Below are 133668 nucleotides of genomic sequence, written 5' to 3'. Positions count from 1 at the left end.
GTGTGTGTGTGTGTGTGTGTATATATATATATATATACATATATATACAAATATATATATATATATGTCTACTACTCAAAGCAATGGAAAAGAATAATAACAACAATAAGCCCATGTTAATTACTCACAAAATTATCAGGAAACAAATAGAATGATTTTTGTCACAATCCTATTAAAGTCACCCTATGTAACTTTTACTTTGCTAAATTTACAAGCACTTGCACAATTATTTTTTGGTATTTTTTTTGTTTTAATTCATTTGTTTTTCTTAATTGGTTTTGTTCTGATATAATTGAAAGCTTGTGCTTGTAAATGGAAGTTAAATTAATTTTTTCTCTTAGATATCTTAATCATTTCTCCTAACATCATTTACGCTGTTTATCTATGTTATAATATGCAAATTAATTTCTTTGAAAAAGTGTTTTGCCAAGACAAGGACAATCTCAACCTGGTCCCTGTCAAAATTGTAATGAAATTCTACATCAACAATGTCAGCTAAATCGCTAGGTGAATTCATTTTATTAATAGTAAAATTGTTGTCCAGCTTTCTATGTCATCATAGGGTTAAAAGATTTCCAATTTTATTACAAAAACATTAACTGTAAAGGAGCCATATGGTCCATGTTTTTCCTTCTGTCAGTCACAGGATATTTTTTTTCCCTAAGCTATGAATTGGTGAATAAGAACTGAACTTGGAGCTTTGCTACTTCTGAGCCAATCATTTTATTTCTCAGAACCTCGAGTTCCTATATATTAACATTAAGTTGTTGTTCGGAAAGGATTTTATAAACCATCAAGAGCTTTATAAATATGAGCTGTCTTTGTTATTTCTTTATAGTATTTTCAGAAAAGTCTTACTTCATCTCTATTACTGTCTTTTGAAAGCTGGTAATTTTCCTACCACAATACCAATTCCATGGAAACATTTTTGCACCTGACAAAGAAGGAAAATTCTCTGAATGTATAGAGAATGAGTAATATCATAAGGCATTATACCCAGAATCACATCATTGAAATCTTTCTTGCTATTAAAAAACAAGTACCTAAGTATGAGGAGAATAATTCCAGTCACATGAGCATTGATTTCCCTAAAGTTCCCTTTCTCCTTTCCCCATATTTAATCTTCATCCTCCTAATAGCTGTCCCAAGCTCAGAAATCTTATCCCCAAATCAAGCCTAGATATTAAATGTACACTTTACTACACTGCATAGCAGAATCAGAATCCAAAAATATCTTGACAAGATGGAATCATGGGTTGGATCCAATAAGATAAAATGTAATAGAGATAAATAGACAGTTCTGCATTTAGGCTCAAAAAGTCAATTGCACATGTAAAGATGAGGAAGACCCAAAAGGAGTTCATGTGAAAAAGATGTAGACATTTTAATAGACTGTAAACTCAACATATGAACTGCATGGTATGCCAAAATGGCTAATAAAATCTTAGCATGAATTGATAGAAGTATGGAGTCCATATACGATATGGATATATGATAGTTTCACTGTAGTTTGCATTGACTAGATGACTTCTAGAGTGTTGTGTTCAATTTTGGATGTTATATTTGAAAAAGGATGTTGACAAACTAAAACATATCCAGAGAAGACTGGTAATAGGGAATAGTTAAAGCAGCAGAGATAGTCAACCTATGGGTGAGTACTGGACTGAGAATATTTTCATTGTACACAAATATTTGAAAAGTTATCATAGGGAAGAGACATTGGACTTGTTCTGTACAGGTTAGTAGGCCTCAACAAGGACTAGTGGGTAAATATTAGTAAAAGGCAGATTTAAGCTTAATATAATGAAGAAATTTTTTCTTTTAACAATTAGAACTCCCTAAAAATAGAGGGGATTACATGGTGAGAGATTTATTTTGGAGATATTAAAAGAGAGTCTAGATAATCATATGTTAGGGATATAGTAGGGTTTGCTTCTTTAATTGGTGGACTAGATGACTTTTGATATCCCTTACAAATCTGGAATTTTATGATTCCATCTGTACATACAAATGCTTTGGTATATCATAAATATTGGTAATGATATATATATGTGTGTGTATATATACATATATTTACATACATATCTACGTATATGTATGTAACTCCTTAAGGGTAAGAACTACGTCTTTATTTTATTGTGTGTTCCTCTAATCTGTCCTGTCCTTTATTCACAGTAAAATCACTTAATAAATATTTTTGGTGATATTCACCCTCTGAGACCAAGGTGTAAATGGAAAACATATATATATCATATTGAAAGCTAGAATTCAATTTCCTCTATAACTTAGGATTATACTCAGGGAGGCAATGTGATAGAAGTTAATCAAATAAGTTGTGAAGTAAGCAAACTATTGTGTGGGACTTTTCAGAAAAGGGTTGGTTTTGACTTATACCTCTTAGAAGATGGGGTTCCATTAATGGCAGTTACCCTCAAGATGAAGATGTTGGCTAGGACTCTTGGGAGATAGATTGCATTGGGAAGAGATGCCCCTTTGTGTTGACCTAGAGAAGGGAATGGACAGACTTAATTGGTACTTTTCCCTTTTTTACTTTTCATCTGGTGAAATCCTGAGAACACAGCAGGCTAAGCCTTCCTTCCAAAAGTGACTGATTGTTGCATTATGATAGAGGCAGGTGCAAATGTGCTTGCCAACATTGACCACAAGAGAAGTTCCTGGATAATGTGATTTCTGATATTTAGAGGTGGGGAGGTTTTCTAGAAGTACTAATCTCAAGGGTTGCCTTGTGGGCAAGTCCAAGTTTGAGAATTTATGAATCTAAATCTTCTATCAATAGAAAGGGAATTTTTTAAGAAGTGTGACTCATCAAAAAATGAGTTCTGTGCAATAATCTTAGTATTGGAAGAGCAAGTCCTTTGAATTGACCTGTACCTTGTGTTCTGACAATGCAATAAATTACATTAATCCTTTCCACATCTCAACTTTCCCCTTGGGGGTTTTGATATATTGTGGATCAATATAAGAAATAAAATGGGAATTTTTGGGGAGTTTTGCTGAAACCATAGATGAGCCATGAAGGTCAGCAGATGATACAGAAAAAGTTTAGCAACTCAGAAATGTATAAAATATATGCATATATTTTATATAATGTCAACATATTTTATCTTTTAATACTGAGAAAAGTCTCAAGAGCTACAAATATTATCTTTCCATATAGGAATGTAAATAGTTCAGCTTTAGAAAGTCCTTTATTATTTTTCTTTCCTGTTTACCTTTTCATGCTTCTCTTCATTCTTGTGTTTAAAGTCAAATTCTCTCTTCAGTTCTGGTCTTGTCATTAAGAATGCTTGAAAGTCCTCTATAGCACTGAATGACCATTTTCTCCCTTGAAGTATTATACTCGGTTTTGCTGGGTAGGTGATTCTTGGTTTTAATCCCAGTTCCTTTGACTTCTGGAATATCCTATTCCAAGCCCTTTGATCCTTTAATGTACAAACTGCCAGATCCTGCATTATCCTGATTGTATTTCCACAATATTCGAATTGTTTCTTTCTAGCTGCTTGCAGTATTTTCTCCTTGACCTGGGAACTCTAAAATTTGGCCACAACATTCCTAGGAGTTTCTCTTTTTGGGTCTCTTTCAGGAGGTGATCTGTGGATTCTTTCAATATTTATTTTACCCTCTGGTTCTAGAATATCAGGGCAGTTTTCCTTGATAATTTCATGAAAGATAATGTCTAGGCTCTTTTTTTGATCATGGCTTTCAGGTAGTCCCATAATTTTTAAATTGTCTCTCCTGGATCTATTTTCCAGGTCAGTTGTTCTTCCAATGAGATATTTCACATTATCCTCTATTTTTTCATTCTTTTGGTTTTGTTTTGTAATTTCTTGGTTTATCATATAGTCATTAGCTAAACTCAGCTCCACTCTCATTTTTAAAGAACTATTTTCTTCAATGAGCTTTTGAACCTCCTTTTCCATTTGGTTGATTCTGCTTTCTAAAGCCTTCTTCTCCTCATTGACTTTTTGAACCTCTTTTTCCAATTATTAGCCTATTTTAAAGGTATTATTTTATTCAGCATTTTTTTTGGGTCGTCTTTAGCAAACTGTTGAGTCACTTTTCAAGCTTTTCCATGGTCTGAGCCCATTACATATTCATTTTGGAGGTACTGGATGGAGAAGCCTTGACTTCCTCTGACAGTATGCATTGTTCTTCTCATCCAAAAGGATGGAAGGAAATACCTGTTCACCAAGAAAGTAACCTTCCATGGTCTTATTTTTTTTCCCCTTTTTTGGTCTTTTTCCCAGCCAGTTACTTGACTTCTGAATCCTTTGTCAAGAGGGGGGTCCTAGTGCTCCTCCTCACCCTAGGACCATGCTCAGGGCTGAGGTTCAGATCAGCTGCTCAATTCCCCCAGGAGCTTTAAGCTGAGCTGCTTCCACTTTGGGAGCTGCTCCCACATTGAAAGCTGCTGCCTGACTCCGCCATTGCCACACAGCACTACTGCTCTTCTGCTGCCGCTGCTGCTGCTAGGGCCTGTGCTGGTGGGGACCTGCTCCCCTCTCACCCAGCTGGGAAAGCCCTCTCACTGACCTTTGAAGCTTTCTTTGGCACTTGTGCATAGAGGGATCTGAGGCCCTCCCTGCTGGGGATTCTGCCCCAGAGGCCTGTTCCTGTCCTGTTCCTCCTGGTGCCTTGCAGCCAGGGCTGAGCTCTGCTCCACTCAGCATCCTGTGGGATAGACCTTTCCTGTCAGCCTTTCAGGTTACCTTTGGCTGGAAATCTCTTTCATTCTGTCATTCTGAGGCTTCTGCTGCTCTAGAATTTGTTAAGGTACCTGCATTTGTTTACAGGTATTTTATGGGCTGTGGGGGAAGAGCTATAGTATGTGCATCTTTCTACTCCACCATCTTGCCTCCACCCCTAGGGTCAAAATTTTTTAAGTGGATTTTTCTAGATAGCAGGGGCATTGCCCTCCTAACATCCATAATGTGGAAGTGATAACTGTATATGGATGGTATGGGAGCAGTGAAAAAAGGAGAATGCCTATTTAAAACCCAAAGTATGTTTCTCTTCCAGGAAATGCCAAACCAGAGACCCTGCAAGAGTCTCTATGAGATGAAAGTGGGACTCACTAGAATGTCAGTGGGAGACTACATCTCAGGGTCACTCTGCATGGAATGAGAGAATACATCCCTAAGAAAAATAGGACACAGTGGAATATTGGGTAGATTGTCTTACTGGTAACCCCCAAGTTGAGGTCACTTTCAAGAGGAGGCCAACTTACAAGGTGGTGCTGAACCTGGAAGACTTTAAAACCTGGTGAAAAGTGGGAATCACCAGAGAAGGAAAACTACTGTGATTATTTATTGGTTATTGTAAGATATTTGTGTCTTTTTTGCATTTGTTTATTGCTTGTAAGGGTTTTTTTCATTTTTCTAAATTTTATATGAGGTGAAATAAAGGTTGTTTTACTTGCAATATTTGCCTTTTAACCTTGAATAACTTTGAATGCTCCTTCTCCCCACCATCCCCAATCTGGGGGAACATTTTACCCACAACTATTGAAACCTAGACACAGTGATATTATGACATCTTCCCAGAGTAAACTCTGGGTGGAGGTATAATGAGCCATAGAGCTATTAGTATATTTGAGGTAGCTCCCAAAATTGGATAAGATTCATATGAGCTCAGAGCTTAGGACCCTGATTATAGTGGAAAGAGCACTAGTCTAAGAGTCAGAATGCCTGAGTTTGAGATCTGGCTCTAATAGTTATGAGAATGATCCTGGGCAAGTCATATAATCTTTCTATATTTCGGTTTACTTATCTATTAAATGAATATTTGCACTACCTACCTCACAGTTACTATAAAAAAAATCTATAAAACCTTAAAGTGACATGTAGTTGGTCATTAGGTAAACTATAATGATAATTATGTACAAGATTCTGTATTTGGTACTTGCATAATGATCTGCCCTCAGATTTAAGGGAGATGCAGCCCACACTCACAGAGAATCAGTCTAGTTATAATTTAATGACATCAGAATGAAAGATAGGTAAAGAGGGAATATGGACCTATCTGTGACAAAGTCGTTCAGTTCCCTTTTGTCCTGATTCAGTACACATCAGTGTCTGTGACTTTCAGCTAGGACCTAGTTAAGTTTGCTAGAACTCACAAACAATGGTGCTTATATTGTCTTATAAACGGGAATAATCAAAGAGAATTGGCATCTTTTATTTTTTATTTATTTTTATCAATTAATTTTTAGTTTTCAACATTTGCTTTTATAAGATTTTGAGTTCCAAGTTTTTTTCTCCCTCCTTCCCCTTTCCCCTCCTCAAGACATCAAAACAAAAGGGAAAAAACTATGAGAAAGAAAAAAACAGAGAGAAAATAGTATGCTTCAATCTGCCTTCAGACTCCATAGTTCTTTCTCTGGATGTAGATAGTATTTTCTATCACAAGTCTTTTGGAATTGTCTTAGATTATTGTATTGCTGAGAAGAGCCAGGTCTATCAAACTTGATCATAGCATCACATTGCTGTTACTGTATACAATGTTCTCCTGGTTCTGTTCGCTTCACTCAGAGTCAGTTCATATAAGTCTTTCCAGGTTTTTTTGAAATCTGCCTGCTCATCTTTTCTTTATAGAACAATACATTCCATTACATTTATATAACACAACTTGTTCAGTCATTCCCCAATTGATGGATGTCCCTTCAATTTCCAATTCTTTGCCACCACAAAAAGAGCTGCTATAAATATTTATGTACATTTAGGTCCTTTCCCCTTTTTTATGATCTTTTTGGGATACAGACCTAGCAGTGGTATTGCTGGATCACAGTTTTATAGCCTTGTGGGTATAATTCCAAATTGTTCTCCAGAATGGTTGATCAGTTCACAACTTCACCAATAATGCATTGGCATCTTTTATATGTAGCAATATAGAGCTGCATGCATAAAGAGAGGAGTCCCATGTGTGGCTTTGTGTAACTTGAAGAAAGTCCTTGTGTAACTTGAAGGAAGGCAGAATAGACATTTCTAGCTTCTTCTCCCCCTCACTCTTTTCCAAGAGAAACTTTCATTCCTGTCAGGTAGGGAAGCAGGAGGTTGGGGCCAGAGGCCACTCTGTTCTCCTTGGAGAAGAGTGGGTACTAGGCTAGAAGTATATGTATCTGCTCTCTTAAATACTATTAGTGTAGGGGGTATGATCACATTCTATCTAACTTTTGATTGATTTGCCATTTTTTGGAGGGAAAGAGGACCCCAGCTCTATATCTAAGGCTTGACACCTTTCCCACTTATTGCCACTTCCACAATGAGCACACATAGAGAATAGGAAAGAAAACCATTTATTGAAATTGTAGCAAAATGAAAATCAGAGAAAGTATACATTGGAGAACACACACCAGACAATGCAGAATGAAGGAGCCAGACTATTGGAAATGAGGTAACTCAGCTCAACCAAGAGAAGGTCTTGGATCTCACCCATGGGGAAACTCCCTAAAGTCTCTGGAGTAGCAAGCTGGGTTTTAGGATGTGATGGAGACTATCCACTCCTTTTATATCATCCTAGAGCCTTTTCTTCATTAACAGAAAGTGGGCTTGGCCTCTTCCATCTTCTCTTTTGAAGCTGGAAACTTACTGGAGGCTACACTCCTCCAAGATCATTCACTTGGAAAGTTTCCAAAGAGGGGAATTGGATGAGAACTGAAGCCCTTCATGCAGGACAGGGTCTTCATCTGCACCAATAAGGAGAGAGTCCCATTTCTCTAAGTTTTGGGACAGAGGTTACATTCAAATGCACCAAGCTAAGATAAGGAGACAGCTAGGTAGAGGAGGCAGCTAGATTTCTCAGTGGTTAGAGCACTGGGCCTAGAGTCAGGAAGACTTGAGTTCAAATTCAGCCTCAGACACTTACTAGAGTGACCCTGAGCAAGTCATTTAACTTGTTTGTCTTAATCCACCAGAGAATGAAATGGCTGACCACTCTAGTATCTTTGTAGCATGATAGTCTATGGGGTCACAAAGAGTCAGACACAACTGAACGAGATAAGCAGATGTCACACACCCTTGAAGGCACCAATCATGAGTAAGTTTGATAAAGTTGCACACTGGAGACAGTAAAACAAACAAACAAATAAATAATATTTTCCTTCAGTCCTCAGAGACTGCATCTATGGATTCATCAGTCACTCTCGCTATTTTTACCTCTGAGTTCCCTACCCTGATCCCTACTTTCCAGTCTGCAAGAATCTTAGTCTCACCAGAGTATATCAATTAGTAAAAAAAAGATTCAAAAATCCTAATTTTTTATCTTTTAATTCGGATTTGAATAGTTTTCTGTAAAGTATTATTTCAACATAACACTTTTACCTAACAAATGATTTTTTTTTCTAGTTACCAAGAATTCTAATTTAATAAACAATCTATCTTTTAAAGGAATAGAATCTTTTACAAAAATGACCAACTAATCACTAATTTATCAATAATGACTAATTTAGCTATCAAATATTCTTTTTTTTTTCCTTCTTTAACTTTAGGCATAGGACCAGAGGTGGAATAACTGTTCCTGGAAAAGGTAACTTATTCAGCAAAGGAGAGCATGTGAAATTGAAAGATCTGTCAGTATGAAGAAAGAAACTTGGCATGAAACTGCTGCATTCATGCAGTTCCCCCATTCAAAGGGTCAGTTCTCTAATTACCAAAGAGTTGGCAAAGAAAATGTGTTTACATATTTTTTGAATTGTTTATAAATGAAGATGCAGAGCACTAGGATAAATTACTCAGTTTTATCATTATTTTATCACTTCATGGTGGTAAGTTTTAATAAACTGATAAAAGACAGCTTTTCTCTGACTCCTTTTCTTAAATACTTTTAAGTAATTATTGGTAGCATTTTCCTAAGTGTTGCTCTGCTTTCTCCAAGAGCACTGTAAAACCTATTTTCATTTAATTTCCATTTATGGAAGGACACCAACCAGTCCACAAGGTTAGAGGAAGTGAATTCCCATGACACTTATTCAGGTTGGATGAAGGTTTTGCAAACAGAGAACTGACTTAACAAAAAAGGAGGAAAACAGTGACCTGTTAATGATTTTGTATAAAAGTATGTGTTACTCATTTCAAATAAATTCAGTGTATAGAATGTCAGAGTCACATAAAGGATGGGATTTTATGCTTTTGTTCAATACGTAGTTTGCTCTCAAGAGTTATTCATATGTTGTCTTCCCCAGTAGAATGTGAGCTCCTTGAGAACAGAAAATGTCTTTTATCTTTCATTGGGACTCCAAACCTTAGCACAGTACATGACACATAGTAGGTGTCTATTGACAAACTGACATAAGGAAAGGAAAGGGATTATTAGTTGTCTTGAAGAAGAGAAAATTGATGGGGAACTGTAGTGTGTGTGTGTGGTGGGGTGGGGTAGGTGTGGAGGATGCAAAGGGATGGATTCCTATTTTATGCTAGGTCATAAGCCCCATTAGTTTACAGAATACTAAAAAAAAACCTGGAAAATAATCACTCATCTGTATATAACACTCCTTGGAGTTGGGAAGACCTGGGTTCAAGTCCTGCCTCCAAGTAATCATGGACAAATAAAAACTGTTGTACATTTCCACAGGAGACCTCTAGTACAGCAAGAGGGATTTGGATCATTTATTAATGGAAAAAAATGTCAATTTGGGGTGATGAGATATCCGGATACATTATGAAAGGAGATAACAAAATCTCTAGATATTCAGCTGTTTCATGGGCTAAAAGGAGAGCCATCTTCATGGGGAGGCAGAATGATTGCCTATGGAGTACAATTTGAGGGGCCTTGGAAAGATGTTGCTTTATATTTTTTTTTTTAAAGGCTACCACCCCAAGGCCTAAAATGTTGCCATCAGAGATCTAGTCCTTTGGGTGTCAAAGAGTCACCAGCTAAAATGTAAACCCCTATCTTTTCTATAAAAGGTGATGAGGCCCTTTGGGGTTAGGAATGCTGATTTAGAGCTAGAAAGATATTTAGAGACGATGCAGTCTAACCTTGTCTTCTTACAAAGGGGGAAACTGAGATTCAGAGAAGTTCAGATTTACCTGTAATCTAATAGTCACTAAGTGTCAAATATGGAATTTGAACCCAAATCTTCCTGACTCCAAATACAACACTTCATTACACAACACTCAAGGACCAGGGGGAGAAAGAGCTGAAAGATGACTTGGGAAGGATCTGGGTACAAACATTACCCATTTTATGATCTCACTGTGTGTCACTCACAGTGGGATTTCCACTAAGAGCCACAGCTGCCCAGTACATGGATCCCTTGTTTGTGGGGTGCCAGAGGAGGGAGAGAGAGAGACAAGTAAATACAATATGAGGGAATAAGGAGAGTGTAAACGTCTAAGGCCAGATAATTATTCCATTGGTGCTGACTGATGAGACAACCCAGAACCCACAGAATGACTCTGCTGAACATCATCTTAATGTGTGCTACTGACAATTGTCTTCTATCCAACACAGAAAATTTCTGAGCAACTCTCATTTACAATTTCAACATGAAGTACTGTATTTACTATGTAAAAATGGTTAATGCTATTACTAGATCAACTCTGTTAGAAGAAATGTAGCTGGACTTTCAGGGCTCACTGGGGTTCTTATAAGCAATAATAATGGCTTGTATTTATATAGTCCTTTATACTTATAGTCATAAAAACAAGTGTATTATCATTATTAAGTATATTTACAGATGTGGAAAGTAGGGCTCAGAGTGGATAAATGAGTGAGCATATTATCTCCCCCATTAGAATATAAGCTCCTCAACGAAGGAACTGTGTTTTTGCTCTTCTTTATGTTCCAGAGTCTAGAACAGTGCCTGGAACATAATAAACACTTAATAAATGCTTGTTGACTAACTAGACCGAAGAACTACTCAGTGTCAGAGCTGGGATTTAAATCTAGGCAGGCCTTCTAGCTTCACTTACAGTGTTCTTTCCAGGCTTCTTTTGGAAAGCAATACTGTTGTTTTCTCAGACTATGAAAACCAACACCATGGTATAATTTTATGTGGCTCAGCATCTTTCATAAAACCTGTATGCAGGGCAGCTTATGAAATGAAAGTATTAGAGGCCATTCGGTCAGGCTCTCCAGGGGGGAAGGGCCTTGTATTTATGCTTAGAGATACCAGCGTTTACTAGTGTTGAAGAATTCAAAGTTGACAAGGCCATTCACTAAAAGTGACAGAGTCCCAGCACATATTATTATGGTTTAAATTTGGGTTTTGATTGAAAAGTTAATACAGACTAATATAACCTCTCATCTTTTTCTTTTAAGGTCACAGGGGGAAAACCCACCTTTTTGTTGTTTATACTCTAAACAACAACAAAAAAAGGTGTTTTTGTCCTCACCCCCCAGCCCCCCTACTTCTGCTCCTCAGCAGGAACATTGGAGCATTGTGCTGGTCACTGTGGATTCCTGAGAAGCAGAAGGAAAACTGATTGGATTGTTTGTATTATCCGAAAGGAGAGTTTCCAGTAAACAAACCGGATACACTGAAGAAAACAGATGAGATACTGAATTTAATTGAAAAGAAAAAGGAAAGAGCGCATCATCAGGATTCCCTTGGAGATGAAATTCTCATTATTTTAGCTGCTAGCACCCTTACTACTTTGGTCACACAAGTCAGCAGTAGCCAGCAGCTAGACTCCAACAAGTGGGGAGATGAAAGAGTATGTGTCCCGGCAGAAACATGGGCCAGCCTCCCACCCTGGTCAGTTCCTTCCCCCACCCCCCCACCCCCATCCTCTCCTCTCCAGGCCGGGACTGCAGCAGCATGGAGGCTGCCAAAGAACCGTGCCTCTGGCCAAAACGCAAGAGAGGGACCTTCAGCCAAGCAGGTATCGGATGAGGCGGAGAGGAGCAACGATAAGTGTAGTAAGTCACTTCCCGCCGCCACGTCCGGTATCTACTACCTGAGTCCTCACTGCTTCTTAAGTACCCAACAATTCTGGCTGTCTGACTGGCTGTGTGTGTCTGTGTGTGTGTGTGTGTGTGTGCGTGCGTGTGTGTGTGTGTCCTTCCCAGAGTCGAAGCTTACGTGAGCTCCTCAGTCCTTCGTCCTAGAACAAGATGAGGATCACAGCAACCCCCGCCCCTCACGCACCCGAGGACTTTATCAAGCCCCTTCCCATCCCGCCCCACATTACTCCACCCCTTCTAGTTCTCTGAGCTAGGAGGCTGACCGAGCTCCGGGTGGCTGAAGGAGGAAGGGGCTCCCCTTAGGGTAAGAGAGCGGCGAGAGGCGGGGCTCCAGGAGACGGGGGAGTCCCTCCCTGGGCTGTGCACCAGGGGGAGGGAAAGAAGGAGGAGAGGTAGAGGAGTGGGAACTGGCCGAGGCAGCAGCCGCCGCTGCAGCTGCAGACACTGCTCCGCCAGCTGCGACTTGGGCAGCCCCGAGCCCCCTTCTCTTGGCTGACTTCTCCCCAGCACCGGCTGCACGAGCAAGCGAGGCCTGATCTCCCGCCCGAGGGAAAAAGAGAAGTTTGTGACTCTTCAAGGGCACTTAGAGACTCGTGCAAACCAGGGTCCCTCGGCCCCCTCCTTAGCTGCTCTGCTCCCCGCCCCCACGGCCGTGGGCTCCTTGGCTGGCGAGCCGGGGCACCCAGGAGGAGGAAGACTGGAGTGGGGGCTCGCTCGCGGCCGCAGAGGAACCAGGATCGATGAAGCCCTGCAAAGAAGAAGAGGAGGCTGCGGCGGCGCCGGCGGCCGCGGGGGATGGCAGAGGCGGCGGTGCAGACCCCTGGAAGGAGTGTGCAGAGGTGGCGGTGCAGCTGGCGCTCCGGGCGGGACAGGTCAGCAGCCTTCTTGATCCCCAGGCTCTCCTTCGCGTGCGACCGCCCCGCTCGCTCCCTTCCCCAGCCTCCCAGTCTCCCGTCTTCACCCTCAACCCCTCCCCCAGCCCCCCAGTTGGGCTCTCTGAGTTGACCAGCGCGATGCCTGCGCGGCGCCTCGCCAGGCAGCTGGAGATGGAGCCAGCGAGGGAGGAGCTGGCAGGGTGAGAGCAGGCACGCGGGACACCTGGTTCCCAAACGCGGGAATCCTCTCTACCAGGAGCTTGAGGCACATAGGTTCAAACCAGATCATCGGAGTTCCCTGTAACTTGCAAAAATTATTTTAAAAAGCCAAACAGTTTCAGTTCTTTGCATGTGTCTCCTAACGTGGTGGATTGAAAGGCGAAGATGTGGGTTGCGTTAGGCAGGAGAAGATGTGTGGTGTGAGTCTAACACTTAGCTGGTGGGAAGGTGCTTGGGGTAGGCTGGAGCCATATGGCCTTACCTCCTACCTCCTACTTTCGCTCCTCCCCCACCTCGCCCTCCGCCTCCCCCCTCCCCCCTCCTCTCCTGAGTCCGAGTCTAGAGGTGACAGAATGCTTGTGTTCTGGCCTGGTAAACTTTTGGCTTGGTGGCGCTGTCAGATAAACTCTCTCTGTGCCTAGTTCCTGCCTAGTTTCTCAACACAGGGTGCTAGGGTGAGATGTTGTCAAAGAAGCCCTTTGTTTTTTGTTTCCTGTAAGTACCTTTGCTTTCTCTTCATTTAGCAAGAAGGGGTGCACTTCTCTTTTGGCCTCAGCGTCTATGTCATCACAGTCATTCTGGTGTCCCCATGGTGCTCCACTGAAGCAGCAGATGGAGGTTAAAGTGACACAGGCCTTGACCTTTGACAACACTCTAGCTAACCGTAGGCTAATGTGTCCTCTTTAAAAAGCCAAGTTGGAATTTAATAATCATGCTTTATGGAGCAGCTAGGTGGTGAGATGGATAGAGCACCAGCCCTTGGAGTCAGGAGGACCTGAGTTCAAATTCAGCCTCAGTCACTAGCTGTATGACCCTGGGCAAGTCACTTAACCCCTGATGGCTTCCAAAAGAAAAAAAAAGTGCTGTATGAGCTCAAGCTCCCAAGTCTAGGGACCAAGAGAAAAGACCACAAGGCAAGAATTCAGAAGGTATACAAGTGAGCACCATGCACCAAGAATGAAAACAAATTCTACCCAAGCAGCCCTTACTTTGTAGTCATCAGCTATTTGCAATTAAGAAAGAACCGTAGGATTTAGAACTGGAAAGATGACTTTAAAGACCATCGAGTTCAACCCCTTCATTTTATACATGGAGAAGCTGAGAATCAGAGCCAAAGGGACTTGTTCAAGTCCCAAGGGGAATAATTATCAGAGTTGGAACTTTTTAAAAGTATTTTGGAGTCCAGAATTTAAAATTACCATAGTCACTGGGTGCATAGTAGGTACTCTTTAAATATTTAGAGAATTAAACCTTGAGATCAAACAGCACGATAATAAAAACAGGTTAAATAAATGAAATACAATTTTCTCTTTTTTAGGGGCATTTTTGCTTTAGTTTTGGGGGGGAACTGGGAGGAAAACTCCTTCTTGAGAAATCCATCAAATTTAGCATAATTATATACTACTTGGTTAAGGCAGTTACTGGAATTTTTGTTATTTGGGAAGTGATGGAAGGTAGTAGAATTGAATAGAAGATTTCCTTTCAGAAGTAGGACTAGGTCAATTACAACTAAAAACCATTTTTTTCAAGCCCAATAACAGTTTTTGAAGGAAGTCTACAAGTTTTAGAATGCAACATTGGAGTAATTCTGAGCTTGAAAAGAGCTGGAATGAAGAGGCGGGCTTGGCACGTTATACTCTCCTCATTTCATTATTACAAATAATTAAGTTAGCCATCTGTGTGACTTTGGGCAGGTAAGTCACTTAATCTGTCTGAGTCTCAGTTTCTTCATCTGTAAATTGAGTGAGGCTGGCTTCTAATGTCCATGTCAGATGTAACATTCTATGACTGTAAATATGACTGGATATGCTGGATGGATAGATGGATAGATAGATAATATGTCCCTAACATAATGCTGCTTTCTGGGGATATGATTGTAAGTGAGACCATCCCTGTCCTCAAGAACTTTATATTTTCTTGGGGAAAGACAGCACATAAAGGGGAGCTAAAAATAGAGGGTGGGAGCAATACAACATGAAGACTAGCTGGAGGTAGCATAGAAGTTACTGTGATTTTAATGGTGAAAAGCTATGCAATTAAGGACAACATATTACATAATGAGTACTGTGGAAGTATTATCCTTTTGGCTTGATCTACATTATCTTCTCTGTGGGAAAGGAAGGATCCCAAACTTGTACATGTTGATGATTGTTATAACTGTAGGGCAAACATTCCTGTCTGTTTATCATTGTACCCTTCTTAATCCTGAAAGCTAAAAGTCCTTCAAAACCTTGGGACCATAGGAAAAGGAGGAAAAGGTTGGCAGATTTTCCTGGAAAGCATAGTTTCCTCCAAGAATTTAGTCCTTTTCCCCTTCTTATCACATCCTTTCTCTAAACCCTCATTTATAACCATCATTTCTCTAAACCCTCATTTATCACCATCGTACTTTTAAAGATCTACAAAACCTTTCATTTCTAAGATACTTTTGGAAAACCTTTCCTAAGGATGCAGAAGCTATTATTTGGACTCTGCCAGGTTAGATTGGGAGGATGACAAAGAGAGGAAATGTCTAAATAGTTGAAGAAACAGGAGGCAAATTTATTTTTATAACATACAAGAAAAGCTGAAAAAAGGGGGAGATAGGGCAAAGATTTTGCAATTAGGAGTCTAGTCATGGAATCCCTGGTTTCTGGGAGCTCTCTCTTGAGTATTATGCTGATGCATCCTGCCTGGCAGATAGGATGGAGTATAACTGACCATGGCTGTGAAAAATGAAAGCCACACAAGGTCAGTGTGACCCTCATGGTAGAAGTACAAACTGTCTTCCTGGTAACCTTGCAGAATAATCATAAGACTGATTTAAAAGCTTTTCTGTCTAGATTCTTAGTCCACTTATTGTTTTAAAATAATGGATTTTTAACAAATTGGGTCTTCTTCAGCCAAAGTAGATTTCATGGCTACCATGGTTCCCACAAAGCACATGGTAAAACATAACCTGAGCACTTTTGGTTTTTGGAATATAGCTAAGAAACTTTACAGTGTAGTAGGAAAAGGACCATAGTCAGAGAGAGGGCATAGGTTCTAGCCCCACTCTTTGCCACCAAAAGACTGAATAATTTGCTTTGGTCCCACTGGGTCCTGATTTCCTCAGCTGTAAAATGGATTGGACTGAATTATTTCCAACGTACTTCTTAGTGATAATGCTTCTATTGTTATACAAGTCCCTGGAAAAGAGCATTAAAGTTTCTCATTCATTATAGACTTTGGTGGTTCTCCCTGATCCCACCCCCAACAAGCAACTGAGTATTCTTGTACCCTCTACTTCTATTTTCACTTAAGAATTTAATTCAATTTAACGCACTTATTAAGTACTACTAGATTCAAGACACCATGTAAGGTGCTGAGATACAGAGATTAAAAAAATGATTTGGCAATTCACATAATACATCCAACTAGTGAATGAATTTGTAAGATACTGTGGTAGGTGCTGGAAATACAAACACACTCACACACACACAAAATAGTCCCTGTTCATACCATCATGGAAGTAAGTACATAGAAGTATACAAAGAATAAATACAAGGTAGTTTAGGGAAAGAGAACAATAGCAATTGGAAGCCAGGAGGGCAGTGAGGAAAAAATTCATGTAGAAGGTAAAGTGTTTAAGCTAAATCTTGAAAGAAATTAGGTTAGTTTTTTTTCCAGGCATGGGAAATTGTTGGTGCAAAGGGACAGAGAAAGGAAATAGAGTATTATGTGGGAGGGCAAAGAAGGCCAGTACATTGTGAGGAGAGTAATATACAAACTGAGGTTGGAAAGATAGGAGCCAATGTGAAGGGTTTGAAAGGTGATTTATATTTGATCCTAGAGGTAATAGGAAGTCATTAGAATATATTGAGTGGGGATGGTGGTGAAATGATGAGATCAGTGCTTAAGGTAAATTCCATGTTTTAGACATAACGAGTTTGAAATGCCAGTAGTATAGCCACATGGAAATGGCAGTCAAGCTCAGCATAGACACTAAGACTAGAGATACAGATTTGGAAGTTATCTGCATAGAGGTTGAATTTTGACTTTATGAAAGGGAATGAGTTTGCTGAGAAAGAGGGGAGGAAGACAGAAAGGGGGAGAGGGGAGAGAGAAGAAAGGGAAAATCAGAGAAAGGAAGAGACAGACAGACACAGAGAGAGGAAGAAGAAGAAGAAAAGATAAGAGAGTAAAGGGAAGGGAAGAGAAGAGGAAAGAGAAGAGAGGACAAGAGACATAAAGACAGAGATAGACAAGAGAAGAGGAGGAGCAGAGAGAGACAGGGGAGGGAGGGGGAAGGAATCAAAGATGAAATCTTGAGGAACATTAATATTAAGTGGTTAGGATAGTTACAAAGATCCAAAGAATACCAGAAAAAGGGGGCAACTAGAGAGAGGTAGGAGGAAAACCGGAAGAATGTGGTGTTTTTGAAGATGAGTGAGGAGAAAGTACCCTATACTAGGAAGTGCAACATTGTCAGAGACTACAGAGAGGTCAAGGATAAGAAGGTTATTAGAAGATTATTGGTGACCGGATAAGTTTTATTAGAATGAAGAATTCAGAAATCCAATTCAGTTATAAGGCATTTAGAGTAGGGAGTAAGGAAGTAGAAACATTCAGTATAAATAACTTCTAAGTTTAGCAGTTAAGAGGAGAGATGGAATAGTAGTTTAATGAGCTACAGGGTAAAGGGAAGCTTATTGCGGGGGTAGGGGGAGCACTGGGGAGACCTGAGCATGTTTGTAAGCATATAGGAAGGAGCTGATGAGGAAGGAGAAATTCAAGATAGGAGAGGGAAGTTACTTAGAGGAAACCTCTGAAGGAAGTGGTAAAATATCAGATCAAGGGCATAACAGAGGGATTACCATAGTAGGTAGCAGAGCTAATTCTTTCTCTATGATAGTAGGTAAAAAGAGAGGTAATGATACAGAGGTTTTAATCATGGAGGAGTCAAGTTAGGAGAGCTTATGTCAGGTGGCTTCTGTCTTCTCCATAAAGTAGGAATCTCAGTTATCTGCTATATTTGTGGTGATATGGCTGGGGTTGATGGTGAGAGGAAAGAAAAAAAGGTTTAAAATGGCTCATGGGATAAAGGACAAAGTTTGATTGCTGAGCAGCTGTGAAGGTCCAGCTGTGAGTATGTATGACAAATTGGTAGTGAGTGAAATCAACTGAATATTACAATTTTTTCCAGTGTTGTTCCAGCCTTGGAGAAAAAGAGAAGAAAAGCAAGTTGTAGTGGTCACCTAGAAACAGGTGAATTGGAGTAGTAGACTTAGTTAGGCTGTTGGGAAGGGAGAATGTGGAAAGAGTAAAGATGGATTCTAGGATGGCAGCTAATGAGACATTACTGGGGCAAACTACAAATGGACACACTTGAGTATAATAACAAGCATGGGGGCCCCTAAACTAGAAGAGAAAGAACTCAAGAGTCACAGTAAGGGAGAAGAGTAGATTCAATGGGAATCAAAGAGTAGGAGAAATAGAAAGATAGAATTGTGTGGGCATGAATAAAGTGGAATCATAAAGTTCTGGAACTTGAAGGAAAGTGCAGTTTTGAGAGATGTTGACATCAAAGATGTGACCATGTTGCTAAGAGATAGAAGTGAAATAAAGAAAAACATGACTTTTGGAACTGAGAAGATTGAGTAATTCAAGTTTTATAGGGGTCATTGATGTGCATTCTGTCTACCTTTTTCTTCTTTCCCTAGCTATCACCCCTGCATTAAAGCTACACTCACTCCCCTTCCCTCTCTCAAGTTTGAGGGAAGACATCAACTCTACACTATCCCCTATAGTGGAATCCCCTGTTCCCCTGCCCTACTGCTAGTCACTCTTTGCCATTTCCTGCCTTGGATTACTCCCTCCATGTGCCTCTTTCAATTCTATTTATGTGTTACTGAATGAACCTGTAGGATATCCTGAAAGCATGCTAATTCATCCATTACAAATTTATGTTACCTAATGCCAACTGGTACCTCATTGAGGCCAGACGAATATCCAGCCATTTATCAATCATCAGTCATGTAGACTTGTTTCATTTTTTGCTGTTAAAAATAAAGCCATAACAGAAAGATGGAGTTGATAATCCTATTGAATCCTGAAAATTTAGGTTTAGTATAAGGAAAGACTACCAGAAAATTAAAGCTATCCGTAAGTGGAATTTCCTTTCCTTTGGGAAGTAGGGGGTTCCCCCTAACTTTAAGTAATTTCGCAAAGGCTGGGTAATCAACCTACTTTTCAGGTAGATTGTAGAAGGAAATCTTTTCAGATATGGGTTGCACTAGTTGATCTCTGGAGTCCCTTTAATTATTGAGATTTTGTGATGCTGGCCAGCCTAGTATTCTGCATTGTTTTCTTTCTGGGTGCATTTTAGCAAGGACAGTGACAAATTGTGGCACATCTAGAATAAGGCCTCCAGGGTAGGTAAGAAGACTAAAGAGATATAGCTTGACCTAGTGATCCTGCTACAAGAATCAAGTGAATGAACCTGGATTGTTTAGGCTAGAGAAGAGAAGGCTTATGGAAGATGTATGTGATGGTTATCTTTGAGTATTTAAAGGGTTGCTATTTGGACTTGTTTTGTGGACCCAACAGGTAAAGAGGAGCAGATTTTGGTTTAATGTGAAGAATTGACTTTAACAATGTAGGCAGAACCCCAAAAGATCCCAGTAGCCTAAAATGGGTCAAAATTTAAAAGCTAAAATTTAATAATAAATGTAAGTTTTTACACTTAGATTAAAAAATGAATTTCATAAGACGGAGGAGACATGATTGGACAGCAACTTGTTCAGATAAGATTTGGTAGCAGTGTGGTATGACAGGCAAAAAGCATTAAGAAAGACAATGTCCAAAGAATTTGAGTGAGAGTCCCAATATATTTGGCCATGGTTTTAAAGGAGGGGTGAGAAAGTTTGGAGTATTAAGTTTGGCTTTGGGCACCACATTTCAGGAATGTCATTGATAAAATGGACAGTCCAGAAAGAAGATTCATGAGATCATTCCATATGAAGCTCATAGAACTAGAAATGGAACTGGGAATATTTAGCATGAAGAAAGGGGAGATTTAAAGGGCACCTGGGAGCTGCCTTGAAATAACTCTTAACTTGTATTGCCAGAATGTTCTCTAAAAAGACTGAGCCAATTTATAGATACACCAGTGAGAAATTAACAATGATGTTAACCCCATAGCACTACCAACATTGAACTTTATCGTTAACAATTTATGCTAAATTGATACTCATAATGGACTACCTCAAATTTGTTTTGATTTATTATTCCTTAGTATCAGAATATGAATATCTTTTCCAATGGTTCTTCAAAATTTGTTTTTCCTTTTTGGAAAATTGAAAATATTTATCTTATGAAAATTTATCCATTAGGGAATATGTATTATTCTTGTAATTTTGTGTTATTTCATTATAGGTTCTGAATGTCAGCTTTTTTCATCAGAATAAATTTACTGTAAAAAACCCATTTTCACAATCTCTTTTTGTATTTTGGATGCATTCTTATTTGTTGTCTACTTTTTTTCTAATGCATTCAGATTCTTCCTCCCACCCCAACAAAATCCCTTTTCTGATATTACAGTTTAGGGTGGTATTAGCCTTGGGTTCTGTTGTTATTTTGATTTTTTTCAATCTTATTGATACGTTTTGATTTCAAAACTTACTAAATATATCTTCCCCTCCAATTCACAGTGCTACTCTTTGTAACAAGTATGAAAGAAGAAAGATGTATGGAGAGGAGAAGGGGAAACAGTTTAGCAAAGATAATCAAGGAACTAGTCATGTATGACAGTTTATGCAATAGTCTATGTGCTTATTCTTCTATCCCTGCAAAGAGGAAAATGGGGCACATTTTCACAACTCCTCTTCAGTTCTAAGCTTGTGACAAGCTTGTTCTAAGCTTGTTCTAAGCTTGAAGACTTCACCAGACAGGGCATAAACTTACATAGGTTTTGCCAACCTCAAAAGTCTTTGGTTAAAGCCCTAGTTGATGAAAACTGTGTTGGCTATCCAGGGACCAGTCCAATTAGAAAGGCTCTTCATCAGAAAGTTGGCCATTAGATGAAGACATTTTTTGTCAGGTTGAACCATGAAATGGATTTGTTTCTGCAAGTGATAAGGGCAGAATGGTGGAAAGGGGACAGAAGGCGCTAAGAGTACTACATTTTAGGATATGATACATATGACTAAGGTAGAATATACATGACAAACAGGGTTACTGTTGGTACTCTTATCCTACTATCTTTGTTCAACAATCAAGTTATTTTTCTAGTAGACTAGAGGAACTAAATCATATTATCGTTGCCATTTTTGCTCTAAATGAAATCTAAAGTCATAAAGAAGTTTCAGTAAAACAGGATGACTGACAGCATCCTTTTGGAAAGACACATAAGGAAGTTAGTGGAATCAGTGCACCAAAAGCTTTAGTACACCCCAAGCCAACAAGAAAAAAAATATCTTTTCATGAGACACATGGCCATTTCTGTTTGTAGGGCTCATGGATGAACATCAGAGCACTGTACAGAATGTTGGGCCTGGAGTCAGGAAGATCTGAGTTCAAATCCCAAGTTAGCCACTTACCAGATGTTTACCAGCTATGTGACCTTGAGCATGTTAAGTAACATGACTCAGTTTCCACATCTGTAATATGGAAATAATAATACCACCTACCTCCCAGGATCATGGTGAGGATAAAATGAGATAATATTTGTAAAGTGGCTTGCAAACTTTGAAGTTATATAATATGCTAACTAGCTAGCTAGTTAGGTAATAGTAGTAGTAGTAGTAGTAGTAGTAGTAAGGAATCAGGCTACTTTATAGATCATAGTAGCATATATAGAAGCATTTTTTGCAGAGAATGTAGAATTCAACAAGAGCTTCCAAATATCTACATATGCAAGAACCTTATCTCTTAAAGGTAAAAGTGAATACAGGGGAGGGCCGTGAAAAAAGTATTAGAAGATATGGTTCAAGAAAACTGAAATGACCCAAAGCTGCTAGACTACTTAGACACGTATATTATAAGTACTCAATTAGAGAAAAGTTAAGCATATTTAATAATTAAAAGTATCTCATAGACAAATAACACCAAATATAAATATAGATAGATAGATAGATAGATAGATAGATAGATAGATAGATAGATAGATAGATAGATACAAACAAGAAGACAACTGCTACCTATCTGGGAGATATTTTAAAATCAGATGTTCAATGATATTATTAATTGGTGAATGCAAAGGTCAAATTAAATACAAAATGAGGAGAACTCTTAAAGACTAGAATATTTTATTGGTGATTACAAGGAAAGATTGTTTAGAGAGAGGGAAAAGAAGAAGAACTTAAGTTGAAGTCATTCAGCAAACATTTATTAAATACTTACTATGTGCTGGCCACTGTACTAAAATGTGGGAATACAAAGAAAAGCTCTTTAAAAAATAAACATCCTTTTTAAAAAATTTTGTTTTTAATTTATGAAATAAAACTAGCATTTCCATGACATAGTATAAAAAAAAAGATGATTGCACATGTAACTACGGATCTGCTGTGCACACCTTACTGTTCCTTTCATGTATACAACAAAATTTTAATGTAAATTTCTTTTTTTCTTCCTCCCCCCATCTTAGAGATGGCTATTGTTAGACACAAATATACACACACACACATACACACATATACACATACATATATATAAAATTATTCTATACATACTTCTATTCGTCATTTCTTTCTCTGAATGCAGATAGTGTCTTCATACGTCCTTTGTCCTTCATTTGGGTATTTATAATAGTAAAAATAACTTAATTGCTTGAAGTCATTCTTGTAACAAATGTACAACGTTGTCTTGGTTCTGCCCATTTTTCTCTTCATTATTTCATGCAAGTCTTTCCATGTTTTTTTTGAAATCATGGAACTCACCATTTCTTATAGCACAATACTCCATCATAATAATGCACCACAACTTATTCAGCAATTTCCCAATTGATGGGCATCCCTGCAATTTCCAGTTCTTTGCAACCACAAAGAGAGCTACTATAAACATCTTAGAACATATAGGTTCTATTTGTGTCTCATTGTAGCCAACTCTAGGGCAGGGACTGGGGGGAAGGGAAGAAAAAAAGAAAATATTTACATGATAATAGTTTTGTATATTTAAAGGAATAGCAAGTAGTGTATAGTAGATTTGCAGTTTCATGTACAATAGTTTTTTTACTGTACTGTGTTATGGAAATGCTTGTTTTATTCCATTAATTAAAAATAAAATTTTAAAAAGAATATACTGATTCTTTTCCTTTATTCCTAATTATCTTTAGAAATAGACCAAGTAGTGGTATTGCTAGGTCAAAGGGTATAGGTAGTTTAATAATTCTTTAGACGTCATTCTACATTGTTCTCCAAAATGATTGGATTAGTTCACAATCCACCAATAATGAATTAGTATACCAATTTTTCCACATTCCCTCCAAAATTTCTCACTCTCTCCTTCTATCATTTTAACCATTTAAATGATATCTTAAGGTTGTTTTAATTTGCATTTCTCTAATCAACAATAATTTAGAGCATTTTTTAATATGACTATAAATTATTTTGATTTCTTCATCAGAAAATTGTCTGTTCATATCCTTTGACCACTTTTCAATTGGGGAATGACTCATATTCTTATAGATTTCACAAAATTCTTGATACATTTTAGATATGACCTTTATCTGATAAACTGTCTAAAATTTTCCCCCAATTTTCTGTTTTCCTTCTGATCTTGGCTACATTTGTTTTATTTGCACAAAATCTTTTTAATTTAATGTAATTAAAATTATCCATTTTACTCCTAATTTTGCTCTCCATCTCTTTTTTATTCATAAATTGTCTATCCATAAGTCTGATAAGTAATATGTTCTGTGTTCTTTTATATTTCTTGTAAAATCTCTCTTTACAACTAGGTCAAGTGTCCATTTTGACCTTTTGTAATATACATTCTAATGAGAAAGACAAATATACAAACTATGAATATTGAAGATATATACACTGTAATCTCTGTATATAGAAGATATTTCAGAACAGTCTATATAAATAGAAGATACGTACAATAAATGGGAGGTAATATCAAAGAGAAAGCACTAAAAATGGAGTGTGGGAGAGGAAGGGAGGGCCTCTTGCAGAAGACAGAATTTGAGCTGAGTTTTTTAAGGAAGTCAAAAAGAGAAGATGAAGAGAGAGCAAATTCCAGGCACAGGGGGTGTTGGAGATGGGCAGTGGAGATTCATGAGTAAGGAATAAGAAGGCCACTTTCTCTAGATTGTATTGCATGTGAAAGGGAGTAAAGATTAAAAATGTAGGAAGGAGTCAGGTTGTGGAGAGTTTTAAAAGTCAAACAGAATGTTTTTATGTCCTGGAGGAAACAGGAAATACTTGGAGTTTGTTGAATAAAGAAATGACATGATCTGACATGTGCTTAATAGCTGAGTAGAGGATGGATTGGAGTTGGGGGGGGCAGGGTTAGTGAGAGATTGAGAAGACAAGTTGGATTGGGATCAAGGGTACATGTTTAGGGTTCATGTTGGCAAGAAGGGCCACCTCTTTTATGTGAAACAGATGAGGAGGAAAACGTTTTAGAATAGTGGTGAGTGGGATAATGAATCAGGGAGACATATAAGGAATACCTTCTAGAAGTGAGGGCTCAGTTGAGGTTATATAACATAAATTTATTATTATTATAAGTTACAAAGAAGGAGATTTGGAGGTTTTAGAATTATGAAGAAGGCAAGAGTTTAGATCTGGTATGAGGAGGAGGACAAAGATGGAAAGATAAAAATCCAAGAAGGATTAGAAAGTTGGTTAAAAAAAGGAAAGTTTATAAGATAACAGGATTGTAAGTATAGAAGTGGAAGGAAACTTAGACATAATCTTATTCAGACTTCTCTGTTTATAAATGTGGTAATGGAGGCCCAGAGAAGTTAAATGACTTGTCACACAAAGCCTGGATTATAATCCCAGGTACTCAGATGCCAAATCCTACCTGCTTTCCAGCTACATCACTCTTCTCTGCTGAGGAGGATGTGCCTGACATGGTGCAAACAAGGAGGGAAAAGAGATGAAGTGAGGGAGAATGTGACAGTTTAGAAATTGAAGACCCTCATGGGTGGTTGCCTGAGTTTTCAAGGAGTTGGTCAGAAGAGCTACTAGCAAGAATGAAAAAGGACTGAGGATCTCCCCCCACAACCCCCCAAAAAATGGAGAGCATGGAAAATTTCATAGTCACCTATATACAGTGTGTAGTGTTTATCTTCCTGTCATGGCCAAGTAAATATTAACTGCATTGAAAGTATAGAATGATCTCCTGTCTAGAATAGGTAAATGCACTCAAACTTAACATGTACAAAACAGAACTGATTTACTTTTCCCCATGCACTCCCCTCTTTTTAAATATACTGTTATTGTGAAAGCCACCACCATCTTCCCAGTTACCCAAGGTTGCAACTTATATGTCATCCTCAACTCTTCATTCTCCATTTACATCCAAATACTCCTGTAGCTAATCACTTGCCAAGTCCTGTCATTTCTACCTGCTATTGCAATAGCAGAACGACTGATCTCCCTGTCTATAGTTTCTCCCCACTCTCATCCATCCTCCACCCAGCTGTCCAAATAATCTTCCTTATGCACAGGTCTGACCATGACACCCCTGTCCCTCATTCAACCACTGGGGCAGGCCCTTGTTACCTCATGCCTGGACCATTGCAATAGCTTTCTGGTTGATCTCCCTTCTTCAAGTCTCTCCCCCTCTTCCTTCTGTCCTCCACTCAGTTATCAAAGTGGTCTTCTTAAAGTGTAAGTCTGACCATGTCATCCTCCAATCAAGAAACTCCAATGCCTTCTTATTACTTCTAGGATCAAATATAAAATCCCTCTGATTTTTAAAGTCCTCCATTACCTGGCCCCTTCCAACCTTTCTGGTCTACTCATTCCTTACTCCCCTGCCATGTACTCTGTGATCCAGTGACAATGGCCTGCCTCCTTGCTGTTCTTTGCATACAATACTCTATCTCCTGACTCTTAAGCATTTTCATTGTTTTCCCCCATGCCTGGAATTCTCACACTTCTCATCTCCACCCTCCAACTTCCCTGGCATCCTTCAAGTCTCAGATAAAGTTGCATCTCCTGCAAGAAGCCTTTCTAAGTCCTTCTTAATCTTAGGGCCTTCCCTCTGAAACTATCCTCAGTTTACTCTGTTGATGGTTTTTGGGTACATAGTTGGTTTGCATACTGTCTCCCCCACTAGATAAGCTCCTTGAAAGTAGGGACAGACTTTCTTTGTATCCCCAGTACTTAGCATAGTTCTTGGCTCATAGGAACTACTTGTTAAAGTTCGTTGATTTGACTTAACATCTCAACTCCTCACAGTTACCAGGGAGAATTAAAATTTCTTTTACAATGGAAAAGGAACCCCTATTTTAAAAAATCAAGGTGAGAGGGAATGCTTATTTGTCAGAATGCTGGCAAAAGATTTGTAAAGGAGCAATGGAATAGGACCACCGACTATTTGGAGTTAAGTCATGATTGAGTTTCTTCGAAGAAGAGGAAGCTAGATAATCTAAAAGAAAGCTGCTACTGTTTTTCTGTCGAATGATGAGGTAGATTCATGGGCACCATCATGTGAGAGATAATCCAGGAAAGGTCAGAAGAAAAACAAATGAGTAATGGTGGTTGGTGACTCTTCTGAGGGAACCTGAGATGACTGTTGATTTGACAATAACAATTGTGAGGTCTGTTGTGTGTTGTTAGAGAATGTGCCAGACGACTGCCCAAGATTTATCAAACTTGATGCAATTCAAATATCTGGTGACTCACCTGGAAACAAACAATGCCTTCCAGAAAGAATATAGAAAACATTGCTGAGAATTATGTGGCAAGAAACTGAAGACCTTAGGGGTGCAGGTGGTTTTATCATCACTGCTTTCAATTGAAGGCAGTGGCTTGAAGAGAGAAAGGCAAGGTTGGGGGACTGAAGAAGTGGGCAAGTCACTTAAACTCTCTGGGCCTCAGTTTCCTCATCTTTAGAAATGAACAAATTGGACTCTGTGGATCATTCTACTTCTAGATCTATTATCCTGTAAACTGAAATTTACATACCTCTCTAAATTTGGCAGATCTTTTGCACTTATAGCCTCATTGGATCCCCACCATACACCTGTGAGATAAGTCTCCAGGCCTCCTCTACCATATCCCAACTCTTAAGCCTGAAGTCTCACTCAAGTCTTAAAATTCACACATTGGAAGTGCCTTTTGCCCCTGAGGCTTCTCTCTCTGAAGGGATGACTCCTCCCAAAACCTCCATTAAGGAGGTTGCCAGATCAGCCCTGTCTCATTCCACTCCAGGTTGTACTCTGGACTTTCTCTACCATGTACACTTGCTATACCTTCCTGTCCCCTTCCATTCCAACTTTTGTTTATGTGTTGCATTCTCCCCCCTCCCCCCTGCCCCATTAGAATGTAAGCTCCTTCAGAGCAGAGACTGTCTTTTTATCTCTTTATACTTATATTCCCTATGCTTTTCACAGTGCCTGGCATGTAGTAGCTTCTTGATAAGTGCTTGTTGTTGTTTCTGTTTTTGTATTCTGATCCAGACCTGTGATTTCATTGGTAGCAGGAACTCGGTCTAACAGTGCCTTCTGGTCAACAACTATTCTTCAGCCCTCTCTCACTCAAAACAAAGTCAGGTGCAAGTCATGTCATCATTTCTCTGATGGCATGGTCTTCTTCGGCACTGAAGGACGAACACACATTCTTCTTAATGTCTTAAATAATCTGGGGAGTTAAGACTTTAAGTAACTTTCCTAGGGCCACACAGTATTTGTAAGAGAGAAGCCTTGATCCCAAGCCTTCCTGACTCTGAGGTCAGCTCTCTATCTACCATGTCCTGCTACAAAAATACTACAGGAATTATTATTTTCATTGTACAAGTGAAGAAATTGTGTCTGGAAGAGGTGAAATACCTTGGCCAGTGTCACATAGCTAGTAAGTGCCAGTAGCAGATTTCAAACCCAGGTCTTTCTGTCTCTAAGTCTAGAGTTCTATCTAATATACTGTAATGCTAATCAGAGAGTTAAAGATCTACCCCACCCATTAATGGGCCTGCCCATTACGAAAAGTTTGATTAGGGGAGGCTATACCTTTTGTTAATTTCTAATGCACTGGTTCTCGAAGTTTGTGATGCCCTCTGTCTCTGAAAAATGTATAAATACTCTGAGGTGAGGTTTTACTTTGGGACTTACTGGAAGTGTTTGTTTGGCCAGACAAGACTCTGGGCAGCCACTAAGGAGGCCCACCCCTTGTTGGTGCTTCTCTGTCTGGTAACTATGTATGTATAGTCAGACAATTATTTGTCTATTAATCTGTGATGTATGTATTGCTTAGGGTCAGACAACTGTCTGACCTATCTATTGATTATTATTTCTTTGTATTTTCTCTAAAGTTCAGGGGGCTGACTTTTTCATCTAAGTGAATGATACATGTGCTTGATTACAGTGATTGTTGACCCCTTAAAAATTGCCATTACTTTTAGAAAAGCAGATCTAAGAACCTGCACAATAGGCCCTCCTGTGCATGTCATGGTCCTTGCTGATACATATGCCAGGCTCTCACAAATGCCAACAGATGAAAGATAACCCAATAATGGAGCGGAATTAAGTATTGATAATTGGTGATGTCCTTCTTAGGTATACTAAGGGCTATTTGTTGACCTGACAGTAACTGATATGTCTGCTATAATCCTAGTGTCTGACAATAGATCCGGACCATTGTTTAAAATAATAGACATTATAAACTCTTCACCAAGCCTAGAGCACACCTAATAAGACCTATTTTTTTCCCAATAGTATTAACCTATAGCCTTGCAAATCCTATCAAAAGGACTTTAACTAAAAAAGAATGGTAGGAAGAAACGACTTATGCTTATCCACAAAGTGAATGCAACATAAGAAGGAGATTAACTATAGAGATGGTCAGAAGTTATCAGGAAACAAAATTCTAGAAGAGATTAGCAATAAAACTTCAGGTGTCTATACACAAAATGTGGGTAAAAAGCAAGGTGATCTTTGGGAGCCAGTTTGAGCTCACAGGTATAAGTAACCATGTAGTAGATTGGATCTGTGACAAAAATATGGCTGAATCAGTCAATTAGTATTTATTAAATACCTACTATTTGCTAGGCTCAGTGCTAGACAGAAAAGATAAAAAGGCAAAGGTGACAATAGTCCTTGGCCTCTAGAAACTTACAGTATATCAGGGGTGGGGGGTGGGTGTTTGTTCCAAAAAGTGTCCCAAAAGGTGGTGCTCTAGCTGAGCTCAAAAGAAAAATAGGAAATCTAAGAGGTGGGGCTTCAGAAATCATATATCCCAGGAATGGGGTACAGCCCGTACAAGGAAATGGGATCAAAAGATCGGCTATTGTGTGAGAAACAGCAAGCAAGATAGTTTAGGTACAGTGTGTGAAGATACAGTGTGTGAAGGGGGAAAATGAATAATAAATCTGGGAAGATAAGTTGATACCAAGTTGTAAAATGCCTTAACTGCCAAACAGAAGCTCCTGTATTTGACCCTGGAAATAACAGAGAGCTATTGGAGTTCATTAAGTAGAAGAGTAACATGGAGAGTTCTATGCTTTAGGAAAAATCATTTTGTCACCTGTGTAAAGGAAGGATTGGAGAGGGAGACTTGAGGCATGGAGTCCAATTAGAAGTGTGGCATAGTCATGTAAGGTTAAATAAGAATAGCTAACATTTCATATAACACTTTAAGATTTGCAAAGTACAACATAAAATGGAGAGAATTAGAACTCAAATCTTACTTTCCTATATCTTATCTACCAAGGAGAATGGTGTTTGGACTAGAAAAGTCAGTACAGAAATGAAGCTGATACCCATTGAGTAAAGAATTGGTAAGAGAACTACCCTGGATGAGTTCAGATTCCCAGACCAAGGTAAACTGGGTACTTTTGAGGGGAAGGGAGAACAAAGGGGGAACCCTGCCTGATGTGATTACTGGGCACTGTCAATGATCTTTGAAGTACTGGAGCAAGACAAATGTTGCCCCATTTTCAACAAAAGGGAAGGCAGTGCATGCAAAATGTAAGCCAAAGAGCTTGGCTTTAATTCCTGGCAAAATCATAGAGTGTATTTTTGAAGGGATAATTAGTGAACATCTAGAAAAGGAAGCTTTGCTCCCAACCACCTAGCATAGTTTCATGAAGAACAAACTATACCAAGAACAGCTCTACTCGTTTACTTTTTGGACACTAGTACTAAACTGCTCTGTTATGGTTACAGTTTACCAAGATTTTAGTAAAGAACCTGACAAAATATTCCATGTTTTTCTTATGGAAAAGATAAAAAACATCTGAGCGAAATGTGTAGTTCTTACTGGTTTTTTTTGACATGGCTCCCTCTGGCAGTCTGAAGAAATCTGTGAGTTCCTTCTTGGAATAATGTTTTCAATTGCATAAAGTAAAATAAACAAGATTACTAAGGAAATAAATTATATTAAAAGTCGCCAAAATATTGAAAAGAAAAGAAACAAATGCATAGATCCCAAGAACCCTTATTGAGATGATAGAAATTTGGTAGATTTAGAATAGATAGTAGTTTGGTGGAGTTGAATGGTAGAACCAAATAAAAATAGGTGAACATTTACATGAGATTTTAAGGTTTACAAAGTACTTTACATACATACATTAACCCTCACAACAGTTCCAAGAAGTAGGTGCTATTATTTTTCTCTATTTTACAAATGAGAAAACTAACCTAATCGTGAGAGAAGTTAAGTGACTTAGGAACATAATTGTTAAGTGTCTGAGGCAGAATTCAAAATCAGGTCTTCCTGATCACAAGTCCGGTGCTTTATCCCGTGTGCCTCCCAGCATGAGTCATAAATAGTACTATGTCAAATTAGCACGGTCTGTAGTGGAGGGATTGGTTTTTGACCATTGCTTTTCACATTTTCATAAGTGACTTAGATAGTTTTGCCGCTGACATAAGAGGATAAGAAGGATAGCTAACATTTTGGATGCCAATCAGTATCCAAAAATATCTTGACAGGTCAGATGAAATACTGAGCCAAGTTCAGTAAGATGAATTAAAAAATACGCACACCGCTCCCTGCCCCCAAACATACGTAGCAACTTCATAGCCATCAAAATCAATCAAAAAAATTAACAAAATGGGGCAAAATCTTGCCCCAAACTCTAGTTGGGAAGTACCAAATGAATTAAATAACAAAAAAGCCAAGATAATGCTTTCTATTTTGTAGTTTCTTCAGGGCTTACCCAGAGGTCTGCTTTCTTTGAGTCTCGTCTCTTTTCCTTTGTTTTTTTTTTTTTAAAGTATGTAGTCATAGTCAGTGTTTATATAGTTTCAGGTTCTGCTCCTTTCTCTCTGCATCACTTCACATTGGTTATACCAGCTTTCTTTATATGCTTCATAGTTACTTTTTTATGCTGCCCTCCTATTCTTTTCATTAAAAAAGCTTTAATGATGCCTTTTGTTTTCATATCTCATTCATTGATATACTTCATTTCTGAATATACCTCACTCATTAATGGATATACCTCTCCCCATCTCCCAGCTCCCCCAGTGAGTCTTTCTCTTGACAAAGAAAAAAAGGCAAAATGGAGTGACACAGACTCATTTGATAGTGAGTACAGTGGTCCCCTATCTCTCCAGTGAAAGTGTGGAGGAATGGGAGGGAGAAGGGAAAAGCATTTATTAAGTACCAGGCACTGTGCTAAAGCACTTTACAGATATTATCTCACTTGAACTCCATGACAACCATAGGAGATAGGTGCTATTACTCCCATTTTATAGTTGAGAAAACTAAGGCAAGCGGGTTAAGTGATTTGCCGGGGTCACATAGTATAAATCTGAAACCAGGTTTGAACTGAGGCAGCTAGATGACACAGTAAATATAGCTCTGGGTCTGAAATCAAGAAGACCTGAGTTCAAATTTGGCTTCACTTACTAGCTGTGTGACTCTGGGTTAGTCACTTAACCTCTGTTTGCTTTAGGTTTCCTAACTATTAAATGGGGATGAAAATAGCATGTACCTCCCAGGGTTGTTATCAGGATCAAATGAGGTAATATTCATAAATCACTTAAATATTGGGCACATAATAAATCTGGTCCCCTCAGTCATCAGCCTGGAAAGCAGTTCCTGGAGAGATGTATCCTAGCAACTGTTCCTGCAGGTGCTGCAGCCAGATTTCTTGAAGACTCAGCAAAGAAAGGCCTCATCATCAAAGTCTTTGGCACTTTCAAATGGTTCAGCTTCAGAAACTAAGATGATTTTAGCAGTGGAAATGATATTAAAGAAACAATTACCATCTGCTTTACCACTTCACTCTAAAGACCATGAAACCTTTTTATCTGCCTTGCAGCTAAAACTTTCTATATGTGTCATCTCCCCATTAGAAAGTGGATTACTTGAAAACAGGGGTCATTTGACCTCTCTCTACTTGTACTCCCTGTGCTTTGCACATAGGAAGTACTTAATACATTTTTATTCATTTTTATTTTGCTTCCATTTTTCAAAATTTTAATATTGTTTTTAATAAATTATTGAATTTTATTAATTTATCGAATATTTTATTTTAAATTTTTTTGTCATTTGTGCCAATCCGGAGAATGTGAGGTGAAACCTCAGAGTTGCTTTAATTTACTTTTTTTTTCAAATCACTAGTAATTTGCAGCAATTTTCTCATGTGTTATTGATAGCTTGAATTTCCTTCAAACTAACTGTTCATAATCTTTAATGATTTATCCATTGGGGAGAGAAAGGTCTTAGCAAGAAAACTGGTGGGCCAAAAGGTATGATAATTTAATGACGTTTATTGCACGTTGCGACATTGCCCTTTAAAACACTGACAGTTTTCTATAGACCTTCTAAATCTATCAGTGTCTGCTTTCCCACATCCTGGCCAACTTTGGAATTTTATTATTTTAAAATATTTTATCATGCTAGTGGGTATTATTAGATGATACTTTAAGGGTGTTCTAAGTTATATTTCTCTTGTTTATTAAAGAATTTGATCATCTCTTCATGTCACTATCAACAATTTGTATTTTCTCCTTAATAAGTCATTTATGTCCTATGGCCATTATTACTTTGGGAATGTGTGTTATTAGTTTTCTAGTCATATCTATCTAAAATGCATCTGTATTATTACCCCTTACAGATTCTGAATGTCAGACATTTATGTCTGACTACAGGTTTACTTAAAATATGTTTTCCAATCTGTTTCTTTCTGAGATTACATTTAAAAGGGATATTTGAAACACTCAGGTTATAAAAATTAATTTAATAAGTACAATATAGGGTAGATATGGCTAGATAACAGTGCTTTTGAAAAATATCTAGGGGCCAAGTGTGGTGGAACTCTGAGCCAAAGTAAAGCTAAAGCCTTTGTCCACACTGTTTGGCTTTAATGTGGTGAGTTCCCAGGAGCAGTGGACCACCAAGTCACCTAAGGAAGGGCAAACTAACCCAGATTGGAAATGGAGCAGGTCAAAGTGTCCAAGCCAATCAGGGGGGAATTGAATCTGTGAATTACCCCAGACTTGCATCTTGAGCAAGATAAGGAGGGAGGAAGGGAGGATAGACGGACAGATGAATGGATGAGTGGATGGATGGGTCTGAGGGGTATTAGTAGACTATAAACTCCATGTAATTTGTCAGTAAAAATAAGTGAATAAGTAAGAAAGTTGAAGTAATCTTAGGTTGCATTCAGAGAGTCATAGTATCTACACCTGGGAAGATCTCATTTCATGCACTGCTCATACTATCAGCTCCCATCTGGAATATTGTATCCAGATTACAGAATGTGTAGGTTTAAGGAAAGACTAATAAACTGAAAAGCAAGGATACCAAGTCAAATCACTAAGCATTTTTCAAATACTGTGTGTCAGGCACTGTGCTAAGCCCAGCAGATACAAAGAAAGAGGAAAAAAAACACAACACCAGGATGCTAAAGGATCTTAATATCATTCCATATGAGTACTGGATTTAAGAACTAGAAAAGCTCTGTCTTGGGTCCTTTTCTCTTCTCTTTTCTCTCTGTATTATTTCACTTGGTGATCTCATCATCTCTCTTGGTTTTAATTTTTATCTCTATGCAGATGTCTCTAAGAACTATTTGTTCAGCCCAAACCTCTCTCTCAGCCTTGCATATTCAACTGCCTGTTAGACATTTCAAACTGGAGGGCCCATAGAAATTGAAAACTCAATGTGTCCAAAACTGAATTCATTATCTAATAGCCTGATACTCTCACTCCCCTCATCTTTACCTGTTGGCTTCTCTAGTTCTTTTCAAGTCCCATTTTATGCAAGAAGTCTTTCTTAGTCCTTAATCTTAGTTTAGTGCCTTCCCTTTGAAATTATCCCCAATTTATTCTGTATATATCTTGTTTTTACCTAGTTGTTTTTATATTATCTCCCCCATTAAACAGTGAGTTCCTTCAGAGAAGGGTTCTCATGTGGAAGGGAGATTTGGTTTGTTGTCCTTGGTCCCAGAGACCAGAATTAGGAGCAGTAGGTAGTTGGTTGGTTGTCCTTTGTTTTTGAAGAGATTATCATAGGTGGTGTCTTGACTTGCACAAGAACTGGATTTAAGTGAGGCCGAGTTGCACAAAGTCATCAGCTTCACTCTCTCTTCCTGAGCCATTAAAATCTGGTGGCAGACCAAAAGTCAAAATGACTGGCGATGGCCTGGGAGGCAGTGGATGACTTTGGCATCTTTAATGGCTGACCATGCTCTAAGCACTCTATAGTGCCTGCTTCAGCAGCCTTAATGGTCATTGGAACAAACTGCTGTCATCCCCCAGGGAAAGTCTTCACATCTCCCTAACTCATGAGCTAACAGGTTTGAGGCCTGTTGGTTACCTTCAACCTCGTTTAGCCCACACCAAGATGTAACTGCTGCACATGCTACAGCATCTTAGAGCCACAGGTAAGAATTGGGTGAATCAGGTGGACACCAAACGTAGATAAGCAGCCCTGAAATGGGCTAAGCAGACCCTCACACCAGAGGTAGTAGTCCCCCTGAAAAGCCCATACTTACCAGGAACAGTAGGGGGAAAAGGGGGGAAGAGAAGAGAGAGATTTTGATGTTAGAACAAACTTGTTAAAAATTAAGGCTATACAAAAGTGAAATGAGCTGCCCTGGGAGATGGTAGGTTCTTGCTCATCAGAAGCCGTCAAGGAAAGTCTTAATTGACCACTTGTTGGGTATTATGTAGAAACCATGATTGTTCAGGTTCAAGCTAGATGAGATGGACTCCAAGGTTCCTTCCAGCTGTGATTCTGGGACTTTGATTTCTCACATGCAGGCCCAAACACTTTCCTTACAGTATGCTACTTCAATGGATAAGTGGTTATTCAAAGTCCAGATTCTGGAGCATCCATGCTTGGAGTTGTTGAGAATGGTGGAGATTTAATAAAATGAAAGAGAACAATAATACACAATCAGGAATTTACTAGTGTGGCTCACTAAGACAAGAATAAAATTTTCAGGTCCCATATGTACAAAAATATTTATAGCAGCTCTTTCTGTGGTAGCTAAGAACTGGAAATCAAGGGGATGCTCATCAATTGGGCAATGGCTGAACAAGTTGTGGTATATGAATGTAATGGAGTATTATTTTGCTACAATAAATGACAAGCAGTTGACTTCTGAAAAACCTGGAAAGATTTATATGAACTGATGTTGAGTGAAATGAACAGAACCAGGAGAACATTATCCACAGTAACAGTCACAGTGTGCGAGGACTGTTTCTGTCAGACTTAGCCCTTCACAGAAATGCAAAGACCTAAAACATTCCCAAAGGACTCTTGAGGCAAAATGCCATCCACATCCAGAGAAAGAGCTATGGAATCAGAATGCAGAATGAAGCAGACTCTTTTCTCTTGTGTTATGTTTTGTTTTGTTTTGTTTTTGCTCATGGTTTCTCCCATTCATTTTAATTCTTCTATGCAACATGACTAATGTGAAAATATGTTTAATAAGAATGTATGTGTAGAACCCACATAAGATTGCATGCCATCTTGGAGAGGGAGAGGAGAGGGAGGGGGTGAAATTTAAGACTTATGGAAGTGATTGTTGAAAACTGAAAACAAATAAATTAATTAAATTTTTAAAAAAGAATAAACTTTTCAGGCAATTAGAAGTGAGACTTTTGAAAGAAATGTATCTTTGGGAGTGCCTTGGCTTCTGAGGCCTACACTAAATTTGGAAACTCTTAGTGTTCTTTCTCTCAAAGTTAAAATCCAGATTTTGTTGACTAGGGTCAATGTACCCAGTATAACCCATTAAACATTTACAGGACACTAGTGAGAGAGATCCAGTACAGTTGGTGTGTGAACTTGCATACATACTTAGTAACTGAGTAGCTTAGTAATGTTGATAAAGTAGGACACACACTAGCCTACTGGAATGTTTAGAATCCTTAAACAGACTGAGGGGAAATAACTGTGGGAACAAATACCAGTAGATGGAGTTTTCTGGCCATCTTACCTGTGGGTATAAATCTGTCCAAAAAGCAAATTTTCCTGAACCTAATAGTGACTCTCTAAATAAAATACTTGGCTTATATTTTAAAATTCCATCACCATTTTATCCAATTAGTATAGAATTATCTTACCTTTAAATTCTGGCAATTACATTTTTTTAATATATGTAGTTAGGGATGTATGGGAACAACATGTACTTTTTTAGTTTTTTTCTAAATCTTCAAAATCATTCATTATGTGTAACTTATACTTACATACAAATAGTTAGTAGGATGTCCAGTGTGTATATGTAGTACCCTTTTGAACTGGACAAATATGTAGTGAAAATAGTAATTATATTCTCCAGGCAGTGGGACTTTTCAGTTACATTTACTCTGTAGGGTCCTTCTGTGGTTTGCCAGGTTTCCTGGAGTTGCTGCCCTAATGCTTTGTCATCTAGAAAGCCACTTATTTATATAACTCTTGCATATGTGAAGCAGGATTCAATAAACTGCCTTTACAATATTCTAGACTATGCATTGCCACTGATACTTTGTCACTTTTGACCATCCTTGGAGGATTGTGATGGGAAAAATAGCACTTGGGGCATCCCCCTTCCCACATATAAACAACACATTTTTATAAAAACAGCTGAAGAGAGATAAAAGTGAACTTCAAGGGCAGCTTTAAAGGAGGTAAGAAGGCAGCCTCAGGGTTGTAGGTAGAAGTAGGAATTGGCAATCTACCTGATTGCCTTAAAGGGGGGGGGGGGAAAGGAGGTTAATAATAGACTGATTCCACATATGTGATCATTAGGCCTACTACCACTTGTTTGTCACTCTTTTGTCTAGCCTTGGCTGCCCTGGGAAGTCTTTATATCCATCCCCTGCACCAAGCACGGAGGAAGCTCACTTATTACCCGTTCACTTATCACCCACTCACTTATCAGTCCTTAGACTAGAGCCACATTTCTTGCCAAGCAAGGTTGGATTTGAAGACCAGGCAAAAAGCTACCTTACAGTTTCCTTAATTAAACAGGCCCAAGAAATAAGTCTTGCTTCTTTGGATATAAGCTCATCCTTGTCCTTGTCCACCATAACATAGGCCTTGAAGGAAGGATCTTAACGTCAGAGATTTAGAGTTGGAAAACCCTTTAGAGCAGTGGTGTCAAACTCAAATGAAAATGGGTCCACTAAATCATACCTAAGTGTCCTTGCTGGCCACATATTGACTTAGAAAACTACACATCAACATTTTTTGTGTTCTATTATATTTTTATTTATTTTTGTTTAATATTTTCCAGTTATGTTTTCATGTGGCTAGGGCCACCTTTAGCAAGTGAGCAGTGAGTTTGTCAGCTCTACTTTAGAGGATACCATGCCATTTTTTTTTACAGAGAAGGAAAATGAGAGGTTAAGTGATCTGTCCAGGATCACACAGATAGTAAAAAGTTGAGACTCCATTTGTACACAGGTCTTCCTCATTCCACGCCTAGTATTCTATCCACTATATTACCACTGATTATGAAAAGTAGGTAGGATTTAAATACTCAGTAAGAAGGGAAACCATTTTAGATGGAGAGAAGTGTATGAACAAAAGTTGGAAGGACACATGGTGTTTGGTGAGGAATAAGTAAGCAAATTTTGCTATAGCAGAAGGTTAAGTTAAGAAACAGTGGATTATAAATTTAGGCAGACAACTGCTGAGCCTACACAGGCTTCTAGGTGGAGGGTTACTCATTGTGGGTGTAGTTATTTTCTGTTTTGTGGACTTAACTACCATGCCTCAGCTGCCCCCTGGTTCCACTCTCATGGGCTCTTCCTCTCTTTAGGGGAAGAACCCCAGACCAGTCATCCTTCATTCTCTAGACTCAGCTACTATTCCCCTATCCTGGCACATCCTTTACCTGACCCCTCTCCTGCCCCCTTTCACATCTTGTCTTCCCCTATTAGGATTTAAGCTCCTTGAGGGCAGGGACAATGTTTCTTTTTGCTTGTGTTGGTATCTCCAGGGCTTAGCACAGTGCTTGGAACATAGTAAGTAATTAATAAATGCTTAATAAAATGCACATTTGTTGACTGACTGACCAGAAAAAATAGCAACATGATAATGTGAAAATAGGAATGTTTAATAGGAATGTATATGTAGAACCTATATCGGATTGCCTGCTGTCTTAGGGAGGGGGGAGGAGAAGGACAGGGAGAAAATTTAAAACTTAGGGAAGTGAATGCTGAAAACTAAAAATAAATAAATTAACTTAAAAAAATATTCACTCTGAAAAATAAATAAATGGGGAAAAAAATAGGAAGGCACCAAATTGGTTGGAACCTTGAATGCAAGTCTAAGGACCTTGGATGGAGTCCATTCTTTTAATTGTACCACTGATACTTTTTGTGTAATTGACTCCTCTCAGTAACAACTCTTCAATAGAACCTTTTCTTTTTTTAAAACAGTTAAGAACAAATGGACACTTTGTATGCAGTTTATCTTTGTCATATTTTGTATTTGCTTATCTATGCTAATTCCTAACTCTCCTCCTGCCCCACAAGCTCTTTAAGAACAGACTTTAATTTTTCTTAAATGTAGCTCTAGTTTAAATAGCCTTTCTCCTAGACCTTGCTTATTGTTCCTTTCTCTTTGAGAAGGAACAGAATCTTGAAGAGATAATTTTACTGTCATCTGGAAATTGTTTGCCAAGAGAAAAAAACAAGAAAGGTTCTTTGCTGCAAGATGTAGTGAGTTAACTATAACACTGAGAAAGACCAGAGGGACATTTTGCCAGAACTGAGTTTAACTCTTAGTCTTTGAGATATGCTGAAGAGAGTTCTCAAGAGACTTTTAAGTATCAGCCTGAGAAACCTCTGTTGCCTGTGTCCGTGAAGAAATCAGCAATTTCGGCTGATTCTTAGAGGGAGTTCTGGCCATGGTTTACCTCTCACTTGATACATGGCTGAAATATGTCTTTGTATCATTTGTTGCACTGCTAACAAATTGTAATATTAATGTTTATTTTAAGCATGTTGAAAGAGCAAGTGAAGTGAAAGCTTATCAGGAAACAGATATCTTTTGTCTATTTACTACAGTAGAAACTCAGCATTATTTAATGAGTGGGCATTTTCACTAATTTGGTAGCAAAGTGGCATAGTGGATAGAGGGCCAGACATGGAATTAGGGAGTTGTTGCCGTTGTCCAGTCATGGTTTGGCATTTATTTTTGTTTAATATTATTATTGGCAAAGATATTGGAATGGTTTGCCCTTTTCTTTTCTGTCTCATTTTTACAGGTGAGGAAACTGAGGCCAGCAGGTTTAAGTGACTTGCCCAGGATCGTGCAGCTAATATGTACCTAAGGCCAGATTTGAACTAGGGAAGGTGATCCACTGCGCCACCTAGCTACTCAGAGTTAGGAAGACCTAAATGCAAATGCTTCTTTGGCACGCTAGCTGCGTGACCCTGAGCAAATGATCTACCTCCTCTCAGGTTCAGTTTTCCCATTCATAAAATGTAGATAAAAATAGCATGTACCTTGTGAAGAGCAAAATAAATAATATGTATAAAGCATTTTGCAAACTGGAGAACTGTATAAATGCTAGGTATTGTATTATTAGGTGTGAGAAAATATCAAAACACATCCCTTCATTGACTGCCTTAGACTCTGTGACGTAAATCATGCTGTTGGTGACAGCTTGAACATACATATGGAAACTGTAAATCTAAGTTCAAGAATAGAAATAAAAGAAACAGGTTTCTGTTAAAGCCAGTTCATTTGCATCTCTGTTTGGTTTACTAATGACTTTCAGAACCCTAAATTGATGAAAGCCAACATGTTCACAACAAATTTAGCCCATTATTACTTTTCTGAACTTAAACACTCTAATTTATGTAGCCTAAGATATATCCACTTCTTTTTATTCCTACGATAACACATAATGCATAAACATCTAAATACTTATATTTTACCAAAATATAAAATAAATATATATGTAATAAGTATATATTATAAAAATATAAAAAATATTAAAAGTATAAAGCAAGTTTATGGGATTATATAACTACAATGATGTCAGACCTAGAATTTAATAAAGATTTAGATGTATAATCTACACATATGTCACCAAGATTATAAAACATTTTTAAAAAATTTTTCTAAAAGCAAGTCCATTTCAGAGCCAAGTGAAAGAATATCTTTTCAAATGGATACTTCTAGGAGGAAGGGAAAGGGGGGAAGGGAATAAGCACTTATATAGCACCTACTATGTGCCAGGTACTATGCAGAGTGCTTTACAAATATTATCTCATTTGATCCTCACAATATCCGTAGGGGGTAGGTGTTGTGATTATCTTCATTTTACATTTGAGGAAACTGAGGCAAACAAAGTTGAAGTGACTTTCACGTGGCCACTCAGTTAGTATGTATCTGAGGCTGTATTTGAACTCAGGTTTTCCTGACTCCAGGTGCACTAGTCTATCCACTGCACCACCTACTTGACTTGTCTTGTATTATAACAATAGATCTTGTGTATAAAGGTTTCTCTACCTGTATCAGAACAGCATTTTATTATTTCTAAAAATGTTTTATTATGATGTACTGAGCAAACACAGACATTTCTTTATACAAAGAATAGAAAAAATATGATTGTTTGTTACACCATAAATTTCCATTATACATTAGCATATTATGTAAAGTGTGGTTTTGAAATTTTACATGTTTCAACACAGCCCTGCTTCACTATGTCCCCTTCTGAGTTTCTTTCTTTTCTCTTCTGTGTATATTTTTATGCTTCTTTGAGGTTTTTTTCTTTATTTCTCCTTCTCTCTTCCCTACCTTTGCCTTTCCCTTCCTCCTCTTCTGTCTTCTCCTTCCTCTCTTCCTTCTTCTCTTCCTCTGCCTGTCCCTCTGTCTCCCTTTCTCCCTATTCTTCCTCCCTTCCCTCCCCTTACGCCCTCCCGTTCCCTTCCTTCCCCCCCTCTCTTTTTCTCTTCCCCTCCACACCCAGAGCCACTATCGCTACTTCCCTCCTACTACTCAAATATCTCCCTTTCCTATTCCTCCCAAATAAAAATTCTTCCTTATACAAATAGATATAATCAACAAAAACAAATCCAAACATTAGTCATGTTGAAAATGTATGCCTCATTCTCTACCTCTAAACTATTATCATTACTCTGGCCAAATGAGGCTTGGGCAGGGACATAGTGTTGGCCAGTTAATGAGAGCCAGAATGATTTGGGTTTAGGAGCGGTCCTTAGAAAAGAAATCTAGTCCTTAAACCCCCAGGTTTCAGCAGTCAAAATTTTATATTCCTTTGAGCAGAGCACCCACAGGTAAAGTTATGATTCCCTGTGTGGACTGAGGGAGAGGAAAGAAGGGAGGAAGGAGGAAGGGAAGGAATGAGGGAAGGAAAGATTGAAGGAAGGAAGGAAAGAAGGAAGAAAGGAAAGATGGAAGGAAGGAGGGAGGGAAGGAAGAAAGGAAAGAAAGAAGGAAGGAAGGAAGGAGGGAGGGAAGGAAGGAAGGAAAGAAGGAAGGAAGGAAGGAGGGAAGGAAGGAAGGAAAGAAGGAAGGAAGGAAGGAAGGAAGGAAGGAAGGAAGGAAGGAAGGGAGGGAGGGAGGGAGGACCAACCTGCATTGCCCAACTGCGACATGGATTGTCAATTGTTGTTTGTCCTTCATTCTCCATGACATCTGGAAGTTGATGTCATAACATGCAAGTGAATTGGATTTAAGTGAGTCTGGGTTGGGCAAAGTTACCAGCCTCAGTCTCTCCTCCAGAGCCATCTGAGTTGATAATAGCTAAATAGTGGATATAGAGTTGAACTTAGAGTCAAGAAGATGAATTTGAATCACACCTCAGCAACTTACTGTGTTTGAATCTGGGAAATGTCACTTAACCTTTTTCAGCCTCAGTTCCCTCACCTCCAAAATGGGTATAATGATAGCACATACTTCAAAGATTTGTTGTGAAGAGAAAATAAAATAATCGATATTAAGCACTTTGTAAGCCGTGAAGCACAATGTATAGTTTAGCTATCGATATTATTGTTAGCTTGTCTTTCTTCTTTTGAGAACTGCTTCTTCATATCCTATGAGCATTTCTCTATTGGAAAATTGCCCTTGTTCTGACTTTTTATATCTAGGACATATATAGGCCTTTGGGGCTTATTGCATTATGTTGTATAAGATATTGATCTAAATCTAATTTCTTCCAAACTACTTTCCCATTTTCTCACCAGTTTTTTGCCAAACAGTGAGTCCCTAGTACTTTGAGTCCTTAGGTTTATAGAACACTATGTGACTATGTCTGATTGCTTCTGGGTCTTTTGTACTTAATCCACTGATCAGTTTTCCTATTTTTTTAACCAGCATCAAATAATTTTCATGATTATTCTTTGTAGTGTAGTTTGAGATCTGGTACTTCTAGGCTCCCTTCCTTCCTGATTGTTTATTCATTATTTCCCTTGACAATCTTAACCTTTTCTTCCTCCAGATGAATTTCTGTTATTAGATTTCTAGTTCTATAAAATATCTGTGTGGTAATTTGGCATGGCACTGACTTTGTAAGTTAGTTTGGTTAATATCATCCTTTTCATTGTTTCAGCATGGCTCAAACATGAACATTTAATGCCCTTCTAATTATTTGTGTCTTTATTTCTATAAAGTGTGTTTTTAGTTGTGTTCATATAATTCCTATATTATATTGGGAGATTGATTCCATATATGTGTATATGCATGTAATTTCTATATATTAAACATATAATGTATACATTATGTAAGAGCTTACTAGTACACCCCACCCCACCTTTATTCCAAAGATGATACTCAATAAGGGGAGGAATATATTTGACTAGATGATGAGAATGAGTTTAATTTGTCCACTATATTTTGTTTTAGATTATCAAAAAAGCCCTTACTGAGGAAAAACGTGTGTCTACAAAAACATCAGCTGCAGATCTTGTGACAGAAACAGATCATCTTGTGGAAGATTTAATTATTTCTGAGCTAAGGAAGAAGTTCCCTTCCCATAGGTAAGGGTATTACAGGGGGGTGGGAGGTGGGAATTACTAGTGAGGGGGAGTGCTTGTGGGACTAATATAGGCACAGACAGTTTCAGTCTCTGTTACTTTTTTTGCTGCTGCAGGTGTGTCTTCCCAAGAAAAGCCTGACCCCAAATGGAGCCAGCAGCTATATTCTGTCCAATGTGTACCATCATGCCTTTCTTTCCTACTAGTTATCAATCCATTCTAAATAAACCCGAGAGAAATCTTTCTTCCTACTGTGTCCAGAAGGGTATATGTGAAGGAACCACTTTCTTCCTCCCCTTCCTCCACCTACTGGAGATAATGACTATTTTTCAAAATGTGGGTTAAATTGTGACTTTATTTTTAAATTTAAAATTAATAATATGATTCTAGAAAACCATTCCCCTGAGGTTTGTGGGGTGAAGAGGTGGGAAGAGACATTACTGAACTGAAAAGTAATCTTCAAAAAGAACCTGGGGTTATGGAAACAACTGACAGCCTGAGCTGTGGGATACTTAATTAGAAATTAAAACTGTTATATAAATGAGCTGAGACCTCTTGGCCTTCCTCAGACATGGAACAGGGTGACCCAAAAGGGAGTGTAAACTTTGAGACAGTAGTAGCAAGGAGTCTGGCCTTCGGAGAGAATTAATTCAGTGCAGAAATGCTCATTGGAAAGATGGTACTGGCCACATGGCCACTATCAAGACTATGGCAGTTAGGTGACATAGTGGATAGACCTATTGGCCTGCAGTCAGAAAAGACTTAAGTTCAAAACTGGCTTTAACAACTATGCAACTCTGGGCAAGTCACGTAAAACTCTGCTTGCATCAGTTTTCTTTTCTGTAAAGTAGGGATAATATTAGCCCCTACTTTCCAGGGTCATTGTGAAAATTAGATGAACTAATATTTGTAAAGTACTTTCTAATCCTTAAAGAACTATATAAATCTTACCTATTATTATTGGTTTTTTTATTATCTTAATTTGGGGTCTATCACTTGCATTTTGATAACTATTTCAATATAATTGGTTTCCTTTGTAATCATATATATTTTTAATTTTTGTTTTATTTTGTGCTTTTAAAACATTATGAACTCCCAAAGGGGTTCATGATACAAAAAAGGTTAAGAACTGCCTGCCATAGGTGGAAGAAGCTAAAGTTCACCAAAGGATAAAACCCACCCATACAACCAACACATGAATATTCTTCAGGTGCCCAGGGCGACTCCCGGGCCTTCGCCTTCTACTTACCTATCCCCGGTCTTCGGACATCTCCGGCCCCTCTCCTGGTTGGGGGAGGGGAATTCCCTCTCCCTGTTGGGGGAGGGGAATAAACAGGCAGAGCACCCGAAAGGAGTTGCAGCCAGCAAGCTTTATTGCGTTTCTTCTCCTCTAGCTCTCGTGGTCATCCCCTTTTATTATCCCCTGTCTCCTCCCCCGTACCTCCCATGGGCGGGCGAGCTCCTCCCAAGTGCCTCCCCGTGGGTGGAGCCAGCCTGTTACCAGGGCCATCCCAGTACCCCACAAGGGGGCAGGTTCGGACCCTCAGGCGTCTCACGGTCCTCACGGGGGACCCCGGTCCAGAGCTGTCCCCCAACATTCAGGCAAAGTGAACAGGCCAGAAAGAAACAGGCCAAGACAGGAGTGTCAGGAGTCCCATGCTAGAGAAACCTTCAAGAGAAGCATCACTGTGACTAGATGAGCCAGTAGCTTCCTTATCCAAGGAGCCAGAGACCATGTAGGAACCCTGTAAGCCCAGGCAACAGCAGAACAGAAGTGTACTGTAATCAATCAGGAGCCAGACTAGAGCCACACCTTTAGATGATATCAAGGATTTTTCAGAGCCCTATAGTTATAATTTTACAACTTCCAAATTTCTTAAATATGCAAGAATTATAACAACTTTCACCAATGATAAGAGGAGGCATGTCTCCTTACAAATAGAAATAGATAGAAGTGCTTCTCACAGATCCTTACACATAACCAGTATTCTTTGAGAATTCACTCATGAAATGAATGATCAAGCTCTTTTTGGCGTTGAAACATCAGTTTTTCAGCTGTCTTTCTTCATGACCTCATGCTGCCCTCATTTCCTCTTGGACTCTGTAGGTTATTTTAGGGGTTGCCAAATTCTCTCCATGAAATTTTCTCTGCCAGTGGCTGGTATTGGTGAATGAATTTCTGTTATGACTCCCATTAGCATGAATCTGGAGTGTGACTGAGTTAGCTTAAAAAGTGAAAGAACAAGCATTTCTCAAGCTCTCTCATAATTACACCTGTACCTCTCTCTGTAGTGTCCAGAAAAAATGTTGCAATAAGAAATACCATACAGATGCAAAGTAATAACCATGTTCTGGTTGTATTTTCTTTCTTATAGGCTTTATCATTCTTAGCAAAGGCACAATGTTCTTAGCTAATGGTCCTTTATGTTCTAACTCCATCTTTGCTTTTCCTACTTTTCCTATTTTCTAATTTATTATTAAACTAGGATATCTAACATCTCTGTAAAAATTCATAAGCTTTAAAAAATTGTTGTGTTTTGGATTGTTTGGCTAGGGCGACCACATTAATCATCTTGATTGCCTTGATTCTTGATGTAGTAAGTCAACCACAATGCTATATTGGGCTGCCTTTAGGAACTACCCTAGTACTTGAGGTTTCTGTAGAGATATGGGAGAGAAATGATTCACATAGCCTGGGTGTAGTTGAAATGGGGTATTGCCAAGCTATTCAGAATACTAATCAAGATTCTGAGGTCACTGTGAGGTTGGATATGATTAAATTAGTGTTGCTTCTTGGATTTTTAAAAATCATTTTACTCTGATAAATCTGACTTTGAAATTGCATGGCCTAGTAGGTGTTTTGGCAGTAGATAATATAGGTATTATTTTGTTTGAGCATCTACAGTAAGCCTGCAGTCTACTCAGGCAAATATCTATTATTGTATAATGTAGGATCTGATATTTTAGAAAGGTAGATATTTTACTTGTAGGACCTAAGCAGAGTTAGGTTAACTTTAATAAGTTAAAATACTTGGTTCTGCTAGTGAAAGGCAGCTAAATGGTACAGTGTATATAGTGTGGGACTTGGAGACAGGAAGACGAGTTCAAATCCTACCTTAGACATTTAACCAACTGCCATATTCTGGGCAATTCACTTACTGTCTCTTAGCTTCCATTTCCTCGTCTGTAAAAAGAAGTTAATAATAGTACCTACTTCACCAGGAAATTTTTAGTAATTATTATTGAGAGGAACAAATGAAATAGCATCAATACTTTACAAACTTTAACACTACTTTGTAGATACTAGCTGTTATTATCGTTGTTCTTCCTGCTACTTATTATTATTTATCCACTAACCAACTGTGTTACTTTGGTCAAGTCTTTGCCCTTCCTCAGCCTCTATTTCCCCAATTGAGATTCTATGACTTTTATAAAATTAGGCAAGTCCCAGATGGGATTGCCAAAAAAAAGTCATTAAAAAATTGGAAAACTATGTTCTTTGGTTGATAGTGCTGAGAATCCTCTGTTATTTAAAATCCTTCACAACCTCGCCCCAAATTACCTTTCCAGCCTTATTATTACTTCTCTTCCAATGGCCTCTGATCTAGCCAAACCAACCTTGTTATCCTCACACATGGCCCCCTACTTTCCTTCTCCATGGCTTTGCATTGATTGTTCCTCATGCCTGAAATGCTTTTCCTCCTCACACCTACCTCACAGAATTCCTTCTGTCAAGATTCAACTGTTCCATCTTCTACCAAAAACCTTTCCTAGTCTCCTTAGTGGCTAGTGCTCTCTCTCCCTAAACTTATTTTAGTGCAAAATAAATTTGCATTTATTTTGTATTTATTCTTCATAGACTTAATATATGTAGGTATTCGTGATAAAATATAAGTTCACTGAGAGCAAGAACTGTTCTATTTTTGTTGTGACTAGAAAGTTACAAACTCTCACCCATTCTACCAAATTAGGAGGATGTAAAGTATAGCCCTGGTGATGGATGGGACTGTGTCAGCTGAGTAAAGAGAAGTCTACCACCTAAAGGCTTCCATTGGGTGCTGAAGTCTTTGCCTGGGATGACAAATGAAACCAATAAAATTACAAAATGACCCTCGGTCTTGCACATCACCCTAACACACTCTGCAGGGTTAGTGATAGTGATGTAATGACTGCAAAGAAATGGTACACAAGGTTCTAAGAATCAGCATTTTTTAAATGGCCACAAACAGCAATTCAACTTTTCTTCCTCTAAATGTATATCTTTATCCAGAGACCAAGAAGATTACATGGCACTGGAAGATCTGAATTGTATTCCCATTGACATTCCCAGTATATATGAAACTTGAAGGTATAAGTTCTAGCTGAGTAGTTTAAAAAGATAAGAAAAGATAAGATAAATAGGTAAGATGTTTACATTCAAATTTACTTATTTATTTTTAGTTTTCAGCATTCACTTTTATAAGATTTTGAGTTCTAAATTTTTCTCCTCTCCCCCTCCCCAAGACAGCATGCAATTTGATATATGTACAATAATGTTAAATATACATGTATAATAATATTAAACATATTTCCACATTAGTCATTTTATGAAAGAAGAATCAGAACAAAAGGGAAAAACCATGAGAAAGAGAAAAAAAGAGTATGCTTTGATCTTCATTCAGATTCCATAGTTCTTTCTCTGGATGTGGATAACATTTTCCATCGTGAGTCTTTCGGAATTGTCTCAGATGATTGCATTGCTAAGAAGAGCTAAGTCTAAGAAAGTCAGTTGTCGCACAATGTTGCTGTTACTATACAATGTCCTCCTGGTGCTCCTTACTTCATTCACCATAAGATAAGCTTCTTTTTTTTTTTAAAGGAGCTGATGATTGGTTTTGCTGAGTCCCAAAGTCAACAACAAATAGCATTTTTTAACTTCTTTCACTTTACCATGCTCATGATGAACTAAAGCAAAGAGACCAGAAAAGATTGCATTTCCAAGACTTTTCTTTCCATTATGAACTAATGGTGAAATATGCAGGTTCAGGATCCTTCTAGAACTAAGATCTACCCAGCTAAGTCAACATGCACCTTGACACTTGATAGTTTCTAGGTGGAAACAGAAACAGGGAAGATAACAAAAAAAAATAAATTGTTAAACATAACACACCATACCTATGGACGTATATGTATACTTTCTTTAAGAATAAGGTCAAAAGGCAGCAGACACTTTTACCAAAGCTTACATATAGGAAGCAACCAATGAACAGCGTCAGTGTTCTTAGAAGACTGTTTCCATTCATATCCTCAGTTAATTAGAGCAAAGGTCAAAATGAACAACACATTAGGAAATAGGACAAATGAATGAAAGAGTGAAAATACATTTAGTAAGCAATTACGACATGCCAAGTACTATGCTAAATTCTGGAATACAGATACAAAACTAATGCAATCTCCTCAAGGAGTTTACATTCCAGTAGGGGGAACAGCACATGTAGGGGAGTTAATGAACATGCCCTTTCCAAAAACAACTGGAAGTATTGATTTAGTCGGGAGACAGGAGAGAGGATACATAGGTGGTGGCAGGTCATGTGTCGAGAAGATGGCTGGGGTGCAATGTGAAGTACGACTGAGGATGGCTTCATATAGTAGATTATGTAATTCAGTGAATCAACAAGCATTTATTAAGCATTTACTCTGTATGAGGTACTCTGCTGGACACTAGAAATACAACGAAAAGCAAACTTTCTTTTTCTGCCTTCAAGGAGTATGCTTTCTAGGGAACAAGATATAAATTCTTAGGTACATATAATACGTACACAATAAATGTAAGTACGTATATGTATATATGTATAAATGCCCCCTTGCCTAAGCTTATTGGTTTCCCTGGCTTCCATATAAATATGATTTTGATGGAAACTAATGGGAAGGAAATTTGGGAGACCAAGTGTGTGTGTGTGTGTTTGTCCTTTGTTGCCAAAGAAGACCATGCCATCAAAGAAATGATGACATGACTTGCACTTGACTTTGTTTTTGAGTGAGGGAAGGCTGTGCAGGTCACCAGCCTCACTTCTCCTCCAGAGCCATCTGAATTCAGTGACCAAATATTCATCAGGATGACTGGGGATGACCCAGGATGAGGAAACCGGGATTAAGTGACTTGCCCAAAGTCACACAGTTAGTGAGTGTCAAGTGTCTGAGGTGAGATTTGAACTCAGGTCCTCCTGACTCCTGCTCTGGTGCTCTATCCACTGTACCGCCTAGTTGCCCAGGAGACCAAGAGGCATAGGTGAAGGGGCAGAGCATTCAAGGACTGGGGGAAAGCTAATGTAAAAGCATGGGAAGATGGAACATTATGTTTGATGAACTCCAAGTAGGCCAGTGTACCTGGCATGGAAGGGAGTAAAATGTGGAAAGACAAGAAAAGTAAGAAGGTTCCAAGTTATAAAGAGATTTAAATGTCAAAAAAAGGACTTTATATTTGATCTTGAAAGTAATAGGATAACTCAAGTCCAGGGCATAGTCTCAGGTGGTCTGGTGTTCCTACACCAGACTGTAAGTCAGGATAAATGGCAAGACGATGGCTGCAGTAGAACATGAGGAGAAAAAGGTGGGAGGAGAAACACTGTGGCTGTCCTCAATGCCTGGAATGCTCTGCCTCCTCACCTCTGTAAGTCCCAATTAAAATCCCATTTTCTGCAGGAAGGCTTTCCCAACCCTTCTTAATTCTAGTACCTTCCCTTCATTCATTATTTCCTATTTATCCTATATATACCTTGCTTGTTTGCATTTGTTTGTCTTTCTGTTAGATTGTGTGCTCCTTGAGGACAGGCACTGGCTTTTGCCTCTTTTTGTGTCCCTTATGCTTAGCACAGTACCTATCATATGGTAGGTGCTGAATAAATGTTTATTGATTGATAGATCATGTAAGCCTGATTTGAACAAGCTTTTGTCTATGAAAAATGAGAAATGGATAAAAATAAAGATATTGTCTGTGATTATCACTATTTCTTAGAGAAGTTTAATGAGCGCAAAACAAATTGTCAAAGTAAGGAAGCTAAAAGATCCCCCAAACTACTTCGGACAGTAAATTATTCTCAAAAAATAAGAAGATATTCTAACTCCCTTTATGAGACAAAAATAATCTTAAAAACCTCAACTATAGAAGGAAATTATAAACCAATATTACTAAATTATAAGTAAAATTAAAGCAAAGAGACAACAGTAACATATTCAAAAAATCATCCACTCTAATTTAGATTTATGCCAAAGAAGATAATCATAATAAAAATAAGAACATTTAAAACTACATGATCATGTCAAATAGGTGCAGAAAAAATACTGACAAAGTATAAGACCTATTTATGTTGAAAAAACTATAGATCACAGGCACCGAAGAAGCATTTTTAATATGACAAAAGATTGCATATGTGAGTGGTTGAGAGTAAGGAGTCAAAGATGACACCAAGGTTAAATGCCTGGATGACTTCCCTTGGTAATAAATAATAAATTTGGGAAGAAAGGAATGTTTGGGAAGAAAGAAAGATAATGAATTCTGGTTTGGACATGTTGAATTTAGATGCCTACTGCATGTCCAATTTGTGACATCTAAAAAAGCAGTTGGTTATACAAGACTGGAGCTCAGGAGGGAGATTAGAGCTGGATATGGAATCTTGGTGGCACAGTGGATAGAGCGCCAGGCCTAGAGTCAGGAAGACTCATCTTCCTGAGTGCAAATCTGGCCTCAAATACTTACTAGCTGTGTAACGCTGGGCAAGTCATTAACCCTGCTTGCCTCATTTTCCTCATCTGTATAATGAGCTGGAGAAGAAAACGGCAGTATCTTTGCCAAGAAAACCCCAAATATAGTCATAAAAAGTCAGACACTGATGAAATGCTTGAACAACAACATGGAATCTTGGAATTGTTTTTGTAAGCATGATAATTGAATCCATGGAAGCTGATGAGATCATCAAGCAAGACAATAAAGAGAGAAGAGTGACCAGGACAGAGCCTAAATGGCTTCCATGTAATTGGTTGTCATGTCCTAGTTGAAGATGTAGTAAAGGGGACTGAAAAGTGGTCTGACAAGTAGAAGGAAAACCAGGAGAGAGTAGCAGCATAAAACACTAGAGGAGAGACTTTTCAGGAAAAGATGTTGATGATTGACAGCTGCAAAAAGGTCAAGAAGGATGATTGAGAAAAGCCATTCAATTTGTCCATTTAAAGGTCATTGCTAACTTTAGAGAATCAACTGAGAGAAGAGGATGCAGAAGCACCTCATGTAGGCAACTTTCACAAAGAGTTTAGCCAAAAAGGGGAAGAGCTGTAGGATGATAGTAGGAAGGATCAGATTGGAGAGTATTATCTGTGATTTTTCCTTCTTCACCTTTCATATATAATCAGTAACCAAGTCCTCTCCAATATCTGTCCATAACACCTCTCTCAACCTTACGCTTTCTGGCCCTCACTAACACCTGCCTCGACTACTGCAATGGCTATTTCCATCTCTACTGTCCCTTTCCTCAATATAGTCTTCATATTGCTGCCAACCTAATCTTCTTTATTGATATATCTGTCTATATCTGTCACTTTTCTGTGGAAAAATCTCCACTGCCTTTCTATTATCGCCTTGACACAATTTAGAATTCTTTGGCATTCAAAGCTTTCCAAAGTTTGGTGAAAATCTACCTCTCCAGCCTTATTCCATATTACTCTTCATATACTACATATTGCAACCAAAATTATTCTCAGTTCTCGGAATAATCTTGGACTTATTTTTGCTCATGTTATTTCCTATACCAGCAATATTTTCTCACCCCTTTTCAAGTGCTAGAATCCCAGCATATTCTTTTATTCCTCCTTCTTTTTGAAGAATACTTTTATTGGTGCCTCTTATCTTTGCTTCAGTCATTTCTAGAAAAACCTCTTTTCCCTTCCCCCATTTACCTTCTCTCATAACAAAGAAAAACTACAAAGCAAAAATACCTAATAGGAGCATCATGTGATAATGTGTATATGACATTAGTCTCCATCTCTCTGAGTCCATTGTTTAAAGGACAACTCAAGTGCTACCTTTTCCATGAAGACTTCCTTGGATTTTAGTTTTTATTTTAATCATGTATTTATCATGTGATATTTCATATTACATCTTTATGTGTAGGGACTGTGACTTTTTATCACTCCCAACCTATAGCACAGAGCTCTATACATAGTCGGTACTATATAAATGTCTGGTACTATTACTGAAGAGAAATTGGGCTTATAAAGTTATAGAATTTGGAGCAAAAAGGACTTTAGAGGTCATCAAGTTTGGGACTTCTTAACCTTTTTCCACTTGCGCCTCCTTTTCAGTGTGGCAGCTCTCTTTGGTGATGCGTGGCCTTTGGTGTTGCATGTGTTCAGAACCAAGGTTGCAGTGAAGTTGCTTATTGCAACAGGAGCAAGTGGGCCAGAAACACCTGGCATTCATTATGCGTTTGACTTTGAATTAATTTTTAGTTCTTGCACATTGAGAAATCTTTTACCATTGCCAGATTTTTCATGACCCACAGTTTAAGAAGCTCTGATCTAGTTCAATCTTGCTTTCCAGGTGGGGAAACTGAAGCACAGATAATCAAAATGTTTTGCCAAAAAATATTAATAAGGGCAGAGCCAAGATTCCAACCCAGGTCTTTTGAATCCAAATCTGTTGGCTCTTTCCATTTACACAGGCTATACCCAGGACTACAGGCTTCCTTCTCTGTAGCCCCAGAGGGCAACCCTAAACTAGATAAATGTTTCCCACTTTTGGGTCGATAGAGGTAAAAACAAAATGCTTTGAGCTTTCCAAAAAATGGAATAGGCCTCTCTGTGAGTAAGGTAGTAACTTTCTGATCCTTGGGTGTGTTCAAACAGGAACTATAGGGCCAGGTTTAAGAAATGGAGTAGAAGAGATTCCTACAGGATGAGGGAGGTTGGATGAGAATCTCTTTTTGTTCTAAAGAATTTTTTAATTGCCTTTAGCACTTAACTTGTTTTTGCCCAGCAAGTAAGTGCCCAGGAAATATCAGTTGATTGATTAAATGTTACTCATCAGTTGTAAGAGTCCAAAGGGCAGGGATCCTGTGATATTCATATTGGTGTTCCTAACATAATAATAATAAGTAACATTTATAGAGAGCTTCAAAATATTAAAAGGTAGGTGCTAATATTATCCCCATTTTATGGATGAGAAAACTGGGACAGACTGTTTTTAAGCTATTTACCCAAGATCACACAGCTAAGAAGTGTTGGAGGATGGATTTGAACTCAGGTCTTCCTTCCTGATACTGGGCCCAGCATTGTATGGGCTGCACCATCCAGCTGCCTCTACATCTGCCTAACATTGTGCTTTGCAGATACAAATCTCTAAGTGAATTTTGGATGAATGAATAAATGAATGAAATGAATAACTTCGAATGAATGAATAGCTCAGCAATATTTATCATGCAAATTACTTGCTAAACTTATCACCTTAACTTTGAACTTTGCTCTTGTCAAGTCTTTGTCATATAGGCTTAGATTGTTGTTTGTCCTTCATTCTTGAAGAGGACCGTGACATCAGGAAGATGATTCCATGACTTGCAGTGAACTGGATTTAAGTGAGGGAGGGCTGTGCAAAGTCACCAGCCTCACTTTCTCCTCTGGAGCCATCTGGGTCCAGTGGCAAGATATAGATCAGGATGACTGGAGATCGCCTCCATAGGCTTAGAGCATGTTACTGGAAGTATAGAAAATTAGCTGCATATATTACCTTTTATTTGCATAGATCTCATTTAAATATTTCATTTAATTTTATGAAACTTTTAAATATGCCATTTCCCCCAAGCATATTTAAAACGTAACCTAATGAATGGCTGAAGGGTGGATGCCTGAGAATTTTACTTTTGTCTTTCCCCTACATGCCTTGTAGGCATCTGCTTCCTGTTTGAAGAGAGTAAGTTTCAGAACTAACAACTCTCCTAATTACCTGGGGTGTCACCTTTAAACGCCGTGAGTCATTGCTTTTCCCTTCACAATCTTACCAGATTTCTTTTCAAAGCATTATCAACCTTGTTGTGGGCTTAAATTTGCTAAAGCCAGGAAGCATTTATCATGTCAATTAAGAGTTAATCTGCTTCTTTTGTATATGTATGTTCTAAGGGTGTGGGCACATTTTTCTTTAAAATATAATACCAAATTATATGACAAAGAAAATTTAAGTAGTTATCAACATAAACTTTCAAACCGAGACCATGCCCTAGGACTTGAGCTGTCCTATTACCTCCAGGATCAAATAAAGTCCTCTGTTTGTCATTTGTATCTCTTTATAATCTGGATCCTTCTTCCTTGTCTTCCCACATTTTACGCCCCTCTGTGCCAGGTACACTGGTCTACTTGGAGTTCCTCAAACATGATGTTCCATCTTCCTAGGTCTTTGCATTGGCTGTCTCCCAATCCTTGAGTGCTGTGTTCCTTCACCTATGCCTCTTGGTCTCCTTGGTTTCCATCAAAACCACATCCATACGGAATCCAAGTAAACCAATAAGCAAAAGCATGGAGGCATTTGTATCTATATTGTATACATATATAGTATATACCTAATAATTTAAACCTTGTATCCTCTGCAAAGAAAGGAAAATGGTACATTTTCTCAATGGAATTACTTTTTAAAAGTTTTATTAGTTAATTTATTTTTAGTTTTCAACATTCATTTCCACAATATTTTGAGTTCTAAATTTTCTTTCCATCTCTCCCCTCCCCTCCAACCCAAGATGGCATGCATTCTGATTACCCCTTGCCCCAATCTGCCCTCCCTTCTATCACCCCCCCACCCCCACTCTTATCCCCTTCCTGCTTACTTTCTTGTAGGGCAAGATAGATTTCTATACGCCATTGCCTGTGTATCCTCTTTCCCAGTTGCATGTGAAAACATTTTTTAAGATTTGTTTTTAAAACTTTGAGTTCCAAATTCTCTCCCTTCCCTCCCCACCCACCCTCACTGAAAAGGCAAGAAATTCAACTTAAGTTATACATGTATAGTTATGCAAAACATTTCCATAATAGTCAGGTTGTGAAAGACTAACTACATTTCCCTCCATCCTGTCCCACCTCCCATTTATTCTATTTTCTTCTTTGACTCTGTCCCTTTTCAAAAGTGTTTGCTTCTGACTATTCCCCCCCTGCCTCCAATCTGTCCTCCCTTCTATCATTCCTCCCCTCCCCTTATTCACTTACCCCTTACTTTCCTGTAGGGTAAGATACCCAATTGAGTGTGTATCTTATTCCCTCCTTAAACCAAATCTGATGAGAGCAAGGTTCACTCATTCCCTCTCACTTCCCCCCTTTTCCCCTCTATTGTGAAACTTTTCTCTTGCCTCTTTTACATGAGATAGTTTACACCATTCTCTCTCTTTCTTTTTCCTTCTCCCAATATATTCCTCTTTCACCTTTTGGTTTTATTTTTTAGATATCATCCCTTCATATTCAACTCACCCATGTATTTATGTATATATGTATATGTGTATATATAGTGTATATACATATATACATACATACATATATAACATACATACATACACACACATTTATATTTCCGCCAACTACCCTAATACTGAGAAAGATCTCATGAGTTACAAATATCAATTTTTCATGTAGGAATGTAAGCAATTCAACTTTAATAAGTCCCTTATGATTTCTCTTTCCTGTTTACCTTTTCATGTTTCCCTTGATTCTTGTGTTTGAAAGTCAAATTTTCTATTCAGCTCTGGTCTTTTCATCAAGAATGTTTGAAAAACCTCTATTTCATTGAAATGTACTTTTTTCCCCTGAAGTATTATACTCAGTTTTGCTGAGTAGGTCATTCTTGGTTTTAATTCTAGCTCCTCTAACATCTGGAATATCACATTCCAAGCCCTTTGATCCCTTAATGTAGAAGCTGCTAGATCTTGGGTTATCCTGATTTTATTTCCACAATACTCAAATTGTTTCTTTCTCACTGCTTGCAATATTTTGTCCTTGACCTGGGAACTCTGAAATTTGGCTACAATATTCATAGAAGTTTTCTTTTTGGCATCTCTTTCAAGTGGCAATTGGTGGATTCTTTCAATTTCTATTTTACTCTCTGGTTCTAGAATATCAGGGCAGTTTTCCTTGATAATTTCTTGGAAGATGATGTCTAGGCTCTTTTTTTGGTTTTCAGGTAGTCCAATAATTTTTATATTATCTCTCCTGGATCTATTTTCCAGGTCACTGGTTTTTCCAATGAGATATTTTACATTGTCTTCTATTTTTTCATTCTTTTGGTTCTGTTTTATAATTTCTTGGTTTCTCATAAAGTCATTAGCTTCCATTTGCTCCATTCTAATTTTGAGAGAATTATTTTCTTCAGTGAGCTTTTGGACCTCCATTTCCACTTGACTGATTCTGCTTTTTTAAGGCATTCTCTTCATTGACTTTTTGAACCTCTTTTGCCATTTGGCAGAAGTCTATTTTTTAAGGTGATATTTTCTTCAGTATTTTTTAGGTCTCCTTTAGCAAGCTGTTGACTCATTTTTCATGATCTTCTTGCATCGCTCTCATTTCTCTTCCCAGTTTTTCCTCTACTTCTCTTACTTGATTTTCAGAATCCTTTTTTGAGCTTTTCTGTGGCCTGTGACCAATTCATATTTTTCTTGGAGGCTTTGGACGTAGGAGCTTTGACTTTGTTATCTTCTTCTGGCTGTATATTTTGATCTTCTTTGTCACCAAAATGAGATTCTATAGTCTGAGGTTTTGTTGGGGTTTTTTTTTTAGCACTATTTGATCATCTTCCCAGCCAAATACTTGACTTTTTAACTCTTTGTCAAGGTAGGACTCTGCTTCCAGTGGAAGCAGGGGGGGTGGGGGGTAGGAGTGTACTCGTCCCAGGCTTCAGGAGTTTTGTATCAGCTGTTGTATCAGCTGTTTGCCCCCACCATCTGTGGGCCCAGAGCTCATGGAAGCAATGGCCACTGCTACAGCCACCTCCCCCTACCCTGGGGCTGGGACCAGACCCCCCACCGGACTCTGCTTCTCTTTCATCCAGGTCCCACAGAGTTTTCCCACTGACCTTCTATGCTGTCTTGGGAGTTTGTGGGTTGAGAATCCAGAAACTGCCACAGCTGCCAGAGATCCAGTCCCCTGAGGTCTGCTCTGGATCTGTCTGTGCTGGTGCAGCCCATGCTAGATTGCTCTCTGCTCCCAGCCCAGTGTGATATACCTTTCCTGTCAGCCTTCCTTAAAAGGAACTTAATAAATGTTTATTGGTTAACTGTAGATTGATTCAGGCATAATCTTACAATTTTGCACAATTAGAAGTAGAGGTATAGTTTGCTGTCAGGGATTTAGTTTGTACTGAATGTAAATACCAGTATTTCTTATGGGAAATAAATGATCTGCCTTATGATATGGTTTTCATTTTGTTGAAAAGAGGGGATGCGTGGAAATATGTTTAATATGATTGTACACGTGTACCCTATATCAGATTGCGTGTCATCTTGGCAAGTGGGGAGGGGAAGGAGGCAGGAAGAAAAAAATTTGGAATCAGTGTGGGAGGACTATTTCTGATAGACTAAGCCCTTCACAGCAATGCAAGGACCTAAAACATTCCCAAAGGACTCGAGGCAAAATGCCATCCACATTCAGAGAGAGAACTATGGAATCAGAACATAGAATGAAGCAGACTATTTTCTCTTGTATTGTTTTGCTTTGTTTTGTTTCTTTCATGGTTTCTCCCATTCATTTTAATTCTTCTCTGCAACATGAGTAATGTGAAAGTATGCTAAATAAGAATGTATGTGTAGAACTCATATTTTTTTTAAGTGGGGATGATCCAAACTCTGGGGATATAAAGCAATTATTTTATGACAATCTACTGTTCCATGATATCTATGGATATAAAACTGGGAGGGTTTCCTAGAAAGTCACTCTTTTAGGGCTTTGTTTCCCTACCTTATTCCCACATTATGCTTGTATTTTGTCAGCAAAAAAGGAAAGCAGCTGAGGATTAGGGGTAGAATGTCTCATTGAGACAGAAGACAAAAGAATAAAACTGGAACAAATCAACTTCCTGCAAGTCTTCATCTAAAATGTAGGCTTTTAATAGTCTTCAGATATCACATAACTCTTGCAAACAGGAAATCCTTTCCAACAACTCATTGCGATTCATTCTGTTGTAACCTTTTCCTTCTTAATAATTCCCTGGGAACTTACCACCATACCACCATATGTTGGCTGTATCATAGAGTTATAAAATCTTATAGTTGGAAAGAACCTCAGAGGCCATTTAGGTCAGTTGTCTCCTTTCAAATGTGAGAAATTAAGTGACTTTCCTAAAAAACAACCAATGAATTAGTGGCCGATCTAAGAGTAGAATGAGCTGGCCCTCACTCAGTCTTATGTACCATATTACATGCACTGCCTTTCATGTAATTAAAAGGTCATACTATATCAAACTTCAACCTTCTTTTCTTCCAGTGAAATAGTCTCAAATTATTTAGTTTTTCCTATTTCCTAGTGCTTTATCTGACTTCTTTCTTTTATTACATTGCATTAAAAAATTAGAGAGGATTATGAGTTGTATATATCTTCAAATGCTACCTATGTATTGAGTTATCTAAAAGATGAAGGCAATAAATTTTGATAACTTTTTCTAGGAATTTCTTAAACGAAGGGGAAATATAACATAGCTTGAGGGGATGGTAATGTTGTATGAAGGTTTTTTCTGTTTTTTCTTAAAGACAAGGGGGATTCAGACCTATTTTTAAGGAGTTTCAAAGCATTATAAAACCTCAGAGATAGAAGGCATCTCAGAGGTCATCCAGTGCAACCCAAACCTGAACAAGAATTCCCCACTATAACATAACTAACAAGTGATCATCCAGTCTTTGAAGATCTTCTCTGAAGGAGAACCCACTACCTCCAAAGGAACTCATTCTAGTTTTAAATAGCTTGGTTGGGGAGTTTTTCCTTAATCAGTCCCATTTGCCTCCTTGAACTTTGCACCCTTGTTTCTAGGTCTGCTGTGTAGGGATATGGAAATCATGTCTAATCCCTCTTCCAGATCATAGCTTTTCAGATATTAGAAGACTATTCTTTTCTTCTCTTAGTCTTCCTTTCTTTAGGCTCAATACACCACCGCCCCAACCCTAAACAGTATGAACAATTACGTTCCTTTTAAAATTAGAGCTCAAAGCGATTTGAAACAATTGTTACACAGTCATTTGGACAAATTCCTAACCGCTAAAAATTAGTGCATTTCTAATGGAAACTGAACATTAATATCACAGGTTCCATTTCTCCTGTAAAATGAAGGGTTTGGACTAGGTAATTAGTGATCCCTTCTAAGATCCTATCATTCTGTCAGTTAAGAAAATGAAGTGGGAACTTTTCAGAACAGTGGTGGGCTCCTTATAAGTCATAGGCTGATTCCATTTTAATCGCAGGTTCATTGCAGAAGAATCTACTGCTGCTGGAGAAAAGTGTGTCCTCACAGACAGCCCTACCTGGATCATCGACCCTATTGATGGTACTTGCAATTTTGTACACAGGTATGCATAAGATTGTGAGGAATCTTAAATTCCTATTTGAAATTCCTTTTTATAATAGTGGTTTCATTCCTAGAAGTAGTATTTTTTTAGACTGAAATGTGTGAACAAAAAATTTATAAATTACAGTCCGAATACCATTGATGTAATTTGTTTAAGGAACATTTGCCATCATGAGTGACTCTCTTAGTGGTTAGGAAGAAAATGCTCTCTATGATTGTTTAAAACCTATTGTGTCAAGATATTTAAAAGAGATGTAGTCACTATAATAAATCACCCATTTGAGTGTGTTCGTTGTTGATCATGGTGATGGTGATGATGATGATGATGATGATGATGATGATGATGATGATGAATTTCACAATAACAAAGAAGATGTTTAAGAGAAAAATGAAAAAAATCAACATTCTAATGTTGAAAAATGAATGACATTTAGCACAGTTTATCTAATTAGAGAAATAGATATTAAATTTAGAAAATAGGTAATTTGGAAAAGCATAATCCAAATGTCATTTATGACTTTTTATAGATAAACATATTAAATTTCTGCAAACAAAAATCCAAAGATTTTTTTTTAAAAAAGGACGAAATCATTCCAAAAGTTTATTGTGTTGATCTAAGTAACACAGTATCAGACCAGGAGCAGAAGTCTTAAAGATATGAACAAGCTCTATGATAAAAGTAAAATAACTGGAGATGGGAAGTTGAATAGATGTTTATTAAGCCTGGGCTAATCCAGAATGAAAAGACATCATAGTTCTAGTGTACTCTGTGACAACTGGCTTGAAAGAGCAAAGACACCCCCAATGCCACAAAGAGGCCCCTGGTATAGTGGAAAGAGCTCTGGACTAGAAGTTAGGAAACCTATAAGTGATTCTCACTTTTACTAGCTATGTGACCTTAACCACTGAGTTTCTGTCTCTCCACCTACAAAATGTTTATCATAGGATCATAGATTAATAAAATGGAAGAGACCTTTAAAAGTCATGTAATCTAACCATATTTCATTTTGAAGGGGAGAAAAATGAAGCCTGGAGAAGCTAATTATATATTTAAGTTTATTATATTTAAAAGGAATAGCAAATTGTACATTATAGATTTGTACATAATTGCGCTTAATAGATTCGCAGGTTCATGTGCAATCTTTTTTATTAAACTATGTTATGGAACTGCTTGTTTTATTCCCTAAATTAAAAATAAAAGACATTTAAAAAAATAAAACTGACTTATCTAGCTGGAAAGTACATCTGCCAAATTTAAGTGATAATACTAACTATAGTGCTTTTAAGGTTTGCAGAGCACCTTACGTAAACATTATTTTGTTTGAGCCTCACAAAAATGCCATTAAGTAGGAACTTGTGGTCTTGTCACCATTTTATAGATGAGAAAACTGACACACAAAGAAGTTAACACAGTTTGTAACAGAATCAAATTCAAAACAGATTATTTCTGACTCCAAGTCCATTGCAATCTACCATTCCACGCTACTTCTAAATAGGTCCTATACTGAGTGCTCAAAAACAAGACGTAGCACTACCAGATGGAAGCCAATCTGAACTGTAGATGCAAAACTGGTTCCATTGAACCAGTGTTGTGCTTGCAGATTTAACCCTATATTATTTTATTCAAATATAAAACATAATGGATGGAGGGTGTGGCATTAGAAGCAAGAAGACCTGTAGTCAAGCCCTGTCTCTGACATGTAACAGCTATGCAAAATTAGGAGAATCATGTAACCTTTCAATATTCTAGGCAACTCCCTAAGATTAAGATTACATTCCACTCATTTTTAGGTGCATTTTCATAACATGAGTCATTTATCATCAAATTGTTTGACTATTAATCTATCCATAGGCATTTTTACAATTTACATCTGGAACTTTGTTATACTAAATTTTCAGAACTCAACTCAATTTAGCAAACTTTTATTAAACACTATGTATAGGGCACTGTTCTAGGTGCCATGAAAAAGATGCTGCCTCCGAAGAGTTTACATTTATGCATAATGATGGATGAATAAAAAAAGATACATTTAGAGGTCTTTGTATTCTAGAACCCAGACTTCTAGACCGTCTTGTTTAAGGAAGTAACTTGGAGGGAGAGAGAGCTTCAGAATCCAGGCATGAGCTGAATTTAGGGATTTGTAGACAACTAAAAGGTGATTAAAAACTATGGCTATATGAATTATACTGGTCCAAAGACTTCCAAAATACTTTTGGTGATTCATTTGTAAGATTTCCATCCTTTTTAGTGATCACTGAGATTGAGACATTGATAGGCAGGTTTCTCAGGATTGGCATTTAAATAATGGCTTTAGTTTTCAACAGTCTTCTGGGAAGATATTATGCTTTATTGGCAAAAATATTTTTATTACCAAACATGGGCTTGGTTTGTTTTTTTTCTTAATTTAATTCAGTTATTCCTAACCTGTTCTAGACTTGCAGCCCTAAATTAGACACTGGCAAGATTTTGAACTCCTAAGGCCTAATAGGAAGTTAAAAATAGATAATACTAATTTTAATTTGTGAAATTCATGTTTATCAATGATTAATCAAAGGCCTTAAACACAAAAATCTATGATATAAAATAAGGGGGTCAATCTTGACACAACTTGGCTGATGTGCAGGTTGTGTGTGAGACACAGCTTGGGTCTCTGGCTTCTTAGGATACCAGCAAAGTATTAAATTCATAGAGCTACTGACCAATGACCCATCTCAAGGATTATTGTGACTGAAGGAAGCAGGATGGAATTTTATCACTCCTATTGTTGTGGTTGGGTAATGGCTGATCCCAGAGCAGGTCTCTTTTCCTGCCTGGTACCTCTCAACCCAGAAAACTTCTTCATTCACTCCCTATCCACTTAAAGAGTTTGGAAATTTTGTCTCTTTTTGCTATTGAAGATCTGTCTTGGCATTTCATTGGGATATGATCCAAGACTGGGAGATTTAAATAAGTCATCCCTAAATGGCTCCTGCAGTTGTGGTCTTTTGGTTCTTGTAACAAACAGTAACTCACACAGGATCAGTCAGTCAGTCAGTTAATACTTATTACAGGCTCACTATGTGCCAAGCACTATGCTAAGAACTGAGTATACAAAGAAAGACTAAAGACAGTGCCTTGTCTCAAGGATACTACTGTTTATGATTTATAGCTAGAAGAAATATTAAAGATCATCTGGTTCAACTCCCTTCATTTTACAAATGAGGAAACCAAGGGCCAAAACAGTGACTTGACCAAGGTCACATAGATTCTCAGTAGCAAAGCTAAAATTTGAACGTAGGTCCACTGACTCCAAATCCACCACTCTTTGCTCACTGCCTCATAATCTAATAAAAACTTGGGTAATTGATAAAAAAGGGCAGCTGGGTGGAGCAGTGGATAGAGCGCTGGGCTTAGAGTCAGGAAGACTCATCTTCTTGAGTTTAAATCTGACCTCAGACGCTTCCTAGCTGGGTGACTCTGGGCAAGTCACTTAATACTGTTGGCCTCAGTTTCCTCAACTGTAAAAATGAGATAGAAAAGGAAATAGCAAACCATTCAATAGCTTTGCCAAAATAATCTCAAATGGCGTTGTAAAGAATCAGACACAACTGAAAGGACTGAACAACAACAAATTAATAATAATAGCTGATACTTAATGTTTGCAATTTGTTATATTTGATCCTTTCATTAACTCAGTAAGATAAGTAATGAAAATATTATGCATTTTAAAGATGAGGAAACTGAGGCTTTGTAAATTAAGTGGCTCATCTAGAGTTATATGAGGTCAAGAGTAGGAATGGAACTCAGGTCTTTCTTGATTCCAAGCACTTATCCCACACCATCACTGCCCAACTCAGATTACTTCTCTTCTTTAAAATTAAAGCAGATTATAAGGATGTTTGTTATGGAAGTGGTTTCCAATATTCTAGAAGGGGGAAAAATAAAAAGTAATGGTGAACTACTTGGGAACTCTTCTCACAATACCCCACAGTGGTTATTAGGGGCTTGAACATTGATAAAAATCTTCAGGATTTGTTTATATGAAAAATCTTTGTGTTTCATTTTCTTTGCAGATTTCCAACAGTGGCAGTTAGCATTGGATTTGCTGTTAATCGAGAGGTATATTGTGTGTATGTGTGTCTATTGTATGTGTACATAGAATGTGTTCTATACACAGATAACCTGGAGTTGACTTAGAATCATCCAACAGTATAAAAGACAGAAGTAGTTGTGTCTGTATCTGCTTGTTTAATCATCTTTCCTTGAAAGCTTTGTGTAGATACAACCTCAGGACCCTGGCTCCACTCTTTCTAGGGATGTTCAGCGTTGACAACTATATTCAAGCATATATGTCTTTCAAACGTGCAAATAAAATCCAGCAGAGCAAACAAATCTAAACCTGTTGAGGAAGGGACTGAGTCCAGTGGAGAAGGGGAGGGTGTATAGGTGTGGCTTTTCAGTTTGCCTTTCATTCCCACTTGCTAATAAGTAAACTAGCCTCTGTTTTTACTTGGGTTATATGGTAGTGCTGTTGGGAAAATGATATTTATGAGACCAGTAAAAAGAAACTCCTGATTGGCTTGTAGCAAACAGAAACAAATTTACATTAATTATTCAATCACTGAGCATTTCTTAAGTGTGGATTATGTGCCTGAGCACTGTACTAAGCAGTGGCGATACAAAGATATGAAACAGTTGCTGTCCTCAAGGACTTTACATTCTATTGGAAAAGACACATACATACACACACACACACACACACACACGTAGACACAAATATATACGTATATTCATATGTAAAAAGTGAATGCAATGTAATTTGGAAGAGTAAGATACTAGCAGCTGGGGTGATCAGAAGAGATTTCACGTGGTAGTTCTCATATCTCTGGTCATTTATAATTATATAATGCTTTATATGTAAGTCCCCTGATCTTCACAACAAATTTATGAAAGATAGGGAGTAAAAGCCATGGTATATAATTATTGTATATTTAATGAGCAAATTTATTCAGCGGAGATCTTGAGACTAATAGCAAATTAGGTGGCATAGTGGATTGAATGCTGAAAATGGAGTCAGGAAAACCTGAGTTCAAAGCCAGCCACAGGTATTTAATAGCTGTGTGATCCTGGGCAAGACCTCTGTCCACCTCCGTGTGTCATCTTTGTAGTAGTAATAGCATCTACATAATAGATATTATCAATATTATCAAGATAAAAGGATAGATCTGCAAAGCACTTTACAAACCTTGAAGTGCTATATCAATACTAGATATTATCATTGTCACTGCTGTAGGTTTTCCCCTTCCGGCTTTCTTGGTTTTCTCACATACAAGATGAGGAAACCAAAGCTTAGAAAAGATAAAGAACTTGGCCAACATAACAAACTGTAAAGAATGATAACAATCCTTACCCCTATAAATACAGACCAATTACGTCTTTGTGTATATTACACAATACATTACAACTAAAAAATCTACAAGTTAAGTAAAAATATATATTGACCAAAGAGCAAAAAAAGCTGTACCAGAAAGTCCGAGAACTGTAAAGAATATAACTTATCATTATTGCACAAGCTACCTGAAAGCACCATAAGATTTGTTCTTTATAGGTTATTACAAAGTCTTTGACTCAGTTCTCAGTCAGACACTCATAATTTGTTCATGCACTGCAAAAATATAATATAGGATTTACTGTACTGAGGATATTTGCTATCCTGATTAAAAAAGAGTTTTTCATTTAAAACACACTATTAACACAATAATGTTGAGAACAATTGATATAAAACATGGCATCTTTCAGAGAGATAGTTGAGTCCCTTATAGTTCTAACTAACCTTAGATCCATTATTCTAATATTATTTCTATTCCTAAATTACTATTCCCAAGTATGGCTTCCAAGTTAAAAAAGGAATAATACATTCCAAAAGATCTTTTTTTAAAAATTTATTTTATAGAGAGAGGTACCTGTGGTGTAGTGGACAGAGAGTTGGGTTCAGAGGCAAGAAGACATGTCCTGTCCGAGAAGTTCTAGTCCTACTTCTGACAGATAATGTCAGTATGACCCTGGGCAAGTCACTTAACCTCTCAAAGTTCTAGGCAACTCATTAAGACAATAAGTTGCAGAAAATATGCTGTCCTACATTGATAGAGGAAGTTTCCTCATCCTGGAATTTGCTATATCAATGAAACCACAGATCCAGTCCTAATCTTTGTCTTTTTGTTTTTCTGTCAACTGTGTTTCCTAGTGTAGGAAATTCTACCTCCTTCTCCCTCTCAGAAAGCTGTGCCTTAAAACAAAAGATAAAAAAGAAGGGAAAAAAAGAAACAAAACCAATCAACACATAAGATTGCCATTATCTTCAGTGTTCCACATCTGTAGTCCCAAAGGGAAGCCCTGACAAAGAAGGGAGGGAGGTGCTTTCTCTTATCTCTTTTTTGGTATTAAGGCTGATCAGCATAATTTCACAGCATTCAGTATCAATTGTTCTTTGTTCTTTCTACTTTGTAGTTATGTAAATCATTTTCCTGATTCTGTTTGCTTCACTTTGCACCAATTTATATGTCTTGCCATATGTTTCTGTATTCATCATGTTCAACTTTTTTTTACAACAATGTTCCATTACAACTTGTTTACCTGGTCCTCAAGCAGTGGGAATCTGTGCTTCTAGTTCTTTGTGACAACAAAAAATAGCTATAAATATTTTGGTATGTTTAGGGCCTTTCTTCCGTCATTGACCTACTTGAGATGTATGCCTAACAGTGTAATCTCTGGATCATAGGGTGTGGAGATTTTAGTCATTTTCTTTGCATAACTCCAAATTCCTTTTCAGAACAGTTGGACCAGTTCATACAGTTCCTGTCAGTACATTAGTATTTCTCCATTGACTGTTCCCATAATTTGTCATCTTTGCCAATTTCCCAAGTGAATGAATGAATCTTCAGGGTTGTTTTGATTTGCATTTCTCTTGTTATTAATGATTCAGAACATTCTTCCATAAGGTTGTTAATTGTCACATCAAAACGTCTTATTACTCACTTGATGTACGTAGATGTCCTAAAATAATATGACTCTAGTCAAAAATAATTTAGACAGCTTCTCTGTCTCTTGAAATCTTTCTCCAATGAATTAAAATGTCTATTTTGACTTGATAAATATAAAATTCTTAATGTATACTAAAAATAGACACTGAATTCTTTGAGCTTGACTTTAGAGGTTAAATTGAACCAAAGATAAAGGTAATACCTTGGTCTCTTGCAGGTAAGATAAAGCATCACATCATCAAGGGAAAGCAGTGGCAATATATTTCAAGAGACTGCCATCATAAAATCAAAACTTAATGGCAAAAAACATTTAACATAATTAATGTCTACATGACTCTAGTTTGAGTACACACTTTTTGGAACTTCAAAATAGACTATTACAGATTTGGAAAGTGTACTATCAAAAATCTCTTACAATATTAACAAAACAAAATGCCCTAAGGTGGCTAAGGTAGAGGATTGATAGATGTTCTCAAAGCATATGACAAACAGTTTAAAAACTGAAAGAAATACTATTGGAACAAGCATTGCATTAAGCAATAGTAGAAGCTTACACATCTTAGCTGTTTCACAGGTTTAGGTGCAAGAGTGTAATCAAACAGTTTACTATGGGGCAAAATCCACATGAACTCAACCATGAACTCCATAAGATATTTCAACAAAAAAAGGGTTGAACAAATAACTAAGTCATATGGACTTGTTTATAGAAATGAAGGGATTCATGATAGTAATTTAGGATCAGGTCATTGCTACCAGCAGTTATAGATATATCCTTAAGGAATCTGAATTTATTGTGAAATACCAATTATACAAGGAAATAATAAAAATTATGCCACAGGTAGTAGAAATTTAGGACCTACTTAATTCTTAGCAAAAGTCCTATGATTTCAATTATACATAGAAACTCACTATCTTTCATGGAATGAAAGGTGATAAATCTCAATACTGCAAATGCAGACCTCAAAATTGTCTTGAAAATTCAACAAATAAACTATATTGGAATTATTGCCCACAGTCCCTCAGATATAGCACTGACACATAAAAATGTAAGAGCATTGTTTCTAATTGATATAACAATTTCATATTCATAATCTCCAAACTACAAAGTATGAAAAACTTTCAAAATATAGAAATATATTTTTAAGGTGTATCAGGAATTGATTTAAATTTATAAGGATGAGTCATTCCCCTGTTGATTAATGGTCAAAGGATATGAACAGTCACTTTTCAGAGGAAGAAATCCAAACTATCAGTAGTCACATGAAAATGTTCTAAATCACCAACAATTACATGAATGCAAATTAAAACAACTCTAAGGTTCCATATCATACCCATTAGATTGGCAAAGTTGACAAAGAAGGAAAATTACAAATGCTGATGTGACTGGAAAAACAGGTACATTTACTTTTGGTAAAACTATGAACTGGTACAGACATTCTGAAAAGCAGTTTAGAACTATGCCCCAAATGTAATTAAACTGTGTATGCTCAGAAATGCTACTACATGATCTAGGCCCCCAAGAGATCAAAGAAACAGGAAAAGGAAACTGGGAAGACTTGCATGAACTAATTCGGCTAAGGGAGAAGAACCAGGAGAATAATTTATATAACAACAACATTATTGTAAAGCCAAACAATTATTAACTCTGACTTTTAAACTCTGATCAATGTAATGACCAGCCACAATTCCAGAGGATTCATGATCAAGCATGCTACCTATTTTTTGTCAAAGAGGTAATGTAGTCAGGATGCAGAGTGAGACACTGTTTGAACATGGCCAAGGAGGGAATTTTTTTTTAATTTCACTGTACATGTTTGTAATATAGGTTTTCTTTTCTTTCTGTGTGGGGAGAGGGGAGAAGTAGATTTTCATTGATTGAAAAGATAGCGTAAAGTATAGATACCTAACAGAAGAAATCAAAGTAAATAGAAAATACATTATAATAGTATGTTTTGGAAGGGAAAACACATATACCAATCCTACTCCTGAATGTAAATCACATTAATTCTCCCATAAAATGGAAGAAGGTGGCAGAATGACTTAGAAAGCAGAATACAATAATGTGTTTACAAAAATACACCTGAAACTTTAAAAATTCACATGGAGCTAAAATGAAGGACTGGAATAGAATCTATTATGACTCATGTAAAACCAAAAAAAAAATCCTAAGTGGCAACCATGTTCTCAGGAAAGGCAACAATAAAAATAGACATGGTTAAAAGAGATAAGCAGGGGAATTACAGTATATTTAAAGGCATAAAAGAGAAATGAAATCATATCAATACTGAATATAAATGCACAAAATATTTTAGTATTTAAATATCTAAAGGAAAAGCTAATAGAACTATAGAGAGAAATATGCAGTAAAACAAATAATTGTAGAGGATGCTAATATGCCCCTTTCAGATTTAGATGAATATAACAAAAATATAAACAATAAAGAAGTTAAAGATTTGAATTAAATTTAGAAAAGTACATGTGATAGACTTCCAATAACTTCTGAGTGGGAAATATAAAGTACACACACTTTCTAAACTTTGCCTAGCACTTTACAAAAAAACCATGTACAAGGTTATTTTAAAAGTCACGAATAATTGCAGAAAAGTAAAGATTATTTACTAATCACAATGCAATAAAAACTATAATCAAAAATGGTCATTTGAAGAAAGGTTTCAGACTTATGCAGACCAACTAATACAATCCTAAACAACTCTCTAGTGTACTGAAAGAACAGTGACTTCTGAGCCACAGAGAAGAGAGATTACACATGATTTTCTTTACTTTAGAGGGTGGAATAAAAAGCAGTGGTTGACAGTCACAGAGAAGTAGATTTAGGCCTAATCTAAAGGGAGATTTAACATTCTTAAAGTGGAATTAATCTGCTGTGGGAGACAGTGTTTCCCCCTTTACTTGAGGTCTTTAAGGAGAATATAAAAGATTGATAACCTCTTGAAATACATGTTCTGAAACAGTTTTTCTTAATCTGGGATCCATGAAGTTATTTTTAAAAAATATTTGGTAACTATATTTCAATAAAATTAGTTTCTTTTGTAATCCTATGAATTTTATCTTATGAATTTAAAAATACTTCTGTGAAGGGATCCATCAGCTTCATTAGATTGCCTAAAAGGTCCATGATACATAAAAGGTTAAAAACCTCTGTTGTCTTTGTAATGCAGATATATTCAGGAATGGGCTAGGCTATATGGCCTCTGTAATTCCTTTTAATTCTGAGTCTGTGAACCAGTGTATAGGATACAGGAGAAATGTCAGAAAGGTAGGAGGAAAATCAGGAGACAGCAGTGTCATGAAAACCAGGGAAGACATAATAGAGTTTCAGAAAAAGAGGTCAAGAAGGATGAGGATATAGGGAAAAGCCATGGGGATTTTGAAGAAAACAACAAAATAAAACCCAGGAAAAACATGCTAATGATGATATATGTCCTTCCTTTAAGTGTTTGTGGAGAGACAGAGAGCACATAAAACTTGAAGCTTATGTTCTAATGGGAAAGACAACACATATGGAAGGTTTCATCTGCAAGTCAGATGGAAAGATCTCATGATCCTTAGGGTGCTGTGGCAAAATGGATAGTAGTGCCTCTTCTTTAATGTTATTTCTGCTGATGGAATGATATCGGTTTCTGATGTTGAACCATTTGACAGTGACAAGGACTTTGGTAGTAAGAACTTTCTTTTCTGGATCTTCAGTAGCTGTGGCTGTAGCACATACAGGAGCAGATACCTGGCTGTTTCTCAAAAGGGATTGCTTCCCAGGATAATGGCTGATTGCACTGGAGTGGAAGCATTGCTACTCCAAGAGCTAACAATGAAGTCAAGTAAGAGTAGGGATAGGTATAAGACAGATTTCATTGGTACAGGGGACTCCCAAATGAAGAAATTCCTTCAGCCAATGTAGGTCAACATCTTCTGTTTAATTGACATTCTTTAAGAGTTGTCTGGGACCCTGAGAGGTTAAATGGCTTGCTGAATATATTACATAGTACTTATCACAGGTATGACTTGAGCATAGGTCTTTCTGGCTCTGAGGTTGGCTCTCTGTTCACTATGCCATGCTGTCAAGATAAAAAAGAATGTTAATACTGAAATTGGAAGTGAAAATGAATTGATTATTTGTGTTTAAAATATTATATTTGACACTAAACAATGTAGTGTGCAATTTAAATTAAAAAAAATTAAGTATGATATACTAAACATCCATAGTAAAAATACTGAGTCAGTCAGGTCTTGCTCTCAGAAGACGCTTTACTGTGATATAAAGAGCACCAGACTTGAAATCCGGAAAACCTAAGTTGAAATCCACCCTCAGATACTTACTAGCCATGTGACACTTCATAAGTCACAACCCTATTGGCCTATTTACCATGTTGGTAAAATGAGCTGGAGAAGTAAACGACAAATCACTCTAACATCTCTGCCAAGAAAACCCCCAAATGGGATCATAAAGAATCAGACACATCTGAAAAGTGACTGAACAAGTAGCAGTGAAAATACCTTAGGCTTGAAAGTTTTGCAAGATGGCTATCTTTTCACAGTTATTTCATTCTTTAGAAAGGTCTCAGTTTTTTTCTGTTAAAAAGAAAGTTGCTAACTAAATGCCCTTAAAATTGTTGAAGTGTGAAGAATGTAGCCCTATTGCCAAGCATAGCATAGAAAATGTTGTCTTAATTTTCTAATTATCTTCTTAGTATTCTGAGTGACTTTTTGAAAGCAGTTATTAATAGATTTCCACAAGAAGTCTCTCATCAAACCTTTTACAGTGCTGAGGTGGTTTAGTGAACTTTCCCTACTTCTCACTACCCATACAGGCATATCTGGTTTAGGCTTAGATTCCAGATCACAAGTGCCAAAGGTCTTTCAAGAGGCCAAATCAATTCTAGGCCTAATGTGTGCACTCCAGTCTGCTGTAGTACAAAACTGAGAGTTAGCTTACATTTATCACTCTTGGGGTCAGGTCAAATCTACTCTAGATTGAACACCATGGATCAACTGTAGAATGAAAGTGACTCCCTGTGGGTATCCTAGACTAAGACTTGGACAAAATAAGTATTTGTTTTAGCATGGACTCATTCCAAACTGGGCAAAAGCCAGAACGGCTTCTGAGGTTTATTGCCCTCCCACCAGGTGTTAGACTTATACATTTCCATATTTGCTTTTAGGATGTGACAAGACTTTCCTGCCTTTCTTTTCACCGGCCTTACCAATGCCTTCCACCTTGAAAACAAAGGGAGAAATGCGTCCCAAGCATGTTGACATAAAACAACTCGATCACTTTCTATTTCTTTTCAGGATATTAGGAGATTTTCCCTGTGACTGGATTTTTAGCCCTTTGACTAGATGAGACATTTATATCTCCTTCTTGTCCTGCCCCTTGCTCCTCGCACCCAACACCTTCATAGGACTATCTTTGTACTTTTGTGACTTTTTGTTGACATTCCAATACCATTTTTTGTGCTATAGCTGGCAATAGGGGTACACTCTTCACACTTTAGCAATTCTAAGAGCATTTAGTCAGCAACTTTCTTTTTAACAGAAAAAAATGAGACCTTTCCGAAGAATGAAAACCTTGCAAGAAATTTATTTACCAATTACTGTTTATTTTGGCAGTCAAAAGTAAGCGTTAAGTGCCTACTCTATATCAGGTACTGTGCTAAGCACTGGAGATACAAAAAAAGGCAAAAGAGAAGTCCTACTCTCAAGGAACTCACAGCCTAACAGTTGATTAGACGAGTATTGGTCAAATTTTGGCTTTACATAGCATCTTAAATGTGAATTTTATGCTTTTTGAGAATTCCAGAAACTTGTTGTCTCCATGACTCTCCTCTAATTTTTGAGTCCATACTGAAATCTATGAAAGTCAACTTGCATTTTATTTATCACGGTATTATTCCCAGCCATATCTTTGTAATCACCATCATTCACGTCCTACTTGTTCTGATGAGATATAATTTTACTAACCTTTTCTTTCTTTCAAAAAATTATAGCTTGAATTTGGAGTGATATACCACTGCACCGAAGAACGATTATACACTGGCCGACGGGGCCAAGGGGCCTTTTGTAACAAACAGAGGCTTCAAGCATCCAGAGAGACAGGTTGGTCTGGGCTATGTTCACTGAGTTTGCATTTTGATGGAGGAAACGAGAAAGGAACATAGTTAATTTGACACCTCTCATAGAACAGGGGCGTCATTACTGTGACTGAAATCTCTGCTATGTCTTGATGCTCCTTTCTGAATTGTTTGTCCTCAATAAACTGGTGATCAAGCCAGTTCTATATATTAAAATAGAATTTCACCAACCATCCTTACATAGGTTCAACCTACTTTGATTTCTTTCTGACCTCCCTATGCCCTCCTCCACGTAGAAGGCTACTCCTATAGCAAATAAATCTAGTCAAAACAAATAAAAAATTGACCATTTCTAAGAATACACACTTGTTTCCATGCCTCTAATCTGTCACTTTGCTATCAAGAGATACCAGATATATTTTATTATTATTCTTATGGGATCATGATTCTTGGCTGGCTGCTTTAAGTAAGGGTAGGAAGGAACAGCTACTCATTAAGCACCTTCTATGTACCAGGAACTTTTCAAAGTGGTTTACAAATGTCATCTCATTCCATCCAAATTCTAGTGTAAGTTTCTCGTACATCATGAAGTTTTCTTGTAATTTTTTTCTCCTGGTTCTGCTCACTTTCCTCTGCATTAGTTCATATAAGTCTTTCCATATTTCTCTAAATCTGTCACATTCCTCATTTCTTATGCCACATAAAATTCCATTGTTTCATATGTCACTCTTTGTTTAATCATGTCTCAGTTTTGACAGGTTTCTATTTTGTTTCCAGTTCTTTGCCACATCAAAAAACACTGATGTAAATATGCCTATACATTTATAAGCCCTTTTCTCAGTCTTTAATTTCCTACAGATATATACCTACCAAGTCAAATATTTTGTAGTGAAGTTTGGGATGTACTTCCAATTTCTTTTCCGGAAGAGTTGACCCAACTTACCATTCTAACAACATCACACGACTAGGGGGGAGAATAAGCATATTAAGCACCTACTATATGCCAGGAATAAGCACTTTACAAATATTATCTCATTTGATTCTTACAACTTTGTGAAGTGGGTACTAGTATGATCCTCATTATACAGTAAACGAAGCAGAGCCAGCCAGAGGTTACATGGCTTGTCCAGGGTCACAGAACTACTAAATATCTGATGCTGAATTGGAACTCAGGTCTTTCTGACTCCAGGTCCAGTTCTTTATCCACTGAACCACCTAACTTCACTAACAGCCTGTCCTCTCACTACCCCTCCAATAATTGCCTGGTTCAGTCTACTTTGAGCTCACAATCTCTTTTCTCTCCTTTCCTTCCCTCTCCTTGTCATCTTCCCTCTACCCCTCCATTCCTCTATGTCTGTCTCCTCTCCTCTCCCCCTGCCTCTCTCCTCTCCCTTCTCTCCCTCTCCCTCCCTCCTCCTTTCTCTCCCTCCCTCCTCCCTCTTTTCTTTCTCCCTCTCCTCTTCTCTCTCCTCCCCCTCCTTCTTCTTTTTCTTCTCTCTCTCTTTCTCTCCTCTCTCCCTCATACTCTCCTGTCCCCCTGCCTCTCCTCCCTGTCTCTCTCCTCTCCCCCTCTATGTACCTCTCTCCTCTCCCTCCCTCTTCTTTCCCTCTCCCTTCCTCTTTTCCTCTCCCTCCTTCCTCTCTCCCTCTCTCCTCTTCTCTTTCTCCTCCCTCTGTTTCTCTCCTCTCCTCCTCCTCATACTTAAAGGCCCAAGGTTACGAGTTGACAAACATTTAGTCAGTCAGCATTAATTATCTTTTAGAAAGGCATATTTACCAATGTTGCATACCAAGTACCGTCTGTAAAAAATATCCCCCCTCAAAAAAGTCTGGGACATTTTCCCCCCAAAATATACAAAATCCAGAGGGAAATGAACTCATGTTTAAAGTTCACATGTAGCAAAAGGGCCACAAGTCCTTGTTGCTAGAAGTTCTGTTCTCTCGTTCATGGATTGCTTAAGAGGTTATCCCCCTAGTCTCTTTGCAGAGTTCCTGGTAGAGCCATGAGCCCAGTCTGTCCTTGGCTCCCAACGATGTAGACAGTACTGACAGTTGATATGGAGATGCCATTCAGAACACTGATGAGGAGATGGAAAGACCAGCATTTTCAAGATTCTTTGAAGATAGTCCCTCTCTAGTCAGGGGAAGAGGGAAGGAGTCATAGTGGAGGACCAAAACCGAGATCTCTTTTTTTTCTTTCTGAGGGGGATTCTTTCTCAAGCGGTTAAGTTAGAACTCAGTTTCTGGAATTTTCTTCCTCCTCAACTCCTTTGACAACTTATAGATGATCCTGTGACATGGCCAAGTGTCCTTTGTCTGTCCGAACATGATCGAAGGTCTTTTAGCAGTTAGTCTGAGGACTATTTGTGATGGATTGAGACATGTCCAGACCTATGTAAACAATCAAAGCTAAAATGGAGTAAGATGGTTTTTGACTCCACCTTTATATTTGTAACTTCTCCACTCAGCAGAGTGCCTGGTGCCAAGTAAACAACTAATAAATGCTTGTTGAATTGAATCTACTTACTTAAAAGAAGAGGTTACTTTTAGGAAGCTCAAAGTACTAAGTACATGTGTAAGAATACACAGAATAACTGTCATGGCCCAGGAAGGTTGGGACACTCAGTCATCTTTCTCCAGAGGATCCCTCCTATTGGACCATGGGACATGGGCCATATTTAGTCCAAGAAAGTCTGGTCTCCAAAGAGAGAGATGAGGCTCTCTTTCTTCTACTTTCTGTTTTTTTCTGGACAGGATCACTTAAAGCTTAGGTCTGAATCATGTACAGGGTCTCCCAAAAAAGGGACTAGAAGGGTGCTCAGGTATAAAATTAATATGTATAGGATAGACTTTATTTCCTCCAAACAAAAGAAGTGCCAAAAATACAATACACTCTCAAGCTTGCATTAACAAAACTAAGAAATAGAAACATAACTACTGTTATTCTCTGGGAGAATGAATAAAACTTCAAAACATAAAACATTTTGCAGAAACTCTTGAATGGACAAAGTTTTGCTCCCACCCTCACAAGGCTAGAAATGGCTATCCTAGGGTTGCTGCTCACTCCCCTATGCTCAGGAAGGAAATACAAAGAAGAAGAGTCAGTTAGGGCTGGAAGATCTAGTCTCAGGCTCACCTCCACCAGTAAATATGCTAACATCCATGTGTGATCATTTTGTCCTTCCTGCTAGGGTTTGCAAAGGTTCCTGCCCCCTCCAGGGAGAGGCTTAAAGAGTCCTGACATTCCCTGCAGATAGGAAGAGAAAAAGGTCAAGAGGATGGAGTCATTCCCTTTAAGATCTAGTATATGGGTGGTTCTTCCTAGCATAGTGGTCAATTATGAAGCAGCTACCTTCCGCTAAATGCCCTTATCAGGGACAAAAGAACCATTCAGGGTTGGCTGTATCATCCTGAAGCACCAGGTCTTTTAGCCCTAATCCAACATATGGATTAGGGAAAGAGCCTAGATAGATGGGATGCCAGAAGGCCCTAGCTCCGAGCCTGCTCCATGGAGTTATTTTCCAGAGGTTCTTAACCTGGGATCCATGAAATTAAGCATTTTTTTTATTAACTGTATTTCACCATAATTGATTTCCTTTGTTCTTGTGGTGGCTGTTACTGTTTTTGAGACTGAGGCCCTTTGTCTTGGCCAGGCTGAGCATGCAGTGACCACTCGCTGATCTGATCCCAACAGTGATTGGCATGGAAGTTTTAACCTGCTCTATTTTTCTGACCTGGGCTTGTTTGCCCATTTTTAAGCAGCATATTTCCATCAGTTGCCATACTGATGCTGGACTGAGCGCAGAAACCTGATGGATCATCTTTGACTCTACTATAGGTCAGAACTCCTGAATTCAAGCGATCCCCTAGCCTCAGGCTCCTGAGCAGTAGGGGACTACAGGGTGTACCACTGGTTTACTTTGTAATCCTAAATTTTGTGTGTATGCATTTAAAAACATTATTCTACAAAGGGCTCCATAGGCTTCACCAGATGTCCAAAGGGGCCCAAGGCCCCAAAAACGTGAGGAGCCTCTGCTGTAGCTGGAGCCCATGGAGGGGCTGGGCCATCCCCCCATTCCAGGCATTACACATAGAAATGAGCACTCAGGTTCAGCCATTCCATTTCCACATCCCACTCCAACTTGCTTTTTTAATGATTCTCTTTCTGGCTTCCTCTTCACTATTCATTTTCCCACCTCCCTTCCTGACGCCAGAAGACAAAGGCCTTTTATTGTGGTTATTAGGATGGTGCAATGGCTAGAGCACTGCGCATGGAGTCAGGAAAGACCAGGGCTCAAATTCAGCTTCCGACATTTAATAGCTGTGTTGTATTGGGCAAGCCATTCCATCTCTTTTTGCCTCAGTTTCCTTACCTGTAAAAATGCCTTGTTGTAAGGATCAAATGAGATACCATTTATAAAAATAATTAACACAGTGCCTGGCACATAGTAGATGCTCTATAAATACTTATTCCCTTCCTCTTTCCCTCATCATCTGAGGAAGTAGGACAGCATTGTTTCGTCAGTCCTGTTATTTTCCTAATGCCTCAGCCCCAGACAGAAATTCCACCTGGAACTTCCAGGGCTGCCTACCCACAGAAGGTGTCTGGGTGTTCCAGCTGACCCCCAGTCACTCCAACTGATCCCCTGGTCCCATGCTTTGGGGGCGGGGATCCAGAAACTTCCATTCTGCTGCAACCACATAAGTACATTAAGGCAAATGCAACTCCTCGAGCTCTTTGGCACACAGACTTCCTGCTGTGCTCTTTAAACCACCACAGCCTACCATTGCTAAGTTTGGTGAGTAATACTTGGTGGGTTATTATCATCCCCTGCAGGGAAGAATTTCATACCTTTCATGCCAGCTAGTAGCACTACTCCCTCACTTTCCTCTACGATCCTGGGCCTTTACATGCCTATTCCTTTTCCTCATCCCTTTCCACCCTGTTTTCTATGGACCTAGCCTTTTCCTACCTTTTCAGTCTATTTACTTGCTGTTGTTTATACCCTGGACTCCATCTCCTGACTCCAAATGTTTTCTCTAGCTATCCCTCATGCCTGTAACATTCTCCTTCCTCATCTCTCCACCCCTTGGCTTCCTTCAAATCTCAGCTAAAGTCTCACTTTCCACAAGAAGTCTTTCCCAGTCCTCTTTCACCTTAGGGCCTTCCCTCTGAGATTACCCCCAGTTTATCCTGCATCTTTCTTGTTTGAACATAGTTGTTTGCATGTTGTCTCTCTGTTAGACTGTGAGCTTCTTGAGAGCAGGGAATGAGTTTACCTTTCTTGAAATTCCCAGAGCTTATCACAGTGTAAGAATTTAATAAATGCAAGTTGAATGACTGACTAACCCAGGGGTGGAGAACCTGCAACCTTGAGGTCCCATGTGGCCTTCTCAGTCCTTGGGTGTGGCCTTTTGATTGAGTTCAGGTTTTACAGAATAAATCCTTTTATTAAGGGAATTTGTTCTGTGAAGTTTGGATCCAGTCAAAGGACCACATTTGAGGATCTAGGGGCTACATGTGGCCTTGAGGCCACAGATTCCCTATCCCTGGACTCACCTCTTCTGTTTCATAACCTCCTTCTTCTGCTACCAGACACCCAGGACTCTTGTACCTGTTTTCTAGCCTTCTGGTTGTCCAAAAGCATCCACTGTAGCTGTCTCCTAGATCTAACATCTCTTATATACTCTATGTAGCAACCTTTCGTTCTTGCCTTTCACCACGTTACAACTCCTATTCTCTTCGGCACCTCAGCTAGATGTCACTGAAACAAAGTCATTGAGCTAATTCACACTAAAGGATGAATCACTGATCCTCTTCTCTTACAGATGACTCTGATAGAAAATTTATAGTATTTTCTGCAATGTTAGGAGGAATTTTTGGAAGGAAGCATTCTTTTCAGTCATACTACTTAGCTTACTTAAGTCTGCTTAAGTAGGAAAGAAGGGAAAGTTTTTGATCTGCATCTGCAAGAGTGACTCTTCAAGCATCCTTCACTACTAGAGGGAGGAAGGAGAAATTAGTCTTTTCATCTTTCCTGCCTCTCATTAGCTTCCTTCCAGACCCAAGGTCCTGTCCTGGTGGTATACTGGTAAATACACAAAAAAAACCTGACTCATCAAAAAAAAAAAAGCATTCAGGACAAATTTTTAAATTTAGCTTGAATTATTAACACTTTTTCCTTCATTTCCTTAAGTCTAGAAAATCAATAAAACAAAAAAACCAAACCCTGATTTGCAGTGTTTGCCTATTTCTGAAATGCAAATGCTCACTGATTCCAACGCATCTCAGCTCTGTCTACTTTCTATTTCTCAGTAAGGGAGAAGAGGCAATTCCCACTATAGAAAGGAAGGAGCTGCCCTGTTATAAACTGAGTTAGATCCCAGCTCTTCTCTTGTCCTAGCTCTCAGTCCCTAGGAACAGTTGTAGGCATCACCTTCTTGATCTCCTATCCTCCCTTATTCCCCTTGATATTACACTGTCATGGCTCTCCTTCCACCGGTCCACCTACTCCCCCCACTCCTCTCTGTCCCTCCCCTCCCATTCTCCTTCCTTTTCTTCTTCTTCTCCTTCTCCTCCTCCTCTTTCTTCTTCCTCCTTCCCACCCCCCATATTCCCCTCCAAGATGCTGGTGCTCTTCAAGGTTCTATCCTACATCCTCCTCTCTCTTCCTTTCCTTTAAGACCCAACTCAGCTGATACTACCACTTCTCCAAAGTCTTTCCTGACACCCTGCTATACTCCCACCCCCCAGACAGTAGAGATATTTCCCTCCTCAAATTTCTTATGCTGCTTTGCTTACACTTCTCCTTTACCCCCATCTTACTCTCCCATGAATCATATATAATAGCATTCCTCCCCATGTGATTGTAAATACCTCCCAATCTGGATGTGGGTTGTATCTATCATATTCCCAGTACTTAGTATTCACTCTTGTACATAATAGACATTTGATAAATATTTGTTTAATTGAATTGGAAGAGGTATGAAGGGATAGAAAAGGGAACACTCATTTATGAAGTGCCTATTATGTGCCAGGTGCTGTGCTAAGCTCTTTACAAACATTATTTCATTTGATCCTTCCAACAACTCTAGGAGGGTGGTGCAATTATTGTCCTCTTTTTACAGTTGAGGAATCTGAAGCAGACAGATTAAACTTGCCTCGGGTCGTACAGCTAGTAAGTATTTGATACTAGATTTGAATTCAGGATTTCCTGACTCAAGGTATAAGGTTAGGCTAGTTTTACTTGACACAAAGAGTCAGAACTAAACTAGGAGCAAGAGATGGATATCATAGGAAGAATCTAGCTGGTTCTATTAAAAAATAAGCTTTATGATAATTGGAAGTGTTTAAAAGTGGAAATGACTGCTAACTCTGGAGACTTTCAAGAAGAATTTGGATGACTTTTATCAGGGATATTGTAGAAAATTTCTGTTCAGGTACAGACTAGACAAAATGACTTCTGTGATCTCTTATACCTCTAAGAGCCTAGGATTTTATATTAAAACTTTTTAATAACTTAAAACTGCACTAAGACTTTGGGGACACCCTCTAATTTAACTTCAAAATATATGATTTGACTTTTTCCTGATAAAGTTGTATCACTAATACTACTATGCATATGCTTAACTTAGGTTAATTTGGGGGTCACAAATGGAATAAGGAAAGATAGATAAGAAAAAAAATAGGTTTTCCTGCTATAACTAAACAAGAATTGAAAGAGCTAGAGGAAGGAAAGGGGGAAAGGAGGTGTGTTCTCTCTGAGAGAGAGAACGAGACTGTGGGATATGGGATGAATTAAGAAAGCCATAAATCATTAAAGAGGAAAGGGAAGATCATGGCAAAGGCAAATTTCCCTCAGGGAGAAGGAAGCAGTGTGTAGAGGGGAGGGGACCCTAGAATATGATGAGTATACCACAGCCACCAAGTTGTGTTGTATGCCCAAGGAATTTTGGTTATTATCCAGAGTGATTTAGAATTGGTTGGGAAAGATACTAAGGGTTCTTTCTCGGTTAGGTGGAGAAGAGGGAAGTACTTCCAGATACACTAGTGTGTGGGACTTTTGGAAATTGGGTATAATGTGGAGCATGGTTATTTGTAGAAGCATGGTATTTCTAATACGCATGGCACCTGTCCTGCATATCCCTGGTGTTCTGTTCAAAGCCAATCCCTCTCTTTCCCCACCTTCCCCCTCAATCATTCTCCTAGGGCCACTACCCCAGCTCTATAACTACAGTAGTACCTGCCAAGGTATGAACTAAGATTTGTGGGTCAAAGATCATTTAGAATAGTTTAAGAAATTGGTCTAACTGATGTATTAAGCCTCTGGCTAAAAGCATTGCTGAAAGATGGGCTTGGAACTATGCCCACTAAAAAAACACAAAAAACCATAAACTGAATAGTACCACAGAAAAAAAAGAAATGTGATTCAAAAGGAGGCCTTTTTCTAAGAAAATGCCAACATAGCTTCATACCACGTGGGCACAGGGTGAGGTGTCTATAAATTAACTGAGATCTTATCTAGATGGAGCATTGGGAGATTATGATCAGCACCTGGAATTAGTCCTTTCCATTGTCTGTTGTTGCAACAGCAGATTCAGCTACAAGGCTTCCTGGTGATGGATTTTTACAGAGTATGGATCCCAGAAAAATTCTGGGTGTGTCTGGCATTGAATAACTCAGAGCCCTGAAGGCAGCTGGCATCCTGTGATAGAGCAAGCATTTCACAGAAAAGCTTGAAGTTGAGAAAATGGAAGTCCCTGAAATTGCAGAGGGAGCGAATTCCCAGGGTAGGATACATTTGGAGAAAAAACTGTCTTCACATGCTCAGTCTGCCTCCTTGTTAAATTACTTTCTAATGTAATATAATTGAGTTCATTAAAATAAGTTTAATTGCATTAATTTTTCATGGAGCAGGAAGTCTATTTTATTGTAATCTAAGTACACACCTGGTTAGGCTACATGTACCTGAGCAATTAGGCCTGATGGGACTTGCAACATTTGTTAAATTCCCTTGCTTTTGGGTGTAGGTATGAGAAAAGCCAAGGGCAAACTGCTTTTTGATCACTACAGAAACATAACATAGCAGAGTCGTAGGTGCCACCCACCTGCAATCTCTTTCATCAGTCCACCTTTCTAGCCTTGCTGGTACTGTAGCTACCATTAAAGAGAGTGGATGCATTTTAATCTGATTGTCTATAGTCCATTCCCTGTTCTGAAGGACACATCTTGAAGATGCACCTTGAAAACATCCTGTTTCAAAAACGGTCTCTTGCATTTGTTATATCTAATTATGTTGAATAAATAGCCTTGAAATATTTTATATTAAGATGCTTACTAAAAAAGGGAATGTTCGGGAAGGGAAAAAGTCTTACTCTCTGTAAGAAACAACATTCCCACCTGCATGATTGTAGCAAAGAGAAAAAAAATCTTTGAAGGGTAGTTCTTTCCTCCTTGTGAGGACAGATCTGACTTAGGATTTGTTCAAGCATTTGGGCAATGACATTTTGGAGTCATTTTCCTTCTATATAGTACAGGTTCGTGAAAATAAAGAGAAAAAAAGTATCTAGGACAAGGAGTATAGATGTAGAGCTAAAAGGAAGGTAATTTTAGAGATCACCTCATCCAGCCCCTTCATTGTACACATGAGGAAATGAAGGGCCGGAAATGAGAATTGACTTGTTCACAGTCTCAGAAAGTGGAAAGTTTAGCCATTTTTTAGTTCACTGGCAAAGTTTGTGGGGTTTTTCACATTATTTGTCAACTGAAGTCATAATAAGCTAATACTTTATAGCGCTATGTGTCAGGCACTGTGCTGAGCATTTCATAGCTATTATCGCCTTTGATCCTCACAACTCTGGGAGGTAGGTGCTGTTATTATCCCCAGAAAAGAGCAAAGTGGTTCCCCTTGCAATCTAAAAAAAGAAAGCAGCTTTTGAAATAATTAATAATAATGAATACAGTAACCAAACTGACAAGGCAGCTTTTTCTTTTATCTCATTTATCCTCACCATATCTCTATTCTTAAGCAAAGCATACATATGCTAGGTAAAAATGAGACATTCTTCTGAAGAATAAGAGGCTGAGAATTCTAATACACTGGTGAAATTGGAGAAAGAAAAAAGGCATTTCAATTAGAAGAAATTGTCAGGATTCTCAATGGCTTTTCTGATTGATTGGGATTTTTAAAAAATAAATTTTATGGATGTCATTTGTCTTTTCCTTACTGTCCTTTGTGGATATACCCCATTCCTACTCCAGAACTGAAACATCTCTTGTAATAATTAACAATTATCAACAAAACCTGATACAGTAACTACATCTGACAAAGCATGCAACCTTCTGAACTTGCAGTCCCCCACCTCTAGCTAGAAGAGGAAGGCATGGTTTCTTTTTCTACTTTGTGGGATCCTTATTGGTTATTCGATCACTCAGAGTTCCATTTCCCTTTTTTTGTTGTAATGATTGTGTGTGTTATACTTCTAAGTCTGCCCTTTTTACTCTGCATCAGCTTGTCTAAATCTGGGTATGCTTTTTTTTTTATTACAGATCTCTCAAAAGCTTTGGTTTTAACAGAAATTGGTCCAAAGCGTGATCCTGATACTCTGAAATTGTTCTTCAGTAACATGGAAAGGTTACTCCATGCTAAAGCTCATGGGTATGAGTTTTCTATTCTAGGAGTGAACTTTTAATTCCCAGAATGTCCTGTGATTGAGCAGAGAAGTGCCAATTGTCCAATCTTGCTTAATTCCCTGGGGATCCCAATTGGGGAAACCACAAAGGGGCTATATCAGAATAATGAAGCCCAGACTAATGCTTCAGGAAGCACCAGGGCATACGTGATTTATCCCTGGAGATCCATAAGGTCAGAGATTACATAGGCCGCATCCTGCCAGGTGTCAGAAGGAAGACACATTTGATGATTTCTCTTCCCTTTTTGACCTAGGTTTCCATAGTTTTGTAAAATTAGGTGACTATCAACAGTCACAGGATTTGTTGCTAGATCTAAGATTTCATCAGACCATTAATGTAATGACCAATTAGGAAAAGTAATTTGAAGGCTAAGGGAGTTCTTCACAGATGCCATTCTGTCTTTAAACCCCAAACTTTTCATAATAGTAACTGACATTTATGTAGCACCTAAAGATTTGCAGAGATCTTTACAAATGTTTTCCCATTTATAGCTGTGAAATAGATGCTGTGGATATTAGCCCTATTTTACAGATAAAGAAATAGGTTCAAAGAGGTAAAGTAGTTTGCCCACTGGGTTGCACAGTTCATAAGTGCCCAAGGAAGGATTTCAAATCATTGAATCAACAAGTAATTATTAAGTACCTACAGTGTATCAGGTACTGTGCTGGACACTATACAAAGTCAAAAATGAAACAGTCCCTACCCTCAAGGAGCCCACATTCCACTGGGAAAGCCAGCATGCACACATAGAAGCTAATCCAAAAATGCCTAAACCAAATCCAAGCTAATGTAGCAGACCAGCATTAGTAACAGTTGGGAGAATCTGAAGTTGACTCTTACTGATGTCAGACTTAGCACCACATACCACTCCACCATACTGCTGCCATGGCATAATCTAGGACTTGTTAATAGATATATTATGACTCATTCTTAATTATTGGATGCTTATTACAGGAAAACAGATGACATCTAATGAAATCAGGACACAAACTAGTTAAGAGAAAGAATCTAATTTGAAGCTTGTTACCATTTACAGATGAGTTTTTCCATATGTGGGTGGGTGTGTGGGGGTGTGTGTGTGTGTATGTATGTGTTCCCAGAACTGGAAATAATTCTTTACCTTTTCTCATGATGATTCAGGGTACGTGTGATTGGAAGCTCTACCTTGGCTTTGTGCCACCTAGCCTCTGGCGCAGCAGATGCATATTATCAATTTGGCTTGCATTGTTGGGACTTAGCGGCTGCCACTGTCATCATTAGGGAAGCCGGTGGTATTGTGATAGACACTTCAGGTAAGTAACTGTCCCCTTCTTTGGTTTTGTTACACCTTTGTTACCTAGCAATGCAAGAGAATGTAAACAAGGTAAAGTAGTTCCAGGTATGGTTTTTCCTGTTTGCCTGATTGGAGTGCCATCCCAGGCAAGTGGGTTCTAATGCTACCCTTTCCTATATATTCTTACTAGGTGAAACCTAATAGGGTTAGCCAAAGCTACGGGTAATCACTACCAATAAGGAATAGAGTTATTACAAACAAGGTTTGTATTAAAACTCAAACCAGCAGAAGATCTCCCCTTCCATTTTCTCCCTGGAGATAAAAATGTACCATCTCTGAGACCATATCAGGCAGACCCTTGAAGAGAAAGGAAATAGTCTCAGAGCTTTTAATCAGATCTTCAGTCTGACTGTCATTACAGATTCACTCCTATGACATGACCGTGATATATACCAAGTGTGGCCAAAAGGCACACAGTGTCCAAGGAAATCAGTAACACCCCCTATTTAAAACATATACACACAGATAGGTGTGCCCCCTCCCCCTCTGCATAAAATTTTTTGACCCTTCATACCAGAGAAGTCTGAATTTTTTCTCAAAAGTGTCACCCACTTTTTTTTCTGAGAGCTTGTTGTTAAACATTTTTCAGGATAGTCTTGGCTACCTTCATGTTTACCTGTGCACTTATACTTCATTTCTATTGTATATGAAGGAAATGATGAACATATATACTCCTTAATGCTTAATCCTTCTACTTTGTTTTTAGTCAGCATCTAGAGTAGTCCATTAAGTAAGAGTTGCTGGACTTCAGCATTTCTGGAGTGAGTCCGAGGGCCTTGGTTCCAGCTCCGTCTCTGACACTTCCTACCTATGGGACCTTGGTAAAGGTCTCTTAATCTTCCTAAACCTCAATTTCCTCATCTGCAAAACAAAGGGACCCTACTAGATGGCCTCTCAGGTCCTGCCTGGTTCTACAACCATAACTATACAATAATACATTTAGTGTGACACCAGGCATTTTCAATCTGTTTTTCCCTTCTTTTTTTCCCAGGGGGGCCTCTTGATCTCATGTCATGCAGAGTGGTTGCTGCAGGTACCAGAGAAATGGCTATGCTCATAGCTCAAGCAATACAGACTATTAATTATGGGCGTGATGATGAGAAGTGACCAAAGGAAGGAAGGAAGTACTGCTGCATACAACCACAAGCCTGCCTTTCTGGAAATGTAGTACTACTTCAAGATGGCTTTCTGGGAGGATAGAAGACCTTTAACAGCTTGCTTTCAGTGTCCAATGTTTATTGTTCCTAATTACCCTCAGGGTGGGACTTAGGGGGTGGTTCAACTAAAGTGTGTGCCCTCCCTGCTTTAATCCACATATCTTTCCCCAGGGTTTGGTGTTTGGTTTGTATACTGGTTGGTTTCTTTCTAAAAATACAATCACAGTTCAAAAAAAGTTCTGAATGTTGGTGGGGGGGAGGAAGTAGGGGGAGCTGACACCTAATTCTCCTGTGACATATGCAACAATAATTAAATTTCTATTTTTTTTAATAATGCAGATCTCAGGTAAATAAAGCATAGAACTGCAGATAAATCAGTTATGTTTGTGCCCACAGTTCTCTGTTACATGGTACTTGAGAATACAATAAAACGAAATAATGGGACTATTCTTCTCTAACCATGTCACGATTATAGAAGCATTCTAGGTGCCTCCCAGAAGGACTGACAAAACTCTATTAATACACACTCGTGTATACCTTGTAGAAAGAGATACATATTAAAACTACTAGCAATATGCTGTGGATTAAGATACCTTTACCCCACTTTGGGTCTCATTTTTATCATCTATAAAAGAAGTCTGACTAGAGGAAGACTTCCTAACCTTTTTTGTGTCCTTGACACCTTTGGCAGTCTGGTGAAACCTACGAACCTCTTTCAGAATGATGCTTTTAAATACATAAAATAAAATACATGGGATAACAAAGGAAACCAATTATGAAATACATTTATCAAAATATTGTAAAGAAAAACAAATCGAATTTACAGATGCCACGTTAAGAACCTCAGGACGAGAGGATCCCTAAAAGTCCCCTCCTGCTCTAAAATGTGATGATTCCAGCATATTGTTTGGCCACTGTGAAAGTTATCTTAATGGGGAATAAGGCTGGCACTTTAAAATTTAAGCACTATACATACAGTAATGTCAAGTAACTCAAAATTAATTACTGGAAAGTGATTTTGGGTGGGAGAGTTTGGGTGGGGGAAGGGTTTGTCACCATGATTCCCTTGTTCAGTTCATGGGACTTAAAAAAACCTTTTTTGGCAGAGGCAGTGGGAGGTAAAGTTATCTTTAAGAAGATAGAGCAAGCCAAATGAGGATATTAAAATAAATTTTGTCACTCTGGATGCCCAGGTATCTTAATTTTCAAATTTAAGAATAATGGGAGAAAGGGGCATGTGGATTTCCCATGATTACCAAGATTCCCATGCACATCTTAAACTTTCCCTTAAGGTTATTTTTAGAATTTCAAATCTTTACTTTCAGCTTCCAAGATATAAATAGCCTCAGTGCTTGAATTTTTTCTTGTAGTCTGCTAGTGGCCAAGGTTTTGTTTTCGTTTTTAACATTATTTCCTGCCTTTTCTTTCCCCTCCATGCCAGAAAAGCATCCCTTGACCTTCTTACCATAAGCACTTACCTCCACTATCTCTCAATTTCCCTTGTCCTTTTGGGCATCCTTGAGGGTGGACCCAGGAACTGAAACCAGATGTGCCCACATGGCTCCAGGTTGAAAGTCAATCAGCCATTTGGTGCCATATCCAACTGAGTATTTGGAATAGGGGAAGGACAGAGCCCAGTTTGATGTCCTCTTGCTACAAGCCCATTTAGATTACTTACTTGGCTAACTGATTTATACAGAGAAACTACCCCAGGAAGACTGGATTTACACAGCAAAATGGAGTGTGAAATTGGTGCGATTATCTGGATGATAGCATCAGTCAAAACATAAGTGTGCTGTTGAATCAAGAGAGGAGCTCTTTATCCAACAGATGTTCAATCTCTCAGTAGTGACTGAGCAGTCTTACTTGGAAGACACTGTGCTCTATGCTCCTGCAGGAGAGAAGAACAGAAATATTATGTGAGACTCAGTCCCCGCCCACAGGGAGTTGAAGACCTAGATCCTTTAAAGAAAACTTCACAGAAGTGATAGAACTTATAGGGTATAAATAGAGGGAAGAGTAGCTGTGAGGCGAGCAGAGGAAATTTCCAAAGCAGGACCCCCAAAGCCTTTAATAGCACAGGATGATGGGAGTGATTAGTGGGACAGGATTCTTTACAAATGGTATGTGGTTTCCATATATGTATGCATGTGTGTATGTAATATATGTTACATTAATATATAATAATATATCTTACATACATTTGTATATTATATATATACATTATGCACACACACATACACACACACACATACACACAGATGAGGAAGAGTAGAAATTACTCCTGGATTTCAAGGATATTTCTTTTTTTTTTTTTTCATTTATCTGATGGCATAGTCTTCTCATGAGATTTATTTTTTTATTTTTATTTTTTTAATTTATTTAACTTTTAACATTCATTTTCACAAAATTTTGGGTTCCAAATTTTCTCCCCTTTTGTCCCCTCCCCCCACCCCAAAACACCGAGCATTCTGATTGCCCCTGTCTGCCAATCTGCCCTCCCTCCCTCCCCACCCCTTCCCTTTGGAAGGCAAGCAATTCAATATAGGCCATAACTGTGTAGTTTTGCAAATGACTTCCATAATAGTCGTGTTGTGTAAGAACTAATTATATTTCCCTCCATCCCATCCTGTCCCCCATTACTTCTGTTCTCTCTTTTGATCCTGTCCCTCCCCATGAGTGTTGACCTCAAATTGCTCCCTCCTCCCCATGCTCTCCCTTCCATCATCCCCCCCACCCTGCTTATCCCCTTCTCCCCCACTTTCCTGTATTGTAAGATAGGTTTTCATACCAAAATGAGTGTGCATTTTATTCCTTCCTTTAGTGGAATGTGATGAGAGTAAACTTCATGTTTTTCTCTCACCTCCCATCTTTATCCCTCCACTAATAAGTCTTTTGCTTGCCTCTTTTATGAGAGATAATTTGCCCCATTCCATTTCTCCCTTTCTCCTCCCAATATATTTCTCTCTCACTGCTTGATTTCATTTTTTTAAGATATGATCCCATCCTCTTCAATTCACTCTGTGCACTCTGTCTCTAATGTGTGTGTGCGTGTGCGTGTGCATGTGTGTGTGTGTAATCCCACCCAGTACCCAGATACTGAATAGTTTCAAGAGTTACAAATATTGTCTTTCCATGTAGGAATGTAAACAGTTCAACTTTAGTAAAGTCCCTTAAGACTTCTCTTTGCTATTTACTTTTTCATGCTTCCCTTCATTCTTGTGTTTGAAAGTCAAATTTTCTTTTCAGCTCTGGTCTTTTCATCAAAATGCTTGAAAGTCCTCTATTTCATTGAAAGACCAATTTTTCCCCTGAAGTATTATACTCAGTTTTTATGGGTAGGTGATTCTTGGTTTTAGTCCTAGTTCATTTGACTTCTGGAATATCCTATTCCACGCCCTTCGATCCCTTAATGTAGAAGCTGCTAGATCTTATGTTATCCTAATTGTACTTCCACAGTACTTGAATTGTTTCTTTCTAGCTGCTTGCAATATTTTCTCCTTGACCTGGGAACTCTGGAATTTGGCCACAATGTTCCTAGGAGTTTCTCTTTTTGGATCTCTTTCAGGCGGTGATCTGTGGATTCCCTGAATACTTTTTTTGCCCTCTGGTTCTAGAATCTCAGGGCAGTTTTCCTTGATAATTTCATGAAAGATGATGTCTAGGCTCATTTTTTGATCATGGCTTTCAGGTAGGCCCATAATTTTTAAATTGTCTCTCCTGGATCTATTCTCCAGGTCAGTTGTTTTTCCAGTGAGATATTTCACATTATCTTCCATTTTTTCATTCTTTTGGTTTTGTTTTGTGATTTCTTGGTTTCTCATCAAGTCACTAGCCTCCATCTGTTCCATTCTAATTTTGAAAGAACTATTTTCTTCAGTGAGCTTTTGAATCTCCTTTTCCATTTGGCTAATTCTGCTTTTGAAAGCATTCTTCTCCTCATTGGCTTTTTGAACCTCTTTTGCCAATTGAGTTAGCCTATTTTTCAAAGTGTTATTTTCTTCAGCATTTTTTTGGGTCTCCTTTAGCAGGGTGTTTACTTGTTTTTCATGCTTTGCTTGCATGTCACTCAATTCTCTTTCCAGTTTTTCCTTCACCTCTCTAACTTGATTTTCAAAATCCTTTTTGAGCTCTTCCATGGCCTGAGCCCATTGGGTGGGCTGGGATACAGAAGCCTTGACTTCTGTGTCTTTGCCTGATGGTAAATATTGTTCTTCCTCATCAGAAAGGAAGGGAGGAAATGCCTGTTCACCAAGAAAGTAACCTTCTATAGTCTTATTTCTTTTCCCTTTTCTGGGCATTTTCCCAGCCAGTGACTAGACTTCTGAGTATCCTCTCCACCCCCACCTTGCCTCCAGATCCACCCAGCCAGCACTTGGGGTCTGAGATTCAAATGCTGCTTCCCAGCCTCAGGGCTTTGGGCGGGGGCAGGGCTGCTGTTCAGTGTGAGATTAAGTTCAGGTGCTCAAGTCAGAACAGGGCCGCCTCATGGGCTCAGTTCCCTCAGGGGGTTTATGCAGAGACCTTCAACAATGGATCCAGGCTCCTGCCTGCTTGGGGAGCCCTGGTCTGCTCCTGCCTCCGCTGTTGCCTCCCAAGGGGGCCTGAGTTATGGGAGCACCCCACTCCCCTCTCAACCCACCAAAGAGACCCTCTCACCGACCCTTGTCACCTGTGGGTGGAGGGACCTGCATGGCCGCTGGAGATTCTGTCCCTGAAGCCTTCTCGGATCTGCTCCTTTCGGCGCTGCGCCGCCGAGGCAGGGTTGGGCTCTGCTCCAGGTCCAGGGTGTGAGGGACCCCCCTCGAGAGGTTTTCAGGCTCTCTGGAGCAGAAATCTCGTCCGCTCCGCTCTGTGGCTTCTTTTCGCCAGTGGTTCTTTTTTTTTACAGGTATTTTATGGGCAGTGGGTTCGGAGGCAGTGTATGTGCGTCTTTCTACTCCGCCATCTTGGCTCCACCCCTCAAGGATATTTCTTAACAGGAGAGTATTCCAGAGTGGAATAACAGCAGCACAAGCAGTTTCCCAAAGTCCTGGAAGCTTCATTTCCTTTTCCTTGTGGCTTTACTTCCTCTACCTCTATTTTTCATATAATCACCACTACTTTCTGCTCTTCTTTGGCTTCCATGGCCCTACTCTCTCCTGGTTCTCCTTACCTAAATGCTCCCTTTCTGTTTCCTCTGCTGGATCATCATCATCCTATTCTACCCCCACTAAGAGTCTAAGATTGTTCTGGATCTGTTTCTCCCCATATACTCTGTGATCTCATTTCCTCCCACAGACAGTTATCACCACTATGTGAATGACTACCAAATCTGTACAACTTGCCCTAATCTCTTAACAACTTCAGCCTCACATTGATAAATGCCAACTGGACAGCTCCCACATGAATGTACAGCATAGCCAAAAAAGAAATTCAACTTCTTTATCCTAAACCCACCCCTTTTCCCAACTTATTTCCTTTCAACATTTTGCCATCCTTCTATTTTCCTAGATTAAGTAAGTAACCTGGGAGTCCTCTCGAATTCTTCTCCTTTACCATTCCCCCCTCCAACCAATTCCATCCATTGCCAAGTTTTGTCTAGTCTACCTCCACGGTATCTCTCACATTTATTCTTGTCTCCACTCACATGGCTAACACCTTAGTTCAGGCACTCTTCACCTCTCACCTCCTCTGATAATTGTAGTCTCCTAATCAGTCTTACCAATACCACTCTCTCCCCTTTCTAATTCAAGTTTCACATACTGCAAAAATAATCTTCCTGAAGCACCTATTGCTATACTAACTCAAAAGTTTTCTATAGCTCCCTAGTCTACAATAGTACACAAAAACTTTAAGCTTTAAGGGACAATTCTGTGTCCCTCTCTCTACTTAAAAATCTTCAATGGATTCATTCCTATTGTCACTAAGATCAAATACAAATTCCTCAACTTCACATTTCAGGTCTTCCAGCATGTACCTTTCAAGCTGTTCCTTATAATACTCCCCTTAACACTAGATTCCTAGAAACTGGCTACTGGTTGTTACCTGAACATAGCGTCTTCTCCTTCACTGTATTAGGATAGACTAATCTTTCACTGTCTTGTCCCGTCCCCTCTCCTACCCCGCCCCCCCCCCCCCCCCCACCAATGGCCTAGTTGGTATTCAGCATCTCTTTATTATCCTCTCTCAGAATCCTTATTTTCCTATGAGGTTCAGCTCAGGTACCACTTTCTCCATGAAGTTTTCCCTGAACCTCATTCCCCCTCTCTCTTCCTCCTCAAATTGCCGTGCATTTAACTCTCTGTGTATGTGTTGTCTTCAAGTGAAATATAAGGTCTCCTTTCTGTCTTCTTGTCCCAAGTTCCTAGCAGAGTGCCTTGCTAATGATATATGTTTAATAAATGTTTATTTAATTAAATTGATTTCAATCTCTGAATTAATGGGAAGTAATTCCTTCACTGAATATAACAATGTAAATATATATGATAGCATTTATATAGCATTTTAAGGTTTGTAAGGACTTTACAAATATTATTTCACTTGATCCACACAACAAATCTGAGTGGTAGATACTATTATCCCCAGTTTACAGATGAGCAAACTGAGGTAGGTGACATATCCAGAATCATACCTCTAGTAAGTATCTGATGCCGGATTTGAACTAGGGTCTTTCCTAACTCCTGGTCCAGTCCTCTTATCTAGTGGACCACCTAGATGCAACTGAATTTAGTGAATATATAACTATTCTGTAATATCACCTAAACAGCTCCAGCACCTGCCTTTTATAAAGGTAAAAGGCCTCCTTTTTATAAAGGCCTCCATTCAAGACCCAAGAAGACTAGTGAAAAGTAGGTTTGAATTTAGGATTTGGGGATTCTTCTCTTTTGGACTTTAACAGCATAATTCTTTGCTGTTTTTGCTGAATACTTTTTATTTACATGTAACAGGTAATAAAGATAAGCTTGTGTTATAGAAACCAGTGATCAGTTTAAACCTTGAAAAGTATGGTTTCTTGTCAGATCCCCGGTGGTGAATTCATTTTTGTTCCCAAGGAAGAGATCTTTAGAGCCAAGGAAGGAGGGAACGGGGAGCAGAGAGGTCAGGACAAATCACATAGTGGGCTGCTGACATAGAGATGAATGAGGTAAAAGTGAAAAATCCAAGGCAGCTTTGAGCAAAAAAAATAATTACAAAAGGCCACTTGCAACCTGAAAGTAGGAAGTAGGCCTACAGGATGGTTTCCTTGGTGAATGTGGAAAGATGTTATGGGCTGATTGTATACAGAGGAGCCACCGCAGTTTCTTCCCTCACTTGCTACATCTTTGAGTCACTGTCCAAGTTCAGGGAGAGTTGGGTCTTATATCTCTGTACCTGAGGGACTCACAGTAATGAGCCAGTTCCACTCTAGCCTGGAGCCGAACTCAGCACCCACTGAAAATGAGGTCATGTTCCTGCCATCCCAGCAGTTAAGCAGAGAACTAATGAGACAGTCCTGTGCTTCAGTTTGAGAGATACTTGCATACATTCACTCTGCTTGCTGTTAAGGCCTACTTTAGGGTGGGCCAGGTCTTGTAAAGTGCAGAAGCTGCTTCAGAGTGGGGGTTGAGGAAAGATCAGTGTTTCAGAATTTTCATGGCCTGAAAATGCCAAAGGTCATCCCATTGGGCCCCACCTTTCTCTGTAGGAATAATCAGTCACATCTAGTGCAGGATGAGGGGGTGGAGGGAAGGAAAGGTATTCAAAAGAAATAGAAAACAACCTACTTACTGTAAGGGTGCTTCAAAAGGTCAGAAAACAGCTAATAAACCCAGGACTATTTCTTTAATCTCTCTCTTCCAGTCATAGTTGGGGACTCACACCACAAATATATAAAAGAGTTTTAATATTTTTGAGCAACATGCAAGTTCATGAAGTTTCACATAGTTTGAACAGAGTACAAGTATGCAAAGTCTTTAGGATTTGGTGAATCATAAACCAAGTTTTGAAGAAAGCAAGAAACATTGGTGGAAAGAATTTTTTGTAACTGGAACTCCTGACGATACTCAACCAATACACAGCTGCTCCTGCTCTGCAGTTTAGTCAGAGACTTGCCTGGAGAACTGAGTGACTCACAAAGTCACAAAGTCAAGGTGTACTGAAGATAAGACTGGAACACACATTCACTGGGTCATGCTGCCATTCTCCAGCTAGATTAAATGGTTCCCCAGTTTTTCCTTTCTTTCCTCTCACGTGGCCACCACCCGTATTCAGGCCCTCAACACCTCTACACCAACCTCTTCACTGGTCTTGTTTCTACCACTGCTACTATATGATCTTTCTAAGGCACAGGTCTTACCATATCACTCCCTTCCCCCAAAACAGTGGTTCCCTATTATTTATATTATCAGATGTAAATATCTTCATCTAACATTTAATCTATTCCACAATTGGGCACCAATCTGTCTCTGCAGCCTCATTTCACATTACATTACAGCCAAAGTGGCCTCCTAGATTTTCCCCAATTACAAAGTCATCTCTTACTTTTGTAAACTCAAACAGGCCCTTCTCCATGCCTAGAATATATTTCCTCTACCTCCTCTCAGCTTCATCTATCCAGATGTTAGTGGTCTCTCACTCCTCAAATATTCCTTGGACACTTTGTCTGATTGCTTTCACCCTTCAGTCTCTGCACTATATTATACTCTATATACTCCATTACCCAGGTAGAAGATAAAAGATTCTTTGTAGCCAACAGATAAGGTAGAGAGGCAATGGGGAATGTCTTGTGCTGGGCCTGTAAACAGGAAGACATTTGTTCAAATCCTATCACCCATGCTTACTTGTGTGTGCATGTGTTCATCCTTCATTGCCGAAAAAGACCATGCCATCAGAGAAATGATGACATGACTTGCACTTGACTTTGTTTTGAGTGAGGGAAGGCTGTGTAGGTCACCAGCTTCACTTCTCCTCCAGAACCATCTGAATCCAGTGACCAGATATTCATCAGGATGACCGGAGATGACCCAGGATGAGGCAACTGGGGTTAAGTGACTTGCCCAAGGTTACACAGCTGGTGAGTGTCAAGCGTCTTGACACTTGAGATTTGAACTCAGGTCCTCCTGACTCCTGCACTGGTGCTCTATCCACTGCACCACCTAGCTGCCCCTACCCATACTTACTTACTATGTGACACAAGGACCACTCCTTCTCTCTGAGCCTTGGTTTCTTCATCCATAAAATGAAGGGATGGGACTTGATATTTCTCAATCCCCACAACAACTAGGGCTCATGCTGCTTTAACAAGCCAGTTCAGTGAATAGCAATACTGTCTGTTTTCACTTTTAAATAAACTTGAATGTCAAAAATACCTAAAAATTGAAAGAAGCAGTGATCAAATTTGTCTATTTAAAGCTTATGTTCCATCTCTTTATTTTCCCTACCTCTTCCAAAATGCTTAGTGGCAAGAGTAAACAATGGCTAGAACTCATGCTAAGTTACCCTTGATTATAGGGTCTGGTGGAATGGAGAGGGCACTCAGTGGGAAAGGGGAAGACGTCCATTCTTGTTGTAGCTCTGCCACTCTTTACAATGGTGTAACCTTAGACATGTGTCTTCATCTCCTGGTTCTCAGTTTTGTCATCTTTAAAATAGGGAAGTTGCATTAGCTGATATCTGAGGCTCACACCAGCTCTGACACTACACTTTTCAGGGAAACTCTGTTTCTATCACTGGATGCTCTTTCACAGAAGTTTGTTTAGAAAACATAGAATCCTTGACCTTAAAGCTGGATGGCACCTCAAGAGGTCATTAAGTCCAGCCCCGAACAGTTTGTTTCTGAGTGGTGCTGTTATGGTAAATGAAACTTTTAAATTAATTTCCTCTTTCTTAAGATTCTAATTCTATCAATCTAAAAGTTATGCTTACCCCATCTCTCTCTCTCTCTCTCTCTCTCTCTCTCTCTCTCTCTCTCTCTCTCACACACACACACACACACACACACACACAGAGGGAGAAACAAAGAGAGAGGGACAGAAAGAAAAGTAAGAACTTTAAAAAGAATGAGGATTGCATCAATTATTACACCAACATGATAGCCGACACAACTCTAGAGAGATTAGAATCTCTCCAGCCCTGTTTCTCCATCTCAGAAGTGATAAGGTTGAGCCCTAGATGGCCTCTGAGATTTCTTATGGTCTAAGATTCCAAGTTCACATAATCCTTTATGATCTAATTCAAGGCAAAGTAATTGACGCAACAGAAATGGAAACAACATTTTACAGTTGTGACAATCCCTCAGGTGAGTTTATTCTCAGATAATTTGAAATTGCTTTCTAAGACTTGCAAAGTTCTCTCTTCTTCAGTCTTGACCAGGGTCACGTGCCTTAGCATTTTCTAACCTCTGCATCTCTCAAGCAACAAAAGCTACATGTTGCCAAAATGTCCAGGTAAAATCTGAAAAAGCTATCCAATATCTGGATGTTCTATTCACTAGATACTGAATATTTTGCTCTTTTCAAGCAGCTGAAGCTTTCCAGAAAGGGAATTATCTTGGAGGAGATGCTTTTGTCATGTCTAGGCACATTTAGGAATTTTACACTGTGTCTTCATCTTAGACAAAGTGAAGTTTTTCAACAAAAGGTAGTAAGTTTTAAAACTATTAATGAAAGTATGAAACAAAGCTGCAATTATGCTAAACTGCTTATTGTTATGATGAATCTGATTTTATTGGCCTGCCTTCTTTCCCTCCCATTGCAAATTGTAAACCTTCTCTACCCCTCCACCTGTGTAATTCTTGTCTGTGTTTTCCCCAAAGTCTTATGCAGAAGATTTATCCTAGAGGGCTCATTCTTGCCCAGTTACTATCTGAAGGGTAACAACTGACTGACCCACTCTTCCTTTTCACACCAGAAACATATTTGAAATCTTTTATACTAATTTCCCCACACAGGTGATCATTGATAACATACTAATTATCCTAGGAAGGTTGATTATTTCTAAATTGTTTATTTTCTTTTCTTCCTAAATATTCCATGTCAGCACTCTTTTTATGCATTAAGACATACTGAAAAGTTATTTTATTTAGAAACATGTATTTCTGTGTATAAATCTATTTGTATAATGTTTTCTTTTGCTTGAGTATTTTATAGCATTTCCCTCCCCATGTGTTCATTGTTATCCCATAGAGGGTTGGGGAAGAAAAATCATGGAGGGTCAAATGAGGATGATAGTAATGAGTAGAGTTCATCTTGAAATGATCCTTCCTCTACAGATGGAGCTGCTTCCTACTGAGAATATTATATATTTAAGGCTACTTTGGCTAAGCTTTGGGAATAAACGTAACTGTTAGCCAATCAAACCCTAACAGAGCCAAAACAGGACACAAGGAGCAGAAAGGAACTAAGAAAATAGAAGGGCAAAGGTCTGGGCCATTGGCCGTTCAAAGTCCTACACACACACACACACACACACACACACACACACACACGCGCGCGCACACACACACACACACACACACACACACACACCTCACTATCTCTCTTCTAGACCAAGGTTTCTTCCAAAAGGACCCTCCTATCCTCCTGCTCCCACTTTGCAGGACCCCAGAAATTCCCCTTTTGCCAATAGTTTTCAGTGTTTAGGGATTGTAGCCCTTGCAATCTTCAAAGGCAAGATGGTTTTGTACTATAGCATTCAGTCTGTTGTCATTCAGTTGTTTTCAGTAGCATCCACCTCTAGGGTTTTCTTGGCAAATGTACTGGAGTGGTTGGCCATTTCCTTCTCCAGCTTGTTTTACAAATGAGGAAACAGGGTCAGAGTGAAGTGACTTGCCCAGTGTCACACAGCTAGTAAGCATCTGAGGCTACATTTGAACTCAGGAAGATGAGTCTACGCAGTCCAGGCAGCACCACCTAGCTGCCACTCACCAACCTAAAACTGGTTTAAGGATTTAGGTTATCATGAATATGTAAACACCATTCAAAATGTGTTGGGGTTTTTTTGGTGCAGAATATCTTTTGAAAATGTTGATAAAGTAATTTTTACTGGGTTATCTTATGTAGACAACTGTCAAAACTGCTTTGGTTCTTTTACAGTTGACGCTTCAAAATAAAATTAAAACTTATTTCTTGTGCAGCACTAAAGAAACACAATGTGAAGTAGTAAAACAATACTAAATTTTGAGAATGAAATGCTCCTTCTCTGTGAACATTCAGCAACTAGAGAAAGAATATGTGCTCTGGGTCTTTTAAGAACTATGATTTGAATAAAATGTACGGAAAACTATTGTTGACTGATGTCACCTATTTTAAAATATTTGGAACAATAAAGATTTACAGGCCCACCAACTGTGGTAAGTCAATACTTGCACTAAAGACTGGAATTTAGAGATTATCAAAAATTGTGCCAGAACAACTACTTGACACTTTTTATATGGCCTTTGGGATGCCTCTGGGAACTGAGTCACCAAGACTTAGTTGTGACTTTTTGGTTCAAGGCAATGGGGGAAGAACTTGAAAGGACAGCACATGACTCTTCAAGAATTGAGAGAGCTTTCTGGAACTAGGGATATGACCAAATGCACAGTCAGAGGAATGCATCTGTTTCAAAAGTTTAGAAGGAAAGAAAGTTTAGTTTCACTCCAGAACTATGAATTGTTAACAGAAATTGGAGAAGTTACTTAGATTAAAATATACCAGAAAATGCATGAGTAGATGAAAGATTTAGATGGGAAAAATCTCGCCTCCAGCAAGAGAGAAGTCCTAAACCTCCAGTGTCTCTAAGCAGGTGAACTGAAAGTCAGGGGCATGTTGAGAAGCCATCTTCCCCTACAGAACTGGAGCTTCCAAATTATTCTTGGGCTACATACTTCTCTCTCCCTAGAAGCCCCCACACCACCTTTGATCCTGACCCAGGTATTGCCTCAACGTTCTTCACTAATTAAAATTTATATATCCTTCTGTAAATGCATCACGAAAATGTCCCAAGCTTTGTTGGAAGTCTTGGTTCCATGTGTGAAGCTCTTTGTGAACTTTAAAGCACAATATCAATGCTAGCTATATTTTTATTATTATACTCGCTGACTATATTTCCTCACCACTCACAATCAGTCTAGATTCAAGCTCCCAACTCCAGGGAAATTTCTCTAAAAATTTCCTGTGATACCTTACTGAATCAAATGACTAGTCTTCACCCTCTTTAAACTTTTTGCAGTTTTTGGACACTATTGACCATCTTTGAGTCCTTGTTATTATTTACCTTTACTGTCTGTTAAATCATTTTGCATTGACTTTCTTCCTACCTCTTATTGGTTCTTCATCCAACTCCAACCTCATAAACATCAGTGTCACTCAAAATATATTATTCATGTTGTTTCTATTCTCCTCCCTCCTTCTCCTTCTCTGTGTGTATGTGTGTGTGCGTGCACACACACATACACACACACACGCACACACACACACACACTCCTTGATGATCTCTTCCAAAGTTTCAATTATCTCTACTCAGATGACTCCCAAATTCAGTCTTAATTTCTCTCATAAACTCCAGCGCCACATCTCCAAATGTCTCTTGGATATCTCCCCCTAGGTATCTCATCTAGGAGACAGGAGGAGAGCCAAGGGAGAACAGTGGCATAAGAACTTAAAGAAACTATCAAGGAGATAAAGATGATTGACCAGAACTTCAACATGTCTAATTTTGCTGTTACTGTATACAATGTTCTCTTGGTTCTGCTCACTTCACTTCTCATTATTTTATGCAAGTCTTTCCATATTTTTCTAAAATCCACCTGCTCATCATTTCTTACAGTACAGTAATATTCCATCACAATCCTATACCACAACTTCTTCAGCAATTTCCAAATTGATTGGCATCCTCACAATTTCCAGTTCTTTGTCATCATTAAGAGAGCTACTATAAATATTTTAGAATATATAGGTTCTTTTATTTTTCCACAATCATATTGGGAAACAGACCTGATAGTGGTATACTTGGGTCAGAGGGTGTATACAGTTTTGTAATTCTGGACATAATTCCAGATTGCTCTCCAAAATGGTTGGATCAGTTCACAGTTTCACCAACAGTGTATTAATGTCTCAATTTTTCCATATCCCCTCAAGAATTTGTCATTTTCCTCTTTTATCATTTTAGCAAATCTAATAGATTTGATATAAGATCTCAAAGTTGTTTTAATTTGCATTTCTCTAATCAATAATGATTTAGAACATTTTTTCATATGACTATATATAGTTTTGATCTCCTCATTGAAAAACTTTCTGTTCATATCCTTTAACCTTTTAACAATTGGGGAATGACTCATATTCTTATAAATTTAACAAAGATTTCTATATATTTGGGATATGAAAACTTTATCTAAGAAACTATCTATAAAAATTTCCCCAATTTTCTGCTTTAATTCTAATCTTGGCTACATTAGTTTTATTTGTATAAAACCTTTTTAATTGAATGTAAATCAGTATTATCCATTTTTCATCTCACAATGCTTTCTACCTCTTCATTCATAAATTTCTTCTCCTATCCATAAGCCTGATAGATAATGTATTCCACATTCTTCTAGTTTTCTTATGATATTTCCCCTTATATCTAGGTCATGTATCCATTTTGATCTTACATTGGTAAATGGTGTAAGATCTAAATATATAGTCAATTTCTGCCAGAGTGCTTTCCACTTTTCCCAACAATCTCTTTTTTTTTTTACCAAATAGTGTATTCTTATCTATAAAGCCTAAATCTTTACCTTTGTCAAACACAAGGTTACTATATTCACTTACTACTGTATATTGTATATCTGCTCTGTTTCACTGATCCATCTTTCTATTTCTTAGTCAGTATCAGATAATTTTGGCAATTACTGCCTTATAATATGGTTTAAGATGTGGTACTGCTAAACCTCCTTCCTTTAATTTTTTTATCATTAATTCCTTTGATATTCTTGATCTTTCATTTTTCCACATGAATTTTATTATTAATTTTTTTCTAGCTCAATGTAAGTTTTGGTAGTTTATTGGGACGGCATTGAATAAGTGGTTTAGATAGAATTGTTACTTTTTGTTATATTGGCCCTGCCCACCCATGAACAATTAACATTCCTCTAATTATTTAAATCTGACTTCATTTGTATAAAAAGTATTTTACAATCATGTTCATGTAGTTCCTGGGTTTGTCTTGACAGAATACTCCCAAATATCTTATATAGTCTACAATTTTTTAAGTAAATATCTCTTATTAACTTTTATTGTACAGTTTTGTTGCTGATATATAGAAATGCTGCTGTCTATGTGGATTTATTTTATATCCTGCTAATTTACTAAAATTATTGCTTCAACTAACTTTTTAGTTAGAATCTCTAGGATTTTCCAAGGATATCATCATATTACAAGCAAAGAGACAGTTTTATTACCTTGCTGCCTATTCTGATTCCATCAATTTCTTTTTCTTCACTTATTGCTATTGCTAGCATTTCTCACACAATAGGGAATAATGTTGGTCATAATGGGCATCCTTGTTTCACTCCTGATCTTACTTGGAAGGTTTCCATTATATCCCCATTACAAATAATACTTGTTGATAGTTTTATATAGATGCTTCTTATCATTTTAAGGAAAAATTCATTTTTACCTATGCTCTCAAGTGTTTTTAATATGAATGAGAGTTGTAATTTATAGAAAGTTTTTTCTGAATCTATTGACGTAATCATGATTTTTGTTACCTTTGTTATTGGTATAAATCAATTATGTTAATAGTTTTCCTTATGTTAAACCATCCCTGCATTACTAATATAAATCTTACTTGGCCACCATGCATGATCTTTGTGATATATTGTAGTTACCTGGCTAGTATTTCATTTTGCATCCATATTCATTAATGAAATTGGTCTATAATTTTCTTTCTCTGTTATTGTTATTTCTGATTTAGGTATCAGCAACATATTTGTGCTTTTTTAATTTTTTTTATTTATTTAACTTTTAACATTCATTTTCACAAAATTTTGGGTTCCAAATTTTCTCCCCTTTTGTCCCCTCCCCCCACCCCAAAACACTGAGCATTCTAACTGCCCCTATCACCAATCTGCTCTCTCTTCTATCATCCGTCTCTGCCCTTGTCTCCATCTTCTCTTTTGTCCTGTAGGGCCAAATAACTTTCTATACCCCTTTACCTGTATTTCTTATTTCCTAGTAGCAAGAACAGTACTCGACAGTTGTTCCTAAAACTTTGAGTTCCAACTTCTCTTCCTCCCTCCCTCCCCACCCCTTCCCTTTGGAAGGCAAGCAATTCAATGTAGGCCATATCTGTGTAGTTTTGCAAATGACTTCCATAATAGTCGTGTTGTGTAAGACTAACTATATTTCCCCCCATCCTATCCTTTCCCCAATTACTTCTATTCTCTCTTTTGATCCTGTCCCTCCCCATGAGTGTTGACCTCAAATTGCTCCTTCCTCTCCATGCTCTCCCTTCCATCATCCCCTCCACCCTGCTTATCCCCTTCTCCCCCACTTTCCTGTATTGTAAGATAGGTTTTCATACCAAAATGAGTGTGCATTTTATTCCTTCCTTTAGTGGAATGTGATGAGAGTAAACTTCATGTTTTTCTCTCACCTCCCATCTTTATCCCTCCACTAATAAGTCTTTTGCTTGCCTCTTTTATGAGAGATAATTTGCCCCATTCCATTTCTCCCCTTCTCCTCCCAATATATTTCTCTCTCACTGCTTGATTTCATTTTTTTTAAGATATGATCCCATCCTCTTCAATTCACTCTGTGCACTCTGTCTCTAATGTGTGTGTGCATGTGCATGTGTATGTGTGTGTGTGTAATCCCACACAGTACCCAGATACTGAAAAGTTTCAAGAGTTACAAATATTGTCTTTCCATGTAGGAATGTAAACAGTTCAACTTTAGTAAGTCCCTTATGACTTCTCTTTGCTGTTCACCTTTTCATGCTTCTCTTCATTCGTGTGTTTGAAAGTCAAATTTTCTTTTCAGCTCTGGTCTTTTCATCAAGAATGCTTGAAAGTCCTCTATTCCATTGAAAGACCAATTTTTCCTCTGAAGTATTATACTCAGTTTTGCTGTGTAGGTGATTCTTGGTTTTAATCCTAGTTCCTTTGACTTCTGGAATATCCTATTCCACGCCCTTCAATCCCTTAATGTAGAAGCTGCTAGATCTTGTGTTATCCTGATTGTATTTCCACAATACTTGAATTGTTTCTTTCTAGCTGCTTGCAATATTTTCTCCTTGACCTGGGAACTCTGGAATTTGGCCACAATGTTCCTAGGAGTTTCTCTTTTTGGATCTCTTTCAGGCAGTGATCTGTGGATTCCTTGAATACTTATTTTGCCCTCTGGTTCTAGAATCTCAGGGCAGTTTTCCTTGATAATTTCATGAAAGATGATGTCTAGGCTCTTTTTTTGATCATAGCTTTCAGGTAGGCCCATAATTTTTAAATTGTCTCTCCTAGATCTATTTTCCAGGTCAGTTGTTTTTCCAGTGAGATATTTCACATTATCTTCCATTTTTTCATTCTTTTGGTTTTGTTTTGTGATTTCTTGGTTTCTCATAAAGTCATTAGCCTCCATCTGTTCCATTCTAATTTTGAAAGAACTATTTTCTTCAGTGAGCTTTTGAATCTCCTTTTCCATTTGGCTAATTCTGCTTTTGAAAGCATTCTTCTCCTCATTGGCTTTTTGAACCTCTTTTGCCAGTTGAGTTGGCCTATTTTTCAAAGTGTTATTTTCTTCAGCATTTTTTTGGGTCTCCTTTAGCAGGGTGTTTACCTGCTTTTCATGCTTTACTTGCATGTCTCTCATTTCTCTTCCCAGTTTTTCCTCCACCTCTCTAATTTGATTTTCAAAATCCTTTTTGAGCTCTTCCATGGCCTGAGCCCATTGGGTGGGCTGGGATATAGAAGCCTTGACTTCTGTGTCTTTCCCTGATTGTAAGCATTGTTCTTCCTCATCAGAAAGGAAGGGAGGAAATACATGTCCACCAAGAAAGTAACCTTCTATAGTCTTATTTTTTTTCCCTTTTCTGGGCATTTTCCCAGCCAGTGACTTGACTTCTAAGTATTCTCTTCACACCCACTTTGCCTCCAGATCCGCCCAGCCAGTGCTTGGGGTCCAAGATTCAAATGCTGCTTCCTAGCCTCAGGGCTTCAGTGGGGGCGGGGCTGCTATTCAGTGTGAGATCATGTTCAGGTGCTCAGGTGGGGGCAGGGCCACCTCACGGGGCTCAATTCCCTCAGGGAGTTTATGCAGAGACCTTCAACAATGGATCCAAGCTCCTGCCTGCTTGGGGAGCCCCGGTCTACTCCCACCTCTACTGCTGCCTCCCAAGGGGGTCTGAGTTATGGGGGCACCCCACTCCCCTCTCGGCAAGCTGAGAAGACCTTCTCACCAACCTTTAGGGCCCGTGGGTGGAGGGACCTGCGTGGTGCTGGAGATTCTGTACCTGAAGCCTGCTCAGATATGCTCCTCTTGGCGCTGCTTGGCCAAGGCAGGGCTGGGCTCGGCTCCAGGTCCACAGCGCGACGGACCTTTTGCATCAGGTTTTCAGGGCTCTCTGGAACAGAAATCTCATCCGCTCCATTGTTCTGTGGCTTCTGCTGCTCCAGAATTTGTTAGGAGTTCTTTACAGATATTTTATGGGCTGTGGGTTCGAAGCTAGAGTATGTGTGTCTTTCGACTCTGCCATCTTGGCTCCGCCCCCTCAGCAACATATTTGTTCATAAAAGGAGTTTGGTCAGACTCCTACTTTGACTATTATTCCAAATAATTTATTTAATATTGGAATGAGATGATCTTTAAATGTTTGGTAGGATTCACTTGTAAATCTATCTGGTCTTAACAGTTTTTTCCTCAGGAAGCTCATTTATGGCCTATTCATTTTCTTTTTCTGAAATAGGTTTATTTAAATATTCGATTTCATTTTCTGATAATCTACGTAGTTTATATTTTTGTAAATATTCTTCTACTTTACTTAAGTTGTTAAATTTATTGGCATATAATTGGTAAAAAATAACTCATAATTGCTTTGATTTCATCTTCATAAGTGATATATTCCCTCTTTTCATTTTGATACTAGTAATTTGGTTTTCTTTTTAAAAAATCATATTAACCAACAGTTTATCTATTTTATTGTTTTTTTCCCCATAAAACCAGCTTCTAGTTTTATTTGTTAATGCAATGGCTTTCTTACATTTCATTTTATTCATCTCATTTTTAGGTTTTAAAATTTCCAATGTAGTGTTTAACTGGGAGCTTTTAATTTATTTTCTAATTTTTTCTAATTGCATAGCCAATTCATTTGTCTGCTCTTTCTCTATTTTATTGAGGTAAGCATTTAGAGAAACAAATTTTCCTCTGACAACTGCTTTTGCTGCATCTCATAGGTTTTGATATGTTGTTTCATAATTATCATTCTCTTTAATAAAATTATTTATTGTTTCTATGACTTGTTCTTTAACCCACTCATTCTTTAGAATTACACTATTTAGACTCTAATTTTAATCTGTGTTTCCATGGTTTCATATTAAATATAAATTTTATTGTTATATCATCTGAAAAGATGCATTTAATATTTCTGTTTTTCTGTAATTTTTGCCCAAATATGTGATCAATTTTTGTAAAGATACCATAGGCCAGTGAAATAAATATTCCTTTCTATTCCCATTCAGTTCTCTCCAGATATCTGTTATATCTAGCTTATCTCAGATTCTATTCATCAACTTGACTTCTTTCTTATTTATTTTTTTATTAGATTTATCTAGTTCTTAGAGGAGAAGATTGAAGTCCCCCACAAAACCATAGTTTTGATATCTATTTTTATCTGTAATTCACTTTGTTTTTCCTTTAAAAATTTGGATGCTATTCTATTTGGTGGTTATAAGTTTAAGTATTGATATTATTTCATTATCTATGGTGCCTTTCATGATAATGTAGTTTCCCTGTTTATCTCTTTTAATTAAATCTACTTTAGCTTTAATTTTGTCTGCAATCATGATTGCTACCCCTGCTCTTTTGCATCAGCTAAAGCACAATAAATTCTACTCCAGATTTTGTTTTCGTTCTGTTTTACTCTGGGTATCTCCCATGTTTTAACATGTTTCTTGTAAACAACATATTGTCAGAATCTAATTTTTAATCCATTCTCCTATCCATTTATAGATGAGTTCATCCCTTCATGTGTAAAATTATAATTGCTAGTTGTGAACTTCCTTCCATCCTCTTTTTTCTCACTGTTTATCTTTCTCTCCATCTCTTATTACCTTTTTCCTCCTCAAATGTCTTGTTGACTTCTAACCACTACCTCCCTATTCCACATCTCTTCTATGAATCCTTCTCTTATCCTCTCTCTTTACCCTACCATCTCTTGATCTGCACACTCTTCTAAGAGTCCCTCCCTTATTCTATCCCCTTGCCCTCCTATTTCTCTGTAAGGTAAGACTTTTATACCACATAAGATATATATGTTATTCCCTCTTTAACCCAGTTCTCATGAGAATAAGGTTCTAATGCTACCATTTCTCCACCCACCCCTGCTTCTACTGTAGCTGTGTTTCCATTCATGTCTCATTTGTATGACACAGTTGCCCTTCATTTTACTTTTCCCTATCCAATTTTATTTTTTAGGATTATCCTATAATACTTAATTCAGTCCAAACCTTCTACTTGTGTATGCTCTTTCAAACTACCCAAGTAATGACAACATTCTTAAGAGCTACAGATAATGTTTTCCCATATAAGAAGTAAAAATTTTGACCTAATTAAATCCTTTATAATTAGTCTTTAATGTTTACTTCTTATGTTTCGTCTGAGTCTAGTAGATCACATTTTCCATTTAGCTCTGATCTTTTCTTCACAATTACCAGAAAGTCCTTTAGTTCATTAAATATCCTGTTTTTCCACTCAGGATAACACACAACTTTGCTGGGTAAGTTATTTTTGGTTGACACCCAGGTTCTTTGCTCTTCAGAATATGTTGTTCCATGACCTTTGGTCTTTTAATGTAGAAGTTGCTACATCTTGTGTTATCCTGACTGCAGTTCCACAGTATAAATTATTTCTTTTCTAGTTGCTTGTAGTATTTTCTCCTTGGCCTAAGAACTTTGAAACTTAGCTACGATGTTCCTGTGAGTTTTCATATTGGGATCTCTTTCAGGTGGTGATCAGTGGATTTTTCCTATTTCTGTTTTCCTTTCTCATTATGAATGTCACACAATTTTCCTGAATAATTTCTTGAAGTATAGTATCTAGATTCTTTTTTTTTTTTGATAAAAACTTTCAAGTAATCCAACAACTTATATTGTCTCTCCTCAATCTGTTGTTTTCCTAATGAGATGTTGCACATTCTCTTCTATTTCTTCATTCTTTTGATTTTGTTTTACTATTTTTGGGGGGTCTTTTAAAGTTATTAGCTTCCCCTTGCCCAATTCTAATTTTTAAGGAGTTATTTTCCTCTATAAGTTTTGGGATCTCTTTTTCTAATTGACTTTCATAATTTTCTTGATTTTCATTGCATTACTCTTATTTTTTCCCCTAATTTTTCCACAACCTCTCTTATTTGATTTTTAAAGTTATTTTCAAACTTTTTCAAAAACTTTTTGTGCTTGTCATCATTTAGCTTTTCTTTTAATAGAAGTAGTTGTTTTCACCATCTTCTTTTGAGTTTGAACACAGATCTTCTCTGTCACCATAGTAACTATCTATGGTTGGGTTCTTTCTCCTTTGCTTATCTCCATCCCTTTTTTTAGCAACTTATTTCTTTTTTTTTTCTGTAGCCATTGGAAGCTTTATTGATGCTAAAGCAGTGGGCCTGAGATTTAACAAGGAGCTAAACAAAGGAATAGGAAAAGGACCAGATTTATATAGGATGATTTTAGGGTTTCCTTGTGGGGGTTGGAGATCTAGCGTAAGTCTTGCAAGATAAATGCACAGGGTGAGGACTATGAATGACACAAGAGAAGGAAATCCCATTCCCCAGGATGGGGGTGAGGACAAGGAATCTTATGGTCCAGGATAAGGGGAAGTTGTGGTAAGGGGAGACTTTAGGGCACCAAAGGCTTCACAAAGTCAATCAATATTATTTTAACTCTCAGGGCACTGTTTCTATCCATATCATTTCCCCAACAGGTAGGAGAATTCTTTTGGGGGAAAAGGGGCCAAGGTCATTGTCTTCAGTAGTTTCTTCCTGCTGAACAGGGGTGAAGAGTCCACTTCAGGAGCCAGAATAGGTTGGGGGGAGGTGATCAGCATGGGGTGCAGAATGCAGTGCCAACTGAGTCCAGGGTGGAGAGAGGCAAATCACTTGGTGACATCAAGGGCAGGTTTAGGCAATCCTAAAAATTGGCCCTGAATCTTATCTCACATCCTGCCTCCTGCTTGTTTCTCTGTCTGCTTTGCCATCCAACCCAAATGCTTTTGGGAGAGGGACAAAGGCACTGTCCCTGTCTGAGTAGGGCTGGAGAGAAGAGTAAAATGAGGCTGAAGCAGCTGAAGCAGGGGATGAGGAGAGTGTGGAACCTGTATCCTTGTTGCATGACCATCTGCAGGTGGACAGTATAGTCTAGGAGACACAAATCCTTCCAGAGAGGGCTTTCAAAGGTGTGTCCAGGTCCATGGCATCCAACTGCTGGACCCAGAGCCTTCCAGTTTTGGCTGGAGAGGAGCTGTAATTGGTTGTTTCTTTTGCCTTTGTGACTTAGCAGACTAGAAAATGCATATTCCTCTTATCCCAGTGGCTAGGAGAAGATCCTGGGTTTCAGCACCATTATGTTGTAGAGAGATATGGGAGAGCTGGTTCAAAATGTGAATGAATTCACTTAGACCTTCTCTGTAGCCATTGGGAGCTTTATTGATGCAAAAGCAGTGGGCCTAAAATTTAGCAAGGAGCTAAACAAAGGCCAGCAACTTATTTCTTGTCTATTAACTTTGTGTTAAAGTTGGGCTCTATTCCCAAGGTGTGGAGGGTAATAGCTAAGGCTTTAAGTTTTTTATACTGTTGTTTTTTGAGCTCTATCTGGAGACCTGACTTCAGGTACTCCTCTTTGCCCCTGAACCACAATCAGTGCTCCCAGAAATTCTGTCACCAGTTTGTGCTTTTACCTAGATTTTAGTAAAGTTTCTCATGAAGTATCATTTTGGATAAAATTGAGAAATGTGGACTAGATGATAATACAATTATATTTAAGCTAATGCAGCTTAATAGCACAATGGATAGACCACTGAACTTAGAGTAAGGAAGACCTGAGATCAAGTCTTGCCTCAGGAACATCCCAGCTATGTGACCTTGATCAAGTTACTTACCCTCTATCAGCCTCAGTTTCCTCACTTGTCAAATGAGTGGTTTGGAGTTGACAACATCTCTTTCAGTTTTAAATCTATTATCCTTTGATCCTATTGAATTAAATGGATTCATAATTGGTTGAAAGAGTAGCAGATATTTGTGGTTCAATATCAATGTGGTAGGAGATCTCTAATAGAGAATGTGAGGGATCTGTGTGGTACTATGTTGTTTAATACCTTTATCAATGGTCTATAAAAGCATAGATGGCCAACTCATTAAATTTGAAAAATCTGGAGAGATCACTAACAAGATGGATAACAGGATTCAAAAAGATTTAGACAGGCTGTAACACAGACTAAATCTAAAATGGTTAGTCTTACACCTGGATTTAAAATCCTACTTCACAGCAGAAGAAGGGGGTACTGTGATTAGATAACAGTTTTTCTGAAAAAGATCTGGGGATCTTAGCAGCCTAAAAATTCATTAGGAAACAGCAGTGAAAAATAACAGCCAAAAAAACTCAAGTGATCTTGGGCTACATTTTTTTTTTAAAGGCAGAAGTTCAAAGAATGAGGTCGTGTAGTCTTCCTTTGTAATCTTACCCAATCAGACCATTTCTAGAGTAATGTATGCTCAGTACACAGCTCTGGAAACTTTCTGCCATGAAAAAAAGAAAATCATTCATATATTCCTTATTCTCAAACCGCTACCAATAGTCTGATGACAACAGTTCTCCGAACCAAGATTGTCTGACATCTACTCTACATTGGCATGTAGTGAATCAGCCATAGATGTAGTGAATTGGTCCTCATCACATTCCACTGAGTAATACATATTTCCTCAAGAGTGCAAGTATGCTTATCTATTTCCTGTTTTTAAATCATAGATTAAATATTCATTTGAGGGTGTTAATACCCTCAAGATATGCTTCCTTCCCCATCCCTTTCTGCTCATATAAGTGTAAGCCTGTAAGAAACATTAAGAATTGTATAGACCAATCCTCTCATTTTATAGATGAGAAAACAAGTCTATTTAACATCTAAGAACTTGATATATCCCACATGAAAGATTTTCAAAGTATAATCTAACCTAGAAAGACCAAAAATATTTAGATTTTTTGTTTTATTTTATTTTTAGTTAGAATTCCTCCTTTGACACTTATGAGTTATATAGCCCTGGGCAAGCCAGTTAACCTTAATAAGCCCAACACTACACATCTGTAAAATGTGATGAATGATACCTGTACAATAGGAGGACTTGCCAACAGCCCTCATGGACCACCCCTTCTCATTCTTATACTACAGATCTCACAGTGTTGTGGTAAGGATCAAATAAGGTAAAATTTTTTGTCACAGTAGACATTATATAAAAGTAGGTTCTAATTCTAAAGAAGATTCAGAATGATAAAAAGTACCGTTCTGTCCTTTATATCCTCCATGATGCTACTCAACAATTCATGCTTTGTTTTGCTTGGTTTTTTCTCACAAAGCATCTTTCATTTAAAGGTCTCCAAGTCTTTTATGTTGTTGTTGTCATTATTCAGTCATTTCAACCATGTCTGACTCTTCCCGATTCCATTTTTCTTGGCAAAGTTTTTTGGCAAAGGCTTTCTTGACAAAGATACTGGATTGGTTTGCTATTTCCTTCTCAGCTCATTTTACAAATGAGGAAACTGAGACAAACAGGATTTAAGTGACTTGCCCGGGGTCTCACAGCCAGTAAGTATCTGAGGTCAGATTTGAACTCAGGTCTTTCTGACTCCAGGCCTGGAGTTGTATCCACTGCATCAGCTAACTGCCTCAAATTTTGTATATACTTGGAGTATAATGGAGGGAGCTTCTTATTTTTCATCTTTAGCAAAAGAAACTGACAAGCAAGGCCATCAGCAAGCAACATTGTAATCAGTCAAGCTTCTCTTCTGACCCAGTGTTCTCTTTCTAGTCTGTTTTTTTTGGACATAGAAATTCCTTGTTTTCATGCTGTTCCTCTATCCTGTCCCAGAAGGAAGTGATGCACACGAAGGTGTGATGCTGCTGATGTATTAGGAAAGTACTGAACTAGGTGAAGTCCTAGACTTAATCTCTTATATTCTGCAAGTTTCAGTTCCTAATAAATTTCTAAAACAAGAGGGTTAAATCTTAATTTAATTTAAAATCTTAAATTAAAGATGATTCCTTAGGTCCCTTTAGCATTGAATATTCTAAGATTTAATGTGTTACACTTCTAGAGATATTTACATCTTCAACCCCTGCCCCCAAGTGTTGCTTAATCCAATGAAATATCTAGTGGTAGAATTTCCCGTACTGTGACACTTGGGTGGGGCAAAAGATTTTTAAGCAGATAGAGCTTCCAGAAATTAATAATAGTGAACATTTACATGCTAAAGCTCTAAGGTATACAAACCATGGTATATACATTAACTCATTTGATCCTCATAAAAACCTTGTGAGGAATGAACTACTGGTATTTCTACTTTGGACTTGGATGGGAGAAGTGGAAAAGGGGCCTGGAGGAAAATCTGAAGAATATCTGGAGTATTTCATTTAGGGATTGTGAAGAAGACTAGAAATGGAATCTGGTTAGATTTGAGAAAAAGAGTGTGATTTGAGAAGAAAAGGAGAAGTAAGCTAGATGAAGGAGGAAAGTGGTAAGACAGAGGAATAGAAACTGCATATAGCTATCAAGGGGCTAACAACGTAAATAGTCGTCTAGAGGAGTTGGCTACAAGAGTTAACAAGAACAAAATAACAAGGGACTAAGAGAACTTTGCAGGGACCTGCCTAAATTGCACTATGTCCTTCTGACATGACCAAGGAATTGTTACTTATGATCAAAGTTGACAGTCTCCTCCAAAAAGAAAAGGTAGAGAAGCTCAAGGGAATGTAGCATTCCCAAATCACACAGAAGATTGCCCAAACAAGGCTACTCCAAGTTCAAGCTACTCTAGGAGTCTATCCCTTTAAGAACATAACTCACAAATCACCCCTGCATTTATATTGACTGGAAAGATGGAGGACGGAATTGGTTCAAAATAAAGGCATTTGATGAAGAAGAGTAGTGAGAAAAGTAGAAATTAAACCTGTGGTGTGCTCTCTCACAAACACGCATGCTATCAATACACTATGCGTTACACACATAGAGAACATGTATGGCTAGGGAGTACACTCTACATTTGTAGAGAATGTACATATGATCATGGTGGTTGGTTGGTTGGTTGTTGTCCTTCATTCTCAAAGAGGATCAAAATGACATTACTGTGCTAGAGTCAAGTTTCAGTGTGTCTGACTGTGGCTGATTAGACTAATACAAGCTCAGAAGGCTCTACCACAGGTTGTACACAAATACCCTTTGTGAACATTTGGGGTGGATACTCTAAATTTGCATCCTGCATTTCCTTTGAGTTGTCTCAATTCTGCTTTGCTTATAAAGCACAGCACCTTCTCTGATGTGGGCACACCATGCTCGGCGATCCTGTGCCAGTGTCTCCCATGTCACACAATCAATTCCAAATTCTTAAAGGAGACCTTGAGAGTGTTCTTGTATCACTTCTTCTGATCACCATGTGAACACTTGCCCTGCATGAGTTCTCCATAAAACAGTCTTTTTGACAAACATATGTTTTGCATTCGAACATATGGTCAGCCCATTGGAGTTGTACTCTCTGAAGCAGTGTGAATGCTTGGCATTTTAGTTTGAGTAAGGACCTCAGTGTCTGGTACCTTATTCTGCCAAGTGGTCTTCAGAATCTTCCTAAGACAATTCAAATGGAAGTAATTCAGTTTCCCAGCATGGCACTGGTAGACTGCCCAGGTTTCACAGGCACACAAAAATAAGATCAGCACAATGGCTCTGTAGACCTTCAGTTTGCTAGTCACTCTAATACCTCTTCTGTCCCAAACTTTTCTTTGGAGCCTCCCAGCTGCTAAGCTAGCTCTGGCAATGCATGTGTCAGCCTCATTATTAGTGAGTACATCCCTGGAAAGTACACTACCAAGGTAGGTGAACTTATCCACAGCATTCAGAACTTCTCCATTTGCAATAACCGATAGTTCCACGTATGGATGGGGTGGTGGTGACTGATGGAGCACCTGTGTTTTCTTGGTATTAATTATTAGGCCCAAATCAGCATAAGCAGCAGAGAACTGATCCACACTTTGTTGCATCTCAGCTTCAGAGGCTGCCTTGAGTACACAATCATCCACAAACAGAAAATCATGCACCAACACTCCCTCCACTTTGATCTTGGCTTGTAGCCTTTTCAAGTTGAAGAATTTATCATCAGTGCAGTAACTGACCTTGATGCTGTGCTCATTCTCACTGAAAGCATTTGACAGCATGACTGAAAACACCATGCTAAAAAGCATGGGAGCAAGCACACAGCCCTGTTTCACTGCATTGGTGACAGGGAAGGCACGAGAGCATTGTCCATTATCTAGAACCTGAGCCAGTATGCCATCATGAAATTGATGTACAATGCTGAGGAACTTCTCTGGGCAACCAAATTTTGATATAGTTTTCCATAAGCCCTCATGACTAACAGTGTCAAAGGCCTTGGTTGGATCTACAAATGTTGTGTACAGACCTCTGTTCTGCTCCTGCCATTTCTCCTGGAGTTGTTGGGCAGCAAACACCATATCGACTGTTCCTTGGCCCTTTCTAAAGCCATACTGGCTCTCAAGTAGATGACCATCTTCCAGGTACATATATGATCATGGCACACACATGGGGAAGTACAAATGCAGGACACACTTGGTAAAAGGTACCTTATGCTTCCCACTCTGTAGGGCTGCCCATATCTTCTGGTGATGTCATCATTCCACATATTTCACTAGGCCTAATTGCCTCTGGTCTCAAGTGGCATGTTTGTCCCTCGTTTTCCAAGAGGACCAATGACATCATGGGTGATGTCTTGATTTGCTCATGAGTTGGATTTAAGTGAGGCAGAATTGCACAACTCACTTTCTCTTCCTCCATAGTTATCAGAGTCCAGTGGAAGAAGAAAAGTCAAGATGACTGGAAATGGCCTAGAATGCAATGAATGACCTTGGCATCTTTTATGTCTCTTCAGACTGCAAGTGCTCCATAGCTCCTGCTCCAGCCACCTTCATAGCCGTTGGAACAAATTGTTCTCATCTGCCCATTATACCAGCGAAGCTTTCACATGCTTGGGATAGATATCCTCCTAACTCACCAATAGGTTTGAGACCTGTTGGTTACCCTCAACCTGGTTTAGCCTGACTGCCAAGACAGTTTTACTAGGGTATGATCACTGCAAATGCTACAGCTTCTTGGAACCACAGGTGAGAGTTGGGTGAGAGGAGGACACCAAAGGTGAATGAGCAGCCTTGAAAACAGCTCAGCAAGCCCTCCCTCCAGAGGTGCTAGTCCCCTCTGATGAACTCCTGGGATTGCTGCTTGACATTGTCCCATGGGTCCCCCAGTCTCATCTAATACAGCTCCATCTCAGGTGAGGTTGTAGACCTTTCTTAGGTTGCAACTTCTGCCTATAGTGAGACACAATAGCCAAGTACCTATTCCTTCCTTTTAAGAGGAATGTATTCTACTGTTGCTATCTTAGCTTGAAGAATGGAGACAATTTTCTGCTACAAGTCTTTTAGGAACTGGCAGAAGTCCTCCCTTACCTGGCCATCAAACTTGGGGAAAAACTCTTCTCAATTTTTTGCCCATAATGAGGGGGTCCATCTTTCAGTTTCTCTGAGACTTGGTTGGAAAGGTCATTTTCCTCTCCAGAGAAGGTTTCTTACTCTAGGTGCCAAGTTCTTTGGAATACAGGTCAGAGCCATTCCTGGCAACTATTGCCCCCAAACTTAAATCTGACTTTTTACCTGTATTACCTGATCAACAAAGGATGCATCTTTGTCAGAAGTTTCAAACTGACAGGATCAGAAAGTCCATATAATTCCCCGCTTTATTTCCAATGGCTAAACTCTACTTAGTTATATCTGTTTAGAGGATATTCTTCCAGTAAACATCTGAGGACTCGAGTTCAGTTCAATGAACTATTGCCAATTCTGTTTGCAAATAGAAACATAGATTAGGTTAAAAATTCTGAGTATAGCATTCAGCATATTTTTACATGTGAATCTAGCAATCAACAAGAATTTATTAAGCTCTTCTAGGTCTTGGGGCTAAAGAAGTGAAAGTCTCTGCCCCAAAGAGTTTTCAACTATTATTAAGACTAATTATCCTAGAGATCTAATTAGACCAGAGAAAACTGTGAGGAAGGGGTGAGGAACATTATCTCCTTGCCCACTGACCTAGACAAAAAAATTAGCCAAGGGTCAGTTATATGTAATAAAACTTAATTTCCTTTTTTCTTTTTAAGTTAAATAATAGACTATAACCTTACCCACTTTTTCCTTTTTTAAGGTTTTTTGATCTTTTCTTTTTGACATATCATTTCCTGATATCACCTCCCTGCCATTAACCTCTACCTTGTAAAAAAAGAAAAACAGTTAAGCAAAACCAAATAATGCAATAATTGAGACTGGTAGCATATGCCACATTCCAATCTCCCAGTCCCCTACCTTCCAAGAGGAAGGAAGTCAATTTCATCATCTATTTTCAAGGACCAAAGTTGGTCTCTGCAATTGATCTGTATATAGCTACTTTACACTGCATTTTCATTTACTTTACTGTAGTTGTATATTTTGTTTTCCTGCTTCTGCCTACTTCAGTTTATGTCAAGTCATAAAAGTCTTCCCATGTCTCAAATTCATTGTTTCTTATAGTAGTCTACCATAATGATATACCACAATATATTTAACCATTCCCAAGTAGTACCCACATTGTTTCCAGTTGTTGGGGGATAGGGGGTGTTTTGTTTTTTGCTATCACAAAAAAAACCCCTCCATGGTGCTATAAATATTTTAGTGTGTACAGAACCTTTCTTTCTGCCTTTGACCTCACTGGCTTATGTACTCAGCAATGAAAACACTAGCTAAGAAAACAGCATAGTAATGCTTTTTTATACAATTCTAAATTATTTTCCAGATGGCTGAGTCAATGTATTTGTGTGCCTATCTTCCCACAAAATATTGGTTAAGTATTTTTACTATCTTTGTTGACTGAATTCACTTGCTTTTCAAATTAATGCACCAAGTACACATTATATGACTTTTGATTCAAATAATTTTTTGACTCATCTTGTTTTTTACTTGGACTATGGATTTCAGAAAAAATTACTGACTATTATCACTATCCTTTCATGTTATGATTAGTAAATTAAGAGTTAGCCCATGGAAAAATGAATGAGAAGTCGAGACTAGGATTATAATCCTGGTTCTGCCCCTAACTTACTATGTGAATTACCTCTTTGGACCTCAGTTTCCTCACTTGTAAAGTGAGAAAGTTGGAATAGATGATCTATAAGGTCCCTTTCAACTTCAATGAACTATGAAAACAGTTCATGTCTCTTCAGCTATTTTTTATCTTTAAACCTCTAAGAGATCTGTTCTGAATATGATAACCACTCGGCTGAAATTAATCTCTCAGCTAGATCAAAATTAATCATCCAAATGGTGTACGAAATTATTTCAAGGATGAGATCTGGTCTATGAGCTCTGCTATGAGGATACAGAGAAAAAAGTCACATTTCAGAGTTAGAGCCTTTTTTTGTAGCTTCCCAGTCTATCTTTCTGTGACCAGTGAAAGGACCCAATTTATACTGTCTTAGATGACACACATTATCCAAGTCCATATAAAGTAGCCTTTTGTGGGAACCATATGTACCCAGAAAGCATCTTTTTCTGAAATAGGTCCTGAAAACATCTCAATTATCAGTAAAATTACAGACATTCTCCATATCTTTAGGGAATATATAATGTATTCACAGACCAAGTGCTTTAGCAACAGAGATGATAATTATACAATGGGAGGGTCTATTTGTGTGGTGAGAGCCTCCAAAGGAAGGAATTGTGGGAGGAAATGAAGGATAGCCAAGAAAGAAAAGGCCTCAAACCAAATGATGTCATTCCTGTACGGTCTACCTCCCGTAGTAAAGGGCAGGCAGTTTACATCTACTGCCATCTAGTGGCAAACAGGAGGTAAATAATTTCCTCTTAAATTCCTTGCTGGCCCTCTAGCAACACTGTACCCTTTGACCCACTATGTAATTTATGGAACATTAAAACAGCCTAGTATCATGAGGAGTTAATATGTGGCAATCAAAAGGCATTAGAACTAGAGTTCTTCATTTCAAGCATTTTTATTCTCTGGACACCTAATGTCCAGAGTACTGATCTAGATGACCTTTGCTGTCTTCTGGCTATGACCAGCTACAGGCTGCATTCCTCCATCCCCCTCCATTGGCAGCCAACACAAATACTGACATTTCTGCCTTTGAGAATAGATTAAGCTCTTTCTTTCTCAGGGTCACAAGTGTCATTCAGAGTTCTATACAGCATGTCCCCTCCTCCCTCTACTATCTGCTGTGTCTCGGACCAAATTATGTTCAGTAGCAAGTTTAACAAAGAAAATAAGGAAGAGGGTGACCACAAAGCAAAGGAACTATATTCTATCTTTTTCATTTTTTAATGTGTTAGAGAAACCACAGAAGCAAAAATCAGGCAACCATGACTAGTGTTTCATTGATCTGCTCATGTTGATGTAAGAATTATAGTAAACACTGCAAAAAACCATCAATTATCATTTGCTTAGAGCATTTAGTTATTGCTAAAGGAATTTCCATGCAAAACATTATTGGCACCTCTTAACCCCTCCCTCTTCCAGTTGTCAGTGTTCTCTCTCTTCCTAAGATCTTACATTTGCTTTTTACCTTACATGTTGCATCTCCTATGAGAATCTAAGCTCCTTGAAGGGAGGACCTGCCACTTTTTTTAACTGGTATCCTTGATACTTTTCACTTTTCACAGAGTAAGAATGTAATAAATGTTTTCTAAATTAATTTAACTGAATTAATAAATATGTGTTGGTTTGAATTTCATGGGAAGATTATGTACATATTTTGTGTGAAGGGTCATTACTATAAAGTAAAAGGGATCTTTTGGGCTGCTGCAGCAAAGGAAGGATTGAATTCTTAATCCCTTTCCCTCTAGGCCCCATCTTTGTTTTTTTTTAATAAGTAAATTTATTTATTTTTAATTTTCAACATTCACACCATAAGTTTTAAATTTTCTCCCCCTCCTTCCCCTTCTTCCTCTCCTAGAGGACATGCAATCTGATATGGCTGGTTGGTTGTTGTCCATTCTCGAAGAGGACCAAAACAACATCACCATGATAAAGTGAAGTTTCAGTGTGGCCGACTAAGGCTGATTGGACCAATATGAGCTTAGAATGCTCTACCACAGGTTGGGCACTGAAAGTTCGTGTGAATATTTGGGGTGGTTACTACATTTCCTTTGTGCTGTTTCAATTCTGCTTTAATAGAGCACAGCACCCTTTCTGATGTGGTCACATCATGCTGAGTGGTCCTATGACGGTGTCTCCCATGTTACACAGTCAAATCTTATATGGGCTGTACACATACATTCCTATTAAACATATTCTCACATTAGTCATGTTGCATAGAATAGAACAAATGGGAGGAACCATGAGAAAGAAAAAAACAAAACAAAATAGTCAGCTCCAATCTGCATTCAGACTCCATATCTCTTTCTCTGGGTTTGGTTCAGCCCCTAACTTTGGAATGTGAGCTTTGCTAGTTTTTTTTTTTTTTCACCCATCAGCCTTCTCCTTTAACTAGGTGTTTCTTAATCTCTAACTGCCACCACCCCCTCAGGGTCTCTGTAAGCATGCAGAGTTTAGAACAGTGTGGGAAGGCCACATGACCAGGAGTTACTGCTTTCCCAGCTTTAAACAGAACCTAGTTCTGAGTTCACCTTTTGGCTAAGGAAAACCAGATTCATATTTTTACCCTCCTTTGGGAATTTTGAAATATCAATCAATATAATTTTCTTTCATTTAGTTCCAGAGTCTCAGGTGGAAAAAATCCAAATAACTTCCAATAGGGAGTCTATGTTCCCTGTTTCATTCCTTTTCTTAATGTACTATGCTGGTCACTTCATATCTATCTCTTACAAACCATTTCCAAAAACAAAACATATAATCAGAGATTGGTATGGTCACTCACTTTTTAAAATTTTATACTAGATTTCAATACCAACTGGTCAGAAATATAAATATGTAAATTTAAAAACAAGTAAACTTGTGATTAATACATGCTGTCCCAAGCAAAGGAGGGACCCCAAAATCACCACTGGACATCAGTTCTCCTGAATTGAAAGTTCTGAAATGACTGGTCTGCCTAGATGTACCTCAGCCTTAGGAAAGCAAGGAAAGTAACACTCTGATGATGTCCCAGACACCAGCATCACTACTCCCTGCTGTACTCATTCCAGACTCTATCTAAATTTACGTATAGAGCATTTCACTTCATTCTTGTGCCCTGATGCACATATCACCTCTTGAATGACTTCTCCTGGGTAAAGGGAAAGAACTTCTATCTCTCTAATGCAGAGTCCCTCTTTTCATTCAGTTGATCATAGCAAACTGAAGACTTCTGTCCTGACCACCATTACACTTACTATTATGTGTATGTCCTTAGCAAGGGACTGAAGGCGGAGGTTGGGGAGAGGTACACAGATAAGTTTTATTTTTATACATTCCCCTCATTCCCCAGTCACTTTCTTGTTAGACACTTTGCTGGATGAACGCAGAAAATTTAACTCTTTTATGTCCTGAAATCCTGGGGCCCCACTATCCTATTTTTTCTGGCCCACTATTTCAGACCATCTGTAGCCATGCTTTACTTTACTTCCTATTCTTTAACCATCTTCTCATCAACTGCTGTGCATGTACCTTCTTGCCCCACTCCCTTCCCTTCCTCTCTCCCTGATCTCGTATTGATCGATCAGCCATAGTGGGACACGCTGAAAATTCACTTTATCATAGTGATGTCATTTTGTTCCTCTTTGAAAACGAAGGACAACAACCAACCAGGAAAACATTCAACATAATTGATCATATTAAAAACAACAGCATCCCAAAATACATGATTGTTCCATTAGATGCAGAAAAGTCTTTGACAAAGTATTTTTTGTACTTTGCTTTGTACTTTTGTACTTTGTACCATTTATGCTAAAAAAAAAAAAAAAACAAAACAAAACAAAACCCTACAAAGTATAGGCATCCAGGTGCTTTTTTTAATATTGAAAAGTATCCATCCAAAACCAAATGCAAGTATCATATACAATGGTGATACATTAGAACCTTTCCCAACAAAATAGGAGTAAACAAGGATGCCAACTATCCCTCCCCCGTTATGTTATATAATTCTAGAAATGCTCACAATAGCAACAGACAACAGAAAGAAATCAAGGGCATAAAAACAGGTAAAAAGAAGATATAATTGCCCCTATTTGCTGATGGCATAATGCTATATTTGGAAAACCCTAGGGAATCAGCAAAGATACTAACTGAGACAACACCTTCAACAAAGTTGCAGGCTACAAAATAAACCCTCAAAAATCAATTGCATTTCTATATAACGATAAAAAAAATCCAAGAGGCAATGAGAGAAAGGGAAATAGCATTCCAAACAACTATAAAATGCATAAAGTATCTGGGGCTAAAGCTATCAAAGCATAGAAAACATTTTAATTGATTCAATTACAAAACATTCCTTAAAGAAATAACTTAAATAGCTGGAGGAATATTCAGTGCTCATGGCTAGACCATGCCAACATAATAAAATTGACAATACTACCAGAGTTAATTTATACTTTTAATGCTATACCAATTAAATTATCAAAGGAATTCTTTGTAGAAAAATGATGATATTTATTTGGAGAAACAAGAGAACTTATGAAAAGAGGAAGAAAAGAAGGAGTAACACTCAGTATTATTTGACATTTACCATGTCCAGCAAATGCCAACCCTTTTTTTTCCCAAAGAAACTGTTCATGACAGAGAATTTGTGGCTTCTGTGAAATATACAAGTCCTTGGCCTCTCTCACATTCCTTCTTCTTGGAACCATGCTTTCCCACATGCTTCTTCCTACCCCTGCCTTTCTCCACCTTTGCCTTGAACTTACTAGTTATCAGAATGTACATTGATTTTATTTAGAGGCTATTGTTAAAATTGTTCATAGAATTTTCTGCTACTTTATCCTTGGTAAATGACGTTGGTGTATAAGTTGCAATTATTTTCATGGTAGGTCTTTTTGCAACTATTTATCATCAGCATTGCAATACATGACAACCAAATATCCTATGACATAATTTGTCTTGTTGCCTCTAGAAGTACAGTAAAATCCCACAAGACCTGTACTTTCTTTTTCTCTCCAAAGAGTACTTGTGAGCCACCCTTCTCTAACTTCCTTCTTTCTTCTAGATTCACTAGAATATGAATGACATAATTGATATGATTCAGCTTTTCCAGTTGGACATTCCCTAATTGGTCAAGGATAGACAAGGATCTTCCTTTTAGAGTACCAATAGTCAAATTAACATTTGTTGGCAGTATAAAAATTAAGTGATCCTTAGCTCCCTCTGTGTCATTCCCTCATTCTGCTGCCATCACTTCAGAAGCAGAGGGGGCTTCATTGATTTCAGGACCATTTTGCACTTTTTTTGTTTAATGGATTGCCATGTCCCACTCCCCCAAGTTTATCAACAGGTGGCCAGTGCACTGGTGATGGTTAGGTTGAGATTGAGAAAACAGATTCAATCAGTAACCAAGATCATGCTCCAGGAATTTCCAGCATGGTTGAACCTGTCAGAGTTTGTATTCCATTGGCATAGCCTTTAAGAACCTGAGGGAGTTCTACAAACCAATCAAATCACAGGTCTGGACCCTCACTCTTACCCTCAAAAAATCTATCATGAGTAATTCTCAGTGTAAAGAGCTTTACTGGTGAGCAATAAGTTGGCAATCTAGACATTTTCTCTGATTTCTCAAACCTACAGACGTTATGGACCAAAGATAAAGCAACTTCAGCTGTCTCCATGGTCTAGGACACCTAGAACCCAAAAGAAGGTTTAAAAAAATACCCCCAAGCCCAAGAACTACTGCTCACTGATCCTGAGCTCACTCATCCTCTCCTACCATTCACCCTACAGACAGCAAGTCATTTTTTTAAAAAATTATTTATTTTATTCTGAACTTAAGAAATAAAACAAGCATTTCTATAGCAGAGTAGAATTGGGGGAAAAGATGATTGCACATGAAACTACAAATCTATTACGTACAACTTGCTATTCCTTTTAAATATATAATAAAATTATTATGTAAATTTCTTTTTTCCCCTTTTTCTTTGCTTCCTGCCCACCCTAGAGATGGCAACCATTAGACACAAATGTGTGTATATATGTAAAATCATTCTATACCTGCTTTTGTTTATCTGTCTTTCTCTGGATGTAGGTAATATCTTCCTTCATAGGTCCTTTGTAGTTAATATGGGTATTTATAATAGTCAAAATTACTTAGTTACTCAAAGTTGTTCTTAAAATAATATTATTATTATTACTATTCTATGTTACTATGTTAATATTCCCTTGAATCTATTGTATCTATTCTATGTTACTCTGTTAACACTCTCTTGGATCTGCTCACTTCAGTTATTATATCATGAAAGTCCATATTTTTCTAAGGTTATTGAGCTCATCATTTCTTATAGCACAATAGTATTCAATGACAATCATAAACCACAACTTCTTCAGCCATTCCTCAATTGATGGGTATCCCTGAAATTTTCTTTGCCTCCACAAAAAGAGCTGCTATAAAGATTTTAGAACATATAAGTTGTTTTTCTTTTTTGCTAGTAGTGGTATCGGGTCAAAGGGTATGCATAGTTTTATAACTCTTTGGATATAATTCCAGATTGCTCTCCAGAATGGTTAGATCAGTTCACAGTTCCACCGACAGTGATTTGGTGTCCCACTTTTCTACATTTCATCCTACATTTGTTGCTTTCCCCTTTAATCATTTTAGCCAATCTGATAGGTGTTAATATCTCAAGGTTGTTTAGTTTTCATTTCCCTAATGAATAATGATTTAGAGCATTTTTTCATATGACTATAAATTATTTTAATTTCTTCATTGGAAAACTGCCTGTTTATATCCTTTGACTATTTATTAGTTGGGGAGCAGCAAATCTTTACTAGAAGATTCAAGGATATAACACAGGCTTACATCCTTTCCAGGTTCACAGAGCTCATACCTCTGGGCCTCAATAGTCAGTGTGGCCACAGCACTTCAGGGGCAAAAGCCTCCCAGGGATTGCAACCTAAAAGCTCTAGGGCTTCAAAGCTTTGAACTGCTGGTCCTGAGCAAAAGAACTGAGGAACAGAAGGAGTAGAACAGGTTGCCAGGATGGGACATCATGCATGTGAGGGGAAGGGAGAGCTGTTCAACATTCCATCAAGTTTGAGGGAAAGAATGCAGCACCCAGCTGGGACCAGTTCTGACCACCCAAAAGTAATTTAGGGCAGAGGCCTAGGCTGGTGAACTGTGCTTGGTATGGAAAGAGGCTGAAGCACTTTGAGATCTGTGTGTGTTTGTCCTTCATTGCCAAAGAAGACCATGCCATCAGAGAAATAATGACATGACTTTGTTTTTTTTGAGTGAGAGAGGGCTGTGCAGGTCACCAGCCTTACTTCTCCTCCAGAGCCATCTGAATCCAGTGACCAGATATTCATCAGGATGACTGGAGATGACCCAGGATGAGGCAATTGGGGTTAAGTGACTTGCCCAAGGTCACACAGTTAGTGAGTGTCAAGTGTCTGAGGTGAGATTTGAACTCAGGTCCTCCTGACTCCTGCACTGGTGCTCTACCCACTGTACCACCTAGCTGCCCCACTTTGAGATCTAGCCCTCAAGGAAACAACAGAGCAGAAGGAGTCATGAAGTGAGTAATAAGGAAACTAAGGAAGGAAAGGAAGACTGACTGTACCAAAGATTCCAGGAAGAAGTAATCTCAAAGACCTTGAACCTAAACAGATAAATCAAGAGAAAAATCAGTTACAACAAAAGGAAATATCCAGATCTGGTAAACAAGTTCAGGTATACATGAATAAATACTGGAAAAGAAGGAAAGTGATCTAACACTTAATGAGACCAAGGACTCTATGGAATTTGAGGAGACCATGGAACTACAATATACCATTCCTGAGTGGTTTAAGTGAGAGATTATAATTATGTGAGCAGAATTTATGGCCTGTACAGAAAAAATAACAGCAGAATTGAAAGACTTGAATTTGCGATTGCTAACTTCACCAAAGAAACAAAAGAGAACAAAAGACTGGGAATGCAAATGCACAGAAGTGAAGAAGAGGAGGAAAAAAAGAACACAAAAAAATGCTCACTATGCAAACAAAACATATTGATCTCGGAGACAGGATGTTTAGAGACAAACTAAGGGTCATAGATCTCCCAGAAAAGTATGATGGGACAAAAAAACTATACCACCACAATGAAGGAAATAATAGAAGAGAACTGCCCAGAACTTCTGAACAAATAAAATGAAATTCCAACTGAAAGAATTCGCAGATCACCTCTAAAAAATACAACCCAAGGCTACAAACTCAAAGACATATAGTGGTTAAATTGAACGATTCAATTCAGAAACAATAAGTTCTGCACATCATCAGGAGAAAGACCTACAAATAAAAAGGAAAGGACATTCCAATCACACAAGATTATTGCACACTCACTAGAAAAAGGAAGAGGCAATGGGATATGTTTCAAAGAGTATTAGAACTCAAAATGCAACCAAAAGTGACCTATCCCGAATGTGTAAGCTTAACCATACAGGACAAAATTTTTTAAAAGTTTGAAACATTTTTTGAAAGAAAACCAGAACTGGAGAGATCATTTGCTTCTCAAACACTCCAAACAACAGAAATGCAGAAGTAAACAGGTGCAGACAGAAATAGCAATAGAGGGATAATAGAAAGACCAGTAAGAGGCTTCCTTCTAAATGTACACAAAGAGAAAAGAATGATGACAAATCTGGCAGAGATAACAGTGAAGAGACAGACAAGAAGCATTATGAATAGATTCTGGCAAAACCATACATACAAGTAAAGTCTTCTTTTGTGGGACTACATTACAATATGGAAGGGTACATGAAAGTGGGGGTCAGGGTAGGGAAACAGCAGGAAAGAGAGGAGTAGCAAGGTGTCAGGTGAAATCAAAAGCTAGGAGTGAGGGGAAGGTTACCTCTGTGGTTTCATAAAGAGAAAAGTCTATTAAGGGTAAGGGTAAGGAAGAGGGGGGAAAGATTTTTAAAGCAAGAAGACAGAAGGAGCCCTTATTTTGGAGATGGAAGGGATTCCCCCTGATGAATGCTCCTATGGGTGAGGGGAGCTGAGGACCTTACACTGGATAAGGCCTGAGAGATTTTGTGCCTTAAAAGTCTACTTTTGTGAGGGAGGGGTGGAACACCTCGGGACAATTGGCACCTAGAGGAGTGGGAGATAATGGACGTAGGGAGGAGATTTCCAGGCAAATATAGAAGAAGGAAAAAAAGATCAACCAGCGAAGGTATACTTCAGGGCAGTGCTCTACCATTGGACAGTAACCTCTCTAACACCTTCCAGAACTGGCATTGTTCTGAGAGTGAGGCACAATGGAAAGGTGGATTCCATGGGGTAAGCCCTACAAAACAGTGGTAGCAAGTACCAGAGAGCAGGCTCGACAATGGATATCTTTGAAGTTTTGATTATATGAAGAATATGGAGAAAAGAGAGACCAGATGATTATAAGAGTCATGAATCAGAGAATAAAGGTCTAAAGTAAACAAAGAAAAGATGGATAATGAAAAAAGTGAAAGAAATCCTTTTTAGGAAGAGACACAAATAGATGTAATTTTAAAAGCTAATAAACAAGACTAGATGAAGGAGAGCAGAGGAAGGTAGAATCTATTTGATAAAGAGGAAAACAGAGTCGGGGAAAATGTATAAATAGATATAAGAAGGAAAGAAGAACTAATGAACAAAACCCTAAAGAGGAAGGGGTAACAAATGGGAAGAGAAGATTAGGAGTGAGGGAAAAAGAGCCAGTAGAAACAGGGCCATATTAAAAGATATTACAGGTGTTAAAGTAACAGAAGGAACATAATTCTGTATCGATATCAGAAGAGGGAAAAATCGTAACTTGGAAAAAAAAACTTTTTCGGGACAGATGGAAGAAAATATAAACCTAACTTGTAACTTTAAATGTAAATGGATTAGACAATCCAATATAATGAAAAAGATAGATCTAAAAAGAAAAAGAATTTTTAGTATGCACTGTGAGGTGATAAAAATGAAATGAAATACATGACCCCTTGAAGCTTACAGTCTAGTGGACAAGATGAAGCACACATATATCGAAAACACAAAGTAACATGCATATTAAAATAGTGTCAAGTAGGCAAATGTGTGTTCTGGAACTACAGTGTAAAAAAAAGAATTCTAACTAGAAGAATCTTCTAGAAAGTCTTAGTAAAAGTAAGACTTTTTGTCACTTTTAGGTGAAGAAAGTAAAATGTCACTATACAAGCATGAATGCTCAAACTAAGGACCAAGACACTACTCCTAAAATGATCAGCATAAGTAATTCTAGTTTTCCAGTGAAACTAGTAAAAATGTATTGCAGAAACAATCGCTTGGCTTTGTCCTTTGGCCTAGTTTGGAGGGGCAAAGGCAAATTTTGCACTGGAACAGGCCCACAAACACAGGGGTTTTGTGAGAGATTCCATTTTAATTCAACCAAGGGCCTCATTCTTGTTTATGTATTTAGAAAAAAACAAGAAGTGTAAGTCAACAACACCCTCCCACCATGGCAAGTGTCTAACTATATTATTATTAGAAGCAATTCATACAGATGGAAAGTACTGATGATAGGTCAAGTTCCAAATGGTTTTGAATTTCTTCCAGGTAGCCAAGGACCACTGCCAATTTTTTTTACCTGACTGGAACTATTTTGTTTTATTTAAAATTTTATTTTATTTATGTTTTGATACATTTTAAGTTCTAAACTGTCTCCCTCCCTCCTTCTCCATCCCACACTAAAGAAGGCCACCATTTGACATAGACATAGATAGATAGATATGTAAAACCATACTACGCACACTTCTATTTTTCAATTCTTTCTCTCACCTTCCTTTATAGTTGATTTGAGTATTTATAATGCTCAAAATAGCTTAGTCATTTACAGCTATTCTTCAATATTGAAGAATATTGCTCTTACTACGTACAATGTTCTCTTGGTTTTACTCATTTCTCTCTTTATTATTCCATGTAAGTCTTTCCATGTTTTTCTAAAAATCAACCTGTTCATCATTTCTTACAGCATAGTAGTGTTCTATTACAACCATATATCAAACCTTGTTCAGCCATTCCCCAATCGATGAGCATCTCCTTAGTTTTTGGTTCTTTGCCACCACAAAGAAAACTGCCATAAATATTTTAGAACATACAGGCTCTTTCCCTTTCTCCTTGATCACCTTGAGAAATAGACCTAGTAGTGATATTGCTGGGACAAAGAGTATAGGCATCTTAATAACTCGTTGAGCATGATTCTAGATTGCTTTCCAAAATGGTTGCATCAGTTCTCAGCTCTACCAACAGTGAATTAGTGTCCCAGTTTTCCATCCAACATTTGTCATTTTCCCCTTCTATCATTTTAGCCAATCTGATTGGTGTGAGATGATATCTCAAAGTTGCTTTAATTTGCATTTCTCTAATCAATAATGATTTAGAACATTTTTTCATATGACTATATATATAGTTTTGATTTCTTCATTGAAAACTGCCTGTTCATATAGTTTAACCTTGTATCAGTTGGGGGATGACGCAGTCTTATAAATTTGACAAAGTTCACTATATGTTTGAAATATGACACTTTTATCTGAGAAAACTGTCTATAAATTTCCACCCCCCCTAATTTTCTGCTTTCCTTCTAATCTTGAATACATTGCTTTTATATGTATAAAACTTTTTAAATTTAGTGTAATCAAAATTATCCTTTTTACACCTTACAATACACTCTATCTCTTATTTATTCATAAAAATATGTTCCATGTTCTTCTAATTTACTTATGATATGTCCCTTTATTTCTAGGTCATACATCTATTTTGACCTTATCAGTAAACAGTGTGAGAGATTAGTCTATACCCAATTTCTACCAAACTGCTTTCCAGTTTTTCCAGTACCAAATGGTGAATTCTTATCCTCAAAGTTTAAATCTTTACATTTGTCAAGCACCAAGTCACTATAATCATTTACTACTGTGTATTATACATCTGACCATTACCACCTTCAATTAAGAATCAGAAATAGACCCATTTTAAATTGTTCTTCCCCATTAGAAGCTGAGTTTAAAGAGAACTAGATTTGGTGTCAGGATTTAGGTTCAAATTCTGGCTGTGTGACCTTGGACAAATCTCTTAACCTCTCTGGGCTTGATTTTGCTTCTCTGTAGAACTAGATGATCTCTCTTCCATCTTTAACTCTATGATCCTATAAAGTTTAATCCCCTTAACCCATTTTGAAGATGAAACTGCAGTTAAATATAGTTAAATGATTTGTCACATAGGTAGGAAGTAGTAGAGCCAGGATTTCAATACAAGCCTCTGACTCCAAATCCAGTATACTTTCCACCATGCCATACTCCCTCTCTGTACTTGTCCTTGTCCTCAAAGAGCAAAACTAAGAACAATGGGTGGAAGTAAAAGGAGAAGGTTGAATTAGAAGTTCCCTGTCAACTCTAGCAATACAATCCTGTAAGCTGCAAAGTGGCAAATTTAAGCTTGTGTGGAAAAAGAAAATCTTCCTTAGAATTTGAGCTATCCACAAGGATGGACTTCCTTAGGAGAAAGCAAGGTCCCCCTCGCCAAAGGTCTTAAAACAAATGCTAGATGACCACTTTGGGAGGATGTTAGAGACATCAGGGATTCTTGTCAAGGAATGAGTTGGACGGAAGATTCAATATAGTATAAGGTAGATATTTCTTTGTCTAACAATACCCATCTCCCCCTGCCCTCCCACCTTTCAGAAAGACAACTTTTCTGAAAAGTAAAATCCTTAGTTAAGTAGTCTTCTGCTCATTGTTAACCCCTCCTTTGGGCCCTTGGCTTGGTAGATATTCGTCTCTGCTGATTAAAGGGAGCACATTTTCCCTAGAAAGACTAAATTACATAACCCTAGAGATATTGCATGGTTGGCATAAGCTATGATGGTCATTATGGTTCCTTCTAGTTGTTTACTCCAGCCTCACTGAGGTGGGTTTAGTTGAACTATATCAAGCCTTACTTAAAATCTTAATCTAAGTAACATAAGCATTGTATAAGCTTTTTTTTTTTTTAAGCGCTGGTTATTAACTATTTGCTGTCCTCTTTTTAAACTGGGGATGCAGGGGCTGTATTTTGTTTTTGTCTTTTTTTTAGTTCTGTCAGTTCTTTATTAATTTTTTTTCATTCTAAAGACTAGCACATTTACAGCATATATGGCTTAAATGATCTAAGAATATCTAAAACAGTAACCATAGATTTATAATATATTAATATTGTGCAAGAGAAATAAATGAAACATTTCAATGCAAAAAACTCGGCAAATCCAATTATGTGCGGACAAGCTATTATATCATACAATATTTTTACATTTATAAATGAAACAAAAGGCAGCTGTGCTGTGGATGCTTTCACAGAGCACACACATAGCATACTTGACTTGTTTTTGTCTCCTAAAGCCTCCCTTCCACTCCCCACTTGGGCATTTTGGACTCTGATCAACTAGCGGGTTTTTCTAGGACAGAGAGAAACCCAAATTACCTTCTTGTGTGCAGTACTAGGGAAATTTAAGCTGGAAAACCACACTGTCACTTTGCTGAGATTTTTCTGAGTATACTTTCCGTGTTGCCTTAATGTAGCAGTGAGACGTTTACACATTTGTTTCTTTGCACAGACATTTTGTCAAAATATTAAAATTCTGCTTTTTTATGGCACATTATTAGCAAGTAAACATTTATTGCAAGAAGTATTTGTTTTTTCACTTGTAAAAAATTGTTTCTACAACAAGAAGTCTGTTATATCTTAGATGACATTTCTGTCTTTTTATTTTCAGGTTAATAAAGACTTAAAAGAAAAAGGGAATGGATTGGACTAGACGACTTTTGAGGTCTTTTCTGAGATTCTGTAATTCTGTGATATCTACATCTTCCAACGTGTTTTATAAAGCTTAGCCCTCTTAATTATCACAACAATCACATTGGGTGGTACAGAGGAAAGCCAGGTGGGCCTGGAATCAGGAAGACCTGAGTTCAAATTCAGTCTCAGAAACTTACCAGTTATGTGACCCTGGACAAGTCTCTATTTGCCTCAGTTTCCTCATCTGCAAAATGGGGATAGTAACTGCACTTACCTCCCAAGGTTGTTGTGAGGATAAAATGAGATTCTAATTGCAAAGTGTTTAGCACAGAGTCTGGCATATAGTAGACACTACATAAATGTTAGATTTTTTTTTTTATTGCTATTACTATTTAGATATTGATTCAATGTTTCAAAAAGTCATGACCCTATATATGTGAGGATGTCCTCTACCCAAATGAGATGAGAAGACTAGACTAGTCCCCAGATAACACATAGACAGTCTGACACCAGGCCGGTGTTCAAAGCCTCTCCCCTGCTATATCGTAGTAGGACAGGACTTGCTAATACTTGAACTTTATTAGCCTAAACACCCTCACCACAATGGGGTATCAAAATAAGACCTTAGCGATGTAGGTATTATCAGTTAGATATTATTACCCCCATACCAGGGGCTGTAGTGGAATAGAGAGCTGGCCGGGGAATCGGAAAACCCTGGATGCAAGTCTGGTCTCTGCTACACAGTGACTATGTGAAGATAAGCAATCATTTAAGTTCTCAGTGTCCCCTGAAACTCCCTAAGACTAAAAGGTGCAGATCAATGCTTAAATAAACTGGCACTTCCTGATCTAAAATTCTATCTACCAATGAAAAGACAAATTGGGGGGAAAAGGAAAGATTACCCTTATTTTACAGATGAGGAAATTGAGGCATGGAAATATATGGTGACCGGGTCACCCAGCTAGTAAGTTATAAGAACCAGAATTTGGCTTTGCTCACTACCTACAGTGTCCTTCAATACCTATTCAATAGTATTGGTTAATCTGGAGTTTAGTTTGTCATGTAGTATATTTAGTGTATTTAGTTGCTCTCAAAAATAAAAATCTGTTCACATTCTAGAATGAAAGATCCCTTTGTTTTTCAGCAAATGTAAGAAAATAGTTTCTAAACTGAGAACTCCTTTCACAATTGTATCTTTGACCACACTAGCTTTTGGGTGACATTGCCCAATGGTATTCATAGTCTCGTTGCCATGGATTAGACTAAACAATCCAGTGTTTATGTGACTTCTATTGAAGGCAGTGCAAAGAGTAGTGACTCTGGAGAAGTCCTGGGTTCCAATCTACCTCTGACACTTATTGACTATATGAACCCAAGAGAATCACCTAACTCCTTTGGCCTCAGTTTCCTCATCTGTAAAATGAGAGAGTTGGACTAGATGGCCCCAGCTCTAAATTCATAATTCTATGACTTTAGTTCAATTCTGAGTCTATTTCTCTCATCATCTATAGTTATAGCTAATTTGTCATTGAAATTAAGATGGGAATCCTCAATTAAAGGATTATTTCTAATGTTCTAACACTTGGCATACTGTGTCTACCCAATTAATGCCAAAGCAGAACCTAAAAGGAAAAGAGCCATAGGACTCAAATTGCTATATTTTCTATTTCCTATTCTACCTACAGACCTATTCTCTCTGATTATACTCACTTTTACTGCAACTGCCTCAAAACCTTTTTTTTTTCTAAATATCATTACCTCTTCCCATCAGTATGCCTAGGGGAAGTATAGGGGAAAAAATGTCTTTGTCAGCAATACAAAGATGCTTAAAAAGTGCACATTCATCTTTGAGATTTGGAACAAGACAGGTTTGGTGTTGGGGAATAGGCAGGCGTGTATATTGGGCATCATTTCTAGAGCACAAAGAAGGCCTTTTTTGGATGAAATCAGTTCAGTGATGTCAGAACTTTCTCCATTAGAGCTTCATTTCTTTGCCTTAACACTTCTAATCCCCTTGCTAAAAATGTGCATATCCCAAGAGTGGTAACCCATTAAGCTGTAGCAGTCAAAGTGAATTACTTCATCAGATCCTTTCCTGGGAGGAGGTATTAATCGAGAGAAATGGAGAGAACAATGGGTACCACAACACAGAAAGAGAAAGTAAGTGAGAATAGTACACACATAGTACACAAAAAGGAAATAGAACTAGAAAGAAAGACTTTGCCTACCTCATAATTCTGGTAAGCCCAGCCCTGGTCATGACATTTTTTCTTTTACCATATCTTTATTTTATAAAATAAAATATAAAATATTTTACCATAATAATAAATTTGCATCTCTACAAGTTAAATGTATGGGAATTTGAAATGGGTTTTCTCTACCCTAACATTTGCACCAAATAGGAGTGAGTGGCTCAGCTCTTCATTGTCTTGTATAACTCAAACTGTCTCCTGAGTCAAGGTTTTGCAATTCAGTGTCTGACAGTAAACAATGTGCCAACCACCTCAACCCAACCAGATACAAAAGCCATAGGGTCATAGGTCTTCATCTCTTCTGTCAGCACTTAATAGTACAGTCAAGACTTTGGGGGGAGGTGGTTATGGGAGCACACGATTCTCCAAATCTTAAAAATATGCATTAGCAGAGGGTTTGTGTATATGGAGGATGGAAGGAATGACCAAAGCATGCCTATGCCTTCTCTGAAATGGTAAACAAGTGCCTGGATATTTTTTATTCATAGCAACTGTTTCTAGATAAATACAAATTATTCCCTTAATCTTTTCCTTCCTTTCCATTGTCATTGTCTCCTCTTTCATTTAAACATTCATTACCTCTCAAAGTCTCTAAATAATTTATGTTCACAATCTAGTCATCCAGTACATAGACTCCACATTCAGATATTATGGCTCTCCATT

The 133668-nt window shown here is 38.2% G+C and overlaps 1 protein-coding gene and 1 long non-coding RNA gene across 4 annotated transcripts; one reads left to right on the top strand and one right to left on the bottom strand.

Moving 5' to 3' along the window:
* Positions 1-12052: 12052 nt before the first annotated feature.
* On the top strand, positions 12053-86827 carry IMPA2 (inositol monophosphatase 2). Its single transcript, XM_072604207.1, has 8 exons — positions 12053-12797; positions 43418-43551; positions 59991-60095; positions 64148-64193; positions 73117-73225; positions 83750-83858; positions 85034-85185; positions 86218-86827. The coding sequence occupies exons 1-8, from the start codon at positions 12666-12668 to the stop codon at positions 86331-86333; spliced, it is 903 nt and encodes a 300-aa protein (XP_072460308.1). The 5' UTR covers positions 12053-12665; the 3' UTR covers positions 86334-86827.
* LOC140501030 (uncharacterized) lies at positions 71026-75640 on the bottom strand. Of its 3 annotated transcripts, none has more exons than XR_011966026.1 (4): positions 74991-75640; positions 74071-74164; positions 73091-73245; positions 71026-71187 (listed from the first exon to the last, which is right to left on the bottom strand). It is a non-coding gene; the product is annotated as an uncharacterized lncRNA (long non-coding RNA). The 3 variants fall into 3 exon arrangements; XR_011966024.1 differs by having other exon boundaries at positions 74978-75632; XR_011966025.1 differs by lacking the exon at positions 74071-74164 and having other exon boundaries at positions 74978-75623.
* Positions 86828-133668: the final 46841 nt, after the last annotated feature.

The sequence above is a fragment of the Notamacropus eugenii genome, chromosome 4 (genome assembly GCF_028372415.1).
Source record: "Notamacropus eugenii isolate mMacEug1 chromosome 4, mMacEug1.pri_v2, whole genome shotgun sequence".
In the NCBI taxonomy this organism is placed as follows: Eukaryota; Metazoa; Chordata; class Mammalia; order Diprotodontia; family Macropodidae; genus Notamacropus; species Notamacropus eugenii.
The sequence above is the reverse complement of the archived record's forward strand: the minus strand, read 5'-3'. Positions and strand labels throughout refer to the sequence as shown.

Excerpts from the sequence above, each read along its gene's own strand:
- IMPA2 (XM_072604207.1), top strand. The coding sequence starts at position 12,666 with ATGAAGCCCTGCAAAGAAGAAGAGGAGGCTGCGGCGGCGCCGGCGGCC. Across the intron at positions 64,194-73,116 it reads GATTTGCTGTTAATCGAGAG|CTTGAATTTGGAGTGATATA; the intron begins GTATATTGTGTG and ends AAAAAATTATAG. Across the intron at positions 85,186-86,217 it reads TATTGTGATAGACACTTCAG|GGGGGCCTCTTGATCTCATG; the intron begins GTAAGTAACTGT and ends TTTTTTTCCCAG.